The 125,292-nt window shown below is 46.3% G+C and overlaps 6 protein-coding genes across 8 annotated transcripts; 5 read left to right on the top strand and 1 right to left on the bottom strand.

Annotated features, from left to right (window-relative positions):
• Nucleotides 1-6,204: 6,204 nt before the first annotated feature.
• Nucleotides 6,205-7,520, top strand: LOC115309132 (zinc finger protein 239-like; the record flags this gene model as incomplete). Its single annotated transcript, XM_040217697.1, has 1 exon — nt 6,205-7,520. A coding segment is annotated over one exon (879 nt), but the record flags the coding sequence as incomplete, so codon positions are not given.
• Nucleotides 7,521-16,360: 8,840 nt separating this feature from the next.
• LOC115309135 (zinc finger protein 525) lies at nt 16,361-33,867 on the top strand. The gene is made up of 4 exons (XM_029967314.4): nt 16,361-16,449; nt 24,554-24,610; nt 25,437-25,540; nt 32,223-33,867. Exons 3-4 carry the CDS (start codon nt 25,513-25,515, stop codon nt 33,293-33,295), a joined length of 1,101 nt encoding a protein of 366 aa, XP_029823174.2. The 5' UTR covers nt 16,361-16,449; nt 24,554-24,610; nt 25,437-25,512; the 3' UTR covers nt 33,296-33,867.
• Nucleotides 33,868-41,031: 7,164 nt separating this feature from the next.
• LOC115309138 (zinc finger protein 525) lies at nt 41,032-58,758 on the top strand. Its single transcript, XM_029967317.4, has 3 exons — nt 41,032-41,116; nt 46,695-46,786; nt 56,522-58,758. The coding sequence occupies exons 2-3, from the start codon at nt 46,771-46,773 to the stop codon at nt 57,340-57,342; spliced, it is 837 nt and encodes a 278-aa protein (XP_029823177.2). The 5' UTR covers nt 41,032-41,116; nt 46,695-46,770; the 3' UTR covers nt 57,343-58,758.
• Nucleotides 58,759-63,202: 4,444 nt separating this feature from the next.
• On the top strand, nt 63,203-112,052 carry LOC115309136 (zinc finger protein 239-like). 2 transcript variants are annotated; one of them, XM_040217715.3, is made up of 4 exons: nt 63,203-63,262; nt 87,367-87,759; nt 94,869-94,960; nt 98,467-100,384. In XM_040217715.3, the coding sequence occupies exon 4, from the start codon at nt 98,582-98,584 to the stop codon at nt 99,776-99,778; it is 1,197 nt and encodes a 398-aa protein (XP_040073649.1). In that variant the 5' UTR covers nt 63,203-63,262; nt 87,367-87,759; nt 94,869-94,960; nt 98,467-98,581; the 3' UTR covers nt 99,779-100,384. The 2 variants fall into 2 exon arrangements, with proteins under 2 accessions (XP_040073649.1, XP_042150426.1); XM_042294492.1 differs by lacking the exon at nt 98,467-100,384 and adding an exon at nt 110,939-112,052 and having other exon boundaries at nt 63,211-63,262.
• On the top strand, nt 63,436-83,108 carry LOC115309139 (zinc finger protein 525). 2 transcript variants are annotated; one of them, XM_040217717.3, is made up of 3 exons: nt 63,436-63,542; nt 69,504-69,595; nt 78,742-83,108. In XM_040217717.3, exons 2-3 carry the CDS (start codon nt 69,580-69,582, stop codon nt 79,560-79,562), a joined length of 837 nt encoding a protein of 278 aa, XP_040073651.1. In that variant the 5' UTR covers nt 63,436-63,542; nt 69,504-69,579; the 3' UTR covers nt 79,563-83,108. The 2 variants fall into 2 exon arrangements, with proteins under 2 accessions (XP_040073651.1, XP_040073652.1); XM_040217718.3 differs by lacking the exon at nt 63,436-63,542 and adding an exon at nt 67,132-67,258.
• LOC121838314 (zinc finger BED domain-containing protein 4-like) lies at nt 98,744-103,396 on the bottom strand. Its single transcript, XM_042294491.1, has one exon. It carries the CDS (start codon nt 102,753-102,755, stop codon nt 101,241-101,243), a length of 1,515 nt encoding a protein of 504 aa, XP_042150425.1. The 5' UTR covers nt 102,756-103,396; the 3' UTR covers nt 98,744-101,240.
• Nucleotides 112,053-125,292: the final 13,240 nt, after the last annotated feature.

Genomic DNA, 125,292 nt, shown 5'->3' on the forward strand with positions numbered 1-125,292 from the left:
AGGGTGGAGAGAGATAGTTTGTTTACTCATTTATGTATTTATTTAAATACTTCTAAAGGCCCCGGAGGTATTTGTTCGCAAAATCACATCCAGGGACGTTCGACGTTCTACTCTTCCTTTGTTTCCCGTGAATGTTGAGTAGAAGCTCTTAAATGGCAGGCACTTACCAGCCCTATTTCTCACAAAAGAAGATAACACAAATAGGGTATGCAGCATGATTAAAAGAGAGGTGGAAACTTTCAAGGAATGCCAGAAAACCTTAAATGCAAAACTGCAAAACATAGGTGGAGAATTGCGCTGAGCAGTGTTTCAACAGTCCACGAGAGGCAGAAAAATTCTGGCTGGTAGGGGTGTGAGAGTCGCACCAGCTACATCAACAACATGGCGGCGGCGTAAGATTATTTTTGAAAGGTCTATATAGAAAGTAAAAAAATGTGACATCTTTTTGCCCTTGGGTGCTGTCTGGCACCTGAGAAACTTGTAATTAGCATATCCATTTGCAGCGGAGCCAGAAATGACATGCCTCATTGTGGGGTATCTTGTTAGGATATTACGGAACATGTAACTGTTCTCTTTTCCTGCAAACTCGAACATCGGGTAATGTAATATGCTTGAGTGCACTGTCTGCAAATCATGATGTCTGCCGGTATGTTTCCTTTATGCCACTGCTGTTCAAAATATGCATTCGGCCACAAAGCTGAACACGCACAAGGAAACACTACATTACCCAGAAGAACATCTATAGCATTTCGGGGAAACAATATATCTTCGGGCTAGAGCCAAAAAAATAATAGGATTTCTGAACTTCAGTAAGCTTCATCAGCTTAACACTACAATCAATGGGGCTGGAAACAAGCTTGACTTGTGCATGACCATGCATATCAGCCATCTCTCTCAAAGCTGCTGACTTCCCTCTTGTCTCTACTAATAAATGGCATCCACCATTCACCCTTTCTATCAATCTTCCTGCTCAGACATTAGCAAGTAATCAATCTCGGGTATAGCTATGCTCGTGGCAATTACCTTCGTCTTTATAATCGCCTTCACAATGTGAACTGGAACGTTATATCTAGGGTGTGTACTTTCCGGTGTTTATTTGTGAGAAAAATCGGCGGATGTTTTTCGGTGTTTATTTATTTTCGAAACACCGGTGTATTTCGGTGGAACGTCTCACGACGAGGCTAAAATCGGTGATTATCGGTGGAAAAAAAATGCGATTGATCACAGACAGAGAGTTCTAATTTTATTAACATATTTCATACACTTCTCGAGAAAGCATATATTTCTCACACTTGGTTATTTTAGTGGATGCAAGCATACTTCGAGAGGTTTGCATTCATCATGGCAGCACGTTCCTTGCGGTTCACAACCCGCAATTTTGAAAACACACGCTCCACATTTTCGCTGGACACATGAAATCCCAAAATGTCCAGCCAGGCTTGGGTCAGTAGACTCCAGTCAGGTAAATGAAGTTTCCAAAATAACACTCGATCAACGGTGCTAGTCACAGTATACTTGCGGTAACAAAGAGACTCTGATTCTAGGTCACTCAGCTAGCTCTCGTCTCGGAGGACCAGCCGATAGATACTTTCATAAGGCACAAATCCCTCTGGTAGCTCCACGTTTATGCACAGATTAACAATTGGCACGCGGAACCAGAACGACGATTCATCCATGAAATCTGTAGCGTAGTCATCCTGAGCTTTCCGCTTACTTCCCATCCTGGTGGCCTTCCATTCCGCGTGACGACGAAAGGAAGCAAGTCTCGCGTTGAGAGAACCCGCAGACGCGGGACAGACGCGCCTTCTCAAACACGTCTGCAATTTTTTTTTACAGAACGGTTCTTTTATATACAGCGAAAAACTCCCCCGCCAACAAAACCCTTTTTTCCGTTTTCTCAAAAGCCCATAGAAACTAAACAGATAACAAGGAACGCATCTCAGTTCTGAAAGTTCAGTAGTCCTGTATGACACGGACGTTGGCATTCTCTTCCAGGAACCACAGCAACCTCTGAACACATGGCTTGCACCGACATTACTTGGCCAGACAGAATGGGGAAAAGGCACGTGAGAGCGTATACCTCCGCTGCGTTAATTTTTCCACAAAAGGGGGCCATGGGCGACACAATGGGAGAAAGGCGTGTGAGAGCTTAGCTTTCACTGCGTTAACTGGACGCTTTTCACCCCCAGAAAGGAGGGCGGACTGACGCCATGTGCAAGCCATGTATAGACACTGAAAGAATGCAGGATCCACGAGATAACACGTATGACGAACTTCTACGCTAGGTCGGAAAAGTGCAACGACCGGTGTTTTTCGGTTTTAACCGGGGCGAAAATATCCAACCACCGGTGTTTTTCGGTTTTAACCGATTTTGTATTTTCGTCACCGACGGATGTTTATCGGTGTTTTTCGGTTAAAACCGGAAAATACACACCCTAGTTATATCATTCTGTTCCAATATTGATACTGCAGTCACAAGTCTAACAGACATCGTAACTTCAGCCATGAATAGCTTCATCCCATGTAGAACTAAAGGTCGAACAAGCAAAGACCCTTTTCGGTTTTTTAGAGAGGTGCCATAGAAGGTACAAGAACACCAACATAAAGAAATGGCAGGTTCTGTTTAATTCATTTAGTGGCCAAAAAGTTGGTTTGGCATGATCAGGAGAATTGGCGAAATTCAGTTGATTGCAATTTAAAACACTATACAAATGCTGTGTGGAACTACGTGATGTATATGAGAACATTTAGTTAAATACAATTGCATTAATGATGACTGGATATATATCTGAGCTGTCCTATGTCTGCAATCTTTTTGCTACATTCCTTCCATCGGTAATTTGATTACTCCGTGCACGGTTAAAACCAATGCTCCTGTTGAATCTACCCGCAGCTTACCGGTGCCAAAGCTAACGCTCGAAGATGTGCTTTTTGCAATGAATGAACTCGCTCTGAAAAAGTTATCTAGTGAGGACGGAATCCCTGCTTTTATCGTAAAGGGATTTAGGGATATTTTTGCCTTAGTGTTGCTCCATATTTTTAACATCTCTAGAGGCAAATGTATTTCCTCAAGGATGGAAAAATGCAGTAGTTGTACTTCTTCATGAATCTGGTCGCACTAACTGCATTAGTAACTATAGACCAATTTCTCTACTTAGCTCTTTTTCTACGGTATTTGAAAAGGATATGTATAAGTATATTTACTTCAATTTTAAATCGTCTGTCTCAACCAGCACGGTTTGTGTCAAGGGCGCTCAGTGGAAATAAATGTTTATCATTCTTGGAACACGCTTACCTAAGGTTACTTCCCGTGGACAAGTTGACACTATTTATTTCGATTGCAACCTATGATCTTGTAGATCATAGGTTGTTACTTGCCCAATTGTCAGCATTGCGCGTGACTAGCTCGTTTTGCAGTGGTCAAGTTATTGTGTAAGACAAAACGGAGTGCTTTATGAAGGATGTTTTTCTACCTCGTACGTTTTTAATATTGGAGTGCCTCAGGGGTCCAATCTTGGGCCGCTCTTATTCAACATTTTTTTCAATGATCTGGCAGATAGTGTACAGCAGTCGAGGTGCTGCCGTTTGCAGATGATGTAAAACTTTATCACGAAGCTATTGCAACTATGGACTGCCAGATGGTGCAAGACGATGTTCAGGCAGTTCTAAATTAGTGCTTGAAAAATAATTTGGCGCTTAACCCCAATAAGACAGAGGTTGTTTCATATACCCGTCAGACAAGCTGCATTGAATACCCGTATACCACATGCGATTAAAGTGGCAATTTATGCTCTTTGGTTTGTGATCAAGTAGGGCACCAAAAGACACAAGGACAACGAGGTAGACAGTATGCACCCCTGTCTGTCTACTTCATTGTCCTTGTGTTTTTGGCACCTACCTAGCTACTAGTTTTGTTTATTTACTTCTAACTTTCCAAAAGTATGTCCTGCTTGTTTGTTTTTTTGTATGTGTTTTTTCATTAATTGTAATATGTGCACACTATGAGGCCTGGAGCTGTTTGTGGGCACATTAAGCTGAATAAATTCCGATATACACTTAAACAGGCTTAGTGCTGTCCATGCTAATGTAACAATTGAGTAAAGTCGAAACGCTTAATTCTGTGAACCAAAAAAAAAAAAAAGACTTTTACAATTCTTTGTAATGCCGAATTAGAGCGCAGCTCTTGAAGAGGAGGACGAGAGGCGGGGAAGGTATGCCCATGTGACGTCACGAGGGTAATGTCACTTGTGACGTCATTATGAGTAACGTCCCATGTACGTTGTTCTTTTTATTCGTAAAATATGCCACACGGCATAATATGGGGGTTTCAAAGAAAGCAGTGCAGTCCAACGTCGTGCAGGAACTGCAGGAGCGACTTGTCGTACTTGTCGTCATTCACCCATTGGATGTAGTTATCATGTGGGTGACCCTTTAGTCCGGCCTCGCTGAGTATCTTCTCATGGGCAACGTGCAGTTACGCCGACGGGGACGCCAATCAACCCTGAAACGAGCACCTAAGAGCTGCGCTCTAAAAGGCCAGCAAGATTTTGAAGCACTCAGTTGAAGCTTAATCAGGGTGTCTACCGACCGGGAAAACCGGGAATTGTCAGGGATTTTTAAGACACCTGGAAAAGTCAGGGAATTGTCAGGGAAATTTCAAAAAAGATTGCCGAGTCAGGGAATTTATCCCATACTCGCCCGCTTATGCTAGAAGCGGCAGGTATGGGCAGGCATGGCCACGAGTGCAGTCAAGTGCGGCGTCGCGACCCCCTCCACGCGCTATGCTTCACACGAGAGCATGTGCGAAACTGGCGACTCGTCGTTGTTTTAGTACACTCTAAAGCCACTAAATAAGCTACACTTTAGGGTAGCAACGCTAAAGTATGGCGGCTAAAGAGTTACTTACAGTTACTAGTGAAACAGAGTAGCAGCGGCAATTTTGTTTAGTTCTTGACTCTAGTCAGGTGGTGTTGCTTTAGTACGAGGAGAGACAGTTGCTCTAGCCGATACTAGGTGGCGCGAGTCACCACTCACTCGAAAAAGAACAACCGTCGTTCATTCATCTACCCTCTGAGAGGCGCGCGCCTAGCGATCCATCTGTTTGTCAGATACGGTGCTTTCGCGCCTTCCCGTAAACGCAACCTGGACGCCTGTACTCTACGAGCTCTGCCACGTGCGTTTGTGGCTGTGGGTTGCGCTTTCTATCTTGTTATTTTCCTAAAGTGGAGGTATGTGAAAGTGACTATGTCGCTGTCGAGAAAGTGCTCCTTCAATCTCAACTGGACAAACCCGGACATATGCACAAATGCGAGTTGGATTCGGCCCATTCCAAATGATCCAAATAGTGCTCACTGCGCAATGTGCTGCAAGAAGTTCTCCCTGAGCAACATGGAAAATAGGGCGATTGCTACTCATCTTGAGGGTAAGAAACATCACACTGCTATGAAATATCTGCAAAGCGTTTCCCAGAGCCCAGTCGTATTTTTCAAAACTGCGACAAATGCGGACTTGCCTTCCACAACAGCAACGGGTGTTTTTTGTCCGGTGGTAACAATAGTGCTTGTAGGGCTCCGGCAATGCGTCTAACCACCGCCACGGAAGCTCTTAGCCCCTCTGTGAAGACGTGGGTGGTGGCTTTTTATTGAAGAAGGAAGTTACAAAGGCCGGGGATTATGTGGTGCTTGAACACTATAACAACTCATGGGTCTTTCCGTTCAGTGGCAGCGTCTGCCTCGCTGTTTCCGTTGATGTTCCTCATGTGTGAGACCGCCAGAAAAATTCAGCTTGGAAAAGACAAAGTGGGGTATACAATATGTCGTGGTATCGCCTCCTACTTTCAAGACAAGTTACTAGCAAGCCTCTCTAACGTGCCATATCTGGTGGTTGCTTTTGAAGAATCACTGAACAAAGTAACTCGGAGAACAAATTGATGTACTGATCAGGTGCTGGGACCAAACTTCCTGAAACAGTAAACCCGGGTCAATGCTGTATTCTAAACATCTTCTGAAGTTTGCTTTATCTAACTTAAAGAAAATATTTTACGTTGTGAACAGTGTCTATCTATCATATATTGTTTTGGTGTCGGTAGTTGTGGGTCAGGGAATTCAATTAAAATAGTCAGGGAAACCTGGAAAAGTCAGGGAATTTGAAAAAAACTATTTGGTAGACACCCTGTTAACTGCAGTAATGGCTAGTTATTACTAACAATTGACTATCTTGGTTGGGCTTTCCTTGCATCTCGTAATACAGTCTTTTCTTTTAGGTGATGAAGCTGGACTTTTGGGGGAGGCCGGCTCTCTTCTGAAAGCCACTGAGAACGTCTGGTTCCAATGCAGTTCCTGCCCCCACATCACCAGAGATCATCGTGGAATTGTGAGCCATCTGGTTGCCCACGGTGATGAACAAGTCAAGTGCCACAATCCTCCTGTGTCTCCTGGCTCTAGGTCCAAAGTGCACAGCAGCTTTCAAATGAACAGGGGTGATATGTTCTTTAAGTGCAAGCTGTGCCCCCAAGCTTTTGCTCACCGTGACAGCCTGATCCAACACAATCAAACGCACATACGTACACGTGAAAAGCCATTCAAGTGCAATCTTTGCCCAAAAGCCTTTTCTCGGAAGACCCATTTGAGGCTCCATAGTCGAACGCACAGTGGTGAAAAACCTTATAAGTGCACTCTCTGTTCCCAAGCCTTTGCTCAAAAAGGCAGTCTGACCCTCCACAATCGAGTGCATACAGGTGAAAAACCATATATGTGCAAGCTGTGCCCCCAAGCCTTTATTCACAGTTCCAATCTGATCCGCCATAATCGAACTCACTGTGGCGAAAAACCATACAAGTGCACACTCTGTTCCCAAGCATTTGCTCAAAATGGCAGTCTGATCCTCCACAATCGAGTGCACACGGGTGAAAAACCATATGTGTGTAAGTTGTGCCCCCAAGCATTTACTGACAATTCCAATCTGATCCGCCACAATCGAACTCACATTGGTGAAAAACCTTACAAGTGCAAACTGTGCCCTCAAGCCTTTTCTCACCATTCCAATCTGACGCGCCATAGTCGAGCACACAGTGAAAAACTTTAACAGTACAAATAATGCTCTGTATTTTTGCTAATAGGAATCTGATCTACCACACTCAAATGCACATGTGTGAAGCATTACGGTTCACCCGTAAGTTAAGCCTGCCATGCTTTATAATGTGTGTAATTGTTTTTTCTTGTACAGCTGTATAGTGTTTCAGAATATTTAAGAGCGAGCAAGGCCTCGAAGCCTTTACTTAGAGTAGTATTTAGGCTCGCCACACTAAAGCACACATGCACAATAAACTTGCAAATGCCAGCAGTGTCTCGGGACGTTTTCTAAATAGTCTTGCCTCAACAGGCATGTGTCAATACACGAGGTTTTTAAACTCAAAGGGGCTGTGTAAAGATTTCTGGACCAATTAACTGCAGGGATTGCTCCCTGTCACCTATACAATTAAGAAGCAGAAAAACATTTTATTTTGCGTACGCTAGCTTCTAGAAACAAAAAGTAGATGAAAGAAATCAAAGGTTTGAGTAATTCTAAACTCTCACACCGTCTTTCCAAGTAACGTCGCAGGGAGTACCACCTGGTTTTCTGTTGGGGCCTACCTTCAGGGCCCTCGGCACTCCCTTTGTGATTGTCAACTCCTCAAGGATTAGCATTTCTGAAGGTCGCTGGGAGTGATCGGGACAGTGAACAAACAGTTTGCCACGGAGCTGACGTCGAGTGTAGCTGCGGTGTGGGAATATTTTTAGGTGACTTCTGTGTCCTCCTAATGATGGCATATTTATTTATTTATTTATTTTCAGATACAACTACCTTCTTACGGAAGGCATCATAGGACCGGTGGAAAGGTGCAATATAAGGGATATCGGTGCGACAAAGTTATTTACAACTGTACTAACGAGAAACCACAATTCAGAGTTCACACAATGCTAACACAACAAAACGTGGGAACAATAGCATAAGAGTGGTCGGTCAAAAGTTGTCACCTACCACACACATACATGCAATGCCTAAAAAAACAAAAACAAAAACGTAGGAGCAGTCAAGAAGTGAAAGATCAGTCACACGTAAACATGATAATTCAATACTTTTAGATCACTATATCATGAGTTCATTTATGCCATGAAGAGAGTGATATTTCAAATGATTGTGAAGATGCTTCCTTTATATAGTCAAAAGGTAATTTGTTCCACTTTTTTACGGTGTTAGGAAAAATTAAAATTTGAAGCAGTCATTATGACATTATTCTGTAAGTGATGAGCTTTGATAATTTTGTGTGCTTCTCGCGGATTTTAGAGAGACATGGCGTGACTTTTGTATTCTAAAGCCATTGTTGATCGGAGTGTATAAGAAATTGAGTCGTTTACTTTTTCTGCGCGTTTGAAGGGCTTGGATGTCTGCTATGCCATAAAGTGTACTCACGGAATCTAGCCTTTTATACTTGTTATAAATGAATCTCAGGGCTTTTTTTGTATACTTTCAAGTTTGTTTATGTTTGATGACATGTGCGGATCCCAAATAATATTGGTTTCTGACACAGCAAGTCAAGTAGGCATTTTATCTGAGGTCAGAAGGAATAGTGACACCAAGGTATTTGAACGATGAAACCTGTTGCTAACGAAAATTTTCTAAGCTGTATGAAAAGGCCAAAGGAGACTTTCTGGGTGTTGTTTTCATAGACAGATTTTTTTAGGTTTAAACTCATTTGCCATGTCTGGCACCAATTGCCGATTTTGATCAGGCTCAAATTCAGATCAGCTTGGTCTGCGACGTCTTTGATTTCGGAAAATATTAGATCATCAGCAAACAGACAAACATTAATATTTGTATTGTCTTTTACTAGGTCGTTTATATACACTAGGAAAAGAAAAGGGCCTAACCTCTGCACCAAATTGTCCGCGCACCGAAAAGTCCGTGCACCGAAAAGTTCGTGCACCGAAAAGACCTCACCGAAACGCCCTACACCGAAATGTCCAGATCTTGCAGGGGACACATGAGCGTTGAAAACGGGCACCGCGCGGCAGTTTTCAAGGCAACTTGCGTACACGCTGTGACTTGGACCTATGTCATGCCGCCACGTCACAGCGTCCGCGCAGTGCCACATTTCATAGCCTACGTGTGCCCCGCGGAAGCAAGCTTCGCGGGTGTTGCTCCTCTGCAGTTCACCGGTGCTCGAAGAGAAGCGCACTCAACGGGGCCGCCGGAACAACAAGAGTGAATTGCACGAAAACGCCGTTCGAACTAAGAGGCTGATCAATACATTAGAAAAGCAGGAGAACCAAAATTTTGAAATTAGTTTGAATTAACCAAAAGCAGCTTGGGTTACAGTGTCTTTGAATTGCTTCTCTATGTTTATTTTTGGATTATGTCATTCATACATTTGTAAACATAGCTTCATTGCATACTTGTTTTTTACTCTTACCTCGTGTAAGAGTAAAAAAAATATTTTTTTTTACTCTTACTTTTACTCTCTTTCGGAAAAAAAAAATTTTTTTTTTACAAAAATTTGTAAACGATAATTTTGTAATCGGACTTCTTTTTCACTGTTCCTCAGAAATAAAGGTTGACAATACAAGCATCAACAATGTTTCTTTTTTTTTTTTGCAGCAGTTAGTTGAAGTAAACATGCTACTGGCAAAGTAGCTCTTTAGGAGGTTTCTGTTTGCCCTCCTGTATCATGGCGGGATCCCAACATAGCATTTTTGTCGCCAGGAAATTGACTGCCCAGTGGACGTGCTCACCACAGTACGTGGGGAGTGGCAGTTTGTGATGCCCATTGTGGCAATAGTCCAATTCTTGCCTTTGAGAAGATTTGGATTTGAGGTGACATGTTTTAGTAGTGCTTTGCAATCCATTTGAAGACACTGTTTTATTGACAAAAGGTATGGAAAGGAGACTTGGGAGTCTAGGGTTACTTGAAACCAACCTGACTCCACTCCTACTACTAAACGCTGGCATCTTCGTAATTGTGTATCGTTATATGATTATACTTTCCTCTTCCTATTCTTCGCTGCAACATGCACTTGTTCCCAAGGGTTGGAGTTGTGCCTTTTGGCTCTTCACCAGATTTCATAGACTGTAGATGCCTTACAAAGAACAGTGTCTCTTGTTAGTTTTTTTTTTTAACTGCGGCTTGTAGATCGTTACAGAACTTGTTGGAAATGACAAGAAGAGGATCTTGTCTTAGGCAGCATGTGCCAGAAAATAATACAATCAAAACCTCCCCACCACAAATTGTAGTTTCAAAAGAAGATATTATGTCTGTAGCTTGCTATAGCTGCATTTGCATCCAAAACGACTTTTAAATATAAAAAAAAGGCTTGTGTGGGCACGATGTATTGGTGATTGGGGCTTTCTTCCACACTGCAGTTTCAGTAACTCTAAACCCTAGTTTTTTTGTGTTTTTTTTATTTATTTATTTATTTAGTTGCTTGAAAATGGGCAAAGATTCAAAGATTATCAGAGTTTCGAGAGTATGGAAGTGTCCTGCCATGCATTGTGAGTCATTATTTGTCTTAACACGATTTTATCATGCATTTCCCTTTTCGTGCTACGAAAGCAGATGATAAAATTATATGCCCACTCCAGTGACAGGCACTAACTGCATGCAGTTCCTTTTCTTAGAAGGAGAGAACAGAATGGACAGTCATTCTTTTAATAACGTTCATAGTAACCCTGAGACATAAAAACAATGAAAAAAAAAAAAAACTGACAGAACAACAAAGTTTTTAGAGACTTCGTTGTTCTGCCCGTTTTTTTATTGTTCCTACATCTCGGGGTTAGTATGAATGTCATTCACCAGCTCGCCTGCATTTTTTTTTTACCTTTCTTCACTAATTCTTTTTATAAGTTTATTACGTAATTATTTAATAAAACTTGTCAAAAAATTTTTTTTTTCAGCATTGTATTTAAAGTTAAGGAGCAGAATGCAATGCCACATAGAACGTCTTCAGTGTTGCTTTCTAGTGATAGTGGGTTATCGCCATGGTGCAAACATTTTCAGCCGAAGCCTTGGCATGTTCATCGATGGGGGCGGCTCAGGGGACCACATTATTGATTATCTTATCTGCAGGTGTTTACTCATAATAGTTTCTAACAAGTTACATCGGGAACTGGTACTTGCCCTTGGTTTGAGAAGTTGGTGTGTGCTGCAAGGTTGCACATATTTCATAAATAGGGTAGTGAAGATCAGTGTTAGGCAGTAACTATAGTTACTAGTGACGCATTACCAGTAACTAGTTACTTTTTTTAAGTAACTGGTTACTGTAACTCGTTACTGCTTAGTGAAAATAACTTGTAACTGTAACAGGGTTACTATTCTTCGGAAGTAACTGTAAAGAGTAATGTCGTTACAGTCACTTCTCAAATTTATGTGCAAAAATATTGCATACATGACCACAAAATCGTCTTGCAACTCGTGAGAGAGTCCCAAGTCCTATATAGGAAGGGCACAGCAAAAGCTGCTGCAAAAACAATCTGAGCATAATAAAAAAATTGGGCAACTTTGTTTGGTTAAGTTGGTCCCAACAACTGGGAGGATGGGGGGTTTGTGTCCATACCCGCCGTGTATGGTACATTGCCCATTGAGCACGCAATTGTAAGAAAGTGCAGCATCTCTAAACCATTTCTTTTTTTTTTTTTTGTGCAGCGGAGGGAGAGAGTGCTTTTTTGTGGAGTACAGTTTTTGCTGATCGTTCCCCCAAACGCACACAGGCTTACAGCACAACTGATTTTTGGAACCTCGTCTTTTTGCCGCCAAGCATATGTTTCCTTCCCCTCTAATTTGAACTGTCCAACTCTCAGACGCCCTCTTGCAGGGTCTCGCTTTTAGACCGTTTTTTAGCTTTCTACAGAACGGCCCCCCCTTCCCCCTCCTTCCCAAAACTCCCCAGAATTTGTTACACACAATGGTGTACGCCTTCTGCACTGAAACTTTCAACAAACTGTGGTGTGCCCTACTACTTGTGGCTACTTCGCTTGTGTTCGTTTTTTCTGCTAATTTCGAGCGACTTTTTAATTGACTATGTGCAAGCAACGATTGCTCTTGGCGTTGTCGGTGGCATGTCGCATCTGTGTTTGGCTCTAAATGCAATGTCGACTTGGAATTGCCAATTAAGAGCTCGCACCATGCCGGCGGCCGAAACTGCTGTTTCTCGCTCAGCGTCGACTGCTACTGCCTTGGTGCACGGCCGCTCCATTGAGAGAGCTTCCCCAAGCCCCGCCGTGGAGGAGCGGATATCTTCTATTAGACGATTATGCGAAATTGTTAGAATGTCGGGGAACACTCTGTGCGCTGCCATTTTTGTCAGGTCAAGATTCCTCTGCTGTTTCTCAATTTCGTAGCGTTGTCAATAACAATCGAGGCCTACTGCTCACCATCATTGATCCTCACCCACACGTGCAAACTAAGGGTTTTTATTGTTTTATGCTCTTCCTTGTGCACGTATGTGCTCGTCGCACCGTCGGTCGCCGATTTCTCACTGTAACCAACATGGCAGACATACACTGCAGCTCGAAATTTGGCTTTGGGGGCTGGCAAAGGCATGGGCGCTGGTTTTTGAAGGTGTTTTCTCTGCGCGAGTGCTTGTGCAAGCGAAGGATTCTTCAGAACTGCAATTTGTGCCCTGGCCTTTGCCTGCACCGAAGCCAACTGGTGAGACAGAGCATGCTCTTCGGTGCCCTACTAGATGGCGCTGCACATTTTGCATATGGTCTATTGTGCAGGAAGAAACTTGCAGTCCGCAAACAAAAAACAAACAAAACGTTCTGCCCGGTTAGATTTTGATTTTGACCTGACATTTCCGTACGTATAACATATAATATGTTATTTTTGTATGTGGAGATATAATATGTTTCAAGATAGTATGCATATGCTTTCATGAAATGATATCTTTTTGTCCTTAGTTATGAATATATTATTGCTGACCTACCAAATAATATTAAGTTAGCCTCCAGCGTGCAAGCTCTGGAGGCAGGTCAGAAAGGCAGTGAAAACAGATATAAATGGTGAAAATCCTTGTTTAGTCCACTAAAAATGAAGAACCTGGCCGTCGCACCAAGTATATACGTCTTAACTTGAGTGTTAACGCTGATAGGGGTATTACGGCGAGTTTTTGAGCTACCCTAACTATATTTTCGGAATCCCCGGCCTTTACTCTTTCCGGTATGCTATATACCGCATCAGTCAAAGATATCGCATAAATCGGTTTCTTAATTTATCGAGCTGGGATTTACTACATGTGTGCTCAAAGGTGGTGCATAGAGCGTTATATAGCTCTAAGAATGTAAATATATATATATTTTTAAATTGCCTGAGTGGCATCATGTGACAGACGACGCGGTGCAGTTCAGGGCACTCGCTCAGAAAGCAACTAAAAAAAAATAGCTACGTGCACAGACTCAATCTTACTCCAGGGTAAGGGTTTTGTACCTCGACGTTCGCAAACCTACTTGCGTCCAGCATTTTTCTGTGTTTTCACGTGATACCCCCGCCGGAGTAACTTGGACCAATTTGGGTAAGATTTTAAACACAGCTGTAGCCATCATACTCACGCTGTTCGGGAAACGCGCGAAAAAAAATGTTGCACCATTCACTAAACCCGCTCCGGCTGACCCAAAATGTTCATCCTGCTTCAAACGCCATTTCCTTGGAAATTGCCTTCTCAAACTTTCCACATGTATCCAATATTATAAAATCTTTGATAAAGTGTTTAGTGCTTCACCAACTTCATGACAAACTAGTTTCGAAAAGCGTGATTTCGGAGGAGGAGGCGGAAATGTGTTTTAAAGGGATACTACAACGACATTTCGGCGCTTATTTTATGGTCTTAATGTGTTCAAAGGAGCAGTATCACATCGGACACACCAGAATCTTGTTCAAAAAGACACGAAAAGGAATTATAAAACAAATTAAATGAGTAGCAAAGAGCAGCTGGTGGATGTCGCTAACGCCTCGTTAGTAATGCCCGTCTAGGAAACTTGAGAGGTAGTGACGGTTATTGTCTCGCCTCTGGCCATGACGAAAGAAGAGGGAAAGAGGAACTCCCCTCTTCACGAAAATACCTTTTGTGTGACCCAGAAGTCGCTATTGTCCCCCTACAAGATTATAGAAGATTAACCCGACACTCAAAATTAGTACAAAAGTAGCCGCTTTGGTGGCTGTAACGACTAGGTCATCCTCTCGACGTCAGCATCGCCGTAGCTTTGCTCGTCCCGAGACGAACTATGTCACGATTGCGTCGAATGTCTCGTGCTCTAAGCTGGGCCTTCTCCGAGCGCTTGCCAAAGTGGGCCGTTTGTAACGAAAAATACAGCCACCAGGCTCAAAAGTACAAACCTGCGATTGTCATTTACGGATATTGTGGGTCATATTCAACCTATTTTTGAACAGATTTCAAATTTCGTTGAAGTATCCATCCCTTTAATCAGCCGTGTTGCGTCGCTCTCCGTGCGTTCGCTGCTCTACATCACACGTCCGACAGGCTGCCTAGAGGGCGCAAGCTTTCGCCCAATTCGGAGATTTCGGATTCAGCTGTATTGATTTCTCTACTATTCATTTAGGAATGCAAATCAACTTTTCGAGGCAGCTGCCCGTGGGTGAGGTTGGAGTCGGTGTGACTTTCAAAGGGTTCTCGACTTCTCGTTCAACAAACAGGTACTGCTTTTAGCACATTTCGTGTATTCGTGTATAACATTGACTAAGAAGGCGCGCACGCAAAGATTAGCGGGAATGCATATTCGTGGAGCCTTGCATGCGCTCATCGGGAAGCAAAACTGAACGGCAGTGATCGTTGGAAGCCCTCTCTTTTAGGAAACGTGCCTGCTTACCTATGAAACTACGGACGAATATACTGCAACGTCTATTTTCCCTCCTGCTCGCGTGAGAGCTAGTGCAGTGATGCGAACCGAAAGAATAAACTACTCGTCGCCGAACGCTCATTTTCCGTCTAAAGGTTGCGCTAGAGGTTCGAACTAGACGCCAAAGTTTCAGCCCGATCCCTCATTCAAAAGTTTTATCTGATTATCTGAAAATTTCAATGGGAAAACGGGGTCTATTTTCGCCCTTTTCCTGTTTCTGGTTCGTGTACTGATAAAGTCCCCTTTTCACTCGCGGATTTTCGGCGAGGACTTGAAAAACATTTACCTAGTTTGGCAAAGGTATACAATTTCTCTTGGTTTCTTGTTTTCGGACTATTAAAACAAAAGTGGCGCATCGTTGCTTTGTGCGTTCGCTAGTTCATTTTGTCGTGCGATGCTTGGTTCCACGCGTGAAAGAAACCTCGGAAACTTTGTCCGGTTGGCGCAAAGCAGGTTCAGGTACTCCTCCGGGTCCGTGTCAAGAAGCTCCCGTCAAAACACGTCTAGCACACTGCAATAATTCTTGCACGTTCAATCAGGCTTTCACCGAGCAAGACCTTTCTTGTGGCTGTGATGTACTGGAGTGCTGTGCACGAGTGCGGAGTGCTTGAAGGCATCTCCAAACGCCCCTCTGCGAGCCCAGAACTTCGTTGCTTCTACGCCGAACCCTTCTTGAGCAGGGCCACGCCTGTGTCACTGTCATGCCTTGGGTTAGAGCTAGTGGTGCTTCGCGCGAAGCCTGTCACAGTGTTTTGCTTTGATCTGTACGTAACAGCGGCATATGATTGTTTATTGCGGTAACAAACATTGATTTCTTTCCTGAACAAGGGTGCCACAATGTAAAGTTAGAGTTTCGTGGCACTGTGGGGTGGCGAATATGTCCGGTCTGTCCTCGCTGGCGTCTGCTCGTCGTCTCCCTCATGTGGATGCGCTTGGGAGTCGGACAAACCGCGGGACGTGTCTTCACATGATCAATTCATCCGCAGATCAGTCCGTCGCGTCAATCGGCCATTAGCAATGAGTCAAAACATGTAAGTTAGTTTATATAGCTACTGCGAAATGGCATTGCGAGATGGCGCCACCGGCCCTTGTGTGACTCGACCTGAACCAATAGATGCAACCGTGCAGTACAGTCTTTTGGCAAAAGTTTAGAGTCCATTGCGGCACGGCCGAAGCGAGCTTGCTTTTTATGTGGCAGCGCCACTACCGTGGGCACTCTCTGAATGCAAGGAATTTTAGAGTGTGGATGAACTGCGCGTTTGCGTCGCACTTGCTTTCATTACAGTCAAATACTTTACTAGGGGGAATATGGTTCATTCTGCTCATTGCTTTAGACAGAGCGACGGCAGCGCCAAAGCCTTTTCTCGTGGCCTGGCTGCTCCCGCTGCTCCTGCCACCGACTTCCCTCCTCCCTTTTTGACAGTCTCCTCCCAGCTTCTTCTCTCAATACCACTCACTCTTTCTCCAAGTCCCGTGGGTGCCCGGCAATCCAGATTCGAGAAAGCCGGAGAACGCAGACGCAAGTAGCGACCGCCATGCGATGCACCAAGTTCGACATAAAAGGTAAACCACACGACCCGAGTGTAACCAGATCATGAACCATTTTTTTTGACCGTCGGGCACTCTGGTGACGCACATCACCCACTTATCGAGTCAGTTACAAGTTGCCTGTGCTAGTAATAGATGTCGTTCCCAGCTCGAAGTTGGTGAAACTGAACAAGCCATTAAGTGCAAGCTGCGTATATGCACCTTGTAATTCAATAAAAGGTTATTTTCAAGTTTCTTTTACATTAAAAAGACCAGGACACCGCGACCGAACAGCGCGCACGCCAAATATGCGGCTGGTAGCGAAAGTGCCTACCCGAGAGATGGCGCTGATTACCGGCCTATCAAAAAGGGAAAACCATGAAGAGTCGACACACTCGGCCATTCAAACGTGCCAGATGCTGTCTGCGCTGAGCCTATTGTGTTCACAACTGTGGCCCGTATTCCCCCTAGTAATGTATTTGATACAGTCGCTCGATAGCGAGTGCGACGCAAGAGCGAAATTCCCCCAACTTTCGAAAACCTCGCAGCCAGGGAGTACCGATGGTGGCAGCGCCGCCGCTTGGAAGAGAGCTCGCTCCGGCCATGTGTGTGGTGGGCTCTAGACTTTTTCCAGAGACTGTACCTACTGGAGTTATCTTACTTAACAGAAAGGGGGAAAATCTGCTTTCCACTTACATTTAGAAAATATGTGTTGCCCGCACCGCGCGTGTTGAAAGGCCGCAGAGCTTCTTTGCCTTTTGACTTGGGTTTCTGCAATATTGAAAGTCCACATGCTTGCATGTACCTTTATTGCCTAAAGAGTATGACTTCTTTTTTTTTTTTTCGACGACTACATGAATTGCACACGTTTGACCCAGTAATAGGGTCGTTCGCCTGAATTCCGCTGCTTGACTGGAGACTGCGGTTGAGGAAAAATGCGAGCACGGCACATAGCTTAGTGCTCAATTTTATTTACTCGTGCATAAACAATGTCAAGAGTACAAAAAGCAGGAAGAAATTAGTAGCTCGTGAGTGTTTTTGGGTTCATGACTGCACTTTTTGCATGAGAGCATAATGTGCAGCTCTTCACCGCAACTTGAAAAAAGTCGTCTGGCTTTGGTAGGTGCATTTCGTGTTCTCATTTAATAAAGCCCTTTCTTTGCCTCACTGCTGTATAGACCTTTTAAATCTAGCAATAAATAATAACATGAACAACAACCCAGAACATGTTTGAGCCGTTTCTTTTGTGACATCTGGTTTTGCACCTGCTTCCTGAGGTATTTACAACGGATACATGGACCCGTCTGTTCACTTGTGAGTGTGCATCTAACACAAAAGTGAGATTTAGTGAACAATATGTATCGGCTTTCATTACTGGGTTTAAGCGCACAGCCCAAGTCACAAGTGAAAGTGTGACATCAAGCACTGCTTCTGCTTTGTCTGACAACAGCATAGCACTCCAAGTGCAATTTGCCCCTCAGGAACACAGAACAGGACACTGGTCCTGGCTGCATTACTAGCTTTGGCAGCAATTTGTGGGATCACCTCTTTTTCTTTGTGCTTGCAAAAGGCCGAAGTAAGCAGTACCCAATTCCACAGAATGACGAAGCTTGTTTCAGCAGGTGTCTGGTAGGTGGCGATGTTTTGTGCAGGTGGTCCACTCTCTCTTCTGCTGTTGATTTACCTGTGTCCTTGCACAAGTTTCTGTCCACCACTTTTGACAGGAGGTTTCTTGGTGAAATACTTCGGCGCATCCGAAAAACCGTAGGGACAGCGTCGCCCTTCAGCTGTGGTCGATCCAGTGGTATTTCAACGATTTCACCACCAGCGACATGCGAAACGTCCCGTCGACGAATCTTGCCTCATAGTAGCAATCACAAACCAGACAGTCGCTTGTCAGCTCTTTGTTGGCTCTCTCTGTTTACCCTGCCCACTGTGTTTGTAAAAGCGTCTTTCAGCAAATGAAACGACTTACATCCACTTTTGCAGCGAGGCACAAAGCACATTCTTCCTTTCGACGGCATAGCATATTTCTAAAGAAATCACGCCCGAAAAATCGCACAGCACGCATGCGGAAATGCAAAACCTTTTCTCAACAAACGGCAGCAACCCGAAGCAAATGTCAACATTTGTGAAACCTAACGCCTCCTGCCAAAAATTGCCACCCGCCCGCTTGGTGTAGCGCCCATAGCGGTCCCCAAAATTTTTATTGCGCCTTGCTCCTCGCTCTTTCTTATTGCACACGTACGGCGCCTATCACGCTTCTCCTTCTAGCCACTGTATCGGAACTTTTCACGAAGGTGTTTCTAGGTGGTGCAGTGATTTTCAAATTTCGTGAGTGTGGGTTTCTGGGAAGCAAAAAACATGTTTCTTTTTATGCATGGGATGGAAAACAGAAGCAAACCGTCGGGTTGACGCTGACACTGACATGGCACCAGATGGTACAAAAACATGAAAGTTTCTTGGAGATGAACAGCCTGTAGCAACTAGGTGTCCGCGATGGCGATGTGGCTCACAGAAAGCGAGCCACACGCAAAGACGCGCACCAGTGCGCGGGTGAAAGAAAAAGAAAAAAAAAGCTCCACGAGATATCACTCGGGCAGGTGGCTCGAGAAAGGTTTCGACGGCTACACCTTCAGCTGGCTGGTTCCCGGTCCGGACGGTATCTGTAAATACATCCTGTAAATAAATGAAAAGCCACCTTGACCACTTCAATTGGTGACCCGGAGACCTCCGAAGACGGATTACAACCTCGACACATCAGTGAATCCATCCGCTGACTAGCATCCATTGCCCTGCCCCAATCCCAGACGCACTTCAGGGTCATGAACCGAGCCGACGGGTCCCGTCACGCAGACGAGCATGGGACATCGGACAGCGTTGTGGACCAGGCATCTCCCGAAAACACAGCACTGGCCACACTACAGGTACGACTCCCACCATTTTGGGCAAAGAACCCTCGATCTTGGTTCGCTCAGGTAGAGGCCCAATTTCACTTGAGGAAAGTGAGCACCCAGCTGTCCAAATACTACTACGTAGTATCCGCCCTGCCACCTGACATCGCTGACGAACTCGACGACGTGCTCGCGGCGACCCCACCTGCAGATGCCTACGACCAACTAAAGGCCGCTATCCTACTAAGGAAGTCAGAATCGACAACCAGACGGCTCCAACGTCTTCTGACAACCGAAGAACTCGGAGACCAACGGCCGTCGCAACTCCTGCACCGGATGCGCCAGCTTCTTGGAGAACAGGCCTCCGACGTAAACAACTCCATCTTACGGGAGCTGTTCTTGCAACGGCTACCGCAAGGCGTTCGCATGGTCCTAGCCCCAGCAAACGACATGTCCTTGGACCGTCTTGCTGAAATGGCTGACCGTGTGGCGGAGTACGCGGCACTGACGCTAGCTGCGTTGACAGAGCCTCAGTCGTCGGCAACCGCCATACATGAACTTCAAGCAAAGGTCGACCAGCTGACAGTGACCGTCGCGTCCCTGCAAAAACATGCCGGTGGTACGCGGCGTTCTTCGCAACACAGCCATTCCCACCAGAGAAACTCATCTTCCGCTCGAGCGCGATCGCCGTCACCAAGACCGAGTACCTGCTGGTACCACCGCAAGTACGGACAGCGAGCCCTGAAGTGTCACCCCCCTTGTGTCTGGCAGGAAAACACCCCGGCCAGTCACTAAAGGCGGTAAGTGACTCCGGCCGACCAGCATGCCGCCTTTTCTACATTGCTGATCGGTTCACCGGCTGCAGACTTCTTGTCGACACTGGCTCCGAAGTGTCCGTCATCCCACCCACAGCAGCAGAGAGAAGACACCTGGATAAAGGCAGAAACCTAATCGCAGCAAATGGATCCACCATACCCACCTTCGGTATGCGATCAATGACTCTCGATCTAGGACTGCGCCGAATTTTCAGGTGGCTCTTCATCATCGCTGACGTCAAGTGTCCCATCTTAGGATCTGACTTTTTGTCCAACTTTAACTTAGATGTCAGCACGCGCCACCGTCGTCTTCTCGACGGTATGACACGCCTGGCTGTAAATGGTATGTCTGCAACCGTTTCATCCCTTGGCATACGTCAAATCGTACCATCTACGGGATTCGCATCTATACTTACCGAGTTTCCTGAAGTCACAAGACCTTCCAACATGGCACAACCGACCAAGCATGGTGTAACTCACACCATCGTCACCTCTGGTCCGGCTGTATACGCACGACCTCGTCGCCTCTCCGGTGAACGATTCCAAACTGCTCGTCAGGAATTCGAGCACATGCTCGAGCTCGGAATCATTCGGCCGTCGAACAGCTGCTGGGCATCACCTCTACACATGGTGCCCAAGAAGGAGCCAGGAGACTGGAGGCCGTGCGGCGATTATCGCGCCCTCAACGCCAACACGTTGCCAGATCGTTACCCTCTACCACACCTGCATGACTTCACAGAGCAACTCAACGGGACCTCCATTTACAGCAAGGTGGACTTAGTAAAAGCTTACCACCACATACCTATCGAGCCAGCTGACATTCCGAAAACTGCTGTCACCACACCGTTCGGATTATTCGAGTTTGTGCGAATGCCCTTCGGGCTTCGAAATTCAGCACAAACATTTCAAAGATTTATACACGAAGTGACACGCGGGCTACCCTTCGTGTTTGCATACGTTGTTGACCTCTTCATCGCGAGCAGTTCCCCGGAAGAGCACGAACAACATCTGCGCTTACTCTTCGGGCAGCTACGCAACTATGGTCTCGTCGTCAACGCAACAAAATGTGTCTTCGGCACGTCCAACCTCGAGTTCTTAGGACACCGAGTGACACCCGAAGGCATTCACCCGTTACCTTCGAAAGTGGAAGCCATCAAGGACTTTCCGCAACCCAAGTCACTTCGTAAGTTGCGAGAATTCTTGGGCCTCGTCAACTTCCATCGACGCTTCATTAACAACTGCGCCCAAATTCTCAAACCCTTAACAGATCTGCTGCGCTCACCAAAAGGTCCCACATCACTGGTCGAATGGAATTCGATGGCAGAGGAGTCGTTCAAGACTGCAAAGCAAGCTCTTGTCGACACGGCACTTCTCGTTTACCCACGACCAGACGCACCCACGAGACTTGTGGTCGACGCTTCGGATGTCGCAGTGGGAGCCGTGCTACAACAGTACAACCAGACGGACTGGTTTCCGCTAGGCTTCTTTTAACAGAAGTTGAAGCCGGCGGAGACACGTTACAGCACGTTTGGTCGCGAACTCTTTGCCATCTATGCAGCAATACGGCATTATAGACACTTCCTGGAAGGCCGGGTTTTCCACGTCCTTACAGACCACAAGCCCCTCACCTTCGCCTTCCACGCTAATCGAACCTCGTATTCGACCCGAGAGACTCGTCACCTTGCTTATATTTCAGAATATACAACTGATCTGCGCCACGTATCTGGAGCGAACAATGAGGCGGCAGACGCCCTGTCACGCGTCGAGACACTCAGTGCGTCACCTGACCTCGACTTCTCCAAACTGGCAACAGCCCAAAAGTATGACGACGAGCTGCAGAGACTCCAAGAGTCCTCCACCTCACTGCAGCTTCGACCTGTACCTCTACCACTTGCAAACTGCGATGTGGTATGCGACACCTCAACGGGTACGCCCCGACCGTACATCCCGCCCATTTTTCGACGCCCCATCTTTCACTCCCTCCATGACCTGAACCATCCTGGTATTCGTGCAACCCAACGACTGATCTGCTCGAGATATGTCTGGCCCATCATCAACCGGGACATTCGCCTCTGGACGCGGTCTTGCACCTCTTGCCAACGCTCCAAGATTCAGCGTCATACAAAAAGCCCGCTACATATTTTCAAACCACCAGACGCCTGCTTCGACCACGTGCATGTCGATATTGTCGGACCCCTCCCACCATCCCAAGGGTGCCGATATATCCTTACATGCGTGGATCACTTTACCAGATGGCCAGAAGCGATTCCAATTACGGACATCACCGCACAAACCGTGGCACAAGCGTTCATCACCAACTGGATTGCGCGGTACGGCTGCCCTTCTATCGTCACCACGGACCATGGTAGGCAATTTCAAAGTTCATTTTTCGCATCACTGGCAAAAATGCTTGGAATGTGCCACATCCACACGACAGCCTACCATCCGTCCGCCAACGGCATGGTCGAGAGACTACACCGGCAACTCAAGGTCTCGCTCATCACAAAGGACGACAGGACCAACTGGGTGAACCATCTTCCTTTGGTGCTTTTGGGCATCCGGGCCACTTTGAAGGAAGATGTTGGATGTACAGCTGCTGAACTAGTGTTTGGAACAACACTGCGACTTCCTGGCGAGTTCCTTACACACCTGTCCACTCCACCACCCGACCTTCCTTCGTATCTTCAAGATCTACGAGACCTGCTATCCTCTTTGCGACCGACCTTGCCTCGACAACAAACACCACGGAAAATTTTCATTCACACAGAACTAACAACATGTACACGTGTGTTTCTTTGTCGTGACTCCGTGCGTCCATCCTTAACACCACCCTACGACGGCCCATTTAAAGTCATCGCCCGAGACAAGAAGACTTTCACCATCATCATCAACGGACGAACCGACGTCGTGTCCATTGACCGGGTAAAACCTGCTTTTATGGCAGCCTCAATTTGCGACACTGCATGCGTGTTTTCATCAGTCACCTTGCAGAAGCTGCAAGACAACACTCGCAGGCCTGATCAAGAACCCTCCAACAAACAAAAAACTGTTTCGTGGAGCAAAACTCTACTCCTCCACTAGGGGGGGAAGACTTGTAGCAACTAGGTGTCCGCGATGGCGATGTGGCTCACAGAAAGCGAGCCACACGCAAAGACGCGCACCAGTGCGCGGGTGAAAGAAAAAGAAAAAAAAAGCTCCACGAGATATCACTCGGGCAGGTGGCTCGAGAAAGGTTTCGACGGCTACACCTTCAGCTGGCTGGTTCCCGGTCCGGACGGTATCTGTAAATACATCCTGTAAATAAATGAAGGGCCACCTTGGCCACTTCAAGCCTAAAGCAGTTCCAGCAAATCCTAGTGTGTCTGATGTGATATGCTGGTAGCAGCATCAGCACAACGGTTTGCTTCCGTTTGTGAGTGTAGCTTCCACTACACTTACAAAACTCAAATATAATAATGCAACTTATTTATAAAAAAAATTGACTCTAGAGTTTGAGAGAACCCTGTAGGGTCTAGCACTCTGCCATTTCTGAATCAGTAGAGTCACTGACTTAAAAAACCAGTGGCATGAGAGTTGGGTCAGTTAGTCTATCACCACTGATTGTCCGAGTGCAGCAATGTATGCAGTTGCGGGAGTTGGTGCGTGATGTGAATAAATAAAACTGCAAAAAAGGATGCAAGCCCTTCTGGAAATGAGAAAGCCCATTCACTCTGACAACATGGTCAGGCTCAATGTGCAGTGTAGAATTTAGTAGCACCAATGTGCACAACTTAGCGCTCGCTCATTGATGCTTTTAGGAACACTGCTGAGAAGCTGCAGTCTGGCAAACGGGGCAGATTTTCGACTGAGGTGCAGCCAACTTCAGGGAGAGAACCTTATGAGCACCAATGTGCATGATAGCACCTAAGAGCACCAGTATGTAGATTGCTCATTGGTGCCCTTAGAAACGTTGCAGCGAAGGTGAACTTCCGGGAAAGATATAGTTTCTAATGTAGGTGAAGCCTACCATAGGGAGATCTTGAGGAATCTTGGACTTCGAAATTATGGCATTTTGTACCAAAAATTGTGCAGATTGAATGCACTTCCTGGAGATTTGGTGTAGGAGATCAGTCTAATCTGATAAGAAATTACAGAGGATTCTGATTTGCTCTGTTGGAGAACAACACGAGTTTGCACAACTTGGCAACTAACTGGGTGCTCACTGTGTATGTAGAAGGGCAGTTTTAATCGGGGCGGAATTAGTTTTACCCAAACTTCAAAATGAATTTTCCAGTTCATATTGGAAGTGAAGAAATGCTATCACATTTAAAAGAAAGAACAGAGTCAAGCAGGGTTCGAACCTCGTTTCTTCACATGGGAGCCGCGCTCGTCAAATCTGCCATGTATGTGGCAACATGACCGAATTGCATTTCTTTCTCCGTTTTTTTCTAGGTGTTGTCTGCTGCCCTCCTGCAGTCTTAATTTAGTATGCTGACTACACGACTGCACGTAAGTACAACACTCTTTTGTGTCAAACTGGGCAGTGGCAGGGGTGTAGCTCAGGATGCTTGGGTTCTGCAGTGCGCGATTTCAATCCACATGCTGCACAGAGCTGCTGTGCGTTACCCACTTGGCTATCGATTTGACAGAGTGGCATTTGATGAAATGGGTTGGTTCAAGTGGTGTTAAAAGAAACTGAGGGTCTCACCGTTTATTACATTGGTAGGGTAATTATCACTTCTGTGTGATGTATTTTGAAGAGCCGCATTTAGCAGTTTTATCGATTTTGTCAAAGCGCCCTTCAACTGAGTTGAAGTGTAATTGCTTGTGACTCCTCAACTGTAGATGGATCACGGTTTCTGCTAGTTCATCGTGACTGGAGAGAAAATTCAGTTGTGGTTTTTCGTGTCGATTTGATGAGTGTCAGCACATTTAGTACCTTGAGAAAAGAGAAAAGAAAATTTAAACACTCAAAACACTCATTGTGATGCAACGACTTTGATTACAACGATGCACTGAAACTGCCAAGTGATTTGTATTGGTGCCAAATTTGTCTTAACTGATTAGATGTTTATCGTACTGGCTGTGCGACAGAAAACAAACAGGTGGTTTTTAATTTACCTTCAAACTTCAGGTCCAGTGCCATTAGCCACCACCCATAACTAAGCACACAGACATTTTATTTCCTCATCCATTTTTTATTATCTCCAAATTTTAAAATCCTGGGTGTGTTTTGTACGTGTTATTCCATAGCTGTTTGATTAGCTTGATTCACTTGGAGGCCGTGCTCACTTTGTTCTTAATTACTATCATTGCTCTATCCATTTAATCGTAGGCGTCTCGAGTGGTCTTCTGCGTTCTTCGTGATCTTTCAAGCCTCCTTACGAGCCTGACAGCAGACAACAATTAGAATGGAACCGGTACAGACATCAAGTCTCGGTAAGTTCTTTGTTTCAAGCTGTTCTATAAACACAACAGTGGCGGTATCTAGACTACTGGCGGTCATTGCCTAGAGTAGCACTTCTTGTACAGCTGTCGATAGACTCCTAGGGTTCCACGCCGATTCAGAAATCCTCCACCAGGGAAGCATCCTCAGTGGAGCTCAGATGAAGATGTGCAGGGTGATGTAGGCTTGGCTTCAATTGGAGGAAGGCAAGCAGTAAATAAGAAATTTAAAAAAAGGTTCTACTAGCTATGGAGAACAAAAGTTGGGCGAGTTAAATGTTGGGTTCCTAGACACATTTGCATTGCAAGTACGGCCTCCAGGTGCCGCCATCTTTCTGCTGGGTTGTGTAGGTCGTCTGCTGGTCAAGCCTTGCCGCGGCGTGCCTAGCGCCACTGTCTGTTCTCTTGAGGGGAGCGGAATGGTGCCAGTGATTGATGTTTGAGTTTGCTAACAATCCACGCACCCTATTGGCTCATGGCGATCATGCGGGCAAAATTTTCCCCCACTTTCACAAAAGGTTTTAGTCTTCACGGCGGCAGCATTTGCGTGGTATCGGCAGTCATTGTTTTCGCTACATTTTGAGCGTTTGATGCCAGGGTGTTGTGCTTTCGGGTGTAATAACCGGCATGTGGCTGGAAAATCGCTCTTTCGTATCACGGCGGGCGAGAAACACTGCACACTATGACTTTTGTGGCCGTCGTGGATCAGTATAACAGGCTTCCCTCGCAACTCTTGTACTCAGCTGTGCAAGGGAAGTTATATTCTTGCGATAATTGGTGTAAAAGTTTGAAGAACTAAACGAGCACAAACTGCAATGTTGATTCTGACGAAGACCAGTTTTCTGGACGCCAGAACGACGGCAAACGCAAGCTAGCGCAAAATACAGTGCCTTCGATCTTCGCCCAAAAATTACGAAAGGCTCTCTTTTCTGAGGAGCCGAAAAAAAAGTTACGGAGGCTCCTCTTTTCGGAGGAGCCAAGAACAAATGTATATTGTATTCGTAGCATTTAAAAGCTACGCGTTAATCGACTGCTGCTGTAAACATATGCCGCCAGCTCGCCGTGAATTTCTCTCATCGCACTACTGTACCATGTTTCCCACGTGCATATACGATAACGCATTGCTTCTCATGCATTGATTATATGCTGGTTTCATTCTGCGCATGTGACTTGATTAGCTTGTCTTAGCTTGGAGCACACAGAACGAAAGTTCGCGCTGCGGGACCCAGGGATTCTTGGCTCCAGCCCAACCGTTTACCAGTTCCGATCTGGACGAGCACCATATGGGCATGCCTTCGTGTATCCCTGCTGCGTAATGCACGTTAAAGACCTTAGGCTAGCAGTCATACTGCGCTGACTAACCGAAGAAACGCCACGAAAAGTTATCGGCAGTGCCGCAGAGCCGACACTTACTCACCACCGAGCCCGCTGTGTCGTCTGCTACTTTAAGGTGATTTGGGCTCAAAACAAGACTTCTGTGCTCGCTCGGACCATAAAAAGTGATGTAAGCACTTTGAGAGTGCTTACCTATGATATTAAAAACAATTTTCCCACGATCAATAGCCTAGATATAACGGAACCCCCCCTTGCTTCTATGCCCGATACATCCACCGTGCAAGAGGTTGAGCCTTTTTGGCATTCCCCGCTAGTCGCTGAGTTGGGGTGCTACAGTTGGCGTTACTCTGCTCCCTACGGGAGCATATATACAAAGGCGCTAGGCGTGTCCAGAGTAGTTGCCAGGTTGATGTTTCAATATTTCTGGGCTTTCGGTGCATAGCTGCTCCCAAACGTACATATACCAAGGCGGTGACAGAGAGGATAGAGAGAGTGGTATGGTTTCTGGCCACCAGATACAGTGCTAGACTTGCATTGGGAAAGAACTGGCAGGATATAAAGACAGTGAAGAAAAGCTAGAAAAGAGAAGTGGTTGGCAACAAGGGAAAATAAGCCTATGCAGAAATATAGAGCAGAGAGCTGTAAGGATAAAATAGAACATTTTAGACAATTAAGGGCGAGTTTATTGCCCTTAATACGCGGGTGCTGAAAACCTGGTCCTGTGGGTTAAGATATGGGCTGACGGATACAAAAGCGGCAACATTGAGGGAGACGAATGAAACAGGGCAGCATGTAAAGTATGGTAAATCCAGTAAGCACGTAATTTGGTAGAGGCACAGCACCAGAGAGGTTATTGCAGGGGGATAGAGTCCAGTAGAGTTAAATAAAAACACTTAACATTCAATTCTCTCTAGAAAGGCAGAGCGTGCTGTTTCCATGGGTGGAACATGCCAAAATGGTTACAAGTTTATTGACGTTCTAAGTGCTTAAAGTGGGGCTAAAACAATAATAAGGAAGGAAGGCTCGCAGATTTTTGGTCAACTGGGAGCTTTGGGTGTGTTCTATGTTAAAAGTGGAGTGTGGGATGCCAGACAGATGGGTTTTGGAATGCTAAGGTACAAAAGCTGCATTCTGGAACATAATTGAGCAAATGTTTGCATTTGCCGCGGTGCAGGTATGCGGTACAGTCACGCCTGCTTACAACGAACCCCTTTGTTATGCAAAGAGCGTTTGCTTTAACAGGGTGGTAGTGAACCAGCGCAACAGCGCGGTGTATCGCACCGGTCGACCCATTCCAAACGAGGAGGAACTGCCAAAGTCGTCAGTCTTATTCGTTCTCCGTACCCCTCTTTTAGCGTAAACACCTCCGCGGCAATCGTTTTAGTTGTCGGGACTTTTTACTATGGAAGGAGTGCACAGACGCCGAAGCATCTAGGCTCACCAACACCACGGCTTAACCGACTAACCAAATGGCTTGACTGCCCTCTTGCTGTAAGCAATCCAATGCTGGTATAGTTTGTTGATGTTGTCATCCTGGTGATAGTCTTCTTATTGACGTGGTATTCAACACACAACTGCAAACACGGTGGCGGCGGCGGGGCGACCGGCGGGATGGGATCGAGCGGACAGCATGGTCATGTGGTAGTCCGGTCCTCGGACACCTTGATTAAGCTAGATCATAAAGCCTTGACGCCACCAAGTGGTGAAGCTCATGGCTTAGGTATGCTTGACCGTGCCGAGGCTGATGACATTCGGGCGCGACGGATATCCCAAAATTCACTATGCTCCTTAATGGCTGATCTTAAAGCGCTCGTAAAAATCTTTCATTTAGAACAAAAAATTTAGTAATCCGTTCAAAAAACAAGCCTGTGATTATCCTTTACAGGTATTGATTCTTTTTTTTTTGCTTTTCCTAAATTTGGTTGTCTGCAAGTTACTTGGTATACACAAACTTATCTCTGTTACGTCATGGCGCGGTGGTGGCGCGTCGGGCGCACTTCCGGTCTGAGGCTGTGGGTGGACGTCCCCATGCCAGACGTGTATTCCTGCGTTGTTTTGAAAGGAACCAGACAAAAACCTGCCTTCTTGTCAAAAGCCGCGACTGGGACTGTATTAAAAGAGTCTAGAAAGGTTTGAAGGTCAGCTTTCATGTGCTCGGTTCGTCCAAGGACTTGGATATGCGCTGTGAAAAGGGAAAACCAGATGCTGTCGGACCACGATTGCTTGGGCAGGAAGCGCTTTGGGTTAAATTCACGGATACTTGGGGTCAACAAATTTATTTGTTTTGTTCAAACATGAGCGCCGAGAACAGTCAAGTTTTACGGACCACCTGTGGACTACGTTGAGTGTGTCTTTAAGTTCAAAGGGCCACCTGATCGTTTGAACTGTCGTGTGCTCTTTCAAATGTTTCTGCTTGTCGTCTGCTCTTTTAGACGACGCCGGCCTGTTGGCCAAATGTTAGCCCAGTACTTGCGATAAGAAGTGAGTGCAGGCCTCAAAAGGCTTAGTTTGAAGGTTAGTAAGCGGGTTCAGTGTAAACAGTAGATACAAGGAGATGTTCATCATTGTTACCAGTGGCCGTCACCGACTTGTTATGCCTGATTCACTTGGTCTGATTCTGCTTGCGATTTTCAGTGTCGACATCGACCGTCTCATCTACGGTTCACGCTTTTGCAGCTCAATCGACGTCGCGACTGAAAATTACGAGCGAAATCTCATCATGCGAATCGGGCTTTAGCGCCCACTCTGCGGCGTCCTCGCGGAATGAATCGCCGCATGGTCCCATCATTCACGCAAAGTTTTGCAGTGTAAAGAGCCTCGGTAATTTCACTGAGGCCGCTCAAGTAGTCGTACATTGCCAGGAAGACGTAGAATCAACAATTCGAACGCGAAAAAGGGCAGGGGGACTCATGTCGACGCCGACATCGCATTTCAGTGGTTTGTTTATGGGTGACGGCGAGCTTCTTGCCCACACTCCATTGTTCATGCGCGGCGCTGGTGGTGTCCGCTAGGGGCGCTCCGGTTTGCTTGTAAACATAAGTTTCTGTATATGCCTTCGGCCTTTCTATTGTACGTCAAACCCATTTATATCAAACTCGCAAAAACACTTCTACCAGTTCGATATAGCGGGTAATTTGATATCAAAGTTTCAATGAATTTGACAACAAACAATCCCGCCACCTTTAGAAAAATTGTTTACTCTCAAAGGAGCATCTGTATGTCATGACGTGCCAACGCGGCTATCCAGTGGCCGCTTGGTATTTTAAGTTCTCACCAGCTTACCCTCTCCCCGCTTCCTCCACAAAAGATTTTTTTTTCTTCAATGCAATCAACGTGGCTGCTCAAAAAAAAAAAAAAAAGCTGGCTTTCTTTAGCGCTCGTCTGCACTAAGGAAAAGCCAGCTTGCAGAGCAAAACAACGTTCTTGGCAGTTCGATATATCGGGAGACGCTGTAATTTTCGTTTGATATAACCACATTTTTCGCTATGCTTTTTCATTGTAGCTACTAGTCGGTTCAGAAATAGTTCGATATAAAAGATAGTTTGAATTAACTGGGTTCAATATAATCAGGTTTGACTTTACTCCCCATCTCTCGAGGTAAAAATAAATTGAATGAAATGAAATAAAAGTCTCAATTTATTTATGGATGTTTTGCACCTATTTTATTTTTAATTCGGTATCCCTCGAAGCTTCTTTAACATGCAAAGGAAAAAAAACTTTTCTTTTTAAAGAGGCTAGATGGAAAAAGAATATTATAAAGCAAATTTACAATGAAGAAAAAAAATTTAGAGCTATATTTACGGCGCAAAACGAATTTGTAGTTGGCGCCCGCGGGAGCCGTTGCTGGTCACGCGGTAGGCTCGCGCGCCGCCTCGCTGCGTTGCTGCCGCCGCAAAGTCACACCGCCACCGCACGCTGAGCGTTGTGCGCCGCAGCTTCCAACGCGTTTCTCCACGCTGCCGTCGCCGCCGCCGTCACCGCCGCCGCGCAAGTTCATCTGCTTCGGGGCGCCGCCACCGTCATCTGAACGGCGCACAGGTCTATCACGTCTGCTGGCGCTTTGTCAGGAGTTTTCTTTGGGCTCTAAAAGTATACTTCAAACAAAGATGAATAAGTTACTTTTGGAGGCCAAAAGAAGCTTCCGAAAGAGTGCAAAGAAGCAGTGATTGTGTCTGCAAGGACGGTTGCAGGAAATTTAAAAACAAAAGTTGCTAACTGAAAATGTTCATAACCTCTTGGTCATCGGAAAGTTTGCTATCAACGCAAGAAATCCAGCTTCCGTAATGTCCCGAGATATATCCCACTTAAAATCGAAAGCAGTGCAACTAAGGGGAGTGTGATCAAAAATTTAAAGAAATATTGTAGCGAGTCCAGGAATGCTCCAAGGCAGCATAAACATCGGTCTCTGTTGGAACGTGAATAGTGGTTTCCAATTGCCGACTGATTTTTTGGAAATCTCTACCAGACCACTACTGCCCGTAATGTTAAGGTGTATAAGCTACTGAAATTTCGGATGGTGTTTTTAACTCATCGCTCGATTTTTCACGTCGTTGTCCCCAAGACAGTTCCGCCAGATATCGAGTCGTCCTCATTTTGCTTTTGTCTTGTGACCTCAGTACCACAATTCACCCTTTTCCGGCATGCCGGTTCGAGGGTATGCAATGCACGTGTTGCCAGGCCGGATTAGACTGGGGGGAAACAAGGCTGCCATTTTACTTGACGCGAGTGGCGCTGTGCATTCTTGGTGTGCTCGGACAATGCCAAAGCGCTGTGTTGCATTTGGATGTCAAAACCAGCACTGACCAGGACAAGTTTCTTTTCTCTTTTTTTTTTTTCGGTTTCCTTCTGGCACATTTGACCTTGACGGAAGACTTGATGGATTCCGTAGCAAAATATTGATTAGGTAGTCTGACACCATATTAAATCACCCAACAAGAAACTAAAAAGATATTTTTGGGAGGGTGTTAGTGTCCCTTTAGTGTTGTGCCTTGTCCCACGTGTGTACAAGAACGTAGCTTTTTTGCATATGCATTCAATTCTAGAACATAAAAAGCTATTTCACAACTAGCACCAGATACATAAAAAGGTTAAGTGCTATAAGCTAAAAATTCATTCAGCAATTGTCAACAATCAAAGAAGTGTTCTTTGGTCAATGCTGTTCATGCTAATAAAATAATTAATAGAGTGAATTGTATTTAAAAACTTTCACGACCGAAAAAAAAGACAGCGAGATATTAAACCAATCAGTTGAAGCTGCACTGTAACAATGGCTTTATAAACCAATGGGGTATGTGGGTTGTGCTTCCTTTTGTCTCCAAATACACAAAGTATTTTATTTTAGGTGATGAAGCTGCACTGTTGGGGGAGACCAGCTGTCCTCTGAAAGCCACCGAGGACATTTGGTTTGGGTGCTGTTCCTGCCCCTACTTCACCAGAGACCAGCGGGGAATTGTGAGCCACCTGGTTGCCCACGGCAATGAACCAGTCAAGTGCCACCATTCTTCCACGCCTTCTGACTCTGGCTTCAAAATGCACCCCTACACTGAAATGCACAGGGGAGAAAAGTTCTTTAAGTGCAGTTTGTGTCCTGAAGTTTTTGCTCGGAATTCCTGTCTGACTGAGCATAATCAAACACACGCAGGTGATAAACCTTATAAATGTATGCTGTGCCCCCAAACCTTTGCTCGCCATGACTCTTTGATAACCCATACTAGAAAACACAGTGGTGATAAACCTTATAAATGTATGCTGTGCCCCAAAACTTTTGCTCAGAGTTCTTCTTTGAGACAACATAATCAAACACATAATGGTGATAGACTTTATAAGTGCAAGCTGTGCCCCAAAACTTTTGCTCAGAGTTCTTCTTTGAGACAACATAATCAAACACATAATGGTGATAAACCTTATAAGTGCAAGCTGTGCCTCCGAGCCTTTTCTCAAAATTCCCATCTAAAGTCTCATTATCGAACACACAATGGTGATAAACCTTACAAGTGCAAGCTGTGTCCTCAAGTCTTTGCTCGGAATTCCACTCTGACCGAGCATAATCGAACACACACCGGTGAAAAGCCTTTTAAGTGTAAGCTGTGCCCTATGGCTTTTGCTTACCAAAGCAGTCTGACCCAACACACTCGAACACACACAGGTGAAATGCCATTCAAGTGCAATCTTTGCCCTCAAACCTTTGCTTGGAGTTCCTCTTTGAAGACCCATAATCGAACACACACTGGTGAGAGGCCTTACAAGTGTGAGCTGTGCCCCAGAGCCTTTGCTCAGCATTATGTCCTGATCCAACACAATCGAACGCACACGGGTGAAAAGCCCTTCAAGTGCAAGCTTTGCTCCCGAGCCTTTTCTCGGAATACTCATTTGAGAAGGCATAGTCAAACACACTGTAGTGATAAACAGTGTTGAAAAACCTGATAAAGGCAACCAGTGTCGAAAACGAACAGGTGAAAAAACCTGCTCTTGTTTCAGATTTCTTTGCACTTGCTCAAAGTGTGGTCCTTTGAGGTGTAATCTAATATATTTTTAAAGATGGTTTCATTCTTTTGTTGTTGTTATTTCCTATATATGTAGAATGCAAAACTTGCATTGAATGCCTATGTGACTAAACTTTAATTTCCCTGTTTTTCAATCAAAAGATAAAAAAGGATTGCAGTTTCAACATCCAGTTATTTCTTTTAGATGCAGGTTTGGTACGGAAATATTTGTTGAGTAATGTTTTAGAAGGTTCCATTTTTGACATCCTGTACCATATGGCATCTCATCTTAGCAGTTACTTTTGGGGGAGACCCGTTGCCAAGTGTGTGTATGCAAGCGCCTTGTGCCCCAGATTCTGGGACTGCTAGTTGAATCCCTCGCCCAGCAGGTTTTGCTGTAAATCAACATTGTACTTTTCTTAATACATAGTGTGAAATTCGTTTTGTGTGTAGTGTGAAATAGTTTGAAATGCTAAGGGGGCAGTCGCCCCTTACAAAACATCTTCGCTTGTTGTTTTTCTTTTTGTTTTGTTTTTTACATTTGTTTGAAGGATGCGAGAACACCCTTGTCGACTGGAACTGGCCAGTTGACTGAGATGATGTACATCCGCCACACCTCACACATTACTTCAAGTTCTATCATCTCTCTTTGGAGGATAATGTTAGCGGTCGCTTTGAGGTCTTTTTGGTTTAGGCGGCACCATGTGACACGGTGGCGACGGCCGCGACATAATCTGGGCGCCATCCACCACGACTTTCATGGTCGCTTCCACCACCTAAATTATCGCCCTCTGCCTCCCCCAAACCAGTAAGTGGAAATGCCCCCCCCCCCCCCTAGAATTAATATCTGGAACGACCTCTGCTCAAGCGCTACTGCCAAAAGCAGCATCAAGGGCCCTTCACAACTAAGCGAGCAGAACAGTCAGGGAAACAGCATCAGTCATGAGCTGAACCATCCACTGCTGCCGTAAGTGCATCGGTGCCCCCCCGTCCACTGATGTAACTGGCTGGTTCCACGAAGTGAAAGTTTGGCTGCAAAATATATGGCATGCCAGAAGCCACTGCCGATATCAAAGACTGCTTGGATGCGGTTCAACCTCAACACCAAGAATATAAGCACATGGAACGACATAAAGTCAGCATTTTGGCGGCACTATAATTTAGAAAGCCCTGTCACAAGTCAAAGAGTAATGTTTGTTCGGAGGCAGTAGTCTCCTACGGAAGTGCGCATTGAGGATGCCATTGAGAAGCTGCAGCTGATAGAGGAATGAACCTTCGTGGGCTGCTTCTTTAATTCCTGTACAGCGAGGTGGATGTATTTTGACAGCATTTGCATATCCCTTAGTGATTTGCTCAACTCCTTTATGAACTCCTTGGATCAGGCAAATGGGAAGGTCAAGGATGTGAAAGTGAAAACTTCTAAGTTTAATATTTTCACAAAACAACAGAATAACTCTGCCTTTTTGTCAACACTGAGCAGCAACAGCAGCCAGAGGAACTCCTTCAGGGGCGAGCTGCCGTGTGTTCTGAGAATGACGAACCACATTTGAGCCATAGCACCCCAAAAAATTTCTATTGCCAGAAAGATGTAGCCTCGATGGAGATGCAACAGAGCTCCAGTCAGGAAGTTTTCGAAATTTGACTGAATTGCAAGCAAGAGGGGCATTTTGTTACATAGTGCCCTCTGACGCAGGAATTATTTTAATGGCAACGTGCATTTTAAGTTGTGCCAAACATTGGAAATGATCAGGAAAACTTCGGTCTGGTGTCATCAGGGCCTGGAGGGAGACACCAGTAGTGTCTTCCTCCAGGTGTCTCCCTTCTTTTGGGACATCCTACCAGCAAGGCAAGCAGCGAGACCCACAACTTAAAAAGTTTTAAAGCAGCAATTGAACGGTACTCGTTGAAATTGCATCCTATACTCGTCGACGCAGGAACAAGCATTTTCAAACTTTGGGCGATAAACTCTTCTCCGAGGCCATCCAAAATACCTGAGAAGGCATCCTTGAACATAGCAGAAAGAGTAGCAACTGTGAAAACAATTCACTTATCTTTAACTGAATAAGAATTGTTTCTTCAATGTTTAGGTTTTTTGGATCCACAGAGCCAGGAGGACATTGCAATAGTTTGCAGCGAAACCCAACAAATAACAGTGGATGGTATGAGTGACCCTCGCTGAGTCGTGAGGAGCTGAAAGAAGCAAAAAAGCTTTTGGAGAACTGGCGTACTGTATATTATCTAATTTCAGTAGTTACCTGGGCAGGGGATTGATTCGTGAACATGCGTATTCACTGCAATATTTTGTTAGCCTGGTTGGCGATTGCTAGTTAAATTCCCGCACCGCCTAGCCTGTTTCGCATTGAATTGGCATTGTACCAGTGTTTGTGTCATCAGAGGGGGGGTGCAACGATTTCAAAATAAAAAGAATTTGCATCTCATTGTTTTTACGTTAGCGTGTCCCAGAGGGTAGAGAAAACATCTCATTCATTCAAAAATGTTGCGATTAAGCTGCATAATAACAAAGCAAAAGTCAAACCTTTACCCCCCACCTGCAGCTGCAAGTGGCAGCTTTTGTGACCTCGGTCGGCTCTAAGCTGCAACTTAACGCCCGCTAATCTCAGCAGAGAGAGGGAGAGGAAGCGTCCTCCGAGAGAGCACACGGGAAGCTACACGGCACCCCGAATTACGTCACTAGGTGGGGACCAGGTGTGACCCTGAAGACTGGAAATGAGTACAGGGGTGCCAGAAATGCCAATATTTATCCTTTTTTTACGCAACAGCTAGGGCACTCAGGCGAAATCGGTTTTCCGTTTTTTACTTCCAAAGTGTCAGAGGGCAACTTCTACAAGTTTTTGACTGAAGTCCATAAATCCTTGCACCCCCCCCCCTCCCTTTAAAGGGATACTTCAAAAAAATTTGAAATATTCCCGTCGTGTTCAAAAATAGGTTGAATATGATCCACAATATTCGTAAATGACAATCGCACATTTGTATTTTGATCCTGGTGGCTGTATTTTTCGTTATAAACGGCCCACTCTGGCAAGCGCTCGGTGAAGGCCCAGCTTAGAGCACGTGACATCCAACGCAATCGTGACGTAGGTCGTCTCAAGACGAGCAAAGCTACGGCAAGGCTGACGTCGAGAGGATGGCCTAGTCGTTCCAGCCACCGAAGCGGCTGCCTTTGTACGAATTTTGAGTGACGGGTTAATCTTCTATAATCGTCTAGGGGGACAATAGCGACTTCTGCGACACACAAAAGGGATTCTCGGGAAGAGGGGAGTTCCTCCTTCCCCCTTTCTCTCGTCGTGGCCGGAGACGAGACAACCTCCGTCACTAGCTGTCAAGGTTCCTAGACGAGCATTACAAACGAGGCGTTAGCGACATCCACCAGGTGCTCTTTGCTAATCGTTTAATTCGTTTTAAAATTCCTTTTCGAGACTTTTTTAACAAGATATTGGTATATTCCATGTGATACTGCTCTTTTTAACACATATAGACCAAAAAATGAGAGCCGAAATTTCGTTGTAGTATCCCTTTAATGCCGTCTAATACCTTTTCAAGGCTGCATTGACGGAAGGTGTAGAGATCTTTAAACTGACTTTGGCACACTCATACCTAAAGGGTTTTCACCTTTCTTCTCAACACTGGCATTTTCATAATCATGTATTTATATGACACCTGCTTTGAGACATCACTATAGTTTTCACAATATTTTGTTGCTGTATGTTTTTGTTCCTGAGTGTTTCAGTGTTGCCTGGCCCTTTGTATCGGAATTCTCAGACCGCAGGTGTTATTGTACACCAAACAATACCTTTGGCTTGCTTTTTGTATAGTGCTGGATACTTGCTGGTTTCTATGCTTCCCTAATGGCAAACCTATTTTTTTGTTTTAACAAACTGAGGTGAGTAATACCAGCTAAGTCTCAAAGAATGCAGATTGAGCTATGATTCTGTTTGGGTTACAATGTCGTCTGAATTGTTGCTCTGCATTTATTTATGCATTGTGCAATACATTTGTAAACATAGCTTCATTGCAGTTTGCTTCTTTATATGATACATGTGTAATCAGACTTCTTTTTCGCTGCTCCTTCAAAATAAAGTTTTATAATTCAAACTTCACAATGTTTTTTTTTTCTTTTTTTTAGTTACAGATTTTATTTGAAACAGATGTGCCTCTGGCAGGGTAGCTGTTTGGAAAGTTCCTAATTTGCCATCCTGCACCATTCTGGGATTTCACTGTAGCAGTTGTGTCACCAGAAAATTGACAGCCAAGAGGATGTGCATATTCCAGCACATGGAGTGTCGGTTTGTGCTGCAGGTTGTGGCACTATTCCTGTTCCTACCTTCCAGGAGGTTTGGATATCAGGTGGTGGTGCAAAACATATCTATAGCACTCTTGATGCCATCTATAGTGGAAGCCAAGTCTAACTATATTAGTGTAAGAACTATCGATAATTGACTGTCATAAATATAATGTGAACGGTCAACTATTGGGATACTATCATTGTATACTATCGATAGTCGACTTTTGTGAAACTATAAATAGTGTCTTATCGATAGTCGACTATTATGAAAGGGCTGACAGCCGATTACGGAAAAGCTATTGATGGTATTTTATTAGGTAATGAAGAAAGTATGCCAAGAGTCCATGTGGGACATGTGGAGGTCGGAGAAAAATGCAACTGTGATTGGGAACTTGTGCATAATTATCCAGGAGGAATCTAAAACCTACTGGAAAGCTATATGAACACAGAAGAAATCCTTAGAACCTGTTAACAACAAACCGTTGGTTGTATACTGCAAAAAAGCTATGAAAAGAACTATTCATAGTGAAAAAATGTTTATCTTTCTTTATAGGTTGTCAACATTTTTTTTCTTTTCTTAAATTTATTTTTGGGAATTTACCTTTAGTTGTTTTGATAGGAACTAGCATAAAAGTCCAAATGTCTTTGTCGCCCTTGATTGGTAAACCCTTAAAAGTCCGAGATACTGATTGAATACAACTGTAGCAATTGGGATTGAATGCAAAGGTATGGAGACATGACTTCTCTAAAATAAAAAAAACAGGATTTTTTTTTTATACCAAAAAGGTTGCTAGAAAGATTGCATTTTACATTCACTCGTTTCTTTTTACTGAAAAAAAAATGGCCTCATTGCCAACAATATTGTTACTTAGATCACGGAAAACTTTTGTTTTTATCTTCTTTTTTTTCGATCCAGTTAACTTTATGTTCCTTAAAGGGGCACTGACACATCAAAATCATATTTTTTTTTTATTATCCGAAACGATTGAAAACGATGCCGGGACATTACCCTCAAAATTTGAAATTCGGGAGTTCAGTATTTGTGAAGTAAAAAAACAATTTCCAAATGCCGAATTCGAAGTTCCCGCGCGATCGGCGCCGGTGCCTTGACGTCAAAAATGGCGGAGACCTGAGAGTCGACTTTCTTTCACCACTCCCTGCTGTTGCCACGGCGACCCAAAGCGAGGAGGAAAGGAGTGAGCGGCGGCGTTACGGCGGACCGGTTTTGAGCGGTGTCGCCTGTTTTCCGTTGGAGGATACAAATCCAGGAGACGGCACCACAACGAACTCCCGATTTTTGGTATTTCAAAAAGAAGGGCCGTAGTGCGTTCGCAATTGCGTTAAAAAACATGTTTTACGATTGCCGTAATTAAATGTTATAGAGATGTCGCCTACAAAGCTTCTAAATTTCCTGATTTTTGACGTCACCGATCAAAAGAAGCGAGGAGGCGAGAGGCGGGAAAATCAAACGCCAAAAATAAAAAGGCGCGCGGTAAAAATTTTTTTCGCGATGCGTTTTTTTTTTGCGTGTCTATGACTGCAACTTGCATCGTTTTAGACAATAAAAATAAATACGACCTTTGGGGTGTCAGTGCCCCTTTAACTTGTATTTGAAGGATGGAAAAAATAAAAGAATCTGTGACCAACACTGATCTCAATTTTCATTGAGATCAGTGGTAACCAACCATGTTTACTTGTAAGCTTTCTATTGGGTAATGCTCAATTTGAAGTCTTCACAACAGAATTTGTTACACTTATTGACTAAAGATATTTATTTTTACATACATGATGGGTCCTATATTTTGAAGTTGTATACTCTACCAGCAGGTAAGTCACCGTGATTAAAATCTGCCAAAATGGGACCAAAACAAAAAGGCCACATTTCACAGTGAACAACTGGTTTTGTCAACAGCGAGTTCCCGATGTTCGGTAATTGTCTATGAATTGTCTTGACCTTACAGACCTGTAAAAAGCACTGATGCTAATTGTGTGCAGCAAGTATTTCTTCTATCTCAAACACACAACAAAGTATACTTTTTTTTTTTTTTTACAAATATATGTTTATTAGTGTGAAGCCTGATATGGTGAATCTGGGGAATATACAAAATATGTCCATCGGAAAAGTGGCAACACACCATTTCTGTTTTGCCTCAAATTATTTGTATGACAATGCAACTCCATATTTAGTTTTATTTCTTATCTATCTTTTGCCCAGAACCCCGTATTGCCTGCCCGTAAATATCCACTGTCATCTTTTTGGGTCGTGTTTTCATTTTCGTACCATTCGATCGTTTCCTGAAAGTTAACTTTGTTGGTATTAATTGTTTTCTGAAAGTTGACTTTCTATATGTATAGTCAATCGAAAGCCAACTATCGATAGTCGAGTATCAGTTGTGAAATAATGATACTATAAATGGGTGTTTGTGAGAAATCCGAACCCGGTTTTTCGCACCGCAAAAATAAACTAGACATTGCGGGGAGCTCCAACTCCGTCAAAACGTAGCCCCAGCCGATCGAGCTAGATGCCAACATGTCAACACTTATCATTACAGGAATAAAAAGATAGAGGTCAAAAACTGTTTTCTTTTATGAGGGGAAGTCGTCCGTAAGAAGCAATAGACGAAATGTCTCTGATTTTGTACCTCAATCAGCCAAGGGGTTTTGGTTAGTTTCGGTTTCGATCTGGTGGTTTGCGGCGCAGCACCGCCACGCCGTTTTTCACGTGCTCCGCTCCGCTCGGTTTGGGCACAATTCCAGGTTGTTAGCGGATTCTTTTTTTTTTTTTTTTTTTAAACTCAGGTCAGCCTAGCTTGCAATCACTGCAGAGAAATTCTACCGCCTTTAAAGAGGCGCTAGAATTCCGCTTTCAAGCAAAGGTTTTTTTTTATTTTATTTTATTTCTTTTTTTTTTGGGTGGGGGGGGGGGGGGGGGTTGCATTAAAGGGGGGGAAGTGCTTTGGGAACATGAAGTTAACCAAAAAGAGGTTATCTCACTTGTCGCATATATCGAGGTATGGATAAATCTTTTTTATCATTTATATGCCGGTTTGTTGGGCGGAAGAGCTTGAACCAGTGGCGAAAAGGTCTTGTCGCATGTCCAAGTGGGTAGATGGCGAAAGACACCGCCTGACTAAAATAATTGCATCAATGCTCTATTCATTTTTGCTGGCTAGGTCGCTAGGTGGCCAAAAATATTGTTAGCGTTTTTTTTTTTTTCAATTTTTTTTTAAAATATTTATTAACTATTTATTTAGACATGCGAGCCACAGCACATTACTCTCTGACCATGTTCCAAAATTGACTTCGGGTGGGTTTTGTACCCTGGCGTTTTAAAAACTAAACCCTACCCGCGTCCAGCGTTTTTGAATCTGTGTTGTCAGGTAACAGCAGTTGACGTGACCCGCCGAAGGAACTCGATTCCACCAGATTCTGCTGCTCGAATCCATTTGGGTAAGATTTGGAACACAGCCTACGAGCGTTACCGTACGAGCACGACCGCCTACGAGTGACAACAAAAAGGCAACATCTGACAACAACTTCGTCCGCGCGGGGCGCGTGAGCGCGAAGTTGGTTTCACCCAAGTGATCAGAGGTTTCCCCTTCCGAGACATCGACTTCGACTGTTTTCAGCGCGTCTCGCAGTTAAAAAAGTGGATCGTGAGGTATTCAAAGGGTGGTAGGCTCGAATCAGGAGGCCTTACTCACGGCCGTGGCAGTTTAGGTGACTGCTTGCTCTATCCTCAATCTTCCGCGTTTTTGTTTTCGGAGGGTAACTATAACTAGGATGATGTGCGTGTGCGTAGCAACCGATTGCGCCCACGCCTCGCTTTGGTTTAAACGATAAACACGGTGACGACGGTAGGAAGTTTTAGTGGACCGTTCCGAACCCTCCGATAACGATACGATGCATGCACAAAGACGTCAGCGGAGTATGAAAGGGAGGGGGGGGGGGGGGGGGGGGGGGGGGGGAGGGAGGGAGGGAGGGAGGGAGGGAGAGGAGGAGAGAGAGGAGAGGGCGTAAGGGTAGGGAGGTAGGTATTGGAAGGATCTGCTAAAACTAGCCATACCGTGTGACCGCGGTTTTTCGTTTTAAGCCCTGGACGTAAATATTTATGCTAAAGTTGAGCTGAATGGCGCCCAACTGGTGCCATTCGGCTGCTTGTATTATACGTGCTGACTTTCAGCGTCTCTTAGGTGACCCCGTCCTTCATCTTCCTTCATATGTATAGGGTGTACCAGCTCTCTAGGCTCGATCTAAAGTAGGCCGTAAAAATCGACGCCTGCACGTAGCAATCTAAACTTTTCGTCAAAGGTGTATTTCACAGATCAGTATTTTGTTCTAAAATTACAAAGCGTAGCTCCCTTTCTGTAAACAATAGGGCCTGAGAAACTTGCCAGGGTCAACGGCGGGCGGCGACGCAGACAACCAAGTCGAGTTGTGGGGTGTGTTTGGCGCACATATTGATAGCTGGCATTGAGAGTGGCTTCCGAAGGTGTAGTCGACCAGCGAAAAAATTGGGTTGTGTATGCCTCAATGGCCGACGAGTCTCCCAGCTGTAGATGAGCAATTTAGCCAGTGCAGTATAATTGCTAGCCTGGGGTTTTTAACATGCATCATGCAGTAGTGATACACGACTGCACGCCGGTACGATGCTCATCCAGATCGAAACGGGAAGGGGTGGGAATTGAACCCAGGATCCTGGGGGTTCTGCAGCGTAAACTTTTGCGCCACGTGCTCCGAGCTGGTGTGCACTAACTTACTCGGCCCCCGATCCCCCCCCAACAGGCGAAAGAAAGCAGACGACACGCAGACGAAATCCATTGGCAGCAAAAGTGCCGTCGTTATGCAAACCCATTTTTTTTTTTTTAACTTCAAGTTTTGATTTTTTTGGCCACATTTATTTTTAAGTTAAAGGTACATTACAAAAAGATTATGTTCATTTTAGGAAACCACAGTGGTCACGAGCAGTCTCGGTAAAGAGGTAGTGCCATCTAACAATACAAGCTCCAAACGCGCCCCATCAGTTGACTTGGTCGTCTGCGTCACCGCTTGCCGTTGACCCTGGCAAGTTTCTTGTCCCTGCACTTTGTAATTTTACAAGAAAAAATCAAGCTGTGAAATACACCTTTGATGAAATGACTAGATTGCTACTTGTAGGCGTCGATTTTTATGGTGTATTTTAGATCGAGCCTGGTAACTTGGGACACCCTATATATCTGTTTACAACCTGGATGAATGGATAGATGACAACGGCTCTACCCTTTGTAATGGGCGGTTCCTTGCACTATTAGTCTGAAAGCAATAACATAAACCTGATTTGTTCTTCCAAGCCACTGCATTTCTCTAGCTATCACCAGGTCATGAAGATGATCGCCAGGCAGACCTTTGGGGGATCGGGCAAAAACACTAAAGAGGTCACCCCCCCGCTTCCTCCTTCCGTCAAGGGTTTTGCCAATTTTCGTCTGGTTGAACCTTGTTGGCGTTGCCTAACACCTGCCCCACTGGGGGACAGGGTTGAGACCACGACAAACTCTGTGTTCACGACCATGCCGCCCAAAGCGCACCTGTTGGCAGCGTGTGCGAACTGATGTGGGTGGATCTCTAGCTATCATCATCATCGTTTGTGACGTCATGGGTAGGACAGACTGGGACTGACCGCGCAGATCTTGGAGTCCTCGGCTCGTCAGCTCACTTCATGCGTTGTTTGGATAGTGTGCAGCAAAGCGTGTTTGACGCGTTGTGTTAAATTGGGGAAGTGATATTTCTAGTAGGGCATTTTACCAAAGTTTGAAACCGTGGCACGCATACTTGTGCTAACAAACACTTTTGGCACTGAGGTGTCAAAGTGCTTGGACGATAGTGAGCTGTTCTCTACCCCAGTACAAAAAGCTGGATGATGAAAATAGGATATTTAGCGCTTTACCCAACTGCAACATCTACCACGGTGAATATGGTGGATTGTTTTATTATGATTCAGACAAAATCAGTCTGAGAATGGAATGTCTCATCAAATTGAAAATAGAACAGTGAAATTTGAGAACTTCTCGCATGTGTAGTAAATGCTTCAGTGAGAGTGACTTTGTATATCCTGTTGGTTCCAATGTGTTTTGTGAGTGCTGGTCTCTTATTAGTTCCAAGTTGATTCCTTTTTGAATTTGATGAACCAGTAGACAAACATTTCCTCAAAAAAACTGGCAGGAAGAAGCGGTGGCTGGCTTCCAGAGTTGCCTCAACTAAATCCCTGCTTATTCACCCGGTCGACGCAAAATGTGTGAGACCCACATGCAACCAAAGTCTTAAATCTAGTAAGTTGGTGACACTTCAGCATCCCAAAAAATGAGGAATGCACCTGCAATGAATTCCTACCATTTGTATGTTTAATTTTTGTGGAACCAAATGCGCTTCATGCGTGATGCGCTGCTCAGCGAATGATTTTAAATTTGTAAACGATTTTTAGTTCAAATAAGATAGAACAAATTAACCAATCACCTGAATATGCCGGGCCACGGCTGACTTTCTAAAATTTATTAAAGTTTCTGCTTCTTTTTTGAGCAGAAGTCGCAATTTGACACACTTAAATTTGCCATGTATTCAATTTGGGAGGACCTAAGTGTCAGTTGCTGACGAGCATTTGTTCGGCAGCAACTGTTGAGTCCCACTTGGATGGAGGAGTCGATATCGGCAAGCTCATTCAAAAACAAGTGTTTATACTCCGTTTCACCTTCCGTCCGAGCACAGCGGACGCTAGGAGTCATCCCAGCCAATGCGGCGTTGAGCGAGTGTCATGCGACCTTGAGCTCCCTGTGTCGCCCTGCCCCACCGGCAGGTCACGCGATTATCTCCCGGCGCTGGATCGGCTGGGATGGCTCGTGGCGTCCACTGCGCTCGGACTGAAGGTGAAACGGAGTATAGTTTGCTTTGCAACACAGCTGTGCGCACATGCACAGCTAAGAAGACAACACGTCGTTTACTCTGGTGAATGCAAGACCTTTTTCTGCAGCAGCCTCCCCAGATTCGAAAAAAAAAACAAGAATCGGAGAGGCTGTGAATAGCCCTGATGCACTCTGCGCAAGCTGTGATGTGAAGTTGGAGGCTTGTTTTTGAACATTTCAAAGTTTTTCTAATAACGAAAAGCAACAACGAGGTGCTGTTATTCATTAGAAAGATCAATCGCAAAAACATTCTACACGTTTCTTAAATAAACATACCGTTCTTAATTGGCACAGATGCACACTAACATAGCCACTCCGTGCTTTGACATAGCGAGTCGTCTGCTCTCATTCCACCAGCTACGTCAAAGGAGGGCGCCCCCGAGGTGGCGCCACCAAAACATCTTGTCGCCAATGGGTCCGTTAAGTGGAAACTCGACAACTCGGACTCGAGTCAGTCCATCGGAGTCTCCACTAAACGGGCTTTTAGAGCATCTCTGGATGCAGTTCGCACCCTCTATGTGAATTTCAGGTTGTTTTCTTTCCTTTTGATTTTTTTGGGGAACGTTGCAAGATGGCCGGCACGCCAACAATGCGGACAGAAGACACTGATCTGACTCTGCAGCTGCTCAAGCGTAAGCTTGTGTCGTTGGCTCTTTATAACGCCTGAACCTGGGACTGAAGTGATTTGCAACTTTTCAAAAGCACACCGGAATTCAATTGTCTATGCATATTGCCAGTAAAGGTAGCTTTGTGAGCTTTATTTTGCTTAGTCGTCACCGAAGAAAAATGTAAGCAGAGTCGGATCATGAAGTTTTGTACATATAGTGGCGCATTGTATTAGAATGCAGAAGCTGCGCATTTTTTTTTAGCTAACGGCAATGGAATTTTTCAGTGAAGCTGTTTCAGCAACAATGAGTAAACGGAATGTATGGTGCAAAAAAGAACCGCTGTGTTCTCAAGGTCTGACTGCCTTGTGTTTGCCACAAATGCACATCACACGAATGAGAATGAAAGAACACAGGAAACATCTGCTAGGTGCAAGTGTCGTCTGCCTGGCAGTCTTCACCACATTTGGGTGCCACTATATCCGACGACGTCTGCACAACTGCAGCATCAGCGTTAACGAAAGTCACATTTGCGCTTTGTAAACTGGTGATCGCATGCTGCGATCCGTCATAACGACCGAATAACTCTGAGCTTGAAAACGTTTCGCACACGAGCTGTCTGCTGTTGTTTCGGAAGGTGTCCTGCCAGCGAGCATCGATGGCACTGCATCCAGCTTCAGACACATATACTTCGTTGAGAGGCCAGCATCGGCTTTTGAGTGAAACTTTTCGTCCGTAGCAGTCCGGCAAGAAGTGATCGGAGCAAATCAATGTCCGGTCAGTTGGCGTGAAGAGCTTCCGAGTATTCCACCGGCATACAAACCTGCCCAGACATTCTGACATGCACTGTCGTGAGGAAACAAGTGGAAGAAAAAAAAGAACTCCTGAATTGATAATAAGTGCAGGCAGCAACACAACATCATGAGGCTTTGGTTCTTTTGCCAGGCATCACAGCTAGGAATTGGAGATGTGTATGCGTTCATAATGTGAACGAAACTCTAAGAAAGAATTAATATTCACAGCCCGTGAGACGACGATGGCATTTGGGACACGGGAGACAACTGGACGGCTCTCGAGGCTAAGAAGTGCACTGTGCTGGCAGATTGGTCGTGTTATGCCATTCACGTGGACGCTTGATGCAACAACTCGTTTTACGACAATGCTTGGAAATTGCCAAGCAATTTTTTGTCAAGCTGAGCTTGCTGTGTCTAAACTGCTGTTTACATTACTAGCAATGCAACAAATATAGAAAAGGCTCGTTTTAAAAATAAAAAATACCTCTAAACTCTTTAAGTTGGGTGTCGCAAGCTATCCCCCCATTAATTATTGCAGGTACAGGCCGTTGCTTTTCATTGTCTATTCGTCTTTATAAACCTTTTGGATGGGACTTGTATAAGTCATCCTCATAGATGCCTGGTTAGCTCGATGCACTTTATGACCCTTTTGGCTTTGTTCTTAATTTCTTTCGTTGCTCTTCGTTTTTGGTCCCAGGTATGTCAAGTGTTCCCCTGCCTCCTTTGTGATCTCGTGGGCCGTTGTACGAACCTGACTTGAGACAGCAGTTTGAATGGAACGGAGTCACGGTAAGTTTCCTTCAACTTGTTATATGACTAGAGGATGGTGGCAGTGCGGTGTTCCCATGAATACTGAAAGGGCAAGGGAACAAAGACTAGAAAGCAAACGACTGAAGCTAAATGTGTGAAACAGGAATATACGCAAACTATTTTTGCAATAAGGACATTGTGTTTTTGAATTCCTTTTGTAATAAGTTTAAGGACGGAATGCTGCTGCATTTAGTTTTACCAGCTATCTTCGTATCTGAAGGGCTCAAAATTTCTATATCATTTTTGTTTTTATTCCCTCCTACAGCGCTTTGTTTTTTTTCAACTCTGGCTTGTAACTACATCCACGACAATTCAATGCCATGTTTTCTGACGGTGCCCGCTTTGCCAATATGTTATGCTCTCTTGCCCTTTCATTGAAGCATCCGCCTGCTTGTTCAATATACAGACTAGGCTGACGCTGGGAGTGAATGAACAAGTTTGAAAGTTAGTTAAGAAGACTGTGGAAAAAGCTGAAAAAGAAATGTGGGCGTTTAGAATGGGGGGGGGGGGGGGGAAGAAACCTAGGTACTTCGTGGAAAACCAACGATTAAGAAAAGTAAACATTCTGGAAAATACAAAAAATTGTTAATTGCTATCTGAGGCAAGGACAAAAATCTGAAGAAGCAGGACTTTTAGGTCAGCTTCAGTTACCACGAGAGGGACACAAATTTGTACAAAATGTCGACAGGCAAGGGATCCAATAAATTCATGAACCAAGACAAACATTTCCATTGCATTGGGATTTAGGAGGAAGGAAGGGAGGGAATAAATAGAGAAACAAAAAGGCAGGGAGAAAGGATGAAAGAAAGAGGGAGAAGAAGGAATTAGGCATATTCGAAAGGTGAAGGGGACCAGGCTGGAGGAATGGCCGAAAGGTGTGAGTGTGGTTAATTTAGGAGAAGTGTGCATGTTTGTTTTATTATAGACCTTTTCATCTCAGTAGTTGCCTGACCAGCGGATAAAGGGCGCTGACACACTTCCCACCATTAGGTTGCTTCAACTTGGTTGGTTTCGGTTTCCATGTGCATGCGGCTGTATTGCTGCTTTATGTAGTTTTTGCCTAATTTTGTTACACAGACGTTTCCCTTGTAGCACACAATCAATGAAACAGTGGCAACTACGAAGGGGTTTCGAGCCTAAATTACGGGCTTTATACGAACACCTTTGATGTATCTGATTATGGTGTATGGCGAAACGACTGAAATGATGTACAGGGAAGATTATTATTGTCTGTAGCCGTACCCAATGACACTAGATCACAGAAAAATAAACCAATGAAGAGACTAAAACGTGAATGTGAAGAAGCAGGTCCACAGCTTGGTTTCCAATGTGCTTCATCGGGAAGAACAGGTGCTCGCGAGTTTACTAGTGACTGTTTTGTTTTTGTGGACACCCAACTTTTACTGAATTTTGCAGGGAAAAGTCTCATACAATGACGGAGAATCTATACAAACAAGTGATATTATCTCAGCCCATATTATTAAAAAAAGAAAAATTAGTACTCGAGAAACATTTTGACAGTGCGACCTAGGCCGAGTAGGAAATTTCTTAATTAATTATCAGCCCTGCTAAAGTAATCGTAAGTGGCATTTCACAATATTGGCTTTAGGAAATAAACTATTTTTATATGAACATTGGCTTACATGAACACAAGATATAAGTGTCAGGCCAAATAAAATTAAAGGGCACAGGAGAAGTGGCTCCGAAAGTTTGGCCGAAGCCTACGCTAGGCACCACTCCATGGACTTGTGTAAACAGATCCTTATTTGTTTGTACATTTGTGCTTTGTAAATTTCGGCATCCCACTAACAGTAAATCTCTATTTGCTATTGACAATGCTGGACTTGGGCGATTTTTATGCAGATGGCTTTATTTCGGCGTTGAATATCGTGGATTTCAGGCACTAGCGAGAGATAGAACAGCAAATGCAAAATTTCTGTGTATGCAAGAAAAGAGAAAAAAACAAAACAAATAAACGTCATTACTGCGTATGCATTGAGCCCAAACCACAATTCGAATAGACCCTTTACAAAATTCAATCTGGCCACTTTGATTGCTATCATCATCTGTGGAACGGCATCGGTGCCCTACCAATGGCGGTATTCTAGTGACTGATGAAGGAAGACGTCGAAGATGCTCCTAAGCGGATGATGCGAGGCCTGTATATTCGGAGGGTTAGTACGACACGACGTAGGAATGGAACACAAGAGCTACGTAAGCGTTCATTTCTAACTTAGATTTAGTCAATTTGTGGGCGGCACACAATCGACTTTAAACCCCTTTGGTGGATAGAAATTTATCGAGGCATCTGTGTGGGTTGGAGCTTTGTTCTCATTGCAAGTTCTTGGTCACCAATCGAACTGAAAGTGGTCAAGAAAGAACTCACATTGAACAATTCCTCGCGTGCCCTTGACTTGCGAAGGTGACGGTGCCTGATGAAATACAAGTTCATGACCGCCATTGGTATGGCAAAAGCTAAACTGCTATACGAATCGCCAGATGGCACTGAATTTTGGAAAAGGTCTATTGTCACATAAAGATGATGCTATTTATTTGCATATCAAAGATTTTGCATACGCTATTCTTAAACTGGCTACTCTTGAGCTGTTTGGGAGTTTCTTATGCAGGAAGTTCCAACCTTTGTGTTAAAATAAATTAAGTGAATTGAACTGGTCACCTAAAGACAATCAATAAATCACTTGAAAGAGACTGCCCAAATACGGCCGAGAACTACAGTTTCCTAAATGCATCATGTAAACTGACCAACCGAATGTTTATATCGCCAAAGCGATCCACAGTCCCTTTATACTGACTATCCTTGACGGACCTTATTCTTGACACATTCCAATCTTAAATGCGCGATCTTAAATATACGCACTTCTAATTGTGAATGTTCGGCCGCTATAAGTAAACAAATCTTAGTTGTCATAAGTAATATACAGTAAAACCTCGTTATAACAAAACGGGATATAACAAACTAATGGATATAACAAAGCAATCATAATTCCCCTTGCTTGCTAATAGTGGGAAGAAATGGACATTGGCTATAACAAACTAATGGTTATAACGAAATAATTACGACCGCTCCTTCAACTTTGTTATAACGAGGTTTTACTGTACCTCGAATCCTCGTGCTGTCTTAGTCATCTACATAATCAATGTGGCTCAGTGCTAAAACTGATTCCTGTGCCTCATCCTCACAACCATTTAATAAGCCAACGGTAAAAATTGTCAAATCTTGCTACAAAATAAACTGCAGGAGTTGTGCACATTATGATGTAATGCAGTCGGGTAGTAGATATAAGTATCAGACTATACTTTACAGAGGTAGGCAAAAGAATAAGTAAAGCGTGGTGAAACGCGACGAAAGACACAAATACAACGCATCTGACAAGGTGCGGAGCAGAGAGCGGAGCGATGAGTTGAAACAACCTAATGGCGGTTGTGTCACGTGATTCCAAAATACCAGCACCCATGCGACTGAGGATGAAAAGGTCTATATTATTTCAGTCATATAGTAGAGGTATTATCATATTGCTACTCGCGTCGCTGAGCAAGCGCGTGTGTGGCCAAATAGTTACCGCACTTGGCTGTCGTGCAGAGGATATGGGTTAGATCCCAGGGAGCAGAATGTTCTTTTATTTATTCTTTCTAAGTGGCGTTCTCGCAAGTTCGAAAAATTTCTCATCTGATCAAGTTACATATATTCTATGCTCCAAACGTTCTAGGCCTAATGTTCCAGAATCGCACGCGGCTACAAAAGGTGTTCCGCGTGGCAAGCTGGAGTCACTTTCGCCCCAGTGCTCGATCTTGCTGGCTCACCGACATCAACGCCTGCAACGCTAACCTACTTCTTTTTTGTTTTGGGCACAAGTTCGCCCCATTAAACGTTCTGTTTATTCAATTATTCGCCGCCTCATAACTTGTCATTCATGCCATTTTGGTGGAGGTGCGGGGTGCCGCATTCCATGTTTGTGAAATGTACCCCTCAGAAGATCTGTCGGGCCTGATCCTTGTCCAGTCCGGAAAAAACAATCCCCGTCGACGAACCCAAGACCCGAGCCAGCCTCCGGGGTTTGACCAACTACCAGAGTGGCCGAGGAAGAAGACGCCGACGACAAAGACCAAGTTGCAGCAAGACGGAACGCCACCGACGTCTATCGTCTACGTTCAGGCCCCACCAAGGACGCCGGCAAATTTCATTGGCAACCTTCATGAAGACGTGGACTTCTGGTTGAGCCAGCACGAGCGCGTTGCCCGGTTCAACGGATGGGGGCCTCAGCAGAGCCTGCGCAGCATCTACTTTGCTTTGGAAGGCATGGCCCGCAGCGGGTACGAGAACCACAAAGCGTCGATTTCGTCGTGGGAAAAATTCCAGGCCGAGCTGCGATGCACCTTTGTCAACCTGCAGCGACGACAGGGTGCCGAAGAACTGCAAGCGAGAACCAATGGGCCTAACAAGAGCGTCACAAGCTTCGTCGAAGACGTTCTCCGCCTATTGAATCGTGCCGACCCAAACGCTCCCGAAGAGAAAAAGCCGCAAGTCTTGATGCGCGGCGGAAAGGAAAACATCTTCAGAGGCTTTGTACGGAGCCCGCCTACCACCGTTGAAGGTTTCATCACGGAGGCTACCAACATCGAATGTGCCCTTCAAACGCGAGCCGCCCACTATCATCGAGTTCCTGGCGTCGCTGCACCCACACCGTCCAACTGCGCCCTCAGCCCCAATATCCCAGGGATCAGTGAAATCATTCGGGACATCGTCCTTGAAGAACTAAAGCTGGTACCTGCTACTGAACATCCAGCTTTGCTCTCGATCGCCAAGATTGTACGAGAGGAGGTCCAGCAAGCGCTCCAGCCCGACGTTCTCGCCGATGCCACACTGGAACCACCAGCCTTGATTTATGCCGCAGTTGCTCATCGTCCGCAGCCTCATCATGTCAGTCATGCCAAGAGAAGCGTGGACCTCGAAAGACCGACCTGTGGAGGACGCCCGACCGACGCCCTCTGCTTCCACTGTGGGGAACCAAACCACACCTACCACCGATGCCTATACCGACGACTTGGGCTGCGCGGGTTCGACCTGCGTCCCCGTTATGGTGAACGCCCTCGGGAGATCGACGAGTCTCTGCGACGACCTCGGTCGCCCGAGCCTGCGTCCCGCCGAGAGTTCCGGTAGCCTTTGCCGTGACGTCCAGCTTCGCCGATGCACTGACCCCAACGTGAAAGCCTGTCGCCCCTCACTCCTCGCCGGGAAACTAGGTGCGACTACCCCTGGAAGTGGAGTTGCCGATGACCGACGCCAAGATTCTCCACGAACGCCGGAGGGCCGCCACTCGAACGCCACCAGAGACCGAAATGACGCTCTTGCAACGGTAAAGAATAACCTAAACGTCGTTATCAACGCCCACGACACGTCGGCTCTTGTCGAGACCAGAGCGGACAACTCTGTCCTGAGTGGGAGGCGCTTCAAACGTCTTCAGAAAGTGACGACGCCGTGGGATGGCCTACAGTTATGGACTGCCGGGGGACATTATTCTAGATTCGTGGCGAGACATGTCCGGTCAAGTTTATCGTTCTGCAAGACTTTGCGAGGGACGTTATCCTCGGAATGGACTTTGTGAGTATGGCACCGTCATTGACCTCGGGGCAAACCAGTTGACGCTGCGAAAGCCTGTTCTGCCACTGGTGGAGACCAACACGACGTCAACTGTGATCCGAGTTATTGCTGACCATGTGAACCTGCCGCCGCAATGAAGCGTTTTCATAACCGTCATAAATGGCGTAGCCATGCTCGGTGAAGCTCTTTTGAAAAAGGAATTGGCGTCGCACGAGGCGTAACGGATCTCCAAGAAGGACATACAACTGTTCTCGTGACACACTTTCGAGAGGAGCCGCAGCACGTAACAAAGGGTACCACCGTGGGCCACGTCAAGGAGCTTCAGGTGCCAGCCGTAGTCATTGGAATCTCTGAGGAAACCTCGTCGTCACAGCAGAAAAGCACAATGACGCCGCAGCTGGACATCGACCCCTAGCTCCCACCTCCTAAGCGCCAGCAACTGGTTGATCTCCTCGCTAAATACAGTGACTGTTTTGCACATCGTCGAAAGTTTGCCAAACACCAATGGCGAAACATCGCATTGTTACCAACGACGACACGCTCCCTGTCCACCAATCGCCGTATCGAGTCTCCTTAAAGGAAAGGAAGGTGATTCAAGATCAGGCCCAGGAAATACTCGATGACGCCATCATTCAACCCTCAAGAAGTCCGTTTGCGTCCCCAGTCCTTGTGAAGAAGGACGGTACCCTGAGGTTCTGCATCAACTATCGTCGACTGAGCACAGTGACTAAGAAGACCATTCTGCTCCCTGGAATCTAACCCATATCCTCCGTGCGACAGCCAAGTGCTGTAACCAGTCTGCCGCGCACGCGCTCGCACGGCGACTCGAGTGGAAATATACAGGAAGCTCGCGTTAAATGTTAAATGGATCTAGACTAATTAAATTCTTTCAATTCGATCGTGTTCAGAAGTTCTGGCGGGCAAGAGTATGGTTATGCAGGAAAGGAAAATCAATAATTCAAAGTGGAAACACAGAGACGCACACTGTTACGTATGTGGCAGTGGAGAAGACTGCACATCACGAGTATCACGAGACAGGGCATTTGTTTGTTTACTTTTGTGAAATGTCAGTAGTGGCGAGCTTCCTTTTTTATCTTTCAATAAACCTCTCTTTTTCTCGCCTCAAATTTTTCGGGGGCAGTCAACCAACGACAATCTATGACCAGCGATAGAAGAGGGAGATAGAAGCACGGAGGAGGAGGTTGTCAAAAGCACCTTAACTGAGCAGCCGAGCGCAAGTGAAAGTAGGCTCACATTTTACGATGCTCCCCAGAACATGCTGTTTGATGCGCTTTTCAGGCGTAAATGGCAAAACATATCACTAACTACTTCCATTTAAAGTGGGTCTGGCTCGGGTCCTTTTCTCGCCGTTCCATTTAATTTTATCCTCGAATAATTCCAATGTGGAGGGCAAGTTTGTCTGCTTCTTGCGCAGGGGGTAGCGGTGACGTCACAACGCCGAGCTCTGATTGGCTGATCGCGACCCCCTATCTGAGCGTCGTCTGCTTCTTTGCAATGTCATCTGCTTGCAACGTCGTCTGCGTCTGTTTTACCTTTCCTGCGACTTTCGGAAGTGCAGAGGCCAGATTCACGAAACGATCTTACGCCAAAAATGTTCGTGAGACAAAACTTAAGAACAAACTCGTATTCACGAAACAAAATTTTCCTAAGTTTTGCGCAAGTTACGACAAAATCCGAAGACAGCTACGAAGCTGTCTCAAGGCCCGTTCACACTCTTGCAACCGAGTACGACCGAGAGAAACCAGACCGGTTTTTAAGCTTCTTGCGACCTCTTAGGACCGGATGCGCTATAGCGGAGCTGGTCCTAAGAGATCGCAAGAGGCTTAAAAAGCTCTCTGGTCTCTCTCGGTCGTACTCGGTTGCAAGAGTGTGAACGGACCTTTACGCACTCACGATCACATCAGCATGGCCGACAGTGCGCGGTCGCGACGACCCACGGACGTTTATTTTTCTACATGCGCTTCTCACGCGTCCCGACTTTAAGCAGCAAGAAAAAAGAAAAAAGTACTTGAAACAGACCACGACGAACAAGAACGATGGATCCACAAACACCCGGGAAAAGCTCCAACGGCCACGATTCCACCGAACGCAACCAAGCGAGCATGGCAGTTAGGCCTAGCAGGCACTCCGCGACTCGGCGACCGTCTGCCCACGACCGGCTGGCGTGCTGAATGGAATATGCCCGCGCGACCCTTGTGAACTCTTCCCGTATTATACTTTGATCGCTGACCTCAATTTTAGATTAAGAGGTCAATTTCTTCCTCTTGTTATCTCCTTGTTTCCTGAGGCAACGGTGACTCTCGCCGGTGAAAAAGCGGTGAATCTCCGACATACGCAGGAAAGGTAAAGCAGCCATCGCTTTGACTAGCAGACGTAAAGCAGACGAGGTTAACTGCGCCGACCTGCCGACGCCGTTGAAGAGTGAAGAGTCTCGCCGCACACAAAAGAAGGGAAAAAGTATTTGGGAGGGAACTTGCGGACGCTCACTCTCGGTTCTTAACAAACAAACCTCGGCGCCTCGGGGCACCTCGCCAGTGAGTCCTTTGATTTCTCTCCTTGATGTGCGTCTGCTAGTTGTTAGACAAAAACAACAAACCGCTCGAGTTATTTCGTCTGCCCTCTCTGAAAGACGAAGTCGGGTTAGCTCGTAAAGACCTGCAATTCCGAAAGTCGCAGGAAAGGTAAGACAGACGCAGATGGCGTTGCAAAGGAGCAGACGACGCTCAGATAGGGGGTCGCGGTCAGCCAATCAGGGCTCGGCGTTCTGACGTCACTGCTACTTCCTTTCTCATGCGCAGAAGACGAAAATGAGGCCACTTGCGAGGTGTATAGATTTTTCACGTCCAGTAGGGGTCGAATTGTGGGTGGTCGACTGTGATTCCGCAGCAATGATTTCGTAGTTGGGAGTTTTGCTACGGGAGTGCAGAGGGCGCTGAACTCACGCCTCAAACCGGGATGGAATATTGTCATAAATGATGAGGTGACAAAACAGAGGATGATTGAGGAAACTGAAACGTTTAATGGGGCGAGCTTGTGCCCAAAACCAAGAAAAGTAAACGGGATAGCAACAAAGCGTCGCAAGCATCGAAGTTGGCGTGACAGCAGAGTCGAACGCTGGGGCGAGACTGACTGTGGCTTCTGGAGACGTGTTGGCTTCTGGAACAATCGGTGTAGAAGGTTCGGCGCGTAGAACATTCGGACCTCCAGCAAGCGCCAGGATTCTCGAATTTACCAGAACACTAAATTGCAAGAATAAATAAAAGATGTGTCGCTCCCAGGAATCAAACCCTCGCTCTTCGCATGGGAGGCAAGCACGATAACCTTTAGGCCACCGCCGCACTGCCTACTTGGCCAGCTGTGCACGCAGAAATATGTCTGGGGATATTACGGAACACATAACTAGGTAGTCTCTCATCCTACAGAGTCTAACATTGGGTAATCTCATATGCTTGAGGGCACTGTCTTCCTCATTGCATTTTTTCTTCTCTTTATATTATTCTTTGGTAGTTTCAGTTTGTCACAGAAATTAATAAAACATTATTTTTCCGACTGCGAAAAAATGTCACTACACCGCTGTGGTAATATTTGAACACGTAAGAAACGAGGTCGTGCCCCAATTATTTTTGTTCATTACACTCAGTGGTTTAAAAGAAGTGGATTAGCTTATTTTACTCTCCCTTTTCAGTGCTTTGCCTTGCCCCACATCTGTGTAAGAACATGGTTCTTTTGCATATGCATTGCGTCCAGAACATAAAAAAGCTCTATCAAAACTTGCACCAGATATATAAGCAAGAGGTCAAGCACTATAAACTGAAAATTTCATTCACTTATTGTAAATAATAAAAAAAAATGTTTTTCCTTGGTACATGTTCCTTTAAAGAGGCTAATTCTGTTCAGGGAAATGGAACAATCAATAGAGAGAATTATATTTGAATGCTTTCATGAGCCAAAATAAAAAGGTCAGCAAGATATTAAACCACTCATTTTAAGCTGAACAGTGGCTTTATAAACCAATTGGTTATCTGGGTTGGGCTTTCCTTGTGTCTACAAATACACATAAAATCTTCTTTTAGGTGCTGAAGCTGCACTGATGTGGAAGACCAGCTGCCCTCTGAAAGCCCCTAAGGTCATCTGGTTTGGATGCTCTTCCTGCACATACTTCACCAGAGACCAGCGGGGAATCGTGAGCCACCTGGTTGCCCATGGTGATGAACAAATCAAGTGCCCCCGTCCTCTCATGTCTCCTGGCTCTAGGTCCAAAGTCGACACTAACACTCAGATGCACAAAGGTGATAGGATCTTTAAGTGCAAGCTGTGCCCCCAAACCTTTGCACATCGTGGCAGTCTGAGCAACCACAATCGAACTCACGCAGATGAAAAGCCATTCAAGTGCAAGCTTTGTGGTCAAGCCTTTGCTCGGAGTTCCTATTTGAGAGACCATAATCGAACACACAATGGTGATAAACCTTATAAGTGCAAGCTGTGCCTCCAAGCCTTTGCTCAAAATTCCCATCTGAGATTCCATAATCGAATACACAGTGGTGATAAACCTTATAAGTGCAAGCTGTGCCTCCGAGCCTTTTCTCAAGATTCCCATCTAAAGTCTCATTATCGAACACACAATGGTGATAAACCTTACAAGTGCAATCTTTGTCCTCAAACCTTTGCTTGGAGTTCCTCTTTGAGGACCCATAATCGAACACACACTGGTGAGAGGCCTTACAAGTGTAAGCTGTGCCCCCGAGCCTTTGCTCGGCATCATGTCCTGATCCAACACAATCGAACGCACACGGGGGAAAAGCCCTTCAAGTGCAACCTTTGCCCCCGAGCCTTTTCTCGGAATACTCATTTGAGAAGGCATAGTCAAACACACTGTAGTGATAAACAGTGTTGAAAAACCTGATAAAGGCAAGCAGTGTCGAAAACAAACAGGTGAAAGAACCTGCTCTTTTTTCAGATTTCTTTGCACTTGCTCAAAGTGTGGTCCTTTGAGGTGTAATCTAAATATATTCTTAAAAATGGTTTAATTCTTTTGTTTTTGTTATTTACTCCTATATATGTAGAATGCAAAACTTGCATTGAATGCCTATGTGACTAAACTTTAATTTCCCTGTTTTTCAATCAAAAGACAAAAAAGGCTTGCAGTTTCAACTTTCAGTTATTTCTTTTAGATGCAGGCCTCGGTACAAAAATATTTGTTGAGTAATGTTTTAGAAGGTTGCATTTTTGACATGCTGTACCATATGCTATCTCATCTTAGCAGTTACTTTTGGGGGAGACCCGTTGCCAAGTGTGTGTATGCGAGCGCCTTGTGCCCCAGATTCTGGAACTGCTAGTTGAATCCCTCGCCCAGCAGGTTTTGCTGTAAATTGACATTGTACTTTTCTTAATACATAGTGTGAAATTCGTTTTGTGTGTAGTGTGAAATAGTTTGAAATGCTAAGGGGGTAGTCGCCCCTTACAAAACCTCTTTGCTTGTTTTTTTTTTACATTTGTTTGAAGGATTCGAGAACACCCTTGTCGACTGGAACTGGCCAGTTGACTGAGATGATGTACATCCGCCACACCTCACACATTACTTCAAGTTCTGTCATCTCTCTTTAGAGGATAATGTTAGCGGTCGCTTTGAGGTCTTTTTGGTTTAGGCGGCACCATGTGACACGGTGGCGACGGCCGCGACATATTTTTCTGGGCGCCATCCGCCACGACTTTCATGGTCGCTCCCACCACCTAAATTATCGCCCTCCCCACCCCCCCTTCCCTCAAACCAATATGTGGAATTTGCCCCTTCCCCCGCTCCTAGAACCAATATCTGGAACGGCCTCTGCTCAAGTGCCACTGCCAAAAGCAGCATCAAGGGCCCTTCACAACTAAGCGAGCCGAACAGACAGGGAAACAGCATCAGTCATGAGCTGAACCATCCACTGCCGCCGTAAGTGCATCTGTGCCCCCCTCCACTGATGTAACTAGCTGGTTCCACGAAGTGAAAGTTTGGCTGCAAAATATATGGCATGCCAGAAGCCACTGCCGATATCAAAGACTGCTTTGTTGCGGTTAACCTCAACACCAAGAATATAAGCACATAAAACAACATAAAGTCAGCATTTTGGCGGCACTATAATTTAGAAAGCCCTGTCACAAGTCAAAGAGTAATGTTTGTTCGGAGGCAGTAGTCTCCTACGGAAGTGCGCATTGAGGATGCCATTGAGAAGCTGCAGCTGATAGAGGAATGAACCTTCGTGGGCTGCTTCTTTAATTTCTGTACAGCGAGGTGGATGTATTTTGACAGCATTTGCATATTCCTTAGTGATTTGCTTTTGGATCAGGCAAATGGGAAGGTCAAGAATGTGAAAGCGAAAACTTCTAAGTTTAATATTTTCACAAAGCAACAGACAAACTCTGCATTTTTGTCAACACTGAGCAGCAACAGCAGCCAGAGGAACTCCTTCAGGGACGAGCTGCTGTGTGTTTTGAGAATGACGAACCACATCTAAGCCATAGCACTCCAAAAAAATTCTATTGCCAGAAAGATGCAGCCTTGATTAAAATGCAACGGAGCTCCAGTCAGAAAGTTTTCGAAATTTGACTGAATTTCAAGCAAGAGGGGCATTTTGTTACATAGTGCCCTGAGTTTCTGACGCAGGAATCATTTTAATGGCAACGGGCATTTTAAGTTGCGCCTAACATTGGAAATGATCAGGAAAACTTTGGTCTGGTGTCATCAGGGCCTGGAGGGAGACACCAGTAGTGTCTTCCTCCGGGTGTCTGCCTTCTTTTGGGACATTCTACCAGCAAGGCAAGCAGCGAGACCCACAACTTAAAAAGTTTTAAAGCAGCAATTGAACGGTACTCGTTGAAATGGCATCTTATACTAGTCGACGCAGGAACAAGCATTTTCAAACTTTGGGCGATAAACTCTTCTCTGAGGCCATCCAAAATACCTGAGAAGGCGTCCTTGAACTTGGCAGAAAGAGTAGCAACTGTCGAAACAATTCACTTATCTTTAACTGAATAAGGATTGTTTCTTCAATGTTTAGGTTTTTTGGATCCACAGAGCCAGGAGGACATTGCAATAGTTTGCATCGAAACCCAACAAATAACAGTGGATGGTATGAGTGACCCTCGCTGAGTCGTGAGGAGCTGAAAGAAGCAATAAAGCTTTTGGAGAACTGCCATACTGTATATTATCTAATTTCAGTAGTTACCTGGGCGGGGGATTGATTCGTGAACATGCGTATTCACTGCAATATTTTGTTAGCCTGGTTGGCGATTGCTAGTTAAATTCCCGCACCGCCTAGCCTGTTTCGCATTGAATTGGCATTGTACCAGTGTTTGTGTCATCAGAGGGGGGGTGCAACGATTTCAAAATAAAAAGAATTTGCATCTCATTGTTTTTACGTTAGCGTGTCCCAGAGGGTAGAGAAAACATCTCATTCATTCAAAAATGTTGCGATTAAGCTGCATAATAACAAAGCAAAAGTCAAGCTTTTTCCCCCCACCTGCAGCCGCGGGTGGCAGCTTTTGTGACCTCGGTCGGCTCTAAGCTGCAGCTTAACGCCCGCTAATCTCAGCAGAGAGAGGGAGAGGAAGCGTCCTCCGAGAGAGCACACGGGAAACCACACGGCACCCCGAATTACGTCACTAGGAGGGGACCAGGTGTGACCCTGAAGACTGGAAATGAGTACAGGGGTGCCAGAAATGCCAATATTTATCCTTTTTTTACGCAACAGCTACATTCTACTCAGGCGAAATCGGTTTTCCGGTTTTTACTTCCAAAGTGTCACAGGGCAACTTCTACAAGTTTTTGACTGAAGTCCATAAATCCTTGCACCCCCCCCCCCCCTCTCTTTAATGCCGCCTAATACCTTTTCAAGGCTGCATTGACGGAAGGTGTAGAGTTCTTGAAACTGACTTTGGCACACTCATACCTAAAGGGTTTTCACCTTTCTTCTCAACACTGGCATTTTCATAATCATGTATTTATATGACACCTGCTTTGAGACATCACTGTAGTTTTCACAATATTTTGTTGCTGTGTGTTTTTGTTCCTGAGTGTTTCAGTGTTGCCTGGCCCTTTGTATCGGAATTCTCAGACCGCAGGTGTTATTGTACACCAAACAATACCTTTGGCTTGCTTTTTGTATAGTGCTGGATACTTGTTGGTTTCTATGCTTCCCTAATGGCAAACCTATTTTTTTTTGTTTTAACAAACTAAGGTGAGTCATACCAGCTAAGTCTCAAAGAATGCAGATTGAGCTATGATTCTGTTTGGGTTACAATGTCGTCTGAATTGTTGCTCTGCATTTATTTATGCATTGTGTAATACATTTGTAAACATAGCTTCATTGCAGTTTGCTTCTTTATATGATACATGTGTAATCAGACTTCTTTTTCGCTGCTCCTTCAAAATAAAGTTTGATAATTCAAACTTCACAATGGTTTGTTTTTTTTAGTTACAGATTTTACTTAAAACAGATGTGCCCCTGGCAGAGTAGCTCTTTGGAAAGTTCCTAATTTGCCATCCTGCACCATTCTGGGATTTCACTGTAGCAGTTGTGTCGCCAGAAAATTGACAGCCAAGTGGATGTGCATATTCCAGCACATGGAGTGTAGGTTTGTGCTGCAGATTGTGGCACTGTTTCTGTTCCTACTTTCCAGGAGTTTTGGATATCAGGTGGTGGTGCAAAACATATCTATAGCACTCTTGATGCCATCTATAGTGGAAGCCAAGTCTAACTATATTAGTGTAAGAACTATTGATAATTGACTATCATAAAAGTATCCATAATATACTATTGACAGTTAGTATAATGTGGATGGTCAACTATTGGGGTACTATTTTGTGAACCTATAAATAGTGTCTTATCGATAGTCTACTATTATGAAAGTGCTGACAGCCGATTACTGAAATGCTATTGATGGTATTTTATTAGGTGATGAAGAAAGTACGCCAAGAGTCCATGTGGGACATGTGGAGGTCAGAGAAAAATGCAACTGTGATTGGGAACTTGTGCATATTTATCCAGGAGGAATCTAAAACCTATTGGAAAACTATATGAACACAGAAGAAATCCTTAGAACCTGTTAACAACAAACCGTCGGTTGTATACTGCTTATTTTTCTTGATAGGTTCTAGCATAAAAGTCCAAATGTCTTTGTCGCCCTTGATAGGTAAACCCTTAGAAGTCCGAGATACTGTTGAATACAACTGTAGCAATTGGGATTGAATGCAAAGGTATGAAAACATAACTTCTCTGAAATAAAAAAAAAATAATTTTTTTTTTTATACCAAAAAGGTTGCTAGAAAGATTGCATTTTACATTCACTCGTTTCTTTTTACTGAAAAAAAAATTGCCTCATTGCCAACAATATTGTTACTTAGATCACGGAAAACTTTTGTTTTTATCTTTTTTTTTCGATCCAGTTAACTTTATGTTCCTAAACTTGTATTTGAAGGATGGAAAAAATAAAAGAATCTGTAACCAACCATGTTTACTTGTAAGCTTTCTATTGGGTAATGCTCAATTTGAAGTCTTCACAACAGAATTTCTGTTACACTTATTCACTAAAGATATTTATTTTTACATACGTGATGGGTCCTATATTTTGAAGTTGTATACTCTACCAGCAGGTAAGTCACCGTGATTAAAATCTGCCAAAATGGGACCAAAACAAAAAGGACACATTTCACAGTGAACAACTGGTTTTGTCAACAGCGAGTTCCCGATGTTCGGTAATTGTCTATGAATTGTCTTGACCTTACAGACCTGTAAAAAGCACTGATGCTAATTGTGTGCAGCAAGTATTTCTTCTATCTCAAACACACAACAAAGTATACTTTTTTTTTTTTTTTTTACAAATATATGTTTATTAGTGTGAAGCCTGATATGGTGAATCTGGGGAATATACAAAATATGTCCATCGGAAAAGTGGCAACACACCATTTCTGTTTTGCCTCAAATTAATTGTATGACAATGCAACTCCATACTTAGTTTTATTTCTTATCTATTGCCCATTTCATTTTCGTACCATTCGATTGTTTCCTGAAAGTTAACTTTGATGGTATTAATTGTTTTCTGAAAGTTGACTTTCTATATGTATAGTCAATCGAAAGCCAACTATCGATAGTCGAGTATCAGTAGTACTACAGGTTGTGAAATGATGATACTATAAATGGGTGTTTGTGAGAAATCCGAACCCGGTTTTTCGCACCGCAAAAATAAACTAGACATTGCGGGGCGCTCCAACTCCGTCAAAACGTAGCCCCAGCCGATCGAGCTAGATGCCAACATGTCAACACTTACCATTGCAGGAATAAAAAGATAGAGGTCAAAAACTGTTTTCGCCTATGAGGGGAAGTCGTCCGTAAGAAGCAATAGACGAAATGCCTCTGATTTTGTACCTCAATCAGTCAAGGGGTTTTGGTTAGTTTCGGTTTTGATCTTGTGGTTTGCGGCGCAGCACCGCCACACCGTTAGTGGATTCTCTTTTTTTTTTTTTTTTTTAAACTCCGGTTAGCCTAACTTGCAATCACTGCAGAGAAATTCTAGCGCCTTTAAAGAGGCGCTAGAATTCCGCTTTCAAGCAAAGAGTTTTTTTATTTTATTTTATTTCTATTTTTTTTTGGGGGGGGGGGGGGGTTGCATTAAAGGGGGGGAAGTGCAGCAAAAAACTACTTTGGGAACATGAAGTTAATCAAAAAGAGGTTATCTCACTTGTCGCATATATCGAGGTATGGATAAATCTTTCTTATCATTTATATGCCGGTTTGTTGGGCGGAAGAGCTTGAACCAGTGGCGAAAAGGCCGAAAAGGTCTTGTCGCATGTCCAGGTGGGTAGATGGCGGTTTTTTTTTTTCAGTGTTTTTTTTTTTAATATTTATTTACTATTTATTTAGACATGCGAGCCACAGCACATTACTCTCTGGCCATGTTCCAAAATTGACTTCGGGTGGGTTTTGCACTCTGGCGTTTTAAAAACTAAAACCTACCCGCGTCCAGCGTTTTTTAATCTGTGTTGTCAGGTAACAGCAGTTGACGTGACCCGCCGAAGGAACTCGATTCCACCAGATTCTGCTGCTCGAATCCATTTGGGTAAGATTTGGAACACAGCCTACGAGCGTTACCGTACGAGCACGACCGCCTACGAGTGACAACAAAAAGGCAACATCTGACAACAACTTCGTCCGCGCGGGGCGCGTGAGCGCGAAGTTGGTTTCACCCAAGTGATCAGAGGTTTCCCCTTCCGAGACATCGACTTCGACTGTTTTCAGCGCGTCTCGCAGTTAAAAAAGTGGATCGTGAGGTATTCAAAGGGTGGTAGGCTCGAATCAGGAGGCCTTACTCACGGCCGTGGCAGTTTAGGTGACTGCTTGCTCTATCCTCAATCTTCCGCGTTTTTGTTTTCGGAGGGTAACTATAACTAGGATGATGTGCGTGTGCGTAGCAACCGATTGCGCCCACGCCTCGCTTTGGTTTAAACGATAAACACGGTGACGACGGTAGGAAGTTTTAGTGGACCGTTCCGAACCCTCCGATAACGATACGATGCATGCACAAAGACGTCAGCGGAGTATGAAAGGGAGGGGGGGGGGGGGGGGGGGGGGGGGGAGGGAAGGGAGGGAGGGAGGGAGGGAGAGGAGGAGAGAGAGGAGAGGGCGTAAGGGTAGGGAGGTAGGTATTGGAAGGATCTGCTAAAACTAGCCATACCGTGTGACCGCGGTTTTTCGTTTTAAGCCCTGGACGTAAATATTTATGCTAAAGTTGAGCTGAATGGCGCCCAACTGGTGCCTTTCGGCTGCTTGTATTATACGTGCTGACTTTCAGCGTCTCTTAGGTGACCCCGTCCTTCATCTTTCTTTATATGTATAGGGTGTACCAGCTCTCCAGGCTCGATCTAAAGTAGGCCGTAAAAATCGACGCCTGCACGTAGCAATCTAAACTTTTCGTCAAAGGTGTATTTCACAGATCAGTATTTTGTTCTAAAATTACAAAGCGTAGCTCCCTTTCTGTAAACAATAGGGCCTGAGAAACTTGCCAGGGTCAACGGCGGGTGGCGACGCAGACAACCAAGTCGAGTTGTGGGGTGTGTTTGGTGCACGTATTGATAGATGGCATTGAGAGCGGCTTCCGAAGGTGTAGTCGACCAGCGAAAAAATTGGGTTGTGTATGCCTCAATGGCCGACGAGTCTCCCAGCTGTAGATGAGCAATTTAGCCAGTGCAGTATAATTGCTAGCCTGGGGTCTTTAACGTGCATCATGCAGTAGTGATAAGGCCCGACCACACTAGCGTGAACGGCGCCGCCGGGCGGCGCCGCCGGGCGGCACCGCCGTCCGGCGTCCCAACGCGAGGAGTCCACATTGGCCTCCGTTTTGCAGGCGTCACGTGACAGCACTGGATCCCGCGATCGAGCCTCCCGTCAGATTTCCCGCTCTTTCGTCGTCTGCTCTTCGTTAGATTCTTCCGTTCCGCACTCGCTGTCTAGACGGTAGGAGTTCATAATGACCTGTAGATCAGCGTGAATGTGATTATCCTAGCCTGCTCGTTGATCTTGCGACGTCGCCGCGCTCTGAAGGGAAGGAGGCGCAGGTTTTGGGTCCGGCCGAGTTGGTTCTACCGAAACACCGAAGGACAGGACAGGTCTGGCGCGCCGCCGGGGCTTTGCTGCCCCGGCGGCGCGCCAGAGATAAAGGCTACTCTGGAAATGTCACCAAATCAACACGACATCTGTCACAACAGAGACGACATGCAACAAGTGCCACGGAGAAACTCACTTGTAATTCCAAATTCCCAGCGGTTAGTTTCAAGGAACCGCTCCGTTGGGGAAGGCATCGGGGGGAAATAGGGGGAGCAGACGACACGAAACACGTCCTTCGCTTCGAGACGCGCCGAGGACCGGCTTGAGCGTTGCCATGGCATCGCGACGTCACTATCTACGCCACCTCCCATTGGCTCCTCTCTTCTGCGGCGTGCGGCGTTCAGCTCTGAACCGCGCAAGGAGCGGTTGGGTGTGCGGCGCCGCACGTCGTGACGTTGAAGCCGAAAACTGGTTTCCGCCGGCAACCGGCAGCGACGACCGTCGCGCCGCAGGCCTCCGAAACGCCAATGTGGTCGTGCCTATACACGACTGCACGCCGGTACGATGCTCATCCAGATTGAAACGGGAAGGGGTGGGAATTGAACCCAGGATCCTGGGGGTTCTGCAGCGTAAACTTTTGCGCCACGTGCTCCGAGCTGGTGTGCACTAACTTACTCGGCCGCCGATCCCGCCCCCCCCCAACAGGCGAAAGAAAGCAGATGACACGCAGACGAAATCCATTGGCAGCAAAAGTGCCGTCACTATGCAAACCCATCTTTTTTTTTTTTTTTAACTTCAACTTTTGATTTTTTTGGCCACATTTATTTTTAAGTTAAAGGTACATTACAAAAAGATTATGTTCGTATTAGGAAACCACAGTGGTCACGAGCAGTCTCGGTAAAGAGGTAGTGCCATCTAACAATACAAGCTCCAAACGCGCCCCATCAGTTGACTTGGTCGTCTGCGTCACCGCTTGCCGTTGACCCTGGCAAGTTTCTTGTCCCTGCACTTTGTAATTTTACAAGAAAAAATCAAGCTGTGAAATACACCTTTGATGAAATGACTAGATTGCTACTTGTAGGCGTCGATTTTTATGGTCTATTTTAGATCGAGCCTGGTAACTTGGGACACCCTATATATCTATTTACAACCTGGATAAATGGATAGATGACAACGGCTCTACCCTTTGTAATGGGCGGTTGCTTGCACCATTTAGTCTGAAAGCAATAACATAAACCTGATTTGTTCTTCCAAGCCACTGCATTTCTCTAGCTATCACCAGGTCATGAAGATGATCGCCAGGCAGACCTTTGGGGGATCGGGCAAAAACACTAAAGAGATCACCCCCCCGCTTCCTCCTTCCGTCAAGGGTTTTGCCAATTTTCGTCTGGTTGAACCTTGTTGGCGTTGCCTAACACCTGCCCCACTGGGGGACAGGGTTGAGACCACGACAAACTCTGTGTTCACGACCATGCCGCCCAAAGCGCACCTGTTGGCGGCGTGTGCGAACTGCGGTGGCTGGATCTCTAGCTATCATCATCATCGTTTGTGACGTCAGGGGTAGGACAGACTGGGACTGACCGCGCAGATCTTGGAGTCCTCGGCTCGTCAGCTCACTTCATGCGTTGTTTGGATAGTGTGCAGCAAAGCGTGTTTGACGCGTTGTGTTAAATTGGGGAAGTGATATTTCTAGTAGGACATTTTACCAAAGTTTGAAACCGTGGCACGCATACTTGTGCTAACAAGCACTTTTGGCACTGAGGTGTCAAAGTGCTTGGACGGTAGTGTGCTGTTCTCTACCCCAGTACAAAAAGCTGGATGATGAAAATAGGATATCCAGCGCTTTACCCAACTGCAACATCTACCATGGCAAATATGGTGTATTTTTTTTTATTATGATTCAGACAAAACCAGTCTGAGAATGGAATGTCTCATCAAATTGAAAATAGAACAGTGAAATTTGAGAACTGCTCGCGTGTGTAGTAAACGCTTCAGGGAAAGTGACTTTGTATATCCTGTTGGTTCCGATGTGTTTTGTGAGTGCTGGTCTCTTATTAGTTCCAAGTTGATTCCTTTTTGAATTTGATGAACCAGTAGACAAACATTTCCTCAAAAAAACTGGCAGGAAGAAGCAGTGGCTGGCTTCCAGAGTTGTCTCAACTAAATCCCTGCTTCTTCACCCGGTCGACGCAAAATGTGCGAGACCCACACGCAACCAAAGTCTTAAATCTAGTAAGTTGGTGTATTCAATTTGGGAGGACCTAAGTGTCAGTTGCTGACGAGCATTTGTTCGGCAGCAACTGTTGAGTCGCACTTGGATAGAGGCGTCGATATCGGCAAGCTCATTCAAAAACAAGTGTTTAGTTTGCTTTGCAACACAACTGTGCGCACATGCACAGCTGAGAAGACAACACGTCGTTTACTCTGGTGAATGCAAGACCTTTTTCTGCAGCAGCCTCCCCAGATTCGAAAAAAAAACAAGAATCGGAGAGGCTGTGAATAGCCCTGATGCACTCTGCGCAAGCTGTGATGTGAAGTTGGAGGCTTGTTTTTGAACATTTCAAAGTTTTTCTAATAACGAAAAGCAACTACGAGGTGCTGTTATTCATTAGAAAGATCACTCGCAAAAACATTATACACGTTTCTTAAAATAAACATACCGTTTTTAATTGGCACAGATGCACACTAACAGAGCCACTCCGTGCTTTGACATAGCGAGTCGTCTGCTCTCATCCCACCAGCTGCGTCAAAGGAGGGCGCCCCCGAGGTGGCGCCACCAAAACATCTTGTCGCCAATGGGTCCGTTAAGTGGAAACTCGACAACTCGGACTCGAGTCAGTCCATCGGAGTCTCCACTAAACGGGCTTTTAGAGCATCTCTGGATGCAGTTCGCACCCTCTATGTGAATTTCAAGTTGTTTTCTTTCCTTTTGATTTTTTTGGGGAACATTGCAAGATGGCCGGCATGCCAACAATGCGGACAGAAGACACTAATCTGACTCTGCAGCTGCTCAAGCGTAAGCTTGTGTCGTTGGCTCTTTATAATGCCTGAACTTGGGACTGAAGTGATTGCAACTTTTCAAAAGCACACTGGAATTCAATTGTCTATGTATGTTGCCAGTAAAGGTAGCTTTGTGAGCTTTATTTTGCTTAGTCGTCACCGAAGAAAAATGTAAGCAGAGTCGGTTCATGAAGTTTTGTACATATAGTGGCGCATCATATTAAAATGCAGAAGCTGCGCATTTTTTTTTAGCTAAGCGGCAATGGAATTTTTCAGTGAAGCTGTTTCAGCAACAATGAGTAAACGGAATGTATGGTGCAAAAAAGAACCGCTGTGTTCTCAAGGTCTGACTGCCTTGTGTTTCCCACAAATGCACATCACACGAATGAGACTGAAAGAACACAGGAAACATCTAGGTGCAAGTGTCATCTGCCTGGCAGTCTTCACCACATTTGGGTGCCACTATATCCGACGACGTCTGCGTAACTGCAGCATCAGCGTTAACAAAAGTCACATTTGCGCTTTGTAAACTGGTGATCGCATGCTGCGATCCGTCATAACGACCGAATAACTCTGTGCTTGAAAACGTTTCGCACACGAGCTGTCTGCTGTTGTTTCGGAAGGTGTCCTGCCAGCGAGCATCGATGGCACTGCATCCGGCTTCAGACACATATACTTCGTTGAGAGGCCAGCATCGGCTTTTGAGTGAAACTTTTCGTCCGTAGCAGTCCGGCAAGAAGTGATCGGAGCAAATCAATGTCCGGTCAGTTGGCGTGAAGAGCTTCCCAATATTCCACCGGCACACAAAGTCTGCCCAGACATTCCGACATGCACTGTCCTGAGGAAACAAGTGGAAGAAAAAAAAAGAACTCCTGAATTTATAATAAGTGCAGGCAGCAACACAACATCATGAGGCTTTGGTTCTTTTGCCAGGCATCACAGCTAGGAATCGGAGATGTGTATGCGTACGTAATGTGAACGAAACTCTAAGAAAGAATTAATATTCACAGCCCGTGAGACGACGACGGCATTTGGGACACGGGAGACGACTGGACAGCTCTTGAGGCTAAGAAGTGCACTGTGCAGGCAGATTGGTCGTGTTATGCCAGTCACGTGGACACTTGATGCAACAACTCGTTTTACGACAATGCTTGGAAATTGCCAAGCAATTTTTTGTTGAGCTGAGCTTGCTGTGTCTAAACTGCTGTTTACATTACTAGCGACGCAACAAATATAGAAAAGGCTCGTTTTAAAAATAAAAAATACCTCTAAACTCTTTAAGTCAGGTGTCACAAGCTATCCCCAATAATTATTGCAGGCACAGGCCGTTGCTCTTCATTGTCTATTCGTCTTTATAAACCTTTTGGATGGGACTCATATAAGTCATCCTCATAGATGTCTGGTTAGCTCGATGCACTTTATGACCCTTTTGGCTTTGTTCTTAATTTCTTTCGTCGCTCTTCGTTTTTGGTCCCAGGTATGTCAAGTGTTCCCCTGCCTCCTTTGTGATCTCGTGGGCCGTTGTACGAACCTGACTTGAGACAGCAGTTTGAATGGAACGGAGTCACGGTAAGTTTCCTTCAACTTGTTATATGACTAGAGGATGGTGGCAGTGTGGTGTTCCCATGAATACTGAAAGGGCAAGGGAACAAGGACTAGAAAGCAAACGACTGAAGCTAAATGTGTGAGACAGGAATATACGCAACTTATTTTCGCAATAAGGACATGGTGTTTTTGAATTCCTTTTGTAATAAGTTTAAGGACGGAATGCTGCTGCATTTAGTTTTACCAGCTATCTTCGTATCTGAAGGGCCCAAAATTTCTATATCATTTTTTTTATTCTCTCCTGCAGCGCTTTTTTTTTTCAACTCTGGCTTGTAACTACATCCACGACAATTCAATGCCATGTTTTCTGACGTTGCCCGCTTTGCCAATAAGTTATGCTCTCTTGCCCTTTCATTGAAGCATCCGCCTGCTTGTTCAATATACAGACTAGGCTGACGCTGGGAGTGAATGAACAAGTTTGAAAGTTAGTTAAGAAGACCGTGGAAAAAGCTGACAAAGAAATGTGGGCGTTCAGAAAGGGGGGGGGGGGGGGGGAAGAAACCTAGGTACTTCGTGGAAAACCAACGATTAAGAAAAGTAAACATTCCGGAAAATACAAAAAATTGTTAATTGCTACCTGAGGCAAGGACAAAAATCTGAAGAAACAGGACTTTTAGGTCAGCTCCAGTTACCACGAGAGGGACACAAATTTGTACAAAATGTCGACAGGCAAGGGATCCAATGAATTCCTGAACCAAGGCGAACATTTCCATTGCATTGGGATTTAGGAGGAAGGGAGGGAGGGAATAGAGAAACAAAAAGGGAGGGAGAAAGGATGAAAGAGAGAGGGAGAAGAAGGAATTAGGCATATTCGAAAGGTGAAGGGGACCAGGCTGGAGGAATGGCAAAAAGGTGTGAGTGTGATTAATTTAGGAGAAGTGTGCACGTTCGTTTTCTTATAGACCTTTTCATCTCAGTAGTTGCCTGACCAGCGGATAAAGGTCACTGACATACTTTCCACCATTAGGTTGCTTCAACTTGGTTGGTTTCGGTTTCGACGTGCACGCGGCTGTATTGCTGCTTTATGTAGTTTTTACCTAATTTTGTTACACAAATGTTTCCCTTATAGCACACAATCAATGAAACAGTGGCAACTACGAAGTGGTTTTGAGCCTAAATTACGGGCTTTATACAAACACCTTTGATGTATCTGATTATGGTGTGTGGCGAAACGACTGAAATGATGTACAGGGAAGATTATCATTGTCTGTAGCCGTACCCAATGACACTAGATCACAGAAAAATAAACCAATGAAGAGACTAAAACGTGAATGTGAAGAAGCAGATCCACAGCTTGGTTTTCAATGTGCTTCATCGGGAAGTACAGGTGAACTTGCGAGTTTACTAGTGACTGTTTTGTTTTTGTGGACACCCAACTTTTACTGAATTTGGAGAGAAAAGTCTCATACAGTGACGGAGAATCTATAAAAACAAGTGATATTATCTCAGCCTATTTTATTAAAAAAAGAAAAATTAGTACTCGAGAAACATTTTGACAGTGCGAGCTAGACCGAGTAGGAAATTCCTTAATTAATTATCAGCCCTGCTAAAGTAATCGTAAGTGGCATTTCACAATATTAGCTTTAGGAAATAAACTATTTTTATATGAACATTGGCTTACATGAACACAAGATATAATATAAGTGTCAGGCCCGTCAAATTAAGTCAAGACATTTATCTTCCGTAAAATTGGCCAAATAAAATTAAAGGGCACAAGAGAAGTAGCTCAGAAAGTTTGGCCGAAGCCTACGCTAGGCACCACTCCATGGACTTGTGTAAACAGATCCTTATTTGTTTGTACATTTGTGCTTTCTAAATTTCGGCATCCCACTAACAGTAAATCTCTATTTGCTATTGACAATGCTGGACTTAAGCGATTTTTATGCAGATGGCTTTATCTTGGCGTTGAATGTCGCGGACTCCAGGCACTGGCAAGAGTTAGAACAGCGTATGCTAAATTTTTGTTTTTGTAAGAAAAGAAAAAAAAAAAAAAGTCATTTGCGCATGCACCGAGCCCAAACCGCAATTTGAATTGTCACATAGAGAGGACGCTATTTTTTTGCATATCAAAGATTTTGCGTGCGCTAGTCTAAAGCTCACTACTCTTGAGCTGTCTGTGAGTTTCTTATGCAGGAAGTTACAACCTTTGTGTTAAAATAAATTAAGTGAATTGAACTGGTCATCTAAAGACAATCAATAAATCAGTTGAAAGACTGCCCAAATAGGACCGAGAACTGCAATTTCCTTAATGCATCATGTAAACCGACCAACCGAATGATTATATCGCCAAAGCGATCCGCAGTCTCCTTATACTGACTATCTTTGATGGACCTTATTCTTGACACATTCCAATCTTAAAGCGCGATCCTAAATATACACACTTCTAATTGTGAACGTTCGGCCACTATAAGTAAACGAATCTTAGTTGTCATAAGTAATATACCTCGAATCCTCGTGCTGTCTTAGTCATCTACATAATCAATGTGGCTCAGTGCTAAAACTGATTCCTATGCCTCATTTTCACAACCATTTGGTACGGCAACAGTAAAAATGGTCAAATCTTGCTACAAAATAACTGCAGGAGTTGTGCACATTATGATGTTATGCAAACGGGTAGTAGATATAAGTATCGGACTATACTTTACAGAGGTAGGCAAAAGAATAAATAAAGCGTGGTGAAACGCGACGAAAGACACAAAAACAAGGCATCTGACAAGGTGCGGCGGAGAGCGGAGCGATGAGTTGAAAGAATCTAATGGCGGTTGTGTCACATGATTCCAAGATACCAGCACCCATGCGACTGAGGATGAAAAGGTCTATATTATTTTAGTCATATAGTAGAGGTATTATCATATTGCTACTCGCGCCACTGAGCAAGCGCGTGTGTGGCCAAATAGTTACCGCACTTGGCTGTCATGCGGAGGATATGGGTTAGATCCCAGGGAGCGGAATGTTCTTTTATTTATTCTTTCTAAGTGGCTTTCTCGCAAGTTCGAAAAATTTCTCATCTGATCAAGTTACAAATATTCTATGCTCCGAACGTTCTAGGCCGAATGTTCCAGAATCGCACGCGGCTACAAAAGGTGTTCCGCGTGGCAAGCTGGAGTCACTTTCGCCCCAGTGCTCCATCTTGCTGGCTCACCGACATCAACGCCTGCAACGCTAACCTACTTCTTTTTTGTTTTGGGCACAAGTTCGCCCCATTAAACATTCTGTTTATTCAATTATTCGCCGCCTCATAACTTGTCATTCATGCCATTTTGGGGGAGGTGCGGGGTGCCGCATTCCATGCTCGTGAAATGTACCCCTCAGAAGATCTGTCGGGCCTGATCCTTGTCCAGTCCGGAAAAAACAATCCCCGTCGACGAACCCAAGACCCGAGCCAGCCGCCGCAACCAAAACCAGCCTCCGGGGTTTGACCAACTACCAAAGTGGCCGAGGAAGAAGACGCCGACGACGAAGACAAAGTCGCAGCAAGACGGAACGCCACCGACGTCTATCGTCTACGTTCAGGCCCCACCAAGGACGCCGGCGAATTTCATTGGCAACCTTCATGAAGACGTGGACTACTGGTTGAGCCAGCACGAGCGCGTTGCCCGGTTCAACGGATGGGGGCCTCAATAGAGCCTGCGCAGCATCTACTTTGCTTTGGAAGGCATGGCCCGCAGCGTTTAACGAGAACATCAAAGCGTCGATTTCGTCGTGAAAAAAATTCCAGGCCGAGCTGCGACGCACCTTTGTCAACCTGCAGCGACGACAGGGTGCCGAAGAACTTCTGCAAGCGAGAACCAATGGGCCTAACGAGAGCGTCACAAGCTTCGTCGAAGACGTTCTCCGCCTGATGAATCGTGCCGACCCAAACGCTCCCGAAGAGAAAAAGCCGCAAGTCTTGATGCGCGGCATAAAGGAAAACATCTTCAGAGGCTTTGTACGGAGCCCGCCTACCACCGTTGAAGGTTTCATCACGGAGGCTACCAACATCGAATGTGCCCTTCAAACGCGAGCCGCCCACTATCATCAAGTTCCTAGCGTCGCTGCACCCACACCGTCCAACTGCGCCCTCAGCCCCAATATCCCAGGGATCAGTGAAATCATTCGGGACATCGTCCATGAAGAACTAAAGCTGGTACCTGCTACTGAACATCCAGCTTTGTTCTCGATCGCCAAGATTGTACGAGAGGAGGTCCAGCAAGCGCTTCCGCCCGACGTTCTCGCCGATGCCACACTGGAACCACCAGCCTTGATTTATGCCGCAGTTGCTCATCGTCCGCAGCCTCATGTCAGTCATGCCAAGAGAAGCGTGGACCTCGAAAGACCGACCTGTGGAGGACGCCCGACCGACGCCCTCTGCTTTCACTGTGGGGAAGCAGACCACACCTACCGCCGATGCCTATACCGACGGCTTGGGCTGCGCGGGTTCGACCTGCGTCCCCGTTATGGTGAACGCCCTCGGGAGATCGACGAGTCTCTGCGACGACCTCGGTCGCCCGAGCCTGCGTCCCGCCGAGAGTTCCGGTAGCCTTTGCCGTGACGTCCAGCTTCGCCGATGCACTGACTCCGACGTGAAAGCCTGTCGCCCCTCACTCCTCGCCGGGAAACTAGGTGCGACTACCCCTGGAGGTGGAGTTGCCGATGACCGACGCCAAGATTCTCCACGAACGCCGGAGGGCCGCCACTCGAACGCCACCAGAGACCGAAACGACGCTCTTGCAACGGTAAAGAATAACCTAAACGTCGTTATCAACGTCCACGACACGTCGGCTCTTGTCGAGACCAGAGCGGACAACTCTGTCCTGAGTGGGAGGCGCTCCAAACGCCTTCAGAAAGTGACGACGCCGTGGGATGGCCTACAGTTATGGACTGCCGGGGGACATTATTCGAGATTCGTGGCGAGACATGTCCGGTCAAGTTTATCGTTCTGCAAGACTTTGCGAGGGACGTTATCCTCGGAATGGACTTTCTTTGTTAGTATGGCACTGTCATTGACCTCGGGGCAAACCAGTTGACGCTGCGAAAGCCTGTTCTGCCTCTTGTGGAGACCAACACGACGTCAACTGTGATCCGAGTTATTGCTGACCATGTGAACCTGCCGCCGCAATGAAGCGTTTTCATAACCGTCATAAATGGCGTAGCCATGCTCGGTGAAGCTCTTTTGGAAGGCAGCGTCCGACTGCTTCTTGAAAAAGGAATTGGCGTCGCACGAGGCGTAACGGATCTCCAAGAAGGACATACAACTGTTCTCGTGACACACTTTCGAGAGGAGCCGCAGCACATAACAAAGGGTACCACCGTGGGCCACGTCAAGGAGCTTCAGGCGCCAGCCGTAGTCATTGGAATCTCTGAGGAAACCTCGTCATCACAGCAGAAAAGCACAATGACGCCGCAGTTGGACATCGACCCCTAGCTCCCAGCTCCTAAGCGCCAGCAACTGGTTGATCTCCTCGCTAAATACAGTGACTGTTTTGCCACATCGTCGAAAGTTTGCCAAACACCAATGGCGAAACATTGCATTGTTACCAACGACGACACGCTCCCTGTCCACCAATCGCCGTACTGAGTCTCCTTAAAGGAATGGAAGGCGATTCAAGATCAAGCCCAGGAAATGCTCGATGACGACATCATTCAACCCTCAAGAAGTCCGTGGGTGTCCCCAGTCGTCCTTGTGAAGAAGGACGGTACCCTGAGGTTCTGCATCAACTATCGTCGACTGAGCACTGTGACTAAGAAGACCATTCTGCTCCCTGGAATCTAACCCATATCCTCCGTGCGACAGCCAAGTGCTGTAACCAGTCTGCCGCGCACGCGCTCGCACGGCGACTCGAGTGGCAATATACAGGAAGCTCGTATTAAATGTTAAATCGATCTAGAATAATTAAATTCTTTCAATTCGATCGTGTTCAGAAGTTCTGGCGGGCAAGAGTATGGTTCTGCAGGAAAAGAAAATCAATAATTCAAAGTGGAAACACGGAGACTCACACTGTTACGTACGTGGCAGTGGAGAAGACTGCACATCACGAGTACCACGAGACAGGGCATTTGTTTGTTTACTTTTGTGAAACGTCAGTAGTGGCGAGCTTCCTTTTTTATCTTTCAATAAACCTCTCTTTTTCTCGCCTCAAAATTTTCGGGGGCAGTCAACCAACGACAATCTATGACCGGCGATAGAAGAGGGAGATAGAAGCGTGGAGGAGGAGGTTGTCAAAAGCACCTTAACTGAGCAGTCGAGCGCAAGTGAAAGTAGGCTCACATTTTACGGCGCCCCCCAGAACATGCTGTTTGATGCGCTTTTCAGGCGTAAATGGCAAAACATATCACTAACTACTTCCATTTAAAGTGGGTCTGGCTCGGGTCCTTTTCTCGCCGTTCCTTTTAATTTTATCCTCGAATAATTCCAATATGGAGGGCAAGTTCGTCTGCTTCTTGCACAGGGGGTAGCGGTGACGTCACAACGCCGAGCTCTGATTGGCTGTTTGCGACCCCCTATCTGAGCGTCGTCTGCTCCTTTGCAACGTCATCTACTCGCAACGTCGTCTGCGTCTGTTTTACCTTTCCTGCGACTTTCGGAAGTGCAGAGGCCAGATTCACGAAACGATCTTACGCCAAAAATGTTCGTGAGACAAAACTTAAGAACAAACTCGTATTCACGAAACAAAATTTTCCTAAGTTTTGCGCAAGTTACGACAAAATCCTACGACAGCTACGAAGCTGTCTCAAGGCCCATTCACACTCTTGCAACCGAGTACGACCGAGAGAAACCAGACCGGTTTTTAAGCTTCTTGCGACCTCTTAGGACCGGATGCGCTATAGCGGAGCTGGTCTTAAGAGATCGCAAGAGGCTTAAAAAGCTGTCTGCTCTCTCTCGGTCGTACTCAGTTGCAAGAGTGAACGGACCTTTACACACTCACGATCACCTCAGCATGGCCGACAGTGCACGGTCGCGACGACCCACGGACGTTTATTTTCCTACATGCGCTTCTCACGCGTCCCGACTTCAAGCAGCAAGAAAAAAAGTAAAAAGTACTTGAAACAGACCACGACGAACAAGAAAGATGGATCCACAAACACCCGGGAAAAGCTCCAACGGCCACGATTCCACCGAATGCAACCAAGCAAGCATGGCATTTAGGCCTAGCAGGCACTCCGCGACTCGGCGACCGTCTGCCCACGACCGGCTGGCGTGCTGAATGGAATATGCCCGCGCGACCCTTGTGAACTCTTCCCGTATTATACTTTGATCGCTGACCTCAATTTTAGATTAAGAGGTCAATTTCTTCCTCTTGTTATCTCCTTGTTTCCTGAGGCAACGGTGACTCTCGCCGGTGAAAAAGCGGTGAATCTCCGACAGACGCAGGAAAGGTAAAGCAGCCATCGCTTTGACTAGCAGACGTAAAGCAGACGACGTTAACTGCGCCGACCTGCCGACGCCGTTGAAGAGTGAAGAGTCTCGCCGCCCAGAAAAGAAGGGAAAAAGTATTTAAGAGGGAACTTGCGGACGCTCACTCGCGGTTCTTAGCAAACAAACCTCGGCGCCTCGGGGCACCTCGCCAGTGAGTCCTTTGATTTCTCTCCTTGATGTGCGTCTGCTAGTTGTTAGACAAAAAGAACAAACCGCTCGAGTTATTTCGTCTGCCCTCTCTGAAAGACGAAGTCGGGTTTGCTCGTAAAGACCTGCAATTCCGAAAGTCGCAGGAAAGGTAAGACAGACGCAGATGGCGTTGCAAAGCAGCAGACGACGCTCAGATAGGGGGTCACGGTCAGCCAATCAGGGCTCGGCGTTTTGACGTCACTGCTACTTCCTTTCTCATGCGCAGAAGACGAAAATGAGGCCACTTGCGAGGCGTATAGATTTTTCACGTCCAGTAGGGGTCGAATTGTGGGTGGTCGACTGTGATTCCGCAGCAATGATTTCGTAGTTGGGAGTTTTGCTACGGGAGTGCAGAGGGCGCTGAACTCGCGCCTCAAACCGGGATGGAATGTTGTCACAAATGGTGAGGTGACAAAACAGAGGATGACTGAGGAAACTGAGGCGTTTAATGGGGCGAGCTTGTGCCCAAAACCAAAAAAAGTAAACGAGATAGCAACAAAGCGTCGCAGGCATCGAAGTTGGCGTGACAGCAGAGTCGAACGCTGGGGTGAGACTGACTGTGGCTCGCCACGCAGAGCCCCTTATGTGCATGTATTGGCTTCTGGAACAATCGGTGTAGAAGGTTCGGCGCGTAGAACATTCGGACCCCCAACAAGCGCCAGGATTCTCGAATTTACCTGAACACTAAATTGCAAGAATAAATAAAAGATGTGTCGCTCCCAGGAATCAAACCCTGGCTCTTCGCATGGGAGGCAAGCCTGATAACCTTTAGGCCACGGCCGCACTGCCTACTTGGCCAGCTGTGCGCACAGCAATATTTCTCGGGATATTACGCAACACATAACTAGGTAGTCTCTCTTCCTACAGACTCTAACATTGGGTAATCTCATATGCTTGAGGGCACTGTCTTCCTCATTGCATTTTTTCTTCTCTTTATATTATTCTTTGGTAGTTTCAGTTTGTCACAGAAATTAATAAAACATTATTTTTCCGACTGCGAAAAAATGTCACTACACAGCTATGGTAATATTTGAACACGTAAGAAACGAGGTCGTGCCCCAATTATTTTTGTTCATTACACTCAGTGGTTTAAAAGAAGTGGATTAGCTTATTTTACTCTCCCTTTTGAGTGCTTTGCCTTGCCCCACATCTGTGTAAGAACATGGTTCTTTTGCATATGCATTGCGTCCAGAACATAAAAAAGCTCTATCAAAACTTGCACCAGATATATAAAAAAGAGGTCAAGCACTATAAACTGAAAATTGCATTCACTTATTGTAAATAATAAAAAAAATATGTTTTTCCTTGGTACATGTCCCTTTAAAGAGGCTAATTCTGTTCAGGGAAATGGAACAATCAATAGAGAGAATTATATTTGAATGCTTTCATGAGCCAAAATAAAAAGGTCAGCAAGATATTAAACCACTCATTTTAAGCTGAACTTGAACAGTGGCTTTATAAACCAATTGGGTATCTGGGTTGGGCTTTCCTTGTGTCTACAAATACACATAAAGTCTTCTTTTAGGTGCTGACGCTGCACTGATGTGGAAGACCAGCTGCCCTCTGAAAGCCCCTAAAGTCATCTGGTTTGGATGCTCTTCCTGCACATACTTCACCAGAGACCAGCGGGGAATCGTGAGCCACCTGGTTGCCCATGGTGATGAACAAATCAAGCACCCCCGTCCTCTCATGTCTCCTGGCTCTAGGTCCAAAGTCGACACTAACACTCAGATGCACAAAGGTGATAGGATCTTTAAGTGCAAGCTGTGCCCCCAAACCTTTGCACATAGTGGCAGTCTGAGCAACCACAATCGAACTCATGCAGATGAAAAGCCATTCAAGTGCAAGCTTTGTGCTCAAGCCTTTGCTCGGAGTTCCTATTTGAGAGACCATAATCAAACACATAATGGTGATAAACCTTATAAGTGCAAGCTGTGCTCCAAAACTTTTACTCAGAGTTCTTCTTTGAGACAACATAATCAAACACATAATGGTGATAAACCTTATAAGTGCAAGCTGTGCCTCCGAGCCTTTTCTCAAAATTCCCATCTAAAGTCTCATTATCGAACTCACAGTGGTGATAAACCTTACAAGTGCAAGCTGTGTCCTCAAACCTTTGGTTGGAGTACCTCTTTGAGGACCCATAATCGAAAACACACTGGTGAGAGGCCTTACAAGTGTAAGCTGTGCCCCCGAGCCTTTGCTCGGCATTATGACATGATCCAACACAATCGAACGCACACGGGGGAAAAGCCCTTCAAATGCAACCTTTGCCCCCGAGCCTTTTCTCGGAATACTCGTTTGAGAAGGCATAGTCAAACACACTGTAGTGATAAACAGTGTTGAAAAACCTGATAAAGGCAAGCAGTGTCGAAAACAAACAGGTGAAAAAACCTGCTCTTTTTTCAGATTTCTTTGCACTTGCTCAAAGTGTGGTCCTTTGAGCTGTAATCTAATATATTTTTAAAAATGGTTTAATTCTTTTGTTTTTGTTATTTACTCCTATATATGTAGAATGCAAAACTTGCATTGAATGCCTATGTGACTAAGCTTTAATTTCCCTTTTTTTCAATCAAAAGACAAAAAAGGCTTGCAGTTTCAACTTCCAATTATTTCTTTTAGATGCAGGCCTCGGTACGGAAATATTTGTTGAGTAATGTTTTAGAAGGTTCCATTTTTGACATCCTGTACCATATGCTATCTCATCTTAGCAGTTACTTTTGGGGGAGACCCGTTGCCAAGTGTGTGTATGCAAGCGCCTTGTGCCCCAGATTCTGGGACTGCTAGTTGAATCCCTCGCCCAGCAGGTTTTGCTGTAAATTGACATTGTACTTTTCTTAATACATAGTGTGAAATTCGCTTTGTGTGTAGTGTGAAATAGTTTGAAATGCCAAGGGGGTAGTCGCCCCTTACAAAACCTCTTCGCTTGTGGTTTTTTTGTTTTTTCTTTACATTTGTTTGAAGGATTCGAGAACACCCTTGTCGACTGGAACTGGCCAGTTGACTGAGATGATGTACATCCGCCACACCTCACACATTACTTCAAGTTCTGTCATCTCTCTTTGGAGGATAATGTTAGCGGTCGCTTTGAGGTCTTTTTGGTTTAGGCGGCACCATGTGACACGGTGGCGACGGCCGCGACATATTCTTCTGGGCGCCATCCGCCACGACTTTCATGGTTGCTCCCACCACCTAAATTATCGCCCCCCCCCCCCCCCTTCCCTCAAACCAATATGTGGAATTTGCCCCTTCCCCCGCTCCTAGAACCAATATCTGGAACGGCCTCTGCTCAAGCGCCACTGCCAAAAGCACCATCAAGGGCCCTTCACAACTAAGCGAGCTGAACAGACAGGGAAACAGCATCAGTTATGAGCTGAACCATCCACTGCTGCCGTAAGTGCATCTGTGCCCCCCTCCACTGATGTAACTAGCTGGTTCCACGAAGTGAAAGTTTGGCTGCAAAATATATGGCATGCCAGAAGCCACTGCCGATATCAAAGACTGCTTGGATGCGGTTAACCTCAACACCAAGAATATAAGCACATAAAACAACAAAGTCAGCATTTTGGCGGCACTATAATTTAGAAAGCCCTGTCACAAGTCAAAGAGTAATGTTTGTTCGGAGGCAGTAGTCTCCTAGTGCGCATTGAGGATGCCATTGAGGATGCCATTGAGAAGCTGCAGCTGATAGAGGAATGAACCTTCGTGGGCTGCTTCTTTAATTTCTGTACAGCGAGGTGGATGTATTTTGACAGCATTTGCATATTCCTTAGTGATTTGCTCTTGGATCAGGCAAATGGGAAGGTCAAGAATGTGAAAGCGAAAACTTCTAAGTTTAATATTTTCACAAAGCAACAGACAAACTCTGCAGTTTTGTCAACACTGAGCAGCAACAGCAGCCAGAGGAACTCCTTCAGGGACGAGCTGCTGTGTGTTTTGAGAATGACGAACCACATCTAAGCCATAGCACTCCAAAAAAATTCTATTGCCAGAAAGATGCAGCCTTGATTAAATGCAACGGAGCTCCAGTCGGAAAGTTTTCGAAATTTGGCTGAATTTCAAACAAGAGCGGCATTTTGTTACATAGTGCCCTGAGCCTCTGACGCAGGAATCATTTTAATGGCAACGGGCATTTTAAGTTGCGCCTAACATTGGAAATGATCAGGAAAACTTTGGTCTGGTGTCATCAGGGCCTGGAGGGAGACACCAGTAGTGTCTTCCTCCAGGTGTCTCCCTTCTTTTGGGACATCCTACCAGCAAGGCAAGCAGCGAGACCCACAACTTAAAACGTTTTAAAGCAGCAATTGAACGGTACTCGTTGAAATTGCATCCTATACTCGTCGACGCAGGAACAAGCATTTTCAAACTTTGGGCGATAAACTCTTCTCTGAGGCCATCCAAAATACCTGAGAAGGCGTCCTTGAACTTGGCAGAAAGAGTAGCGGCTGTCGAAACAATTCACTTATCTTTAACTGAATAAGGATTGTTTCTTCAATGTTTAGGTTTTTAGGATCCACAGAGCCAGGAGGACATTGCAATAGTTTGCAGCGAAACCCAACAAATAACAGTGGATGGTATGAGTGACCCTCGCTGAGTCGTGAGGAGCTGAAAGAAGCAAAAAAGCTTTTGGAGAACTGGCGTACTGTATATTATCTAACTTCAGTAGTTACCTGGGCGGGGGATTGATTCGTGAACATGCGTATTCACTGCAATATTTTGTTAGCCTGGTTGGCGATTGCTAGTTAAATTCCCGCACCGCCTAGCCTGTTTCGCATTGAATTGGCATTGTACCAGTGTTTGTGTCATCAGAGGGGGGGTGCAACAATTTCAAAATTAAAAGAATTTGCATCTCATTGTTTTTACGTTATCGTGTCCCAGAGGGTAGAGAAAACATCTCATTCATTCAAAAATGTTGCGATTAAGCTGCATAATAACAAAGCAAAAGTCAAACTTTTTCCCCCCACCTGCAGCCGCGGGTGGCTGCTTTTGTGACCTCGGTCGGCTCTAAGCTGCAGCTTAACGCCCGTTAATCTCAGCAGAGAGAGGGAGAGGAAGCGTCCTCCGAGAGAGCACACGGGAAGCTACACGGCACCCCGAATTACGTCACTAGGAGGGGGACCAGGTGTGACCCTGAAGACTGGAAATGAGTACAGGGGTGCCAGAAATGCCAATATTTATCTTTTTTTTTTACGCAACAGCTAGGACACTCAGGCGAAATCGCTTTTCTGTTTTTTACTTCCAAAGTGTCAGAGGGCAACTTCCACAAGTTTTTGACTGAAGTCCATGAATCCTTGCACCCCCCTCCCCCCCTTTAATGCCGTCTAATACCTTTTCAAGGCTGCATTGACGGAAGCTGTAGAGATCTTGAAACTGACTTTGGCACACTCATACCTAAAGGGTTTTCACCTTTCTTCTCAACACTGGCATTTTCATAATCATGTATTTATAACACCTGCATTGAGACATCATTGTAGTTTTCACAATATTTTGCTGCTGTGTGTTTTTGTTTCTGAGTGTTTCAGTGTTGCCTGGCCCTTTGTATCAGAATTCTCAGACCGCAGGTGTTATTTTACACCAAACAATACCTTTGGCTTGCTTTTTGTATAGGGCTGGATACTTGCTGGTTTCTATGCTTCCCTAATGGCAAACCTATTTTTTTGTTTTAACAAACTGAGGTGAGTCATACCAGCTAAGTCTCAAAGAATGCAGATTGAGCTATGATTCTGTTTGGGTTACAATGTCGTCTGAATTGTTGCTCTGCATTTATTTTTGCATTGTGTAATACATTTGTAAACATAGCTTCATTGCAGTTTGCTTCTTTATATGATACATGTGTAATCAGACTTCTTTTTCGCTGCTCCTTCAAAATAAAGTTTGATAATTCAAACTTCACAATGGTTTGTTTTTTTTAGTTACAGATTTTACTTAAAACAGATGTGCCCCTGGCAGAGTAGCTCTTTGGAAAGTTCCTAATTTGCCATCCTGCACCATTCTGGGATTTCACTGTAGCAGTTGTGTCGCCAGAAAATTGACAGCCAAGTGGATGTGCATATTCCAGCACATGGAGTGTAGGTTTGTGCTGCAGATTGTGGCACTGTTTCTGTTCCTACTTTCCAGGAGTTTTGGATATCAGGTGGTGGTGCAAAACATATCTATAGCACTCTTGATGCCATCTATAGTGGAAGCCAAGTCTAACTATATTAGTGTAAGAACTATTGATAATTGACTATCAAAAAGTATCCGTAATATACTATTGACAGTTAGTATAATGTGGATGGTCAACTATTGGGGTACTATTTATTGTATACTATCGATAGTCAACTTTTGTGAAACTATAAATAGTGTCTTATTGATAGTCTACTATTATGAAAGTGCTGACAGCCGATTACCGAAATGCTATTGATGGTATTTTATTAGGTGATGAAGAAAGTATGCCAAGAGTCCATGTGGGACATGTGGAGGTCGGAGAAAAATGCAACTGTGATTGGGAACTTTTGCATAATTATTCAGGAGGAATCTAAAACCTATTGGAAAACTATATGAAAACAGAAGAAATCTTTAGAAACTGTTAACAACAAAGCGTCGGTTGTATACTACAAAAAAGCTATGAAAAGAACTATTCATAGTGAACTATGTTTATTTTTCTTGATAGGTTGTCGTTTATTGTTTCACTGTGGCTAGCGTTACGTCCGGACGGAGCACTGAAACGCGTATATCTAACCCTCCCCCCCCCCCCTGCCCTCCTCTCTCTCCCCCGTGAACCTAGGCAAGGCGGAGATTTGGACGTAACTTGGGTTACGTCGGACGTAACACTAGACACTTCGTAGTTGTTTTGATAGGAACTAGCACAATAGTGAAGATGTCTTTGTCGCCCTTGATAGGTAAACTTTTAAAGGGGCCCTGCAAGGACTTTTTTACTAATTTTTAATTTGCACCGAACCTGAGCGCACTGAACATAGTAACTTATTGAAACTTTTCTTTTCTCGAAATTCCCTTTATTTTAAAAGTTATAGGCAAATCAAAATTACAAAAACAAGCAAAAAATAACCTCCCTCATGACGTCCTAGGTTGCTTTAGAGTGGCCGTGAACTAGAGGAGAAGTAGTGAGCTCATCGAGCTCTCACGGCTGCCGCACTCCGTGTCGACGGCGCGAGAGGGCGCCATTAAAACGTGTTCTGGATAGGCTGTATGCAGCGGGCAGCCAGAGCGGCTCTTATCGCATTTGCTGCGCGATTAAATACTAATTTGGCATGACACTTCATTGGCCACAAACGACAGCAAACACTGGGTAAAGATCAGTTCAGAATGGGAGCTACTTTGTGCTGCCATACCGCGAAACGGCCAAACCGCAAAACAAAGCTTCTCGCCGAAGGGCTTCGAAATGCTCGGAGCAGGTCGGATCCTCCTGCCCGAACGACCGCAGTGCCGCCGCGTACATCCGGGACCTTTCCGGTGTCGGCGCCTGATCCCACTACTCCTTTCTAGTACGCGCCGCCTTTTCCGCCGCTTGGTGGCGGGTATGTCGAGGGGTCATTTCTTGTTTCCATACTTTATGAACTACATTCGTTTCTTTTTCGATCAAAAATACTGAAGAAAACTACTTTTATAAATAATTGAAACGGTTCGCGCCACTTATATTTTGTATTTCGACTAAAAAGAAGCTTTTAGCGGCTCTGACCAGTAGTAAGACCAGCACCAAAGACATCACATTTTGCGTGCTTTCAGTACCGTGGGTCGCCCTCTTCGGTGAAGGAGGTTTCCGCGTCGTCCGGTTAAAATGTGACGCACTGACATTTAGTTACTCTCTCCGTGCCCGCTGGCTTGCCAGAACCCCAAGAGATGTGGAAACCGCAAAAAAGGTAGATGCTTAAATATGATTGCAGGGCCCCTTTAAGGTCCGAAATACTGATTGAATACAACGGTAGCAATTGGGATTGAATGCAGTAGTATGGAGACATGAGTTCTCTCAGATGAAAAGAAAAATGGGAATTATATTTTTTTTCCAAAAAGGGTTGCTAGAAAGAAAACATATTGCATTTTAGTTTCACTCGTTTCTCTTTACTGAAAAAAAAAATTGCCTCATTGCCAACAATATTGTTACTTAGATCACAAAAAAACTTTTGTTTTTGTCTTTTAATTTTGATCCAGTTAACTTTATGTTCCTAAACTTATTGTATTTGAAGGATGGAAAAAACAAAAGAATCTGTAACCAACACTGATCTCAATTTTCATTAAGATCAGTGGTAACTAGGGGTGTCGCGAACTTTTGTCGAACCAGATTTTTTGGTCGAACTTTCGGGGTTCGACTGGGTCGAACCGGTTCGACGAACCTTCGACCTTTTCGCCAGATTCGACCGGTTCGACTTTGTTGACAGTGTGGCCAGCCCTTGATACAAGCATGTCTAGGTTTGGAGAATTTTTTTTATGCAAAGGGTTATTTTATTTTGTGAACAGCTGCAATTAAAAGAAACTAAACCTAATCACTGAAGAAGTTAATAACTTAATTTTTAGTGCTGTATTAACTGAAATAGCCAATCAGCGCTGCACTTAATTCATCTCTTAGCCATTACCATCCAATCCGAAGCCAACGAGCCAGCCTGAGATCAGTGAGCCTGACGCACATGCGCACACGAGTCGAACCTCGATACAAGGTTCGTCGAACTTTCGACTAAAAGTTCGAAACAGTCGAACCTGGTCGAACTTGAACCGCAGCCGGTTCGCGACACCCCTAGTGGTAACAAACCATGTTTACTTGTAAGCTTTCTATTGGGTAATGCTCAATTTGAAGTCTTCACAACAGAATTTCTGTTACACTTATTGACTAAAGATATTTATTTTTACATAAGTAGTATATTCTACCAACAGGTAAGTCACCGTGATTCAACAAAAAGACAACATTTCACAGTGAACAACTGGTTTTGTCAATTAACAGCGAGTTCCCGATGTTCGGGAATTGAAGTATAATCTCTAGCAGAGTGCCAATTTTCACATGACGGGGGTCCAAACCATGGAAGGCAATATGTCACAATTCAACACTAAAAGAAACACGAGCTTGAAACAGACCTGTAAAAAGCACTGATGCTAATTATGTGCAGCAAGTATTTCTTCTATCTCAAACACAACAGAGTGTACTTTTTTTTTACAAATATATGTTTATTAGTGTGGAGCCTGATATGGTGAAATCTGGGGAATATACAAAATATGTCCATCGGAAAAGTGGCAACACACCATTTCTGTTTTGCCTCAAATTAATTGTATGACAATGCAACTCCATATTTAGTTTTATATCTTATCTATCTTTTGCCCAGAACCCCGTATTGCCTGCCCGTAAATATCCACTGTCATCTTTTTGGGTCGTGTTTTCATTTTCGTACCATTCGATTGTTTCCTGAAAGTTAACTTTGATGGTATTTATTGTTTTCTGAAAGTTGACTTTCTATATGTATAGTCAATCGAAAACCAACTATCGATAGTCGAGTATCAGTAGTACTACAGGTTGTGAAATAATGATACCATAAGTGGGTGTTTGTGAGAAATCCGAACCCGGTTTTTCGCACCGCAAAAATAAACTAGACATTGCGGGGAGCTCCAACTCCGTCAAAACGTAGCCCCAGCCGATCGAGCTAGATGCCAACATGTCAACACTTACCATTACAGGAATAAAAAGATAGAGGTCAAAAACTGTTTTCGCCTATGAGCGGAAGTCGTCCGTAAGACGCAATAGACGAAATGCCTCTGATTTTGTACCTCAATCAGCCAAGGGGTTTTGGTTAGTTTCGGTTTCGATCTGGTGGTTTGCGGCACAGCACCGCCACACGGTTAGCCTAACTCAGGTTAGCCTAACTCAGGTTAGCCTAACTTGCGGTCACTGCAGGGAAATTTTAGCGCCTTTAAAGAGGCGCTAGAATTTCGCTTTAAAGCAAAATGTTTTTTTTTCTTTTTTTTTGGGGGGGGGGGGGGGGGTGGGGGGGGGGGGGTTGCATTAAACGGGTGGAAGTGCAGCGAAAAATCACTTTGGGAACATGAAGTTAACCAAAAAGAGGTTATCTCTCTTGTAGCATATATCGAGGTATGGATAAATCTTTCTTATCATTTATATGCCGATTTGTTGGGCGGAAGAGCTTGAACCAGTGGCGAAAAGGCCGAAAAGGCCTTGTCGCATGAAACAAGCTCGTTGGTCGCATGTCCAAGTGGGTAGATGGCGAAAGACACCGCCTGACTCACACCTGACTGATCAATGCTCTATTCATTTTTGCTGGCTAGGTCGCTAGGTGGCCAAAAATATTGTTGGCGTTTTTTTGCACTGTTTTTTTTTTAATATTTATTTACTATTCATTTAGACATGCGAGTCACAACGCATTACTCTATGGCCATGTTCCAAAATTTACTCGATCTTACTTGTGGATTTTGTACCCTGGCGTTTTGAAAACTAAAACCTACCCGCGTCCAGCGTTTTTTAATCTGTGTTGTCAGGTGGCAGCAGGTGACGTGACCCGCCGAAGGAACTCGATTCCACCAGATTCTACTGCTCGAATCCATTTGGGTAAGATTTGGAACACAGCCTACGAGCGTTACCGTACGAGCACGACCGCCTACGAGTGACAACAAACAGGCAACATCTGACAACAACTTCGTCCGCGCGGGGCGCGTGAGAGCGAAGTTGGTTTCACCCGTTTCACCCAAGTGATCAGTGGTTTCCCCTTCCCAGACATCGACTTCGACTGTTTTCAGCACGTCTCGCAGTTAAAAAAGTGAATCGTGAGGTATTCAAAGGGTGGTAGGCTCGAATCAGGAGGCCCTACTCACGGCCGTGGCAGTTTAGGTGACTGCTTGCTCTGTCCTCAATCCGCGTTTTTGTTTTCGGAGGGTAACTAACTAGGATGATGTGCGTGTGCGTAGCAACCGATTGCGCCCTCGCCTCGCTTTGGTTTTAGCGATAAACACGGTGACGACGGTAGGAAGTTTTAGTGGACCGTTCCGAACCCTCCGATAACGATACGATGCATCCCATGCATCCGCAAAGGCGTCAGCAGAGTATACACCAACTCATGTTTGGATGGATGGATGGATGAATACGGCTGAGCCCTTTGGATCGGGCGGTAGCTTACGCCACCTAGCCATTTTGTTTTACCATTTAAGCTTAGAAATTTTAAATGTGAAATCTATATTCACTCCGCAGTGCAAAGAAAGTGAGGCTATGAAACCCCCTTGCCATCAGTGGATAAGAAAATACCTAGTTTTCTCTCGATTTCTGCCACCATTCACTTAATCTTTGCTTGGTAATCTCTACAGTCTTGAAATCCACTCTCCCTTCGCTGTCTCTAAAACCCAATGACTTTATTAAATCTATGTTGTCTTCGGTAGGCATAGGGTGAAGCCCTTTACAGTAGAGTATCAAGTGCTCAGCCGTCTCGTCCTCCTCTCCACAAGCTGTGCACACTATCAATTTCCTGGTACTTCACTCTGTATGTTCTGGTTCGCAGAACACCCGTTCTTGCCTCAAACAGCAATGAGCTTCCCCTAGAATTGTCATAAATGCTTTCTTTGGCAATAACTCTTTTGTTTAATCTATAGCTTTCCAGAACCGTCTTTGTCTGCATTCCCTCTAGCCACCAATCTCTTTCTGTGGCCTTAACTTTCTTCTTAACTGAGACTTGCTCTTCCGTATCTTCGCTATAGCCCAAAAACTTTCCTCTTAATTTCCTAGTGCGCTGTCTCCACTTTGTGTCTACACTCCTCATGTATAAGTAGCTGAAAACCTTTCGTGCCCATTGCTCCCCGTCCATTTGCCTCAACCTATCCTCAAATTCTACCTTGCTCACCGCTTCCCTGCTCTCAAATGATGCCCATCCCATGTCTCCTTGTACTCCCTGGTTTGGCGTTTTGCAATGTGCCCCCAAAGCCAGTCTACCTACTCCGCGCTGTTTTATTTCTAGTCTCGCATGCACTTCGGATTTCATGCATAGCACTGCGTTTTCAAAAGTCAAGCCAGGCACCATGACCCCTTTCCAAATCTCTCTCACCACCTCATACCTGTTGTAATTCCAAAGTGCTCTATTTTTCATTACAGCTGCATTTCTGTTGCCCTTACCTATTATATACTTTTCATGGTCTCTGAGATATTCTGCACCATCACATATCCATACTCCTAGATACTTGTATTTACTAGCTCTCTCAACTGTAATATTCTGTATCTTCAGCCTCTCAACTTCATCCTCGTTAAAAATCATGACTGCCGATTTTTCGCTACTGAATTCTAAACCTAATTCCTCTCCTTCCCTACCACAGATGCTCATTAATTCCAATTCACTCAATTCCATTTTACAAACAAACCGGAGCGCCCCTAGCGGACGCCACCGGCGCTGCGCATGCGCGGTGGATGGTGGGCAAGAAGCCCGCCGTCGCCCATAAACAAACCATTGAATTGCGTTGTTTTCGGCGTCGGTGGGAGTTCCCGTGCTCTTTTTCGCGTTGGAATTGTTGATTCTACGTCCTCCTAGCAATGTCTAACTACTGGAGCGGCTTCAGCGAAATTAACGAGGCGAAACTTTGCGTGAATGATGTGACTTACGGCGATTCATTTCACGTGGACGCCGCAGAATGGGCTCTAAAGCCTGACTCGCACGATGAGATTCTGCTCGCTATTTTAAGTCGTGACGTTGCTCGGGCTGCAAAAGCGTGGACCGTAGCTGAGATGGTGGACGTCGATACTGAAAACCGCAAGTAGAATCGGGCATTATAAATCGGTGATGGCCACTGGTAACAATGATCAGCATATTCTTCAATTCTTCTCTCTACTGTTTACACTTAACCTACTTACCCCAACCTACCTTCAAAAGTGTTTTGAGGCCTGCACTTAGTTCTTATCGCAATTACCGGGTCAACGTTTGGTCTACGGGCCGCTGCAGTTTGAACGAGGTGACGACAAAAAGCAGAAAAGTTGGAAAGAGCAGACGACATTTCGAACGCTTTCGCAATAGAGTATGGGCAAAAAGCACCGCGTCCCGCGTCAACAAACCATTCGAATGTCATGTTGTCGGCGTCTGTGTGAGTCTGCATACTCTTTTTCGCGTTGGAATTGTCGATTCTACGTCCTCATAGCGATGTCTTACCACTTTAATCGCCTGAGCGAAATTATCAATGCTCGTTACACCGCTAAACTTTGCGTAAATAATGTGACGTGCGGCGATTCATTCGCGTGAACGCCGCAGAATGGACGCCAAAACAATGACGAGATTTAGATATTTTCGGTCGCGACGTCGCTCTTGCTGCAAAAGTGTAGAAAGTAGCGGCGATGATCGACGTCGATACTGAAATTCGGACGCGGAAACAAACCAAACGTAACAAGTCGGTGATTGCCACTGGTACCAATCATCAACATCTTGTATCTACTGTTTATACCGAGCCTACTTAAGTCTTTTGAGGCCTGCATTTACTTCTTATTGCTATCACCGGGTCAAAGTTTGGTCTACGGGCCGCTTTTGTTTGAACGGGCAGACGACAAAAAGCAGGCAAGTTCGAAAGAGCAGACGAAAGTTCGAACGACCAGGCGGCCGTGTGAATTTGAAGACGCACTGAACCCGCGGGTGGCTCGGACAACTTGGCGGTTTTCTCTCGTTCATGTTGGAACAAAACAAATACATCTGGCGACCACAAAGTGTTGCCCGCACAAACAATCGTAGTTCGACAGCGTCTGGTTTGCCCTTTTCACGGCTACTATCCACGTACTCGGACGAACGTAGCGGTCAGAAACACATGAAAACTGATCTTCAAACCTTTCCAGACTCTTTTAGTACAGCCCCTGTCGCAGCATTCTGACGAGAATGCAGGCTTTTTGTCTGGTTTCCCTAAAAAGAACACAAGATTGCATGTATCGCACAGCGACTTCTGCCCATCGCCTCAGACCGGAAGTGCGTTCGACGCGCCACCACCGCGGCGTGACGTAGGAGAAGTGAGTTTGTGTATAAGGGGGGGGTATCGGAAGGATTTACTAAAACTAGCCATACCGTGTGACTGCGGTTTTTCGTTTTAAGCCATGGACGTAAATACGTATGCTAAAGTTGAGCTGAATGGCTGATCTTCTAAAACTAGCCATACCGTGTGAATACATATGCTAAAGTTGAGCTGAATGGCGCCCAACTGGTGCCATTCGGCTGCTTGTATTATACGTGCTGACTTTCAGCGTCTCTTAGGTGACCCCGTTCTTCATCTTCATTCATATGTATAGGGTGTGCCAACTCTCTAGGCTCAATCTAAAATAGGCCGTAAAAATCGACGCCTGCACGTAGCAATCTAAACTTTTTGTCAAAGGTGTATTTCACAGATCGGTATTTTGTTCTAAAATTACAAAGCGTAGCTCCCTTTCTGTAAACAATAGGGCCGAGAAACTTGCCAGGGTCAACAACGGGCGGCAACGCAGACGACCAAGTCGAGTTGTGGGGTGTGTTTGGCGCACGTATTGATAGATGGCATAGAGAGCGGCTTCCGAAGGTGTAGTCGACCAGCGAAAGAACTGGGTTGTGTGTATGTTTATACAGCCGAGAACTTGGTCTGCCTCAATGGGCGACGAGTCTCCCAGCTGTAGATGAGAAATTTAGCCACTGCAGTACAATTGCTAGCCTGGAGTCTAACGTGAATCACGCAGTAGTGATACACGACCGCACGTCGGTACGATGCTCATCCAGATCGAAACGGGCAGGGTGGGGATTGAGCCCAGGATTCCTGGGTTCTGCAGCGTGAACTTTTGCTCCTCATGCTCCGAGCTGGTGTCCGCTAACCTACTCGGCCACCGGTCCTCCCCAACAGGCAAAAGAAAGCAGATGACATGCAGACGAAATCCATTGGCAGCAAAAATGCTGTTGCTAGGCAAACCCATTTTTTTTTTTAACTTTAAGTTTTGATTTTTTTTGTTCGCATTTATTTTTAGGCCAAAGGTACATTACAAAAAGATTATGTTCATTTTAAGAAACCACAGTGGTTACGAGCAGTCTCGGTAAAGGGGTAGCGGTATTTATCAATACCAGTGCCAAACACGCCCCACCACTTGACTTGGTGGTCTGCGTCACCGCTTGCCGTTGACCCTGGCAAGTTTCTTGGCCCAATTTTTTACAGAAAGGGAGCTGCACTTTGTAATTTTATAAGAAAAGAATCGACCTGTGAAATACACCTTTGACGAAAAGCTCAGATTGCTGCGTGCAGGCGTCAATTTTTACGGTCTATTTTAGATCCAGCCTGGTGACTTGGGACACCGTATATATCTATTCACAACCTGGATGGATGGATGGATAGATGACAATGGCTCTACCCTTTAAAATGGGCGGTTGCATGCACCATTTAGCCTAAAAGCGATAACGAAAACCTGATTTCTCCTTCCAAGCCAGCCACTGGATTTCACTGGGTCATGAAGATGATCGCCAGGCAGACCTTTGGGAAATAAAAAAAAAACATCCCCCCCCCCCCTCGCTTCCGCCTTCCGTCGAGGGTGTCGCCGATTTTCCTCTGGTCGAACCTTGTCGGCGTTGCGTAACACCCGACCCACTGGGGGACAGGGTTGAGACCATGACCAACTGTGTATTCACGACCATGCTGCCCAAAGCGTGCCTGTTAACGGCGTGTGCAAACTTTGTGGGTGCATTTCTAGCTATCATCATCATCGTTTGTGACATCACGGGTAGGACAGGCTGGGACTGACCGCGCAGATCTTGGAGCCCTCGGCTTGTCAGGTCACTTCATGCGTTGTTTGGGTAGTGTGCAGCAAAGCGTGTTTCACGCGTTGTGTTAATTTGGTGAACTGATATTTCTACTAGGACATTTTACCAAAGCTTGAAACTGTGGCACACATACTTGTGCTAACAAACACTTTTGGCACTGAGGTGTCAAAGTGCTTGGACGATAGTGAGCTGTTCTCTACCCCAGTACAAAAAGCTGGATGATGAAAATAGGATATTTAGCGCTTTACCCAACTGCAACATCTACCACGGTGGATTGTTTTATTATGATTTAGACAAAATCAGTCTGAGAATGGAATGTCTCATCAAATTGAAAATAGAACAGTGAAATTTGAGAACTTCTCGCATGTGTAGTAAATGCTTCAGTGAGAGTGACTTTGTATATCCTGTTGGTTCCAATGTGTTTTGTGAGTGCTGGTCTCTTATTAGTTCCAAGTTGATTCCTTTTTGAATTTGATGTACCAGTAGACAAACATTTCCTCAAAAAAACTGGCAGGAAGAAGCAGTGGCTGGCTTCCAGAGTTGTCTCAACTAAATCCCTGCTTATTCACCCGGTCGACGCAAAATGTGTGAGACCCACATGCAACCAAAGTCTTAAATCTAGTAAGTTGGTGACACTTCAGCATCCCAAAAAATGAGGAATGCACTTGCAATGAATTACTACCATTTGTATGTTTAATTTTTGTGGAACCAAATGCGCTTCATGCGTGATGAGCTGTTTCAGCAACAATGAGTAAACGGAATGTATGGTGCAAAAAAGAACCGCTGTGTTCTCAAGGTCTGACTGCCTTGTGTTTGCCACAAATGCACATCACACGAATGAGAATGAAAGAACACAGGAAACATCTGCTAGGTGCAAGTGTCGTCTGCCTGGCAGTCTTCACCACATTTGGGTGCCACTATATCCGACGACGTCTGCACAACTGCAGCATCAGCGTTAACAAAAGTCACATTTGCGCTGTGTAAACTGGTGATCGCATGCTGCGATCCGTCATAACGACTGGATAACTCGGAGCTTGAAAACGTTTCGCACATGAACCGTCTGCTGTTGTTTCGGAAGGTGTCCTGCCAGCGAGCATCGATGGCACTGCGTCCAGCTTTAGACACATATACTTCGTTGAGAGGCCGGCATCGGCTTTTGAGTGCAACTTTTCGTCCGTAGCAGTCCGGTAAAAAGTGATCAGAGCAAATCAATGTCCGGTCAGTTGGCGGGAAGAGCTTCCCAGTATTCTACCGGCACACAAATCTGCCCAGACATTCCGACATGCACTGTCGTGAGGAAACAAGTGGAAGAAAAAAAAAAAAAGAAAGAACTCCTGAATTTATAATAAGTACAGGCAGCAACACAACATCATGAGGCTTTGGTTCTTTTGCCAGGCATCACAGCTAGGAATCGGAGACGTGTATGCGTACGTAATGTGAACGAAACTCTAAGAAAGAATTAATATTCACAGCCCGTGAGACGACGATGGCATTTGGGACACGGGAGACGACTGGACGGCTCTCGAGGCTAAGAAGTGCACTGTGCAGGCAGATTGGTCGTGTTATGCCAGTCACGTGGACACTTGATGCAACAACTCATTTTACGACAATGCTTGGAAATTGCCAAGCAATTTTATGTCGAGCTGAGCTTGCTGTGTCTAAACTGCTGTTTACATTACTAGCGACGCAACAAATATAGAAAAGGCTCGTTTTTTTGAAAATAAGAAATACCTCTAAACTCTTTAAGTCAGGTGTCACGAGCTATCCCCAATAATTATTGCAGGCACAGGCCGTTGCTTTTCATTGTCTATTCGTCTTTATAAACCTTTTGGATGGGACTCATATAAGTCATCCTCATAGATGTCTGGTTAGCTCGATGCACTTTATGACCCTTTCGGCTTTGTTCTTAATTTCTTTCGTCGCTCTTCGTTTTTGGTCCCAGGTATGTCAAGTGTTCCCCTGCCTCCTTTGTGATCTCGTGGGCCGTTGTACGAACCTGACTTGAGACAACAGTTTGAATAGAACAGAGTCACGGTAAGTTTCCTTCAACTTGTTATATGACTAGAGGATGGTGGCAGTGTGGTGTTCCCATGAATACTGAAAGGGCAAGGGAACAAGGACTAGAAAGCAAACGACTGAAGCTAAATGTGTGAGACAGGAATATACGCAACTTATTTTCGCAATAAGGACATGGTGTTTTTGAATTCCTTTTGTAATAAGTTTAAGGACGGAATGCTGCTGCATTTAGTTTTACCAGCTATCTTCGTATCTGAAGGGCTCAAAATTTCTATATCATTTTTATTTTTATTCCCTCCTACAGCGCTTTTTTTTTTTCATTTCTGGCTTGTAACTACATCCACGACAATCCACCGCCATGTGTTCCGACGGTGCCCGCTTTGCCAATATGTTATGCTCTCTTGCCCTTTCATTGAAGCATCCGCCTGCTTGTTCAATATACAGACTAGGCTGACGCTGGGAGTGAATGAACAAGTTTGAAAGTTAGTTAAGAAGACCGTGGAAAAAGCTGAAAAAGAAATGTAGGCGTTCAGAATGGGGGGGGGGGGGGGGGGGGGAAAGAAACCTAAGTACTTCGTGGAAAACCAACTATTAAGAAATGTAAACATACCGGACAATACAAAGAATTGTTAATTGCTATCTGAGGCAAGGACAAAAATCTGAAGAAGCAGGACTTAGGTCAGCTCCAGTTACCACGAGAGGGACACAAATTTGTACAAAATGTCGACAGGCAAGGGATCTAATGAATTCATGAACCAAGGCGAACATTTCCATTGCATTGGGATTTAGGAGGAAGGAAGGGAGGGAATAGAGAAACAAAGAGGGAGAGAGAAAGGATGAAAGAAATAGGGAGAAGAAGGAATTAGGCATATTCGAAAGGTGAAGGGGACCAGGCTGGAGGAATGGCCGAAAGGTGTGAGTGTGGTTAATTTAGGAGAAGTGTGCACGTTTGTTTTATTATAGACCTTTTCATCTCGGTAGTTGCCTGACCAGCGGATAAAGGTCACTGACATACTTCCCACCATTAGGTTGCTTCAGCTTGGTTGGTTTCGGTTTCCATGTGCATGCGGCTGTATCGCTGCTTTATGTAGTTTCTGCCTAATTTTGTTACACAGATGTTTCGCTTGTAGCACACAATCAATGAAACAGTGGCAACTACGAAGTGGTTTCGAGCCTAAATTACGGGCTTTATACAAACACCTTTGATGAATCTGAATATGGTGTGTGGCGAAACGACTGAAATGATGTGCAGGGGAGATTATCGTCGTCTGTGGCCGTACCCAATGACACTAGATCACAGAAAAATAAGCCAATGAAGAGACTAAAATGTGAATGAAGAAGCAGGACCACAGCTAGGTTTTCAATGTGCTTCATCGGGAAGAACAGGTGCTCGCGAGTTTACTAGTGACTGTTTTGTTTTTGTGGACACCCAACTTTTAGTGAATTTCGCAGAAAAAAGTCTCGTACAATGACACAGAGAATGTATAAAAACAAGTGATATTATCTCAACTTATTTTATTAAAAAAAGAAAAATTAGTACTCGAGAAACATCTTGACAGTGCAACGTAGACCGAGTAGGAAATTCCTTAATTAATTATCAGCCCTGCTAAAGTAATTGTAAGTGGCATTTCACAGTATTGGCTTTAGGAAATTAACTATATTTATATGAACATTGGCTTACATGAACACAAGATACAACATACATGTCAGGCCCATCAAATTAAGTCGGACATTTATCTTCCGTAAAATCGGCCAAATAAAATTAAAGAAACAGGAGAAGTACCTCGGAAAGTTTGGCTGAATGAAGTCTACGCTAGGCACCACTACAGGTCCTTATTTGTCTGAACAAATGCGCTTTGTAAATTTCGGCGCCCCACTAAAAGTAAACCTCTATTCGCTATTGACTACGCTGGACTTGGGCGATTTTTATGCAGATGGCTTTATCTTGGCGTTGAATGTCTCAAACTCCAGGCACTGGCGAGAGTTAGAACAGCGTATGCTAAATTTTTGTTTGCGTAAGAAAAGAAAAAAAAAAAAAAATCATTTGCACATGCACCGAGCCCAAACCGCAATTTGAATTGTCACATAGAGAGGACGCTATTTTTTTGCATATCAAAGATTTTGCGTGCGCTATTCTAAAACTCGCTACTCTTGAGCTGTCCGAGTTTCTTATGCAGGAAGTTCCAACCTTTGTGTTAAAATAAATCAAGTGAATTGAACTGGCCATCTAAAGACAATCAATAAATCAGTTGAAAGACTGCCCAAATAGGACCGAGAACTACAATTTCCTTAATGCATCATGTAAACCGATTAACCGAATGATTATATTGCCAAAGCGATCTGCAGTCTCCTTATACTATCTTTGACGGACCTTATTCTTGACACATTCCAATCTTAAATGCGCGATCCTAAATATACACACTTCTAATTGTGAACGTTCGGCCACTATAAGTAAACAAATCTTAGTTGTCATAAGTAATATACCTCGAATCCTCGTGCTGTCTTAGTAATCTACATAATCAATGTGGCTCAGTGCTAAAACTGATTCCTATGCCTCATTTTCACAACCATTCGGTACGGCAACAGTAAAAATGGTCAAATCTTGCTACAAAATGACTGCAGGAGCTGTGCACATTATGATGTTATGCAATCGGGTAGTAGATATAAGTATCGGACTATACTTTACAGAGGTAAGCAAAAGAATAAATAAAGCGTGGTGAAACGCGACGAAGGACACGAATACAACGCATCTGACAAGGCGCGGAGCGGAGAGCGGAGCGATGAGTTGAAACAACCTACCGTAAAATACCGGGGATGGGCCCTTGTCCGGTCATCAATTTTACGTATAAATGTACTGTGCATATTTTTTCATATCTTAAAAATTTGGATATGGGCGCTTAATGTGGAGTGGGCGGATGCGCGGTATTCTACGGTAATGGCAGTTGTGTCATATGATTCCAAGATACCAGCCCCCATGGGACTGAGGATAAAAAGGTCTATACTATTATTTTAGTCATATAGTAGGGGTATTATAATATTGCCACTCGCATCGCTGAGCAAGCGTGCGTATGGCCAAATAGTTAACGCACTCGGCTGTCGCGCGGAGGATATGAGTGAGATTCCAGGGAGCGGAATGTTCTTTTATTTATTCTTTCTAAGTGGCATTCTCGCAACTTCGGTAAATTTCTTGTGTGATCAAGTTACGAATATTCTATGCGCCGAACGATCTAGGCCGAATGTTCCAAAAACGTGCGCAGCTACAAAAAGCGCTCCGCGTGGCAACCTAGAGTCAGTTTCGCCCCAGTGCTCGATCTTGCTGGTGCACCGACATCAACGCCTGCGACGCTAACCTACTTCTTTTTTGTTTTGGGCGCAAGTTCGCCCCATTAAACGTTCAGTTTATTAAATTATTCGCCGCCTCATCACTTGTCATTCGTGCAATTTTGGTGGAGGTGTGGGGTACCGCACTCCATGCCCATGAAACATACCCCTCAGAAAATCTGTCGGGCCCAATCCTTTTCCAGTTCGGGAAAACTAATCCCCATCGACGAACCCAAGACCCGAGCCAGCCGCCGCAACCAAGGCCAGCCTCCGGAGTTTGATTAACTACCAGAGCGGCCGACGAAGAAGACGCCGACGATGAACACCACGTCGCAGCAAGACAAAATGCCACCGACGTCCATCGTCTACGTTCAGGCCCCACCAAGGACGCCGGCTAATTTCAGTGGCAATCTTCATGAAGATGTGGACGACTGGCCGAGCCAGTACAAGCGCGTCGCCCGGTTCAACAAATGGGGGCCTGGGCAGAGCCTCCGGAATGTCTGCTTCGCTTTGGAAGGCACGGCCCGCACCTGGTACAAGAACCACGAAGCATTGATTTCATCGCGGGAAGAATTTCAGGTTGAGCTGCAACACACCTTCGCCAACCAGCAGCGACGACAGCATGCTGAAGAACTTCTGCAAGCGAGAACCCATGGGTCGAACGAGAGCATCGCAAGCTTCGTCGACGACGTTCTCTGCCTGATAAATCGTGCCGACCCAAACGCTTCCGAAGAGAAAAAGCTGCTGGTCTTGATGCGCGGCGTAAGGGAAAGCACCTTCGGAGGCCTTGTGCGGAGCCCACCTACCACCGACAAAGGTTTCATCACGGAGGCCACCAACATCGAGCGTGCCCTTCAAACACGAGCCGCCAACTATCATCAAGTTCCTGGCGTCGCTGTACCCACGCCGTCCAGCTGCACCCTCAGCCCCAATATCCCAGGGATCAGTGAGATCATCCGGGACATCGTCTGTGAAGAACTAAAGGAGCTGGTACCTTGCTACCGAATGTCCAGCTTTGCTCTTGATCGCCGAGATTGTACGAGAGGAGATCCAGCAAACGATCCAGCCCGACATTCTCGCGGACGCTGCACCGGAACCACCAGCCTTGATTTACGCCTTAGTTGCTCGTCATCCGCAGCCTCTACTACTGCGGGGAAGCAGACCACACCTACCGCCGATGCCCTTGCTGACGACTCGGGCTGCGCGGGTTCGACCTGCGCCCCCATTATGGTGAACGCCCTCAGGAGGTCGACAAGTACCTGCGACGACATCAGTCGCCCGAGCCTGCATCCCGCTGAGAGTTCCGGTCGCCTTTGCCACGACGTCCAGCTTCGCCGATGCACCGACCCCGACATAAAAGCCTGTTGCCGCTCTCTCGTCGCCAGGGAAACAAGGCGCAACAACCCCTGGAGGCAGAGTTACCGAAGACGACCTACGCCAAGATCCTCCACGAACGTCGGAGGGCCCCCCCCTCGAACGCCACCAGAGTCCGAAATGACGCTCTTGGAACGGTAAAGAATAACCTAAAAGTCGTTATTGACTGCTACGACACGTCGGCTCTTGTCGAGACCAGAGCGGACAACTCCGTCCTGAGTGGGAGGCTCTCCAAACGCCTTCAGAAAGCGACGGTGTCGTGGGATGGCCCACAGATACGGACTGCGGGGGGACATTATTCGAGATTCATGTCGAGACGTGTCCGGTCAAGTTTATCGTTCTGCAAGACTGTGCGAGAGACGTTATTTTCGGTGTAGAGTCCCCGGGTGTGGGTCGTGTGTCAAGAACAACCAGTCCAGTCGGAGCTCTCAGGAAGACTGTTTTATGTCATGAGACATTCCCATTATATCACAGAAAACAAGGAAGAGGAAGATTGATGATAGCGTGATAGATAGGACAACACAGAAGAAAAGGAAGTGATAACGAAACATGATGAACACAACATTCTCCCCCCCTTAAATGACAAGTAAAGAAAACTAAAAGTGAATATAATACAGCCGAGAAAAAGAGGATAGAAATAGGACATAGCGCGCAAGACACATAATCAACACCGCATCAGTTACATAGGTCAACACAGTTTCAACACAGTGTTAACACGCATGCGAACAATACAGTTATTACATCGAAGCACATTCACATCATTCAGACTTACGTGTTCCTGGCCAGGAACTATAAAGCTAATCACGTTTACTTACACGCATCGATTTCTATGGACTCCTATGTACACTTCGTTAATCAAACAAAATCGCCATAGTACAAAGGTGGTCGACGGTTTCGACGTGGCCTTCGCATTCCTGGCAGTCGGGGCGTTTCCATTGCACTGTCTGGTGAATGCACCGCCCCTCCGGAGGGGAAAGGCTCATCGACCGGCAACTGTCCCCTTGTCCCGAGCCACGTCCCGACGGCATTGCACAGGGCTCCATCCTGAGTTCACGTGGGTGTCTTAGAGTCTCGAAGGGTGGCGGTTAGGCATGTGCGAATAGTGTTTTTTTAGTTCGAAGCGAATAGTAATTTGCTTCGAATATTTTCAAAGCAAATAATCCGAATGCTTGTAGGAAAAATTATTAGCAAAAGTTATGCAGTGGTCACTTCACAGACCATTTATTTTCACTGCAACACAGCCACAAAATAAAAATTAAGCTCATGCACAAATCAAAACTTAGTACAAGAAAAGTCAGTGATTTTCATGAAGGAACACGAGCTGCTGCACATGATCAAGGAGGAGAAGCTCCCTCCTGCAGTTCACGATGCTTCCTGCGCTTGAGAAAAGCCTTTCACTCCTAGTCTGAGTTGCTGGTATCGAGAGATACCTACGGGAAACACGGACGAGGGATGGGTACAGATGTCTTCCCCTGCACCTCCACCATGCCAAGGGGCCTTCTGTGCGCGCAAGGAGGGGTGTCTTCAGGTACTCAACAGACTCGGTAGCGAATTCGTGGCCTGGCTTTTGGTGCGTGTCAGAACTAAGACTGGTGAAGACATCCTACAGGGTGTCTCCCAACGAGTCTCCTATGCCTCCGCTGGTTTCGGCGGCTGCATCACTAGGCTCCTTCGTCAGGAGTGTGCGTGCCCATTTTTTTTCTGCCTCTCCAGTGTAGCACCCGTCCTTGTACCTGGGGTCCACCAACATTGACAAGGCTAGAAGGCGACACATCTTCCCATCTGGAAATCGTGTCTTGATGCTTTGTATGAGGCTTGAGGCAACTGATCCTGCTTCATCGGTAGAGTGTCGACTGAGAACAACCTTGGTGCACTCTAATAAGGGGATCACTTGGGAGAGGGTCGGATAGCTGTCTCCAGACAGCTCAGCTGTGGCTTGCTCGAGAGGCTGCAAGACCTGCACTACTGCAGCCATGAGCCTCCACTCACTTGCACTGAGAGGTTCCACTGTGTCACATTCCGACAGCTCCACACTGACGGGCACGCGAAGCTTCACAAGCCTCTTCATCATGGCGTGTTCACTGTTCCAACGTGTTGGAACGTCTTGCACAACTTCAAGTGACTCAAGGTTCATGTTCTTTTGGATTTCCATAAGGCGCCCGCGGGCCTTCGCACTCCTTTTATATCGAGCCACAATGGTTCTAGCTTTCGCACATAACTGCGAGAAACCCGCCACTTCTTTTTTGGCGTTGCTGATGCACAGCTTGGGTGTGTGTCCGAAGCACTGCACGCCAGACCACGGTGACCGTGCAAACGCTGAGGTGAAATTCCTAGCATTGTCCGTGACTACATAAATCGGCATGGTGCCTGGCGCCGGTAGTTCCCAGTCCTCGATAGCACTTTTGATGAACTGTTCCAGGTTTTCGGCCGTGTGGGAGTCCGTCATGTCCGTACAAGCCAAAGCGCGCACGTTCTGTCGAAATTCTTTGTCCATCACGTGGCAAGTCACGGAGACGTAGCTATTGTTTGCACGCGAGGTCCAGCCATCCGTCGTGATGGAGTAACATTCTGCTCCGCTACTGAAAATGGCTCGCAGACTCTTTCTTAGTTCTTTCTTTTTGGACTCGTATAGATCCGGGATGACAACCCGCAAAAAGGTCGTCCGCGATGGCACGGTGTAGTCGGGCATGGCAAGCTTCATCATTTCAACGAAACCACTTTCTTCTACGATGCTGTACGGATGCATTGCGCTAGCAATGAAGTTCGCTATTATCGCCGTCATTTGTTTCGCTTTGAGTGCAGTCGGTTTCAGTTTGGGCTTGAAACTGTCGGCTACCGACGGTTGCTGATGATTCGGTTTACTCCCGTTCTTGTGTTTGACGGCACTCCCGCGTGCTTGACACTCACATTCGAAAGTCTTGTACGAATCAGGGTGCCTCTTCAGGTGCGTTGCGAGGGTCATTGTCGTACCCGTTGGAGTTTTCAGCACTGCCTTGCATTTGAGGCACCGAGCTTCATTTCCCGGTGGCACTTTCAAGAAGTAGTTCCATATCGGATTTCGATATACACCTGCTTCACTTTCATCATTCCCGGCTGCCGTCGATGACCCGTCAGCCATATGAACAAACACGCAGCACCTAGAGCGAGCACACTTCGGAATCCTTTGTGGAGCTGCGACGGCTGCGATGCACGATTTTCTGATCGGTTTACCATGTCTTGGATTGGATTGGATATTTTTAATTTCTTGATGCCGATGGGGCTTTCGTGAGTAACAACCGAAACCCAAACTACCATTTACAATCGGCTTTCCTTCCGCTATTCGTTAGTGCCAAATACTTCAAACTTTTTCGAATATCGGAATTCGGATCGAAGCGAATACCGAATAATGTACTATTCGTTCGAATATTCGGAAAAATCGAATATTCGCACATGCCTAGTGGCGGTGTATATGGTCGACGCTGTTGTCTTTGCCACCGTGTTGGACTAGTTGAGGACTGTATGTGTGGTCGGTGCTGTTTTCACTGCCACTGCGTGGGAGTAGCAGCGGTTAGCTGCCAGTCATCGTGGCACCATCTTGCACCTCCGGTAGGGGTTACACCTTGAGGAACTCTTTTGGCTTCACCTGAAGTGGGCTGTCCAAGGGTATCGTTCCTCGTTGCTGGCCTGTCCTGATTGTGCGTGCTCATCTCTGGCTCTGGGACGACCGACAACTTTGAAGCGTTCCACACCCTGCCATCCTCAAGTCGGTACGTCCATCTCCCGACCTGCTTGATTATTCGCATAGGAGGAGTGAACGCTGGGCTTCCCTTGCGTATATGGCCCGGCTTCTTTACCCTAACGAGATCACCCACTCTAAAACGCGGCATCTTGGCCGCTCGTCTTCCGTCAGTGTAGCACCCACTCTTTTCTTGTCGTTGCCGTACGCGGTCGCGCATTCGCTGCATTTCCTCCATAGGGTTTTTAAGGAACTCCATATACGAGAGTCCAAGGATGTGTAGCCTGTTGCGCGGCTTGCGACCGTGGAGGAGAAGAGCGGGAGAAAGTCCCGTAGTAGCGTGCGGTGTACACCGGTAAATGAAAATGTAGTCAAGAACAGCGGCTTGTAGTGATCGGTTCTTGAGTGTATCACACTGTATGTAGGACTTGAATGTGCGATTAAATCTTTCAACTTGCCCATTGGCTTGCAGGTGGTAGTTTGAGTACAGCTGATGCTTTATACCACGATGAGCCAGGAATTTCTTAAACTCCTCGGACGTAAACTGGGGCCCGTTGTCACATACGACCCTCTCTCGAAGGGGCCGACAATGTCAATTCCGACCTTCGACCACGGCCGCTCAGGCAGTGGGACTGGTTGCAAGGGTGTTGGCGATGTCTTCACGCTTTTGTCAGAGGTTCTGCAAACACCACATGCTTGTACTGTCGCTTTTATGTCCGCGTATGGCCACCAATAGAGATCATGAAGGCGAGTGTGTGTCCTGATGATGCCTGGGTGACCCTCGTGTGCTTGCGCGATGAGTGGTTTTCTCATGCTCGCAGGAACGACGAACTGATCACCCCGTAGCAGTAGACCATCGTACACAGAGAGTGTGTCTTTAATGCTGTAGAAGATGGCTTCGTCAGAAGACGACTCCCTCCACGGTGGCCATTACGAGGTGATGAAGGACATCACGGCGGTCAGTTCCGGGTCAACAGCTGTTTCCTGTTGAAGCAGAGCCTTCGTGACGCATTCGTCTTGCAACGCGGTGAAAGACACAATCTCTTCATCAAAATCTGTGCCACCTTTGTCACATGGTATAGGGAGCCTGGAAAGTGCGTCCGCGACCTGATTTTCACTGCCCCGCTGGTATTCCACTTGGAGGTTATACTTCAGGAGGCGTGTCGACCAAGGAGTGATTCGGAGTGGACGAAGTCCAGTTCCTCGCGTGCTGAACAAGGACGCGAGAGCCTGGTGGTCTGTGCGTAAGGTGAAACGGCGACCCCACAGGTAGGCATGCCATTTCTCGCACGCCCACAAGCAGGCAAGGGCTTCTCGCTCTCCCGTGGAGTACTTGCGCTCAGCCGGATTGAGCGTACGTGAAACAAAGGCGACAGTCTGAACTTCCTCTCCGTGAAGCTGCTGCAGCACTGCTCCAAGTCCATATGCGGAAGCATCCGTGGCTACGATGATGGGCAGGCCTGGATTGAACATTTTGAGAGTTTTAGCCGATGACAGCAACCTCTTCACACGCCGGAAGCTCTGGTCCGCATCTTGATCCCAAATGTTAGGCGTGTCCTTTCGGAGGTACCTACGCAGAGGCTCCACCTCTGAAGCCAGATGGGGTAGGAAACAAGAATAATATTCAACCATCCCGAGAAACGATCTCAGTTGCGTCAGATCTGTTGGAATGGGAGCAGCCTGTAGGGCATCCACCTTTGGTTGCAAAGGAGCAATTCCGGCTCCACTAACTTTGTGTCCCAGAAACGAAAGTTCTGTGACGTCGAAAACACACTTGTTTAGCTTCAGGCCCACGTCAGAAATCCGTTGGAGCCCTTCCGCAGACGTTCCAGATGTTCTTGTGGGGTCCTGCCGAACACGACAATGTCATCAAGGTAATACAAAACGCCTTGACAACCATGCAGGATCTTGGACATCATATTTTGAAAAATTGCTGGTGCGGAAGCCAAGCCGAAACATACTCATTTAAAGCGAAACAGCCCTTCGTGTGTGATGAACGCTGTGATATCACGGCTGTCGGGATGTAAGGGCACTTGGTGGTATGCTGCTGCGAGGTCTAAGTTTGAAAAGTGATGTGCGCCATGAAGTGCATTCTGTAGCTCTCCGATGTGTGGGAGGGGGTAGCTGTCAATTGCCACTGCTTTGTTTGCGCTACGAAGGTCCACGCACATCCGAATGGTCCCGTCCTTTTTCTGTACTACCACAATGGGTGACACCCATTCTAAGGTATTGATGCGTTCAATGACCCCTGCTTCGAGACGCTTAATCTCTTCTGAAACAGGTTGGCGAGCAGTTTGTGGAATTCGCCTCATGCGATGTTTGACAGGTGGGACTGAAGGACGAATTCTCACCTTCCACTTGATTCCCTTGACTCTACCCAGGCCAGCGGTGAACATGTGATTAAAGTGCTCGAGACACGGTGGAAGTTTCGGCTGTATAGATGCAGGTTTGGCCGGTGTAGCTGCAGATGGTGGCATCCCTGTCGCCCATGCTTGCGGCTAATGTCAAGCCGCCCACTCTTCCTCCAGCGCCGCCGAAAGGTCATCCGGTGGTGACGGTACGCCGGTTGATGATGATGAATCTGGTTGTCGACCTTTTATGATGTCAACACTCCGTGTTTGTAACAGAGAAGGATCTGACGGGCTCGATGATGCTTCGTCAAGTTCGCCGGTCTCCGTGTAGAAGCACGTTTTGGTTCCTCCACTCATTTGAATGTCCAGTGCCACTATAGCGTCCATGCCAAGTAGCGACGTGCCTCTGTCTGCGATGTAGAACAAGACTTGTGCCTGTCGCGTCTTGAACATTACTGTGGCCGTGAAGGCACCCAGGATGTTGATGGGTTTACGGGAAAAGTTCAGTAATGTAACTGGTGGTGGCACGACTTTTGCATCACTGGCAAATTGTTGTGTGAATGTGGACTTGTCCATTATAGAAACGGACAATCCTGTATCTAACAAGAACGACAGTGGTGTCCCAAATACTTTGACGCTGATAAAAATACGCGCTTTAGAGGCTCCCGTAATGTGATTCACAAGCTCTGCTTCATCGTCGTCATCGAAATCTGATAGAATTTGTTCAACTTCTTCGCGCCGGCGCCGTTGAGAGTAAGCTCTGCGCACGCTCCTGCAAACATCGGCTAAATGGCCTCGACGGCCACAGTTGTAGCAGCAAAGGTTCCGTGCTGGGCAGGTGTCGTAGCTCCGGCAACGTTCCCAGCCGTGACCGCAATTGGAGCACGTGCGCCCATGACTTCTTGTGTAGTCCCGTCGGGGAGATTGGTGCCTCGCAAAGTCTTGCCGCGAACAAGTTGACGGTGTAAACTGGACCACTCTGCGGTCCGACGACTGTATGAATCCCGAGTGTCCACCTCCATAAGATTGGTCGCGACCGGTACCGCCGCAGGCTGTACAGGACAGAGCAGTCGAAGACTGTCTGTCACGGATGCTCCAGGAGGACGATCTTCGCCTGTCTGCCGGCTGGTGCCTGGAAGAACGACTACTGCACCGGCGCTGTATCTCCCGAGGTGGCTCATTTCTTGAAGACGGCAGAGACCGTTGCAATGAAAAGTCTTCCCTTGCCGGTGATCTTGCTTTAAAGACCCTATTTTTGGTGGTAACATGACAAGTCGCTTGAGCGTTTGCAGGCGAAGTTGTCATTGACACCCATTCTCGCACCTCACGTCGTGAGCATTCAATGTTCAGAACTGTCTGGATGACCACGTCAAATGGAAGAGCGGCATCCAGAACCATACGCTCCTGAATTTCGGTCGACACGACGCCAATCATAAACTGCTTCCGAACCTGCTCTTGGGTTTGGCTTCCGAAGTTGGCCGGAATCGCAAGTGCTCGAAGCGCCGACAGGAAGTCTTTGAGCGACTCACCCTCTTGTTGTTTCCGACTGTGAAATTTAAGCTGTTGCAGAGTTACATTCGTAGGTTGCGTGAACTCTGCTTCCAGAAGCCTTACGGTCTCTGAGTAGACGTCTGTCGCAGGTTGACCGACAACATCTCCACCGCTTGCTGTTGCCGACGTTGCTGGCGCATGTTCAACAGCAAGCTGTGGCATTGGTAGTGAGTCGAATATTTGCTGACCGGTCTGGCCGAGACAGTTGAGCAGCATGGCTTGCCGACGCTCTGGGTCGTAGTCTCGAGCACCAGTGGCCAACAAATATCGCTCGAACATCCGAATCCACCGTTCCCATGGAATGGGCGGAGGACCCGGCTTTGTCAAGAACTCCGGAGGAAGTCGTCCACCAGACGCCATTGTGGAGTTGACTCTGAATGGAGGCCGTTCTATCTAGGTGCCATCTTGATTGTCGCTGGGACAAAGAAGGCTTGTCCAGCAGGATCACTCGTCGGGGCCCAACCGACGAAATCGGAGAACGAGCCGTTGCTTGCCCAGGGGAACGGTAAGGCCCAGGGACCTCCTCGTCACCAAAATGAATGTAGAGTCCCCGGGTGTGGGGACATGTGTCAAGAACAACCAGTCCAGTCGGAGCTCTCAGGAAGACTGTTTTATGTCACGAGACATTCTCATTATATCACAGAAAACAAGGAAGAGGAAGATTGATGATAGCGTGATAGATAGGACAACACAGAGAAGAAAAGGAAGTGATAACAAAACATGATGAACTTAACACTCGGAATAGACTTTCGTTGTGAATATGGCGCCGGCATTGACCTCGGGGCAAACCAGTTGACGCTGCAAAAGCCTCTTCTGCCACTGGTGGAGACCAACACGACGTCAACCGTGATCCGAGTTATTGCTGACCATGTAAACCTGCTGCCGCAGTCGAGTGTTTTCATAACCGTCATAATTGGCGCAGCCATGCTCGGTGAAGCTCTTCTGGAAGGCAGCGTCCAACTGCTTCTTGAAAAAGGAATTGCCGTCGCACGAGGCGTAACTGTTCTCCAAGAAGGACGTACAACTGTTCTCGTGACAAAATTTCGAGAGGATCCGCAGCACCTAAATAAGGGTACCACTGTGGGCCACGTTGAGGAGCTTCAGGCGCCAGCCGTAGTGATTGCAATCTCTGAGGAAACCTCGTCGTCACAGCAGAAAAGCACGTTGGTGCCGCAGCTCGACATCGACCCCCAGCTCCTAAGTGCCAGCAACTGGTTGATCTCATCTCTGAATACAGTGACTGTTTTGCCACACCGTCAAAAGTTCACCAAACGCCAAGGGCGAAACATCACACTGTTATCGACGACGACACACTCCCTGTCCACCAATCACCGTACCAAGTCTCCTTAAAGGAAAGGAAGGTGATTCAAGATCAAGTCCGGGAAATGCTCGACGACAACATCATTCAATCCTCAAGAAGTTTGTGGGCATCCCCAGTTGTCCTTGTAAACAAGAAGGACGGAACCCTGAGGTTCTGTGTGGACTATCGTTGACTGAACACTGTGACTAAGAACATCATTCCACTCCCTGGAATCGAACCCATATCCTCCGCTCGACAGCCGAGTGTGGCAACCATTCTGCCACCCACGGGCTCACTCAGCGATGCGAGTGGCAATGTACAGAAAGCTCACGTTAAATGAATCTAGGCTAATTAAACTCTTTGTTCAATTCAATCGCATTCAGAAGTTCGGGCAGGCACCAGTACGTTTCTGCGGAGGAAGAAAATCAATAATTCGATTGCACAGAGACTTTGCACCGTTTATTCAACCCAAGTGGAAGCACAGAGACACACGCTGCTACGTCTGTGGCGGTGGAGAAGACTGCACATCACGAGTACCACGAGACAGGACATTTGTTTGTTTACCTTTGTGAGGCGCCGGTAAAGCCAAGCTTTCTTTTTTTTCTCTTTCGATAAATCTCTCTTTTTCTACCCTCAAAATTTTCGGGGGCAGTCTACCGACGACAATCTATGACTGGCCGTGAGATGGACGAGGCAGATAGGAGCGAGGAGGAGGAGGCTGTCAAAAGCACCTTAACCGAGCGGTTGAGCGCAAGTGAAAGTGGGCTCGCATTTGTCGGCGGTACCCTCTGCTGCATTTAGTTTGTTCGCCACAAACTATGGCGCCATTATAGCTTTAGAAAAAGCGGAGATGTGTGCCCGGCACCCCTTAATTTGACGTCGAATTCGTGAAAGCTTCCTGGGTCTCTACATTCGCATGCTTCTACCGAGCTTTGTTTACTGCATCACACCGCCACCAGGCATTATCATCGTCCGATCGCATTTCTACGGCACAAAGAATTGTTGCATTACACAAACTTTATACGAAAAACGCTGCATAACTTGTAAAAAAAGAACTCAATTCAGAACAGAAGGTCACATGCGTTGTATTTCCACAAAGCTCTCCTGAAGAGAATATGAACTTTTGGAAGGAAAATTTAACCAAATTTATGTTTACGTTTAAAATATATGGGACCTCAAATAATGTCAGCAACTGTAAAAAAAAGTTTATGTTAAAACAAGTTGCACCGTGAAAGTCGCATCATGAATTGCATGACTACTTATTAGAGCAAGCCCTCCTCTCCCAAGTGACTGGGTAGCCGAGCAGATTAAAAGCAGAAGAAAATAATCTTGGGCTACCCAAGATTGTTTTCTTTTTTTTCCCAGTCTTCCCGGGCCGGAGTCGGTCCGGAAAATATGGTCACTTTAACAATATAAGAAACCAACACTAACACACTAATAAGGCGGTTAACACAAGAGAGACAGTAGAAACCCGCTGTTCGGCTAAATGATCGCGGCTTTTCTAGCACACTGCACACTTCTAATAACGTAACAGCTTTTTTCTAGAACAGTCGACCTACAATTCCTACCCAGTAACGTTTCCTCTTTGCTTGTAACTTTTAATGCGCTGAATTGCCTTCTTACCTTCAAAGATGGTCGGCAGAACGTCGGGTTCAAGCGAGCCTTCTTCAGATCCAAACCCATATGTACATACATAGTTTTCACATGCGCCTTCCGAAACCCGTTTCGAACAAAAAACGGTGTACTTGCTCAAACCCACGTACCCCCTTTAAAATCTTGGTGACGAAGTGGAAAAGACGGTAAGCGGGAAGAAACCCTACGACGAGCGCTGTTCATGAAAGCTGGTGGCTACACACGAGTACGACACCGTGCAACAGCACGAGTCATTTGGTTTGGTGCCACAAGAATTCTGCGAACGCGTGAACAAACAAGAGAACAATTAGCACGTAAGGCGATTGAGTCAATAGCATGGGTCAATGGATAAAAGCAAGCGCTATGCAGCGGCAGAACAACGACGGCTCAAAAAAACACTAGAGCAGCCTACGAGGAAAGCGCGGCCAGCCGCAGCGGGGTCCCCCACCCGGTCCTTTTGTGACGGCGGCTGACGGGCTTCCTCCTCTCTCCCCTTTCCCTCTGCTTTGGAGAGGCGTGGCTTCGGCGCTACTTTGAAGGCTCTGTTCCGGTTAATCCGCGCAGAAAATGACCAAATGAATACGATATTCGTGATGGCTGAGGTCTCATTAACTAGGCTCGGGTGTTTTTTCTCGTATTTAAAACCGCTTCAGCTTCCCTTTAAGATGAACTGCAACAGTGGCTTTATAAACCAATTGGGTATGAGGGTTGGGCTTTCCTTGTGTCTACAAATACACAAAATCTTCTTTTAGGTGCTGAAGCTGCATTGATGGGGAAGACCAGCTGCCCTCTAAAAGCCCCTAAGGTCATCTGGTTTGGATGCTCTTCCTGCACATACTTCACCAGAGACCAGCGGGGAATCGTGAGCCACCTGGTTGCCCATGGTGATGAACAAATCAAGTGCCCCCGTCTTCTCATGTTTCCTGGCTCTAGGTCCAAAGTCGATACTAACACTCAAATGCACAAAGGTGATAGGATCTTTAAGTGCAAGCTGTGCCCCCAAGCATTTGCACATCGTGGCAGTCTGAGCAACCACAATCGAACACATGCAGATGAAAAGCCATTTAAGTGCGAGCTTTGCGCCCAAGCCTTTGCTCGGAGTTCCTACTTGAGAGACCATAATCGAACACACAATGGTGATAAACCTTATAAGTGCAAGCTGTGCCCCCAATCTTTTGCTCGGAGTTCCTGTTTGAGAGAACATAATCGAATACATAGTGGTGATAAACCTTATAAGTGCAAGCTGTGCCTCCAAGCCTTTGCTCAAAATTCCCATCTGAGATTCCATAACCGAATACACAGTGGTGATAAACCTTATAAGTGCAAGTTGTGTCCTCAAGTCTTTGCTCGAAAATCTTATCTCATCGTGCATAATCGAACACACGCCGGTGAAAAGCCTTATAAGTGTAAACTGTGCCCCCAAGCTTTTGCTCACAAAGGCAATCTGATCCAACACAATCGAACACACACTGGTGAAACTCCATTCAAGTGCAAGCTTTGCCCTCGATCCTTTGCTCGGAGTTCCTCCTTGAGAAGCCATAATCAAACACACAATGGTGATAAACCTTATAAATGCAAGCTGTGCCCCCAGGTTCTTTGCTCGAAATATCCAGATGAGAGCCTGTAATCAAACACAGTGGTGAAAAACCTTATAAGTGCAAGCTGTTTTTCCAAGCCTATGCTCATATGGGCAGTCCTACCTACCACAACCAAACCACGCAAATGAGAAGCCAAGGTAAGGGTTGCTACATGCCTGGCTTTTAATGCAAAAGTATTAACTGTCTCATGGAATGAGCCGACGTCGTCAGTTTGAAGCGCGAAAACGGCACCTTAAATCCTTTCTCCAAGTAAAGCCAGCTCCCAGCTATGAAACCACGCGAAAAGCCTAGACACATCACCTAGTTTCCCCGATCTCAAAGAAGCGAAGTAAAGCTGATGGCTTTTTGGCTTCGGTCCCATTGGCTGCCGCACGCCGATGAGGCTCCAATTCGCCGGACACGCAGCGCCATGGGGGGCCGGTCGTTAAAACTAATGCACCGCGTCAGTTTTAATGATTGGCCACCCCATGGCGCTGCGTGTCTGTCGATACTGTTGACGCAAATAAGCTGCAAACGAAATAAGGGAGGAAGAATGATGTACATGCTTTCGCGTTCACAACTCATAAGATGTGCTTAGGTGTACCTCGAGCCTTTTGGGTTAAAAGTCGGTTGCCATTCTATATCGGTCTAAACCGGTCTTTGCCAATTTCTTTCAACTATCCAAGTGCCAATTTTTTCGTTTGGGGTGAAAGGGAGTAGAATTGAGGAAGGAAGGGAGGGGGGGGGGTATAAATAATCTTCTTGACCAGCAACATTATCAGATATAGGCATATGTATAGTCTATTTTTAAGCTAATTTTGTATATAATGTCGTGGTCCCTGGAATTGTTTATGATCAGCCGCAAAGAAGACATAATTTTCGTAAAAATCTTGGGCATTTATTATTCAATGGTGCCGTGAAATCAGGAAAGATGCGCCATCCCCAAAAAATAGCACAGCCCTATTTTTTACCTTGATTTGCTATATTTTTTGAACACTGAAAGATAGCCCACTCCAAGTAATAGTAGTGTTGGGATCAATGACGTCCTTGGCGTAAATGCGGCTGCTTCGCTATGGCAGGATATAAGCGAACATTGCCGACTGGGAAGTACAGTCATCTTTGCTTCTTCGCCTCGCCACCATAAGAAGCTTCGAATGGACACGACCTAAAAATAGCAATTTTTAAAAACTTTTCTTGATTGTACTTTGAAATTTAGCCCACTCCATATTTTCAGCCGATTTGCTCTTGATGTTGGATGGGGTATTTCTCGAGATTTTACGGTAGATTTACACTAGAAATCTGCACACTCAGCATCATGCTCAGTGTCTTGGAGCCATTTTTTCTTTAAGCATTGTTTAATTTTCAGCCATTTTTATGCGAATTGCAATATTCGGTTTTTCACCTGCTGCACAGGATGAGTAGAGGTGCGAGATTTATTTGTGGCACTTCACTTTTGATTACATGGTATGCATCTATGTATGTTATTGTGTCCAGTCTTGTGTCTTTGTGTACTTACACGTGATATGATGTATTAATTGATCTATGTTTATTTTACTTTGGGAAGCCTGTGTCAAAATAAATTGAATCTGTGTATACGTATATTAAAACTGCCAACACTTTGTCTTTCTTTTTACCAGTTCAATTTCACATACTTATGCCCCCCTCCCTCTTTGAAATGACCGGTTTTCTTCTTTGAAGAAAAATGGCAACCCTGTTCAAGGTATACGCTACTACTGCGCAAGTCATATTGCCCCTTTCCGGGAAAGTGGTCGAAGTAATGCAGGAAGTCCTTACCAGCGAGGCAATCCGTGAGGCTCTCAACGTGACAAGCTTTAAAGCGGCGCCTCGGCGGCTCTAGGGCGAGAGTGCCGGCCTTCGGATCCCCATATGGCGGGTTCGAATCCTGGCCGAGGTGCCCTCAGTATGACGGAGGCTTATTGCGGAGGCGGCACCGTGTAACCAAACTTTTGGTTGCTCGTCAAAAGATCCCCAGGTGGTCGAAATTAATCCTCAGTCCTCTGCTGGGGAGTGCCAGATGCCCATCGTTGGTTTGGCACGTAAAACTCCCAAATTTTACTTTTTTTTTAAAGCAGCCATTGAACGGTACTCATTAGGGCTGCTGCCGACACTTGTCGACGCTGGAACAAGTATTTTCAGACTTTCGGCAATAAACTCTTCTCTGAGGTCATCCAAAATCTTTGCAAAAAACATCCTTGGGCATAGCAGAAAAAGTTGCAGCTGTCGAAACAATTGACTTATCTTCAATGGGAGCACATCAGGATAGACAAAAACTTCAAGGTTAGTAGGCTTCTGATGAAAATTGGCAAGTTTGTAATGCCTTTGTAGTGATACAAGCTGAACATTGCCGCATGCAGGGCCGAGCCAGCAACACTTGGTTATGGACTTCTAGAAGATTCGTGTTTATTTGTTGCTGGGGACTTAACTTTTTTCATTTCGTCCTACTTGCTCTCGAAAGGGCCTGTTCATCCTCACCCGAATGCTCGACGCTCAAACCTTCTGGGCCGAATGTTCGAGATGCTGACTCACTCTAGATAAGGAGCTATGCCTGACATTGTTAAGTCAGTCTCGCTCTCACCTGCTGTTACTTTCAAATCGTGGCCTGCTTTTCTGCTGTCTCCACGCTCGTTTTTGATATTGTTTGGCACAAGTTTGTCAATTAAACATTTCTTTTTTAGTGAATTATTCGTCTCGTCGCCTTCATCGGTGACAATATCACTGTCGTGTCACAGTTCCTTTCTTAGTTGAAATTTCTTTCTGCTTCAAACCTCCAAGAGAACCCGTCAGGTTTAGAAAATATGATGAAAGACTAATTGAAGTTGGACAGTGTTCCCAAATGTATGCTACACGTGACATTCTGTTTTTTTTTTTTTTTTTAATTTTTTCACAATTATTTTTAGTTAATTTATCATCTGGTATGGTTGGACACAAATTGTATACACTTGGAGAACCACATTATAAATTCGAAAATGTGCAATCTGAAGCAATAAGAAAGTAAGAAATAAGAGTTACTGAACGTTCCCATAGTCAATTTCACAGAATCCAGCTCTGACTGGCTGGTTTAGCCTGTAGTGGAAGTTATCAGTCAGCCATTTTGAAGACTAGCCCAAAACAACGAAAGACGTAGATAAAACGTTTCCGCATTACCACGACTATATCTAGCCACCATACCACGACTACGGCAGGTACGCACAGGTGGGAGTTCTGGCTATCGATGACCGAGCGAAAAGTGGCGTTGATTTTCTCTAGTTTTTTTTTATATATATCAAGTAGTTGTTAATTTGGTTCACCGAAAAAGATTGCCGGCTCATTTACTCGCTCCGTTTGCGCTGATGCTGCTTTGCAAACTCTAGGCCTCAGACACCTAGCCGAACAAACGACTTTGATGTGTTTCGAGACGAGGGACAAGATAGCGAGGAGCAAGTCGTGCACGGTTCGTAACGAAGGAAGCAACTTTAATAAAAACAAACCAGCCTCGCCACAGACTAGGAAAGTAGATTGAAGAGCTCGCCGAGAACGAACTTCACACTGTACGCCCCTCGCTTCGACCGCACAGGGCAGCGCCATTTTGGAGATTTGATGCTGCCGATGCTGCGCCCCGACACGGTTCTAAAACGAAGCTTGGAAGTTTCGGTGCTTTGGGAACATTCAGTGACTTTAGTTATAGTGTAGTCCAATGAATATAATAAAGCAAACAAAATAGTCGCAGAGGTTGCCAAAATATCAGCTCCACGAGCAGATCATAAAGCAAAAAATGCAGATCCGAGAACATAGTCTAAAATTTCAAGTCGCGTCTCTCTCCCTAGAAGGCGCCAGGGTTGTAGTTTTTCGTGTCCTTCTTGACACAGCACTTTTTTTGCTTCTGCCCTTTTGCCTGAAGAGCTCTTGATGCCTTCTTCTTGAGGCGTCCTTCTCTGCTGCCCTACGGAATGTAAGCCCTCCAGGTTGGATGCCGAGGAAAGAGCAGAATTCTGCATATGCGTGAATATGCAGATCGCCTAGATGGCGGCAGTCTCTGCTGCAATGAGGGAAACATGTCTATATTTTGGAAAGACCGACCAGATAACACGCGTGCACATGCACGCGGGCACACAAAGTATATTAATGTATTAATATTACCCCAAAAAACGATTTTGGTATAGAAAGAGTCAAGTGCGACGGGTCAAAGCGAGATATTTTTGAGAATGGCTGTTTTGAAAAGGGCCACGTGAAATGGGCGAAACGAGAACGGGCCCAAATGAGAAGGGTTGGAATGCGAAAGACGAAACGGGAAAGGGCTAAGTACGACGGATCAAAACGAGAAGATCTTTTTGAGAATGGTTGTTTTGAGAAGGGCCAAGTGAGAAGGTCGAAACGAGAACGGGCTCAAATGATAATCACCCGCCACAACTGCATCACCGAACGATTGGTCACCATCACCTTGTGCACTGCTGGATAACACTTTCAGCGCCTTCTCGAAGACTTGCTTCCTAATGGGCTGGGTTGGGGCATTCTTTTTTCGTTTGCACGCCGGCCGTCGCACCTCGGGTGGCGTGCTGGCGTCACCGACTGCACACAAGGTGATGATGAGGACTCCGACTGTTCAAAGTAATAGAATGAATTATTTGACATTGTGTGCTACAATACAGATGGAGTAAAACTGAAGCTGAGGTAACTAGTGTGTTTTTAGACAATAGACCTTCCCGCACATTCCCACAAGGCCTCCCATTAATTCCACCTTGTACCACGTGGAGCGAGAAATTCAGGGGCCATTCGGATGGTCACTTGGGTTGAGTTCAACACTGCATATGTCCTGAAAGTGGCTTAATCCCTCTTCTCTTACCACCGCAAGTTCAGAACAGAACGAAAACGGAGTGAACATATTACAAAGTCAATACATACTCCGTTTTATTGTCGTCCTGCTTTTTTTTTTTTTTTTGTGTGTTCTGCAATTGCAAAATGTTTAAAACAAGCATGAACAGCTCCTCCTATGTATGAATGCATTAAAGGGAGAGATATATATTTGATGGGAGGTGCTAGATATTTTCAGAATTGTCTATGGCAGAGGTGCGCAAAGAGGGGGTTGCGAGGGCCTAAGAAAGCCGAGCTGCTGATAGCTTTGATAGTGCTCTAAAGGGAGGGAGGGGGCGGAGGGTCGGGTTGCCGGACGGCGTTCAGGTATTTTGAGGGGTCGCGGAGCTTGCTCTATCGTTCTTTCGCGCTCCTGTTTGGAAGGGGATATTTTCCCGACAGCCGGCATAGGAGTTCAGTTCAGTTTTCTTGCCTCAAAGATGCTCACGAGAGCACTTTACGTGAGGGGGGAAATATAGCAATAAAACATAAGCAAAACTCGAAGAAAATAACACTGTACACACGCCCTGGCGTACAATCCCCTGCTTAAGAAAGCGTCTCAAACGCGCGCTCAAGATGTAGGCTGCGAAACTCGGCCATGTAAGAAAACGGGTAATTTTGGATCTATCGGTTAATAGTGCCGCGCGCAAGGCTGAGAAAGCAACGCTCGGTCACGGTCCTCCAGAAAGTTCCCGTTTATTCATGTACCGCACGTAACTTCTATCATTTATCCCTGCTTTTGTTTTCTAGAAAGTGCGTGTTCATTCTCGCCCCGATCACGCGACGCTCGAACCGCTTTCGCCGAATCTTCGAGATAGCGGCGCACTCTAGATAAGAGGCCGCCCGCGACCTTGTCGAGTCAGTCTCGCCCCAGCGTTCGACTCTGCTGCCACGCCGGCTTCGACGCCCGCGACGCTCTATTATTATCTTTTGTACTCTTTTATTTTTGGCACAAGTTCGCCACATTAAACGTTTATTTCTTCTTGTTTATTTCCTGTTTTCTTTTGGTCACCACCCGTGACATTTTGGTGGAGGTGCTGGGTACCGCATGCCCGTGCAGCGTTCTCCTCCAAGGGACCGCAGTGCAAGTCCGATTCCCGGCTCGGTGAGAAGACCACTCACCGCAGAACCTGAAATTCGGACCAGCCGCCGCACCAAGGGAGAGGATCCTGAGTACGGTTTGCTCCTGGACAAGCCCAAGCCGCAGAAGACGACGATGGCCAACCAGTCGCAAGCCCCCGCCGCTTCTCCCGTCGTCTACATGCCCGTCGCACCGCGGACGGCTGCCCCCTTCCACGGTGAACTCTACGAAGACGTCGAAGACTGGATTGACCAGTATGAACGCGTTGCCCGCCACAATGGCTGGACCGACGAGCAACGCCTGCACAACGTTTACTTCTCGCTTGAGGGAACCGCCAAGCACTGGTACGAGAACCATGAGTCCTCTTTGACGTCGTGGGACATCTTCAAGACCGACCTGAAGGCTACGTTCGTCAACCACCACCGCCGAGAGAGAGCCGAGGACCTACTGCGAACCAGGACCCAGGGCCCCAATGAAAGCGTCACGAGCTTTGTGGAAGACGTGCTCCGCCTGAGCTCCCGCGCCGATCCTCAGGCCACCGAGGGAAAGAAGCTGCGCATTTTGATGCGGGGCGTGAAGGACGACATCTTCGGAGGCCTCGTCCGCAACCCGCCGGCAACCGTTGACGCCTTCGTCAGCGAGGCGACAAACATCGAGCGCGCCCTCCAAGCGCGCGCTTCCCACTACCAGCGGCAGCCAAGCGTCACTGCAACCGCGCTGCTTAGCGGTGAAAACGTGCCTGGTACGGACATCCGCGAAATTATCCGGGAGGTTGTCCGGGAGGAACTGCGAAGGTTGCTGCCAACCACCAGCCGTCCGCCAACCATTTCCATCGCCGAGGCTGTCCGAGAAGAAGTGCATCGCGCGCTCCAACCAGAGGTTCCCGTCACCAGGGTGGCACCGGAGGAACCGACGTTGAGCTACGCCGCCATGGCCCGACGACCGCCGCAAGCTTCCCGCCAAGCCACGGCGCCACCCCGAAGAGACGCCCCAACGCCGCAGTACCCCCGACGGCCGGAAGATCAGGCGCACGTTCCCCCAGAGCGACCTGCGCCGAGGAAGACAGACGTCTGGAGGACGGCCGACCGACGCCCGCTGTGTTACCACTGCGGGGAAGCTGACCATGTGTACCGCCGATGCCCATACCGACGACTCGGGCTGCGCGGATTCCATCCAAGCGACCCGCGCCCCCGGTATGGTGAACGCCCTCGGGAGATCGACGAGTACCTGCGACGACCCCAGTCCCCCGAGCCTGCGTCACGCCGAGAGTTCCGGTCGCCGTCACCACGACGTCCAGCTTCGCCGATGCACCGACCCCGACGTGAAAGCCTGTCACCCCTCGCTCCACGCCGGGGAAACTAGGCGCGGCAACCCCTGGAGGTGGAGTTGCCGAAGACGACCGACGCCAAGATCCTCCACGAACGTCGGAGGGCCCCCACTCGAACGCTACCGGAGACCGAAACGACGCTCCTGAAACGGTGTCCAACAACCTAAACGTCATCATCGACGGCCACGACGCATCGGCACTCGTGGACACCGGAGCAGACTACTCAGTTTTGAGTGGGAGGCTCTCCCGCCGCCTTCGAAAAGTCATGACGCCGTGGGATGGACCTCAAATACGAACCGCCGGTGGGCACCTCATCACACCAGTCGGGCGATGCACCGCTCGCGTCGAGATCCACGGTGAGACGTGCCCTGTAAAGTTCGTCGTTCTGCAAGACTGTTCGAGGGACGTTATCCTCGGAATGGACTTCCTCTGCGAGTATGGCGCCGTCATCGACCTCGGAGCAAACCGGTTGACGCTGCGAAAGCCTGTTTCACCACCGGAGGAACCCAAAGCGACGTCATCTGCGGTCCGAGTCCTCGCCAGCCACGTGAACTTACCGCCGCGGTCGAGTGTTTTCGTACCCGTCGGGATCACCGAAGATTTCTGCGGCAAAGTTCTGCTCGAAGGAAGCCTCCAGTTGCTTCTGGGAAGAGGAATAGGCGTCGCAAGAGGAGTTGCTGAACTTCAGGATGGCCGCACTGTGGTCCTCGTCACGAACTTCCGAAATGAAGCGCAACACCTCACAAAAGGTGCAGCCGTGGGCCAGGTCGAGGAACTCCAAAACTCCGCCGCTGTCGCCGCCATTACTGACGAATTCTCGCCACCTCAGCAAGACAGTGCGTCGCCAGCGCAGCTCGACATTGACCCTAAACTCCCGGGCCCGAAACGACGACAGTTGATTAACCTTCTCGCCGAATACCGCGACTGCTTTGCCACGTCGTCGAAGGTGCGCCAAACCACCGTTGCGAAGCACCGCATCGTTACCGAGGACGACGCGCGCCCGGTGCATCGATCGCCATACAGAGTCTCCGTTAAAGAAAGGCAGGCGATCCAGGAGCAAGTTCAAGAAATGCTGAACGACGACATAATTCAACCTTCAAGCAGTCCTTGGGCCTCTCCAGTCGTACTGGTTAAGAAGAAAGACGGGACGCTTAGGTTCTGTGTAGACTACCGGCAGCTGAACACGGTGACGAAGAAAGACGTCTACCCACTCCCCCGCATCGACGACACTCTAGACCGGCTGCGCCACTCTCGATATTTCTCATCGATGGACCTGAAGAGCGGCTACTGGCAGATCGAAGTCGACGAAAGGGACCGAGAAAAGACAGCCTTCGTCACGCCGGATGGACTGTACGAGTTCAAAGTGATGCCCTTCGGACTGTGCACGGCGCCAGCAACTTTCCAACGTGTCATGGACACCGTACTGGCAGGACTAAAGTGGCAGAGCTGTCTCGTCTACCTCGACGACGTCGTCGTGTTTTCCAGCGACTTCGACGAGCACTTGCGACGACTCCGAGCAGTTCTCCAAGCCATACGGACCGCCGGACTCACCCTGAAGCCGTCAAAGTGTCGGTTCGCTTATGACGAACTGAAGTTCCTCGGCCACGTGGTTAGTAACGAAGGTGTCCGCCCAGACCCCGAGAAGACTCGTGCCGTCGCAGCATTTCCAGCGCCAAGAGACAAGAAGGCCGTCCGAAGGTTCCTTGGGCTATGTGCCTACTATCGGCGCTTCGTTCGAGATTTCGCAAGAATTTCCGCACCGCTCACACACCTCACGAAGGACTCCGAGAAGTTCGAATGGGCCGATGAACAGCAGCAGGCATTTGACGAGCTGAAGCGACGACTACAGACTCCTCCTGTTCTTGGACATTTCGACCAGGATGCGGAAACCGAGATTCACACGGACGCAAGTAACGCAGGGCTTGGCGCGGTTTTGGTTCAAGTACAAGAAGGCACCGAGCGAGTCATCGCCTACGCAAGTCGGACATTGACCAAGGCGGAGAGAAATTACTCCACGACTGAGAAAGAATGCCTTGCGGTCGTCTGGGCAATCACGAAGTTTCGTCCGTACTTATACGGGAGCCCGTTCCGGGTAGTCACGGACCACCACTCGCTCTGCTGGCTTGCGAACCTCAAGGACCCGTCAGGACGCCTCGCGCGGTGGAGTCTCCGACTACAAGAGTTCAACATGACCGTCGTCTACAAGTCAGGCCGCAAGCACAGCGACGCCGACTGCCTGTCCAGAGCTCCCGTCGCAACACCTTCCGGCAGCAGCGACGACGATGACGACGAGTGTTTTCTGGGCGCAGTGAACATCGACGACATGGCCCGGCGTCAACGAGACGATCCTGAGCTGCGCGCACTAATAGAGCACCTGGAAGGGCGCGGGAGTGCGATGCCACGTGTTTTTTCACGAGCGCTGCCGACCTTCGCCATTAGACAAGGTGTACTCTACAAAGAGAACTTCGGGAACAACAACTCGCCATGGCTGCTGGTAATCCCGACCGACCTTCGGGAGGAGATCTTTCAAGCCTGCCACGACGACCCGACGTCCGGACACCTTGGTTACAGCCGGACCCTGGCACGTATTCGTGAAAAGTATTACTGGCCCAAGCTCCCCAAAACCGTCCACCTGTACACGCGATCATGTCATGAATGCCAGCGACGAAAGAAACCTCCGACGAGGCCGGCCGGACTCTTGCAGTCAATTCCTCCGCCAACAGCACCCTTCCAGCAGATCGGAATGGATCTACTTGGCCCTTTTCCGCCGTCGACGTCGGGAAATCGCTGGATCATCGTCGCCACAGATTATCTCACGCGGTATGCCGAAACGAAAGCCCTTCCTTCCGGAACTGCTGTGGAAGTTGCCAAGTTTTTCATTGAATCCATCGTCCTCCGGCACGGCGCTCCCGAAGTCCTGATCTCAGACCGTGGATCATCATTCATGGCCCAGCTGACGCAAGAAGTCCTTCGTCTCAGCCACACCAGCCATCGCCGCACCACAGCGTACCACCCGCAGACCAACGGGCTGACGGAGCGACTCAACAAGACAATCGCCGATATGATCTCTATGTACGTCGACGTAGAGCACAAGACGTGGGACGAGGTGCTGCCCTACGTCACGTTCGCCTACAATACGGCGGTTCAAGAGACCACTGGATTCACCCCTTTCCAGCTGGTACATGGTCGGAAGGTAACGACCATGCTGGACGCCATGCTGCCCCATGAGCCATCTGACAACGAGAGCGACGACGCCCAGGCGGTTGCTCAACGCGCCGAAGAAGTTCGCCAGCTCGCCCGACTCCTGATTCAAGACCAGCAACGCGTCGACGCCGGCCGCTACAACCTTCGTCGCAGGGACGTCCACTTCCAGCCCGGAGATAGGGTGTGGGTATGGACGCCCATCCGTCGCCGCGGCCTCAGTGAGAAACTGCTGAAACGGTACTTTGGACCATACAAGGTACTTCGTCGCCTCGGCGAACTGAACTACGAGGTCATGCCCGACGGAACACGAACATCGTCACGCCGCCCACCACGACCTGAGGTCGTCCACGTCGTGCGCCTGAAGCCGTACTACGCTCGATAGGACTGTGGACCTTTTGTGCTCCAAAAGACTCTTTAGTTTATCGTTCTTTTTTATTTTGATTTGTTTTACACTGCATCGGGGCGATGCACTTTTAAAGGGGGGAGTAATGCCGCGCGCAAGGCTGAGAAAGCAACGCTCGGTCACGGTCCTCCAGAAAGTTCCCGTTTATTCATGTACCGCACGTAACTTCTATCATTTATCCCTGCTTTTGTTTTCTAGAAAGTGCGTGTTCATTCTCGCCCCGATCACGCGACGCTCGAACCGCTTTCGCCGAATCTTCGAGATAGCGGCGCACTCTAGATAAGAGGCCGCCCGCGACCTTGTCGAGTCAGTCTCGCCCCAGCGTTCGACTCTGCTGCCACGCCGGCTTCGACGCCCGCGACGCTCTATTATTATCTTTTGTACTCTTTTATTTTTGGCACAAGTTCGCCACATTAAACGTTTATTTCTTCTTGTTTATTTCCTGTTTTCTTTTGGTCACCACCCGTGACAATAGCTCATGAGCAGTGTAACGTGATGCATTATTTTCTATTGATTCACGCTTGTTAATAAGATCTGCTTGATGAGGACACCCAGATGATGTTGGCGTATTTTAGTCTTGACCTGACGAATGTTTTATATGCGGTCAGTTTTAGCCTTTGATGAACGAAAAAGGTTGCGTTTGATATTTCCTAGTGCTTTACACTCACTGGACACAATGTTTTTGATATGATAGTTCCAAGTGAGGCCCTCCGCAAGTGTGACTCCTGGGTAGGGTACCGAAATATAGGGTGACCCAAGTCACCAGGCTCGATCTAAAATGAAGCGTAAAAATCGACGCCTGCACGTAGCAATCTAAACTTTTCATTAAAGGTGTATTATGCAGGTCGGTTTTTATTGCAAAATTACAAAGCATAGCTCTCTGTAAAAAATAGGGCCAAGAAACTTGCCAGGGTCTACGGCGGGCGGCGACGCAGACGACCAAGTCCGGTAGCGAGGTGTGTTTGGCATTTGTATTGATAGATGGCGCTACCTCCTTATTCATGACAGCTCGCGACCACCGTGGTTTATTAAAATGAACATAATCTTTCTGAAATGTACCTTTAAAAAAGCAAACTTAAAGTAAAATAAACGCATCTACATAAGCTGTTAATCGATTTCGTCTACGTGTCGTCTGCTTTCTTTTGCTGGTCGGCTGCACCTTCGGATGCTGCTCCCGACATCATCTATCAATACGAACGCCAAACACAGCCCGCTACTGGACTTGGTCGTCTGCGTCGCCGCCCGCCGTAGACCCTGGCAAGTTTCTTGGCCCTATTTTTTACAGAAAAAGAGCTACACTTGGTAATTTTACTAAAAAAAAACGACCTGTGAAATACTCCTTTGATAAAAAGTTTAGATTGCTACATGCAGGCGTCAATTTTTACGGTCCATTTTAGATCGAGCCTGGTGACTTGGGACACCCTATAGAAGCCCACGTATGAGCTGTCACTGGAGGAGTCTGGCTCTACACTTCCTTCGACACGCTCTTGTCATCTGCCTTGTAGTGCACAGAGTCGCAGAGGCCACACACTTGGGTCCTCTTCGACGGGGTCGTCATTGCCGCGAAGGTGATCGAGAAACAAAACCCGTCGCTTTCTCAGTTTGGTGAGCGTTGGGGGGTCACTAATTATTTCACGTTACTGCAAAATTCGGGATGTAATTCAGGAGGGCCTTATCGGTGAAGCGAAATTTCCACCAAAGAACGACCGAACAGATTTTTGTGGTCGCTCGCAATGCAAAGCCCCGTCTTGGCGACGCGCGATGCCACACTTTTCGCCGCCCTGAATGCTGTGTGCGTCTGCTCGTGACCTTCACGGTCCATAGGACCATACGGTAATACAAAACAAACGCAACACAAAGCAAAGAAAGAAAAGATTGGTACATGCGATTTGTGTCACTTGGGTCCTCTCAGTGTTTACAAAATGTTGTATACAAGTACTTGTCTGTCTATGCATTCCTCTTCTCTGTCCCTGTCCTTTTGTGCAGCTGTAACTATATACATTCTCCATGAGGAGAATGCAATTAAATGCAAAGGCACATTTAATGGGCATCTCCACAGCTGTGTTTGGAGATTTGTATTGTCCCTTTGTCCCCCTTGTTCCCCTTCTCAAAGGATTATTTTATACATTCTCCTTGTTTACGTTTTTTTATGTCTAAACTTCAAACGAATGAAAAAAAAAAAAAAATTGTGTTGCTTGTATGTTTATACACCCTTGCTAGTACACCTCAATGGGTGATCTCTTAGCTATAAATGAGAAATTTAGCCTGTGCGGTACAACCGCTAACCCGCGGGATTTAACGTGCATCATGCAGTAGGGATTACGCAAACGCGTGCTGGTACAAAACTCGCCCATATAGAAACGGGCAGGTGATGGGAATCGAGCCCAGAGGATTTTGCAGCGTAAGCTTTCGCTCCACGCTCCGAGCTGAGATGCGTTAGTCCACTCGGAGCGTTGATTTGTTTTTATTTGTTGATTTAAAGGGATACTACAACTAAAATTTGGCGCTTATTTCCTAGTCTATTTGCGTTCAAGGGAGCAGTATCACGTCAGACACATCAATTTCTTGTTGAAAAAGACACTAAAAGGAATTTTAAAACACATTGAATGATTAGCAAAGAGCACCTGCTGGATGTCGCTAAAGCCTCGTCTGTAATGCCTGCCTAG

The sequence above is a fragment of the Ixodes scapularis genome, unplaced genomic scaffold (assembly GCF_016920785.2).
Source record: "Ixodes scapularis isolate PalLabHiFi unplaced genomic scaffold, ASM1692078v2 PGA_scaffold6__148_contigs__length_123643588, whole genome shotgun sequence".
Lineage (NCBI taxonomy): Eukaryota > Metazoa > Arthropoda > Arachnida > Ixodida > Ixodidae > Ixodes > Ixodes scapularis.

Coding starts and splice junctions, on each gene's coding strand:
- LOC115309135 (XM_029967314.4), top strand. CDS start 25,513: ATGGAACCGGTACAGACATCAAGTCTCG. Junction 25,541..32,222: donor GGTACAGACATCAAGTCTCG/GTAAGTTCTTTG, acceptor ATTTTATTTTAG/GTGATGAAGCTGCACTGTTG.
- LOC121838314 (XM_042294491.1), bottom strand. CDS start 102,755: ATGGCTGACGGGTCATCGACGGCAGCCGGGAATGATGAAAGTGAAGCA.
- LOC115309136 (XM_040217715.3), top strand. CDS start 98,582: ATGAACACCACGTCGCAGCAAGACAAAATGCCACCGACGTCCATCGTC.